The sequence below is a fragment of the Panthera pardus genome, unplaced genomic scaffold (genome assembly GCF_024362965.1).
Source record: "Panthera pardus isolate Hobbes unplaced genomic scaffold, ASM2436296v1 HiC_scaffold_27, whole genome shotgun sequence".
NCBI lineage: Eukaryota > Metazoa > Chordata > Mammalia > Carnivora > Felidae > Panthera > Panthera pardus.
The window spans coordinates 79864384-79995027 of NW_026526843.1; the positions used below are offsets into that span (position 1 = coordinate 79864384).

Below are 130644 nucleotides of genomic sequence, written 5' to 3' on the forward strand. Positions count from 1 at the left end.
GGCCTGCTGATTTTAAAACAAATCTTGTATTTTTAAATTTTGATTTTTAAAACAAATCTTGATTTTTAAACAAATCTTTAAAACAAATCCCATGGCTCTGGGAACTGCATATATGACTGATAAAAATAATTATTAATGAAAAAGGCTTAGCCAGCTTAATGAAAAGTGAGATTTTAAATTTTTATAAAAATTACTAGGAAAGTTGAAATACTTTGGTACGTACATTTCCTACTTTTGACTCCGATCTTCCTGTTGGCTGCCAACATAAGTCACAACTTTGAGAGCAGAGGCCAGTGGTCGGTCCTTTTGGAATTGGATCTGGAACTCTGTTGTCACACTGTTTCCTCAGGCTCTCCTTTGTCTCCTTAAGAACCCTGCACTTAAATCAGGTTTCCTGGCCTTTTTCTTCTTCAGGTTGTCCGTACAAACCAGTGTGCAGGAGAATTTGTCATTACCTTCCCTCGTGCTTACCACAGTGGCTTCAACCAAGGCTACAACTTTGCGGAGGCTGTCAACTTTTGCACTGCTGACTGGGTGAGTGGAGTGTGGTGGGTTGGCAGGGAGAAGCAGGAGGGATGTGGGGAAGCTGAGGCACCATGGCCTTCAGACTTGGCCACACTCAACGGTGAATCTGTCCACAGTTGCCAGCTGGGCGCCAATGCATTGAGCACTACCGCCGGCTCCGAAGATACTGCGTCTTCTCCCATGAGGAGCTCATCTGTAAGATGGCTGCCTGCCCAGAGAAGCTGGACCTGAATCTGGCCGCAGCTGTGCATAAGGAGATGTTCATCATGGTGCAGGAGGAACGGCGTCTACGAAAGGCCCTGCTTGAAAAGGTAGGGTGGAGGTGAGAGTGCCCTGAATCAGGCACCCTAGCCCGGCAGAAGTGGGGGAAGAAAGAAGTAGATGTAGCCTTTAGTCTTGGAGTGTAGTAAAAAGAACTAGATGCATCTGGATTAGAAATCCCTTTCCGTTCTCTGCTCTGCCATTTATCAACAGCTGTGAGCAAGTTAATTTACTTGCAGAGTGTCAGTATCCATCTCTGAAAAATGGGGATTATAACGTTTATCTTTTTGGATAGTTGAGTAGATTAAAGATTATGTTTGTTAAGTAACTGACCCGCAACACGTCCTGGTGTTATCGCTGTTTGTCATTATTTAAATAACCCGACCGGACAGCCTGGTATATGAAACCCCCACTGCTGATTAGCTGGGTGACCTGTTCAGGTTGCATAACCTCTCATAGTCTCACTTCCCTACTCTGGAAAATGGGACTAAATACCACATTTGCAAGGGAGTTGTAAAGCTTTAGTAAGGTCATTTATTTATGTCAAAGTATCTATTATTATGCTTGCAACGTAGCAGCTGCTGTTGTTGGTAATAGTAACACATGAAGGAAATGATTGAAATATGGAACATTTTTTAGCAAATGACATTTTATTGCATTCAGATGGTTCAGTAGCCCAAACTAGGGTGATACTACCAAATACAAAGGCGGTCCTCCTTTAGTAGATTTCTCGTAAGCCTGTGGTCAGCTGTGTTTGTAGACCAGTGGGACTGCTACTCTTATAGCTCAGCTGCCTTCTTAAAGCTCCACACTTGCCCAACTAGGGAATTGACTTAGAGTCCTACATAATATTACAAGGGAATGCTGGTCCTGAGGGATCCCTTGCTGCCCATTTAGGGTAATCCTTTCTTATTTTAAAGCTCATTTATAATTTCCTATGAGCATGGGCTGTAAGGAGAATTGCAGCTGTGGTGATGTTGGAAGTCTGTGGTGTTAGTTGGTAAGCCCCTGGGCTTTTCCAGGCATCATTCTCTCTGTTCAGTGCAGTTATTAAATGATGACCCTGAGGTTGTACCAGACTACAAGAAGGAGCCACAGCAAGGTGGGAAGACAAGGTGTTCTCATCCTGACCCTGAGAATTCGTTATACTTGGTCCTTACTGTAGAGAAAGGTTCTCGACCCCCTAGTCTTAAAAATCTGTAAAAGACTATGTGTGTGTATTTGAGCACTTTTATGGGGAGAGGGCTCGTACCTTGTATCCAATTCTCAGAGGAGCCTATGATCCAAAAATACCTAGGAGCTTCATCCTTAGAGCATTCTCTGGCTTTATAGTCAAAATAGACTGTCATCAGATTCTTACTTTGGGCAGGTTACAGACTCTCTGAGACATAGTTTCCTCCTCAGTAAAATGGGATAGGCCTGTGAGAATAGGTATCCTTAATCTGAAAATTAAGGTTAATAATAGTAAATATTTCTTGAGCACTTACTCTTTTTTTTTTCTTTTCTACGGTTACCATGCTGTACATGGTACAGGAAGTGGGTGTCCTCGACCAATATCTCCCCATTTCCCCTACTCCCCAGCACTTGGAAACCACTATTCTACTCTGTGTCTATGAATTTGGCTTTTTTAGATTCCACACATAAGTGATATCCTATAGTATTTGTTTTTTTCTTTGTCTGACATACTTAGTATAATGTTCACCAGGCTCATCCATGTCTTACAAATGCCAGGATTTCCTTCTTTCTCATGGCTGGATAATATTACGTTGTATGTATATATCACATCTTTCTGATCTGTTCGGCCACTGATGAACTCTTAGGTTGTTTCCATAGCTTGGCTGTTGTGAATAATGCTGCAGTGATCATGGGAGTGCAGATATCTCTTTGAGATTCTTATTTCCTTTGGGTATATTTCCAGGATTGAGATTGCTAGATCATAGGGTAGTTCTATTTTTAATTTTTTGAAGAACCTCCATACTATTTTCCAAGTAGCTGAGTCAGTTTACATTCCCACTAACAGTGTGCAAGGTTCCCTTTTTTCCACATCCATGCCAACACTTATCTCTTTTGGTAATAGCCATTCTGACAGGTGTAAGGTGATATCACATTATGGTTTTGATTTGTACTTCCCTGATGGTAGTCCTGTTGAGCATATATTCATGTACCTCTTGGCCATTTGTATCTCTTTGGAAAAGTATCTGTTCAGGTTCTCTGCCCATGGTTTTTTGTTGTTTTTTTTTTCAATTTTTTTTTTTTTTGTTTGTTTATTTATTTTTGAGACAGAGAGGGACAGAGCATGAGCAGGGAAGGGGCAGAGAGAGAGGGAGACACAGAATGTGAAGCAGGCTCCAGGCTCTGAGCTGTCAGCACAGAGCCCGACACAGGGCTCAAACTCACGAACTATGAGATCATGACCTGAGCCGAGTCAGACGCTTAACCGACAGAGCCACCCAGGCGCCCCACTGCCCATGTTTTTTTAAATCACATTGTTTGTGGGGGTTTTTTTTGCTATTGAGTTGGATGAGTTCCTTATATGTTTTGGATATTAATCCTTTATCAAACAGATGATTTACAAATACTTTCTCCCATTACATAGGTTGCCTTTTCATTTTGTTGATGATTTCTTCTGCTGTGCAGATGCTGTTATAGTAGTCCCACTTACATATTTTTGCTTTTCTTGCTTGTGCTTAGGTGTCCTATCTAAGAAGTTATTGCCAGGACCAATGTCAAGGAACTTTATCACTATGTTCTCTTTTAGGAATTTTACGGTTTTAGGCATTACATTTAAGTCTTTAATCAATTTCAAGTTAATTTTCACGAGTGGTAGAAGGGTCCAAATTCATCTGTATGTGTTTACTCAGTTTTCCCACTGTCATTTATTGAAGAGACTGTCCTTTCACTATTGAGTATTCTTGGCTCTCTTATCAAATGTTAATTGGCTTTATTTATTTTGGGGTTTATTTCGGGGCTTCTGTTCCATTTGTGTGTCTATTTTTATGCAAGTACCATACTGTTTTAATTATTATAGCTTTGTAGTATAGTTCAAAGTCAGGAAGTATGATGCGTCCAGTTTTGTTCTTTCTCAAGATTGTTTTGGCTGTTAGGGATATTTTGTGGTTCCACTTCTTCTAAGCGTTAAGATACTTTTCTAAGTCTTAGTCACTGCACCTTTGTTAATCTTCGTAACAGTACAGTGAGGATGGTGCCATTATCTCCAACTTCTAAGACGACGAAACAGAAATCCAGAGAGATTTAAGTAATTTACTCAACATCACACAACTAATAAGAGGCAGAGCGAGATTTGTAACATACAATGGACTCATATTTTATGCAGAGGTTAGATGTTAGAGTCAATATAGAACAAAAACTGTTAGTCCAAATTTCCCTTTAGAAATCCCTAAAATTGCCCATAAGGTACAGCATTGTGTTGTCTTTCGGTTACTTCAGCCTAGCTGGGTTTTCGTCAATTTTTGGAACAGATGGCTTTTTCTTCATCTGAGTGACAGATGAAGTCATTGGCACAGGTTTGGAAACCATGTTGTTGAAAAAAAAAATTGTATCTTTAGACACTGGACACAAGCACAGAGTCTTATTTCTGTGAGTTATATGTGTGCATGCGGCGTGTCCTGCCTGTTAAGCTGCCAGCACGGTGTCTGGAACACTGGGTGCCAAGGGACCGGAAGCCAGCATCGTTTCCCTTGCACATAGCCTTTCTCTCAGCCGCTCCCGCACGTTGCCACCTCTCTGGTGCCTTGATCTACCACCTCACCTCCTTTCACCCATAAAGGCCCTCTCTGCTGATCTGAATCCTACCCAATTTTTCTTCCTCTCAGCCCTCACTGATCTTGCCCTGGTTCATCTGATTCCTCCAGTTTTGAGAGTTTGAACTTCACAGAGGCAGTATGTTCTAGGAGTTTGCTCTCCACAGCTCTTAGCACAGATTGTGGAGTCTAGGTTGAGGCTCGGTTGTGGCAGCGATGGGGGCATTTCTGCAACTCTGTTCTGGTTCTGTATGACGTGTGTGGGTTGAATTGCCCCCAGGGCATCACGGAAGCTGAGCGAGAGGCTTTCGAGCTACTCCCAGATGACGAGCGCCAATGCATCAAGTGCAAGACCACATGCTTCCTGTCAGCTCTGGCCTGCTACGACTGCCCGGACGGCCTTGTCTGCCTTTCCCACATCAATGACCTCTGCAAGTGCTCCAGTAGCCGGCAGTACCTGCGGTGAGCCAAGGACCTATTGTGAAGGAAGTGGGCTGAGGAGGGGGATACAGAGCTGGGCCAGATGTGCTTCCCTGCTGTCTTCGTCCAGGTATCGATACACCTTGGATGAGCTCCCTGCTATGCTGCATAAACTGAAGGTTCGGGCCGAGTCCTTTGACACCTGGGCCAACAAAGTTCGAGTGGCCCTGGAGGTGGAGGATGGGCGGAAGCGCAGTGAGTGATGGGGGGACGGAGGGACTCCACAGGCAAGTTCTCTTCCCTTTTCTTCTGTACCTCCCCACCCCCTTCTCTGCCTTTACTCAATACTGCCTACTCCTTGCTGCTCTCATTCTCTCTCCAGGCCTTGAAGAGCTGAGGGCACTAGAGTCTGAGGCCCGTGAACGGAGGTTTCCTAACAGTGAGCTGCTGCAGCAACTGAAGAACTGCCTGAGTGAGGCAGAGGCCTGCGTGTCCCGGGCTCTGGGACTAGTCAGCGGCCAGGAAGCCGGGTATGACAATGGGACGTGTGGGGTTCAGGTAGCCTGCTGAGGAGCCAGCACCTAGAAGGAGTGGGCTCTGAATGCCACTGGGCAGATGACAGCAGGAAGCTGACAAGCACTACAGCACAAGGTGGCCTAAGAGGTGTTGGGAGGGCAGGGAGATCAGGCAACTAGGATGGAGAAGAGTGCCTCAGTGCTAAGAAAGCTAGAAATGGTCCTTTTTATCAGTACCTGGAGATGTCAGACAGGCTGAGGGATTTTGTGGCCAGAGAGGAGTTGTGGAAGGTTTAGGGACAAGGAAAGGACACAGAAGAATAAACCTGATCAGAGAATTCGCAGTAGAGGATGAGCTAAAAAGTTCAGCCTTTGTTACTATCATTTAGTTTCTCGGCTTCCCCCCCCACCCAACATATCCTATATTCCCCCCTTCCAATTCTTTGCTCTCATCATATGAATGTGCTTATATCTTAAAACCCTCCTCCCTCTGATCTGGCTAGTTGGGGGCACTGAAGTGCGAGAGATCCAGGTGGGCAAGCGTGAGAAAAGGCATTGGGTCTGAGTGCAGAGATGGAGGGAGGGGACTGGGTTTGGACCTGAAATCCCACATGTGAAACTCCATAGCCCCCACAGGGTGGCTGGTCTACAGATGACCCTGGCTGAGCTCCGGGCATTTCTGGACCAGATGAACAACCTTCCTTGTGCCATGCACCAGATTGGGGATGTCAAGGTGAGGAGGAGTGCACTCAGAGTGCTGATAAGGATTCAGGGGGATTGGGAGACCCGAGCAGCAGGCTACTCTTGGCTTCCTTCAAAAGCATCAAGTGTTTGGGCAAGATAGGATGCACTTATGAGAATAACAGGATATAGGAGGCAAAGGGGGTTTCAGGGCCAGGTGGCAAGGGGTAAGTACAGGATATGGAGTCAAGGGAATGTGTCCTGGCGGAAGTGGAAGAGGATAAAGGACCAAGGATGTTTGTGGGCCTAGAAAGCTGAGTCAAGTTCAGGGAGATAGAGGAGAGGTGGGATGAAGAAGGCAGTGACACCAGCGTGAGCATAGGGGTTTGTGAGAAGGCCAAGTGTAGCAAGTGTGTTCTGGGCCAAGGGTCTCCTGGTGCTAAACATCAGAATCCTCTGGGGACTTTCGCAAAGCACAGACTCTTGACCAAACCCTATTAAGAATCTCTATGGGTGGGGCCCAGGCGTCTGCATTTTAATAAATTCCTCAGAGCATTCTACCAGGTAGTGAGTATTAGGAACTGTTGTCTTAGGGTGTGGGACAGGAAGAGAGTGCAGCCCCTGTTAGGTGCTTTTCCCAAATACTGGAGGGTAAGAAGGTAGGTGGGGCAAAGGTATTTGGCCGTGGCACCTCAAAGTGTGCCCAGCTGAGGAGTTTCTTCTTCATCTGTGTCCCGGTAGGGTATTCTGGAACAGGTGGAGGCCTACCAGGCTGAGGCCCGTGAGGCCCTGGCCTCGCTGCCCTCCAGTCCAGGGCTACTGCAGTCCCTGTTGGAGAGGGGGCAGCTGCTAGGGGTGGAGGTGCCCGAGGCCCAGCAGCTCCAGCGGCAGGTGGAACAGGCACGATGGCTGGATGAGGTGAAGCGCACGCTGGCCCCCTCAGCCCGGAGGGGCACCCTGGCTGTCATGCGGGGACTTTTGGTTGCGGGTGCTAGCGTAGCCCCTAGCCCTGCTGTGGACAAAGCCCGGGCTGAGCTGCAGGAGCTGCTGACCATTGCTGAACGCTGGGAGGAGAAAGCCCACCTCTGCCTGGAGGCCAGGTAGGTCCAGCCTCCTCCCCTCCCTGCTCTACCCTAACCGTCAAAGTTTAGTGGAGAAGCCAGAAATGATTCCCATGGGTGGCCTTGGGTACCAGACTCTGTCACTGGTGTATTGACTTTCTTCCCCTTTTTTCTTCCCTAGCTTATCTTTTAAAACTCCATATATACATAGAGGCAGAGATAGGCTAATGGGGAAGCAGAGATGGACAGATACAGAGACGTATAGTGGCACCAGCTCCACGGGCTGACGTGGGCACGCATGTGTGAGCACAAGTACTAACAGGCAGGTGGATGGATATCCATAGAAAGAAGCCACACACAGGGCAGTCTGACAAACTGGAGTGCCAGATTAATCTTTCCAGTTGTGTAGGCAGTGTGAACAGGATGACAGACTGGTGGGCCAAGCAGAGGCATGAAGGCTGTGGCAGAAGTCGGGTGGGTGCATGCAGTCTGGAGCAAACAGGGACCAGCAGCCCCCTGTAGGCAGAGTACTAGCAGGTAGGCCCACATGGCAGCTCCAGGGTCCCATGCCGATATATCTGACGGTCAAGCAGATCACCCTACAGTGAGGCCTCTTTTTTCCCTACCTTCAGGCAGAAGCATCCACCAGCCACACTCGAGGCCATAATCCATGAAGCAGAAAACATCCCTGTTCACCTGCCCAACATCCAGGCTCTCAAGGAGGCTCTTGCTAAGGCCCGGGCCTGGATTGCTGATGTGGATGAGATCCAAGTGAGGACCCTGTTGCCCCCTGAACCTCCACCCCAGGCCTTCAGTCCAGCCAGGAGAGCTGGCATACACTGGGTTGCGCTGGGTTGGGTGGGCTAGAGAAGTGAGCGCGGTACATGGAGTGGAGGCAAAATGGTCTTGGTGTGGTGAGCAGCATGAAGAGGGATTGCAGGGCCAGCCTGAGGGCAGAGAGGTTGTAGAAAGGGTGAGAATGGTAGGGGCAGGGAGGGTGGGAGAGGCAGGCCACAAGAGGATGATTAGTCTGACAGTCACTGGCACTGACTGGTATCAGGGGACAAGCCAGTGGATGTAGGAGCTACAGGAGTGCTTCCCGTGGGATGATCCCTGGTTTGTTCTACCCGAAGACTACCAGTTCAATTCCTCCTCCCAGCTCAGGGCTGGGCAGAGTAGTACCATCGGTAGATGTTGGCAAGTTGACTGGAGCTTTCTCTTGTCCCTGTCCCAGAATGGTGACCACTACCCCTGCTTGGATGACTTAGAGGGCCTGGTGGCCGTGGGCCGGGACCTACCTGTGGGCTTGGAGGAGCTGAGACAGCTAGAGCTGCAGGTACTGACGGCACACTCCTGGAGGGAGAAGGCATCCAAGACCTTCCTCAAGAGGAATTCCTGCTACACGCTGCTGGAGGTAAGGCCCGGACCCTGACCCGCACCATCTCCTGCCTCTGGCCCGGCTGTTGGGAGATGGCTCATGTGACGATGTGGGGGTTTGGAAGCCCTGGCAGTGGGAGGTAGGAGAAGCCTAGTCATCCCTGCTCTGTATGCCTGCCTTAGGTGCTCTGCCCGTGTGCAGACGCCGGCTCAGACAGCACCAAGCGCAGCCGGTGGATGGAGAAGGAGCTGGGGTTGTACAAATCTGACACGGAGCTGCTGGGACTGTCTGCACAGGACCTCAGGGACCCAGGCTCTGTGGTAAGGAGCTGGGGACCTGTTTGGGAGAAGAGCCTGGTGGTGATAGGTGTCTGAATGGGGCGACCATGGCCAGACCGCTTGCTCCTGGGGCCTCACTTCTCCTGGTTTGGGAGTAGGGTGTTAATGGCGTCAGAGAAGGGAAGGGCTGGGCCGCTGACCTCCTCTCCCGCTGTCCTGGGCCTGCCAGATCGTGGCCTTCAAGGAGGGGGAACAGAAGGAGAAGGAGGGTATCCTGCAGCTGCGTCGCACCAACTCCGCCAAGCCCAGTCCACTGGCATCATCGACCACAGCTTCCTCTGCAACCTCCGTCTGTGTGTGTGGGCAGGTGCCGGCCGGGGTGGGAGCTCTGCAGTGTGACCTGTGTCAGGACTGGTTCCATGGGCGATGTGTGTCGGTACCCCCGCCTCCTCAGCTCCCCAAGGCCAAGTCCCACCTCGTCCCCGCTGCTGGCCTGGTGGGAGTGGGACACCAAATTCTTGTGTCCGCTGTGCATGCGCTCACGGCGCCCCCGCCTGGAGACCATCCTGGCACTGCTGGTAGCCCTGCAGAGACTGCCTGTGCGGCTGCCTGAGGGCGAGGCCCTGCAGTGTCTCACAGAGAGGGCCATCAGCTGGCAAGGCCGTGCCAGGCAGGCTTTGGCCTCTGAGGATGTGACTGCTCTGTTGGGACGGCTGGCCGAGCTTCGCCAGCGGCTGCAGGCTGAACCCAGGCCTGAGGAACCCCCTACCTACCCTTCAGCCCCTGCCTCTGACCCTCTCAGAGAAGGCAGTGGCAAGGATATGCCCAAGGTGAGCTGCCCAACCCAGCTCTTGCCCTCAAATTCCTGCCTCCTAGCCCCCGCCCCTATTTAGGCACCAGCCCTGTCCCTGCTCTCTGACTTCTGGCCTCTTTTGGCCTGGCCTCCCTGCCCCATCTTACATTCTGTCCAGATCCCCAGACTGCTCCGTGTGCCACAGCCTTTGCTCTCCTCCTTCAGGAGGTGGAACGTCCCAAGTCTGGGGTTGGTGGGGAATAAGGGCCTGGTTTCACCAACCACTACCCATCCTTGCTCTTTGCAGGTCCAGGGGTTGCTGGAGAACGGAGACAGTATGACCAGTCCTGAGAAGGTAGCCCCCGGGGAGGGCTCAGGTAAGAGAGGTAGGTCTAGGTGTGGGTAGGCTGTTGGTTGGATATCCCCAGTGACCCCTGTGGTCCTCGGCTCTGTTTTAGTGGTGGGGATACAACCAGGAGCAGCCTCTAACCCAGCCTGTCCCCGCAACCCACCAGACCTGGAGCTGCTTTCCTCGCTGTTGCCACAGTTGACTGGCCCTGTGTTGGAGCTGCCTGAGGCAACTCGGGCCCCTCTAGAGGAGCTTATGTTAGAAGGGGACCTGCTTGAGGTGACCCTGGATGAAAACCACAGCATTTGGCAGCTATTGCAGGCTGGGCAGCCTCCAGACATGGAGCGGATCCGCACACTTCTAGAGGTAAGGAGAGGGATGGACAGGGCCAGGAGGTCAGGCCAAGGAGGCAGGGAGCCCAGGCCTGACCACTGGCCCACACCTCTTTCTGCCTGTCTGATCACACAGCTGGAAAAGGCAGAGCGCCATGGGAGCCGGGCACGGGGCCGGGCGTTGGAGAGGCGGCGACGGCGGAAGGTGGATCGGGGTGGGGAGGGCGATGACCCAGCCCGAGAGGAGCTAGAGCCAAAGAGGGTACGGAGCTCAGGGCCAGAGGCTGAGGAGGCCCAGGAGGAGGAGGAGCTGGAGGAGGAGACTGGGGGTGAGGGCCCCCCCCAACCCCTGCCCACCACTGGCAGCCCCAGCACCCAGGAGAACCAGAATGGCTTGGAGCCGGCACTAGGGGCCACTTCAGGCCCCTCGGCCCCTTTCTCTACTCTGACTCCTAGGCTGCATGTGCCCTGCCCACAGCAGCCACCTCAGCAACAGTTGTGACAGTGGCTGAGCCTAGCACAGACCCCCAACAAAGACCCCCCCACCTTGGTCTCAAGGATCCTCTTTCTGACCATCAAGCCTGCTTCTTGGGAGGTGGGCAAGTAGGGGGGATGGCCACTGTCCCCCCAACTCCCCAGCCCACCCCTGAGTCCCTTGACTTTTATATTCTGACTCCAAGGTATTGTTCAGACCTCAGCTCCTGGGGGCTGGCCCCTGGAGTCCCCCTCCCTGGTAGCCTCTAACCAGCATTCCCAGACACCTGAGGCAGATAAACAGATGGGTGGGCAGGTGGGCAGGGGGGTGGCTGGGGCTGGGCCAGCACCATTCCAGAGACAAGGCCAGTGCGTACGCAAACTGGGGGAATCTCCTCTCCCTTCTCTCCCCAGTTCTGGCCCTGGCCAGGCCATGCTACACTAACCTCACCTCCCTCTCACTCTTTCTCCTCCCTCCCCTTTCCTACCTCTCTTCCCCCACCTTTACCTCCCCCTCCCCCCTCCCCCCTCCCCCCTCCCCCCTCCCCCCTCCCCCCTCCCCCCTCCCCCCTCCCCCCTTCCCCCTTCCCCTGACTGTTCTACCCAGGAGGAGGAAACTTCACATAGCTGTGCTCACAGTTTTTTATTTTAAATGAATTTGGCTGGGGAGCTCCCCATGATCTGAAGAAAGCTTTTGGTGCTTGTCCTCACAACCACCTTGACCTTCTCTCCCTGTCCCATCCCATCTCCTTTCCTCCTCCTGGGTTCATGTTGTAATAAAAGAAGATTGTTGGTGTGTAATTAATTTGTTCAAAAAAAAAAAAAAAAAAAACAAAAACTTGGTTCCAACTGAAGCCTATTTTAATTTTATTATTTTCCTCTTGTTAGAAATAAAACCCTTAGCAACATTTTTTGGAAACATGTTTCTGAAGTGTATTTCTCTTTGAAGGGGGAGAACAGTGCCTCCATCACCCGTCAGCGGCGGAGGAGCACTAGGGCTGAAGTCTGGGAGCTCTGGGTTCTGAAAACAAGTTCTACCGGGTTCTCCTTACCTGAGGGCAAGACGTCCTGAGTCTCCCCCTACCCCACCCCCCAAGCCATTTTCCCCCATCTCCCAACGGACGGCCTGCCACCTCATCTAAACTTCTGCCACGGCCTCCTCCAACTTCATGCCCTCCAGTCTGTCCTCCTCAAGCCCCCGAGGGGAATTTTGGTCTTGGCTTTATTGAGGTATAATTTCTACATCATAAAATTTACCTGCTTTAAATGTAAAACTCAGTGATTTAGAGGGATGTTTCTAAAGTACAGATGTGATCTTGTCACTCTTGCTGCTTAAAACCATCCATGATGCTTCATTGCCCTTAAGATCGAGGTTATATTTATAATCTCATTCTTTGTGGAATGCTTTCCTGTCTGACCCACCCATATGCCATGTTCAGGGATGCTTCCCTGATTTGTCTATACCCTAAAGGGTTTTTTTCTGCCCCTGTGAAATGGAGACTGAAGCTCAGATGTGTGGTCATTTGCAGCCCAAGTTCACTTTTACAGCTTTATTGTGATACAATTTACATATCATACGTTTACCCACTTAAAGTATACAGTACAATGGCTTTTAGTATATTCTAGTTGTGCAACCGTCATTGCAAAAGATTTTAGAATGTTTTCATCATTCCAAAATGAAATCACACTCCCCAGGCATCACCCTTCCCCTGCCCTCCTCCTCCTCCCCCCCGCCCCCCCACCAGCCCCTCAACCCTAGGCCACCACTAATCTCTATGGATTTGCCTATTTTGGACATTTTATATAAATGGAATCATACAATTTGTGATCCTTTGTGACTGTGTTCTTTCGCTTAACGTAATGGTTTCAAGCTGAATTCGATTTTAAATGGAGTTGTTAATGGTGCCTTTATATTGGACAGATTTTTTTTTTCCCCTTCCGGGCCCCAGAGTCTTGACAATGAGGGAAAATGAGGGTGTTGGACTAGATCGGGGGCCATCACTACTCTGCCTTTTCTCATTTGCTCCCTCACTGGGTTCATTTTGCTCCATTTCTCCTCCTTCCCAAGATTTCCAGTTGATGGGAACCTAGTGATGAGTGAGAAAGCTCACCATTTTCTGGCTGCTTTGATTGGTGGGAGGATCTGGCTAAGCCCTGCCTCTAGCCTTCTGGTCAAGAGGCACTGGGCTGTACAAGTTAAAGGGGAGGCAGGAGCCAATGAATACCCCTGTCCTGGGCCCAGTTCAACCCAGGCCCCAATCTAGGGGGAAAGGTTGGCCTTCTGTCTGCCCCCTTACTTGGAATGGATCATAAAAGGAGGGTTGGAGGAGACACCTTAGAGAAGAGACAGGCTTGAGTGCTACAAAAGGGACAGGAAGGGGCTCAGGCTCAGCACTTCACTCCCACTCCCCACTGCAAGGCAGTCTGCCTCCAGAAGTAACCCAACAGGTGGGGGAAAGGGTACCTGTGACCTGCGGGCTAGCAAACTGCCGGGGTCCTCCGGGGTATGGCCCAGCCCTCAGCAGTTTGCAGACAGCCTGTTCCATCGTGGCACTGCCCTGTGCCATTCCTCACGGCATGCATCCCATGAGCTCTGGAGAGGCCGCGGCTCTGATTATGCAAGACCCAGGTCAAACATGGCCTCTTCCAGAGAGCTTGCTCTAGTGGCACATATGTCCCTCTTGCCCAAGCACTCACCTAGAAAAGGAGGAGTCGGGGGTGGGTGGGGGACAGAGTGGGAGATGGGAAGAAAGGACCTGGGAAGAAGAGGGTATCTTCACCCTCGAAAGTCCTTTTTTATAGACCCTATTTGCTGCTGCTGCTGTTGCTGCTGCTGCTGCTGCATCCTCCCAGAGGTTGCCACATCATTCAGGATGGCTCCTGAATCTGCAGGTGACAAGGATGAGAAGAGACATCACTTCCACTGAGGACTTAGCCCAACCACACACCTTTACCCCTCTAGTGCTTCCACTGTGCATTACCTGTTGTCTGAAACACTCTAGGATTAATGGGTCTGTCTCTCCCACCATCCTGGGAGCTCCTGGAGGGAAGGCAAGGCCCAGGCCTAAGTCCTCTGTCCCCATTTCAAATCAGTCTGGGTTCAGAAGGAGGGAGACAGGAGCAGCATTTGGAGCCCCACTGCATAGGAACTCTATTCTCTTTGCACTGCATGAATCTCATTGGTAACAATGTTACCCTGTGGAAGTGGGGTCTGGGGTCCAGGACCATGGTCACTGGGGACATGAAGGAGCAGACACTGACCATAATTCTCAGAACTCCTGAAATTGTGGTGATTGGAGAAGAGGGATTTCGAGGCAGATAGGGCCCCTGCCCCTGGGGCACTCCTCAGAAAGGAAAGGGAGCAGTCTCCCTTGTGAGCCCCCTGCTGGGTGCCAGCTCCATGAGAGACATTTCACAAAGTGCCTGTCAGACATGCAGGAAGCAGAACCCTCGAAGAATAGGCCTTGTCTGGGCATATCAGACCTGCAGAGCTGGGATTCCCACCAAGTCTCTATGAACCTACTGCTCTGTGCTGAATGATAGAAGGGGTCCAAAGTAATCAGCCTGCACCCAGGAAATATTTCATTGTGGGGGCTCATCATTGATCTCTGCTGTTGGCAGGTGGGAACTCAGCAATGCTGAGCAACAGCCAGATTGGCCTTGGTAGGTAGAAGTCCTTACTGTTGAACTTGTACATAACCTTCATGCCTGCCTGTATTCATTATGTATTGAGTAACAAATTACTCCAAAAACTTAATGGCTTAAAACCATGACATTATCTCATGGTTCCTGTAGATCAGGAATCGGCACTACTTAGCTGGGTTTCAATTTTAGGGCCTCACAGGCTGCAGTCAAGGTGTCAGCCGAGGCTGCAGTCATCTCAAGGCTCAACTGGGGAAGGATCTGCTTCCAAGCCCACTCATGTGGGTGTTGGCAGGATTCAGTTCCTTGTGGGTTGTTGGACTGAGGGCCTCAGTTCCTCACTAGCTGTTGGAAGCTGCCCTCAGTTTCTTGTCATGTGGTCCTCTCCATAGGGCAGTTCACAACACGGCAGCTTGCTTCATCAGACCAGTCGAGATGAGACACAGAGAATTGCATGAGTGCAAGATGGAAGTCACTTTATGACCTAATCTCTGAAGTGACATCCCATCACTGTTGCAATATTATATCCATTAGGGGTAAGTCACTAGGTCCAAGCCACACTCGAGGGAAGGGGATTACATAAGGATGTGAATACCAGGAGGTGAAGATCATTGGTGCCATCTTGCAAACTGACTAGTTTATTCTCTGGCCCCCAATGATTTACGACTCTTGGTTTCAGCTCAGGTCATGATCTCACGTTTGTGAGATGGAGCCCTGTATCAGCCTCTGTGCTGACAGCGTGGGGCTTTCTTGGGATTCGTGCTCTCTCTGGCCCTCCTCCCCTTCTCTCTCCCCCCATCTCTCTCTCTCAAAATAAACTTATTTTAAAAAGTCAGAGAAAGACAAATACCATATGATCTCACTCATGTGGAACTTAAGAAACAAATGAGCAAAGAAAGACAAACCAAGAAAGAGACTCAACTATAGAGAACTGATGGTTACCAGAGGGGAGGTGGGTGAGGGGATGAAAAAAAAATAGAAAAGCTTGATCTTAACAAAACCAGATAAAGACATCACAAGAAAATTACAGACCAATCTCTCTTATGAATATAGATGCAAAAGTCCTCAACAAAATACTAGCAAACCAAACCCAAGAGCATATAAAAAGATTAGGGGCGCCTGGGTGGCTCGGTTAAGCGTCCAACTCTTGATTTTGGCTCAAGCCAGGATTTCACGGTTGTGAGATCAAGCCCCACGTTGGTCTCCTGCTTGAGAGTCTCTCCCTTTCTCTCTGCCCCTAGCCTGTTTGCACTCTCTCTCTCTCAAAACAAATATTAAAATCATACACTACAATCAAGTGGGATTTGTGTCAGGAATGCAAGAGTGGTTCAACATCAGAAAACTGGTTCAAGCTATACATTACATTGATAGAACAAAGGGAAAACCCTACATGATCATGTCGATAAGAAAAGGCACAGAGCTAATAAATTCAGCAAAGTTGTAGGGTACAAGATCAGCACATAAGAATCAGTTGTGCTTTATACATTAGCACCCACATTTCAAAAATGAAATTAAGAAAGCAATTCCACTTACAATAGCATCTAAAAGAAATACCTAAAAATAAATGTAACCAAGGAGGCCAAAGACTTGTATATTGAAAACTAGAACATGAACTGTGAGATCATGACCCGAGACGAAATCAAGAGTTGGACGCTTAACTGAGCCACCCAGATGTCCCTCCACTTTTCATCATAGCCAAAAATAGAAAACCAAACGTCCATAACTGAGAATAAAATGTGGTATATCCATACAATGGAATATTATTTGGCAATAAAAATGAAGTACTGACCCATGCTACATATATATGGACGAACCTTGAAAACATTTTGCTAGGGGCACCTCGGTTGAGTGACCGACTCTTCATTTCGGCTCAGGTCATGAGCTCATGGTTAGATCGAGCCCCACATCGAGCTCCACGCTAATGGTGCAGAGCCTGCTTAGGATTTTCTCTCTCCCTCTGCCCCCTCCCCTGCTTTTACACCCTCTCTCTCAAAAAGAAGGAAAACATTTTGCTAAATGAGAGAATCTAGACACAAAAGATACCTATTGTATGATTTCATTTCTATGAAATGTCCAGAATAGACAAATCTATAAAAACATAAAATAGATTAGTGGTTACTAAGGGAAGTGGTGTGGGTGGAGGTTGGAGGGAAATGGGGAATGACTACTAATGGGTAGAGGTTTTCTTTTTGAGGTGATGAAAATATTTTATATTTATATTGTAATAATGTCAGGCAACTGTGAATATGCTAAAAGACACTGAATTGTATACTTTAAATGGGTGAATTGTATGATATGTGAATTACATTTCAATAAAGGTGTTATATATCTTATGTACATTTTAGAGATAATTGTATCTCAGTAAAGCTGTTATATATAAACCTATTGCTGATATACAAAATATCTATATCTATCACCTATCATCTGTTTATCATCATCTATCATCTGTCTATCTAAACGTATTACTGCCTCTTTGGAGAAATGGTTGATGCCAGGGCTAGGACCAGAGAATCAAGGGCTTAAAAATGAAAGAAACATCAGAAGCACAAAGAAGCCACTTGAAGGATCTCCTAATGTCTAAATCTGTGACAATTTGAGCAACACAATAATGAATGAATTATAATCCATAAAATAAAATTTCATGGGGCGCCTGGGTGGCTCAGTTGGTTGGGCGTCCCACTCTTGATTTCAGCTCAGGTCATGATCTCACGGTTCGTGAGTTTGAGCCTTGAATTGGGTTCTGCGCTGACAGCAGGGAGCCTGCTTGGGATTCTCTCTCTCCCTCTCTCTGCCCCTCCCACCCCGCTCACACGTGCTCTCTCTCAAAATAAACATTAAAAAATTAAAAAATTCATGAGTCCATATAGAAATATACAAATGAATAAATAAATGAGTGAATGAATAGGGGAGAAGGCAAAGCCCTCATCACAGAAGAAGTCTAATGAAGTCTTAATGTAGAAGGAATGATTGAAATAGAAAATCACTATTTGGCAAACACCACAATAACAATTATATCAGGCACGAATCATCAGTAGATGCTAAAATTAGTGGGTGAAAGCTTGATGAAAAATAAGATATTTGCATAAATACTTTATCTCCTCACAAGTTAGTTACTAATTACTACTTTATAGTGGAGAACACCACCTTAAGTGAGAAAGGTTAACATTATCAAAAATAAGACATATGGACATCATATACCCTCTGTTCTGGTGGACTAAGAAGGGCACAACACTTTCGTGGTATTTTTCCAAGTTTTTATTTAAATTCCAGTTAGCATACAGTGTAGTATTAGCTTCGGGTGTAGAATTTAGTGATTCAACACTTAACATACAACACCTGGTGCTCTTCACAAGTGCCCTCCTTAATCCCCATCACTTATTTCACCCATCCACCACCCACCGCCCTTCTGGTATCCATCAATTTGTTTTCTATACTTAAAAGTCTGTTTCTCAGTTTTCCTCTCTTTTTTCCTCCCTATGTTCATTTGTTTTGTTTCTTAAATTCCACGAGTGAAATCATATGGTATTTGTCTTTGACTTATTTCATTTAGCAGTATACTCTCTAGCTCCATCCAAGTCGTTGCAAATGGCAAGACTTCATTCTTTTTTATGGCTGAGTTATAGTCCATTATATATACACCACATCTTCTTTATCCATTCATCCATTGATGGACATTTGAGCTCTTTCCATAACTTGCTACTGTTGATAATGCTGCTATAAACATTGGGTCGCATGTATCCCTTCAAATTAGTACTTTTGTATCCTTTGGGTAAATACCTAGTAGTGAAATTGCTGGATCATAGGGTAGTTCTATTTTTAACTTTTTGAGGAACTTCCATACTGTTATCCAGAGTGGCTGCACCAGTTTGCATTCTCACCAACAGTGTTCTTGACAAAAGAGCACAACCTAAATCTAATCATGAGAGAACATCAGAAAAACCTAATTGTGGGATAGCCTACAAAATAACTGACCAATACTCTTCAAAAGTGTCAAAGTCATGAAAGACAAGGAAAGACTGAGGAACTGTCACAGACGACTAAGGAGACATGATAACTAATTGTAATGGAGGCATCCTAGAACAGAAAAAATATAATTGGGGAAAAACTGGTAAAATCTGACTAAAGTTCAAAGTGAAATTTGGATAGATTAATAGTACTGTGTCAATGTTGATTTCCTGGTTTCAATAATTCTACGTAATTCTACTGTGATTGTTTAAAATGGTAACACTTGGCAAAGCTAGGTGAAAGATATATGAGACTTCTTTGTACTAGTTTTATAACTTGTGATGTCCAAAATTATTTTTAAAAAAAGCTAAAAAATTTAAAAGCACATATTGTTATGTAAACAAGTAGTAAACAGAATGAAATATACCACATAAGACCTTTAGATACTGTTAACCTAAACAGAACAGCCAGTTATTTTACCAGCAAGATAGGTTTATTCAGGAATAACAGAATTGCAATTCGGGACAACCAAGCTACAGCAAAACCATGGGCAAGTCTGACAATGGAGAGGAGTTATTTTATGGAGAAGGAAAAAGTTGGAAGGGGTTATTTTGTTTGTTTTAATTTTAATTTCAGTGGAAAGGGTTTGTTTTGAAACAATGAAAGTCCAATGAAAGTCCACTGGAGAAAAGCAAGAGTTCAGGGTGATGACAGTTTCTCATTGGTGAGTTGTAGGGGTAGTCAGTTACTTGCAGGAGATGCAATATACATCTTTTCCTGTTGGGGGCCTGTAATTCATGTTTATTTTCTGACAATTCTGTTGGGGGTCTGTAATTGTCAACTCCTAGGACTGAGGTAGAATAGGACAGCTCCCCCTTCTGGCTTCTCAATTCTACTTTAGTGAGGTTTCTCTTTATTCATTTTCACAATGCACTACAAATACAGTAAAACCTTGGTTTGCGAGCATAACTTGTTCTGGAAACATGCTTGTAATCCAAAGCACTTGTATTTCAAAGCGAATTCCCCCATAAGAAATAATGAAAACTCAGATGACTTGTTCCATAACCTAAAAATATTCATATAAAAATGATTATAATACTGTAATATAATACAAAATAATAAAGAAAATACAAAATATAAAGAAAAATTAGCAAATTAACCTGCACTTGCCTTTGAAAACTGTCGTGGCTGGTGTGAGGGAGACAAGAGAGAGGAGGGCTATCTATCACTAATGGAATCACTGCTATCTATTGGCTCAATGGAATCTTTTTCTGCATGGGGGCCATTGTACACTTACATGGGTGTTGACTACAGTACAGTATTAATAAACTCTTGTCATAAACCGTATTTAATGGAACTGGCAATAAGGCAGCAGAGGAAAGGGCCTATATCTGCAGGCAATCTGAACTAGAATGAAGTAAAGCATTCCTAAGATTATTCATATGGAAAAGCAAAGGACTGTCCATAGGTGGTTTGAAGTGACAAGAAATACACCAGTGCTAGTTGTGGGTACCTTCCAGTGTGCTGAAAAATCACTGATTTCTGGTAAACACTGCAGCCTGAGACTGAGCATCTGAGCATGGGAGATGATCACCCACAATCCTGCAGCAAGAGAGAGAGAGAAGAACCATTGATTCAGTTGTGATAGGACATTCAGCGTCACTTACTACTATTGCAAGATATCGCTCATTTATTAAGTCAAAATTTATTAGAAATCTTTGCTCGTCTTGCAGAACACTTGCAGAACAAGTTGCACGCAATCCAGGGTTTTACTGCACATGCAAACACAACAGTATACTTTACCAGAACACATACAAACAAAAGGTTATACATTAAAACATTATCTTGATTCCCTGAGAATGGCAAATGGGAAAAAGGAGGAATCGATCATTCAATTTATCAGGAGAGGAAACTTAACTGAGACTTTAGCGGCTTTTCTAGAGGGGTTGGGATTAGATTTGGACCTTGCAGGATGGATGTAGGGACTTGGGAGAGATAGGGGGTGGTCTGAAGTCATGATAGTGGCAAAACGTAGGAGATGGGGCTTGGAGGTGGTGCCAAGAGCCTGCCTTGGTCTGGGAGGAAAGACCAGGTGTAGAGGCATTGGGAGTTGAGGCTGGTTACAGAGGGGCTCAATCTCTGGAGATGCCTTCAGGGCCAGTCCCCTCTCTGGCCATATCTTCTTCTCAACTACTGCCAGGAGGCACTGCTGGCATTGAACACTTTCCTGCCCTTTACCTGGTATTCAGGTCTCATTCTCTTCTAAACACCTCCCTTCTAGCCCCTTCCTGCTGTCCTCCTTCCTCCCCCAGATAATGGTATCCACTGTGTTATCCTGTGATCAGCTCCAGACAGGGGGGATAGGTAAAAGGCCAGGCCTTTCCCCTAGACTAGATATTAGGGTCAGGCTAGACCAGGGGCTGGTGCTTCCATTACTCCTTGCTTCCCCTAACTATAGACTTCAGTGTCCCCAGTTGGGCTTGTCCTGCTGTGTGACTTATGTGGTCATCTCTCCAACCTGTAGCTTGGCCTGGGCAGTCCCAATATAAGCTCCTCTCACAACCAAGCATTGCAAATGAGCAGCTGAGGCCCAAAAGGAGCATAGAGGGGCCCAGAAAGAGCAGGCATGGTAAGGGGTACAGGAGGAGCCACCCACCCAGGGGCTGCTGAACTGCCTGAGTGCCAATCTTGCCTCCATTGATTACTGGCTGTGGTTTTGTTTTGTTTTGGTTTTGGTTTTTTTTTTTTTTTTTGCAAATCACTTAATTTCTTATAGTCTCAATTCCCACATGTTTATATTGAAGAATAGTAGAATAAGAGTACCTACCACAGAGGGTTAATGTCCGAATTAAATGAGATTATGTATTTAGAGTCTGACATAAGTCCTCAATAAATGATAGCTGCCATTATTATTATTACACATTCTCAGTCCTGGTCCTTGGGCTTTCATAGGTGGAGTGAGACATCACCCTGGCTGTGGCTACAGCTCCAATTCAGAGAAGGTGTGGGGTACTGAGAAAGGGATGAGAAGTGGGCTTGGTGAAAACTTGTACTCCTTTGTATTTATTTTATATAGTTATGATAAAAAGAAAATACACAGTATTAGAGGAGATAGTAAATCTTTAACATATATTATTAAGTATTTTCACATTTTTAATGATATAATCGAGCCTCTTCTGTGCATATACATTTTACATAAGGTTTTATGCTGGAATATATACATAATTCCTCATCAGGACTTTTTACTTTTTTATTTTTTTTAATGTTTATTATTTTTGAGAGAGACAAAGAATAAGCAGGGGAGGGGCAGAGAGTGGAGACACAGAATCTGAAGCAGGCTCCAGGCTCTGAGCTGTCAGCACAGAGCTTGACAAGCTCAAACCCACGAGTGGTGACTTAATGACCTGAGCCAAAGTGGGACGCTTAACTGACTGAGCCACCCAGTCCTCATCAGGACTTTTTACTAATGACCTCTTTAAAATCTTGATTGTTGCTATTAATGAGAAATGTTTTTTTTTTTTTCAAGTAGGTACGGCTAGTTGGAAATAGAAAAGACTTTTTTCCCCCCTCTATTAACCAGAATTTCTATTTCATCCTTGAAATCATTTAAATCCAGTTGAATATTTTAATAGTTTTTTAATACAGCTTGAAGTCTGGGATTATGATGCCTCCAGCTTTGGTTTTCCTTTTCAACATGACTTTGGCTATTTGGGGTCTTTTCTGGTTCCATACAAATTTCAGGATTGTTTGTTCTAGCTCTGTGAAGAACGCTGGTGGTATTTTAATAAGGATTGCATTGGATGTGTAGATTGCTTTGGGTAGTTAACATTTTAACAATATTTGTTCTTCCAATCCAAGAGCATGGGGTGTTTTTCCATCTCTTTGTGTCTTCTTCAATTTCTTTCAGAAGCTTTCTATGGTTTTCAGCATACAGATCTTTTACTTCTTTGGTTAGGTTTATTCCTAGGTATCTTATGATACCAGTTTCATAATTTTTTTAACATTTATTTTTGAGAGACAGAGTGCAAGCAGGGGAGGGGCAAGGAGAGAGGCGGGACACAGAATCTGAAGCAGGCTCCAGGATCTGAGCTGTCAGCACAGAGCCCGATGCAGGGCTCGAACTCACAGACTGCAAGATCATGACCTGACCTGAAGTCGGATGCTCAACCGAATGAGCCATCCAGGCATTTTGTATGATACTAGTTTTAAAATAATGGTTCTTTTCTTCAAGTTATTCACAGATGTTACTCTAATTCTTTAATTTTCTTTATGATTCAAATTATAATAGCAACATTACCAGGGAATGATTTTTTTAAGCTCACTTATCCAAAGTTGACTTTTTGCTTTGAACTTTCAAATCTTTGTCAGTGCACATTCATCTCTTTTCACATGGTCCTTCCACATTTCTACACAGTATATTAAGGAACCCGAAAAAGTCAGCTAATCTTTCCACAGGTCTACCAGGTAAGAATTGTTTATGGAAAAAAAACCCTCAATTTTGATTTTTGCTCACAAACTTTTGAAAATATTCTTCCTTTGGGTCAGCTTACACACTTGTGAAACAGCAAAGAGGGGTGTTCTGATCCTTTGTCTTAAAACAAAGGTGAAAACAGGTGCAATGTTAGTGCATTGTATTTAATTAAACTTGTCATGCCAATAGTACCATTTCCCATGGAAATCAGATCAAAAGGCAAACTCTTACAGATGAAGGCTTTTCTGTATAAAACAATAAATGAAACATATTAATAGAATCTCAGGGTTTTCAGAACAAACTCTAGATGCAAAGCCTTTACATCTTCTTATCACTGTGGTCTCATTCACTACACAAATTTATTTATTTCAAAATATTGATAAAAATGCAATGCACGATCCTGGATTGGGCCATTTTGCTATAAATTATAGGACATTAGGAAAATTGACGAAATATGAAGATTAGGTGGTAGTGATATATTAACATTAATTTCATGACACTGATGATTGTATTGTGATTATGTAGGAAAATGTCCTTATTTGTAGAAAATCACACTAAAATATTCAGAAGTGATGGGTCTGCAACTAGATCTGCAACTCGCTTTCAAGTGGTTCAGGAAAAGAAGTTCTCTATACTGTTCTTGCAACTTCTCTTTAACCTTGTGATTATTCTGGGGCGCCTGGGTGGCTCAGTCGGTTGAGCGTCCGACTTCAGCTTAGGTCACGAACTCATGGTTTGTGAGTTTGAGCCCTGCATCAGGCTCTGTGCTGACAGCTCAGAGCCTGGAGCCTGTTTCGGATTCTGTGTCTCCCTCTCTCTCTGCTCCTCCCCGCTCATGCTCTGTCTTTCTCTGTCTCTCAAAAATAAATGCTAAAAAAAAAATTTAACCTTGTGATTATTCCAAAATAAAAAATAATTCATGAAATATTTGCTTGAATATTTTAACCTGGAATTATTTGCTTGGCATTATTGCTTCTCTCAATAATTTTCCATACAAATCAGGCAATTGGGCTGAGGAATGAGGGCTTCTTGGGCACCCAAATCCAAACGTGAGATGATCCCCATGACTGAAACATCATACATGGACATGAAGTTGGTCTTGAAAATACGATGACATTGCAGCTTTATTCCAAAAGTTGTTCATTACGATATTGTGATGGTTAATTTCATGTGTCAACTTTGCCAGACCATGGGTTGCCCAGATATTTGGTCAAACATTAATTCAGGTGTTATTTTGGATGAGGTTAACATTTAAATCAGTAATCAGTATACTGAGTAAAGCAGATTGATCTCCTGAATGTGTGTGGGCCTCATCCAGTCAGTTGAAGGCCTGAATAGAAGAAAAAGGCTGACTCTCCCCAGAGTAAGGGAGAATCCTTTCTGCCTGACTGCCTTTGAACTGAAATATCAGCTTTTTCCTATCTTCAGACTCAAATGAAACAATGACTCTTCCTGGGTGTGTTGGCCTTTGGACTAGAACTACACCATCAATTCTCCTGGGTCTCCCCTTGCCAACTCATCCTGCAGATCTTCAGGCTTGTCAGCCTCTATAAGTGTATAAATAAACCAATTCCTTACAATGAATCTCTATATCTCTATATTGGCATCCTGTTGGTTCTTTCTCTGGAGGACCCTGACTAACACAGATTTTGGTACAGAAAGCGGCTAGAGGAACAAAATTTTAAGGATGATTTTTTGAATGGGTTCTAGAGTTTCTGTGTGGTAGGGTCCCCTCCCCAAGGAAAGAAGAAGAAGAAAAAAAACCTCAAGGCAACCTGGTTATACACATACATGACAATATCCCTAACGACCTTGTAACATAAGACCACTTAATCAGACTGCAGCTTGTTTGTTACCATATATGGGAGACAAAGAAGTGGAAAATGTATAAACAATTACACCACATGGTGTTTGGGTCTCAGTTTTTCTGGTACAAACCCAACTGAATGGTGCCGGCAGGAATAAAGTTGCTTCCGGGAAAGAAAAGCCTCGGTGTCAATGACTCTCTGTGCAAGAATCCTGCGACATCTGGAATTGAATCTCTAATCTAAATATTTTGGTTAAAAAAATTTTTTTAATGTTTATTTTTTGAGAGACAGAGTGTGAGCAGGGTAGGGGCAGAGATAGAGAGGGAGACACAGAATCTGAAGCAGGTTCCAGGCTCTGAGCTGTCAGCACAGAGCCCAACGCGGGGCTCAAACCCATGAGCCATGACATCATGACCTAAGCCGAAGTTGGATGCTTAACCAACAGAGCCACCCAGGCACCCCTAAATATTTTGGGTTTTTTTAATGTTTTATTTATTTTTGAGAGAAAGAGAGAATAAGAGGGGCAGAGAGAGAGGGAGACAGAGAATCCCTGAAGCAGGCTCCAGGTCCTGAGCTGTCAGCACAGAGCCCTACATGGGGCTTGAACCCATTCATGAAACACAAGATCATGACCTGAGCCCAAGTCAGATGCTTAACCAACTGAGCCACCTAGGCACCCCTAATCTGATTATATTTAAAGACACTAATGGGATGCTGGGGAAGATGGTGGCATAGGAGGGCGCCGGGCTCAACTTGTCCTGCTGATCACTTAGATTCCACCCACACCTGCCTAAGTAACCCAGAAAACCACCAGAAGACTAGCAGAATGGACTCTTTGGAGCCAAGCGTAGACAAGAGGCCCACAGAAGAGGATCCACCCCAGCTAATATGCCAGATCCCACCAAAGCAGCACCACAAGCCTGGCAGTGTGCAAATAGCCTGGACAGGGGCCACAACACTCCACAGTAAGTCCTGCCCCTGGGAGAGGGGAAGATAAGGTACACACCAGTCTGACTGTGGCCCCAGCAGTGGGCTGGGGACAGACATTGGGTCTGACTTCAGCCCCACCCACCAACATGTTACTCCAGACAGCACAGGGGAAGTGCCTGTGCTTCCGCGCTGGGGTAGTTCCGCACTACCCCAGGGACTACCCTAAATGACGAAACGAAAGAACTCTCCTCAAAAGAAACTCTAGGAAGTAGCAACAGCTAACGAATTGATCAAAAATGATTTAAGCAATACAAAGGAACAAGAATTTAGAATAATAGTCATAAAATTAATCGCTGGACTTGAAAAAAGTACAGAGGACAGCAGAGAATCTATTGCTACAGAGATCAAGGGACTAAGAAATAGTCATGAGGAGCTAAAAAATCCTATAAATGAGGGGCAAAATAAAATGGAAGCAACCACAGCTTGGATTGAAGAGGAAGAGGAGAGAATAGATGAATTAGAAGATAAAATTTTGGAAAAAGAAGATGCTGAGAAAAAGAGAGATAAGAAAATCCAGGAGTATGAGGGGAGAATTAGAGAACTAAGTGATGCAATCAAATGCAACAATATAAGTATCATAGGAATTCCAGAAGAGGAAGAGAGAGAGAAAGGGGGTGAAGGTGAACTTGAACAAATCATAGTTGAGAACTTCCCTGATCTGGGGAAGGAAAAAGGCATTGAAATCCAAGAGGCACAGAGAACTCCCTTCAGACATAAGTTGAATCGATCTTCTGCATGACATATCATAGTGAAACTGGCAAAATACAAGGATAAAGAAAAAATTCTGAAAGCAGCTAGGGATAAACACACTCTAACTTATAAAGGGAGATCCATAAGACTCATGGCAGACCTATTTACTGAAACTTGGCAGGCCAGAAAGGAATGGCAGAAAATCTTCAATGTGATGAACAGAAAAAATATGCAGCCGAGAATCCTTTATCCAGCAAGTCTGTCATTCAAAATAGAAGGAGAGATAAAGGTCTTCCCAAACAAACAAAAACTGAAGGAATGCATCACCACTAAACCAGCCCTACAAGAGATCCTAAGGGGGATTCTGTGAGTGAAGTGTTGCAAGGACCACAAAGTACCAGAGACATCACTACAAGCACGAAACCTACAGACATCACAATGCCTCTAAATCCATATCTTTCTATAATAACACTGAATGTAAATGGACAAAATGCTCCAACCAAAAGACATAGGGTATCAGAATGGATAAAAAACAAGACCCATCTATTTGCTGTCTACAAGAGACTCATTTTAGATCTGAGGACACCTTTAGATTGAGAGTGAGGGGATGGAGAACTATTTATCATGCTACTGGAAGCCAAAAGAAAGCTGGAGTAGCCATACTTATATCAGACAAACTAGACTTTAAATTAAAGGCGGTAACAAGAGATGAAGAAGGGCATTATATAATAATTACAGGGTCTCTCCATCAGGAAGAGCTAACAATTATAAATGTCTATGCACCGAATACCGGAGCCCCCAAATATATAAAACAATTACTCATAAACATAAGCAACATTACTGATAAGAATATGGTAATTGCAGGGGACTTTAACACCCCACTTACAGAAATGGATAGATCATCTAGACACACGGTCAATAAAGAAACAAGGGCCCTGAATCATACATTGGATCAGATGGACTTGACAGATATATTTAGAACTCTGCATCCCAAAGCAACAGAATATATTTTCTTCTCGAGTGCACATGGAACATTCTCCAAGATAGATCACATTCTGGATCACAAAACAGCCCTTCATAAGTACAAAAGAATTGAGATCGTACCATGCACACTTTCAGACCACAATGCTATGAATCTTGAAATCAACCACAGGAAAAAGTCTGGGAAACCTCCAAAAGCATGGAGGTTAAAGAACATTCTACTAAAGAATGAATGGGTCAACCAGACAATTAGAGAAGAAATTTAAAAATATATGGAAACAAATGAAGATGAAAATACAACAATCCAAATGCTTTGGGATACAGCAAAGGCAGTCCTCAGAGGAAAATACTTTGCAATCCAGGCCTGCCTCCAGAAACAAGAAAAATCCCAAATACAAAATCTAACAGCACACCTAAAGGAAATAGAAGCAGAACAGCAAAGACACCCCAAACCCAGCAGAAGAAGAGAAATAATAAAGATCAGAGCAGAAATAAACAATACAGAATATAAAAAAACTGTAGAGCAAATCAATGAAACCAAGAGTTGGTTTTTTGAAAAAATAAACAAAACTGATAAACCTCTAGCCAGGCTTCTCAAAAAGAAAAGGGAGATGACCCAAATAGATAAAATCATGAATGAAAATGGACTTATTACAACCAATCCCTCAGAAATACAAGCAATTATCAGGGAATACTATGAAAAATTACATGCCAACAAACTGGACAACCTGGAAGAAATGGACAAATTCCTAGGCACCCACACACTTCCAAAACTCAAACAGGAAGAAATAGAAAACTTGAACAGACCCATAACCAGTGAAGAAATTGAATCAGTTATCAAAAATCTCCCAACAAATAAGAGTCCAGGACCAGATGGCTTCCCTGGGGAACTCTACCAGACATTTAAAGCAGAGATAATACCTATCCTTCTCAAGCTGTTCAAAAAAATAGAAAGGGATGGAAAACTTCCAGACTCATTCTATGAAGCCAGCATTACTTTGGTTCCTAAACCAGACAGAGACCCAGCAAAAAAAAGAGAACTACAGGCCAACATCCCCGATGAATATGGATGCAAAAATTCTCAATAAGATGCTAGCAAATCGAATTCAACAACATATAAAAAGAATTATTCACCATGATCAAGTGGGATTCATTCTTGGGCTGCAGGGCTGGTTCCACATTTGCAAATCAATCAACGTGATACATCACATTAATAAAAGAAAAGAAAAGAACCATAAGATCCTGTCAATCGATTCAAAAAAAGCATTTGACAAAATTCAGCATCCTTTCTTAATAAAAACCCTCAAGAAAGTCGGGAAAGAAGGAACATACTTAAACATCACAAAAGCCATTTATGAGAAGCCCACAGCTAATATCATCCTCAATGGGGAAAAACTGAGAGCTTTCTCCCTGAGATCAGGAATATGACAGGGATGTCCACTCTCAGTGCTGTTGTTTCACATAGTGTTGGAAGTGCTAGCATCAGCAATCAGACAACAAAAGGAAATCAAAGGCATCAAAATGGGCCAAGATGAAGCCAAGCTTTCACTTTTTGCAGATGACATGATATTATACATGGAAAACCCGATAGACTCCACCAAAAGTCTGCTAGAACTTATACTAAATTCAGCAAAGTTGCAGGATACAAAATCAATGTACAGAAATCAGTTGCATTCTTATACACTAACAATGAAGCAACAGAAAGACAAAAAAAGAAACTGATCCCATTCACAATTGCACCAAGTATCATAAAATACCTAGGAATAAACCTAACCAAATATGTAAAAGATCTGTATGCTGAAAACTATAGAAAGCTTATGAAGGAAATTGAAGAAGATATAAAGAAGTGGAAAAACATTCCATGCTCATGGATTGGAAGAATAAATATTGTTAAAATGTCAATACTACCCAAAGCTATCTACACATTCAATGCAATCCCAATCAAAATTGCACCAGCATTCTTCTCGAAGCTAGAACAAGCAATGCTAAAATTTGTATGGAACCACAAAAGACCCCGAATAGACAAAGTAATTTTGAAGAAGAAGACCAAAGCAGGAGGCATCACAATCCCAGACTTTAGCCTCTACTACAAAGCTGTAATCATCAAGACAGCATGGGATTGGCACAAAAACAGACACATAGACCAATGAAATAGAATAGAAACCCCAGAACTAGACCCACAAAAGTATGGCCAACTACTCTTTGACAAAGCAGGAAAGAATATCCAATGGAAAAAAGACAGTCTCTTTAACAAATGGTGCGGGGAGAGCTGGACAGCAACATGCAGAAGGTTGAAACTAGACCACTTTCTCACACCATTGACAAAAATATACTCAAAATGGATAAAGGACCTGAATGTGAGACAGGAAACCATCAAAACCCTAGAGGAGAAAGCAGGAAAAAAACCTCTCTGACCTCAGCCGCAGCAATTTCTTACTTGACACATCCCCAAAGGCAAGGGAATTAAAAGCAAAAATGAACTATTGGGACCTCATGAAGATAAAAAGCTTCTGCACTGCAAAGGAAACAATCAACAAAACTAAAAGGCAACCAATGGAATGGGAAAAGATATTTGCAAATGACATATTGGACAAAGGGCTAGTATCCAAAATCTATAAAGAACTCACCAAACTCCACACCCAAAAAACAAATAATCCAGTGAGGAAACGGGCAGAAAACATGAATAGACACTTCTCTAAAGAAGACATCCAGATGGCCAACAGGCACATGAAAAGATGCTCAACGTCGCTCCTCATCACGGAAATACAAATCAAAACCACACTCAGATATCACCTCACGCCTGTCAGAGTGGCTAAAATGAACAAATCAGGAGACTGTCGATGCTGGCGAGGATGTGGAGAAACGGGAACCCTCTTGCACTGTTGGTGGGAATGCAAACTGGTACAGCTGCTCTGGAAAACAGTGTGGAGGTTCCTCAAAAAATTAAAAAGAGACCTACCCTATGACCCAGCAATAGCACTGCTAGGAATTTACCCAAGGGCTACAGGAGTGCTGATGCATAGGGGCACTTGTACCCCAATGTTTATAGCAGCACTTTCAACAATAGCCAAATTATGGAAAGAGCCTAAATGTCCATCAACTGATAAATGGATAAAGAAATTGTGGTTTATATACACAATGGAATACTACGTGGCAATGAGAAAGAATGAAATTGGCCTTTTGTAGCAATGTGGATGGAACTGGAGAGTGTTATGCTAAGTGAAATAAGTCATACAGAGAAAGACAGATACCATATGGTTTCACTCCTATGTGGATCCTGAGAAAGTTAACAGAAGACCATGGGGAGGAGAAGGAAAAATAAAGGTTAGAGAGGGAGGGAGCCAACACATAAGAGACTCTTAAAAACTAAGAACAAACTGAGGGTTAATGGGGGGTAGGAGGGAGGGGAGGGTGGGTGAGGGGTACTGAGGAGGGCACCTGTTAGGATGAGCACTGGGTGTTGTATGGAAACCAATTTGACAATAAATTTCATATATAAAAAAAAAGATACTAACGACTCTATCCCAGTGGTAAAGAGAGAACTGATTGTTCATAGCATGAACTTATAGAGAAACACAAAATATCATCATGTAATATTCCTAATCAACCACTTACAAGAAGCAAGGATCTGGATGACTGTGTATATACTTTTTAACACTTTTTAAACATTTTTGGGGGGTCAAACTAACAAATATAAGGAGATTGGCTTTTTGCTCCTAATGTTGCTGGACAAAGTAGGAGGATGGGGGAGAACGAGCTCAAGGATTTGAATTCCCCCTGCAAGAGCCACATAAATGACTTGAAAGCTTCCGTGTGTGCCCTGGAGACCCTTATCTCCTGTAGCTGCGGGGCTGAGATCGTTGAAAATCAAACACAGAACCTCATTCTACAACTGATTGTATTTTATTTTATTTTATTTTTTTTTTGCACATTTTTTTTCAATATATGAAATTTATTGTCAAATTGGTTTCCATACAACACCCAGTGCTCATCCCAAAAGGTGCCCTCCTCAATACCCATCACCCACCCTGCCCTCCCTCCCACCCCCCATCAACCGTCAGTTTGTTCTCAGTTTTTAACAGTCTCTTATGCTTTGGCTCTCTCCCACTCTAACCTCTTTTTTTTTTTTTTCCTTCCCCTCCCCCATGGGTTTCTGTTAAGTTTCTCAGGATCCACATAAGAGTGAAACCATATGGTATCTGTCTTTCTCTGTATGGCTTATTTGATTGAATTTTAATATAAGCTAAACTCACAGCCTCACAGGGTGTCTACTGTTATACGTTTTTTAAAGTATATTTTTAGTTTTGAGAGAGAGAGAGACCAAGTGGGGGAGGGGCAGAAAGAGAGGGAGAGAGAGAATCCCGAGCAGGCTCCACACTGTCAGCATGGAGCCCAATATGGGGCTCGAACTCACAAACCATGAGATCACGACATGAGCCAAAACCAAGAGTCTGACGCTTAACCAACTGAGCCAAACCTAGGGTGTCTATGGTTAAAGTGAAAGCAATGATGCGGGAAAGAATAGGATCCTGGAAGTTGAGATGGTGAGTCTCCTTAAGGAACACTGACAAAAATTTATCTTTCTGATCTTTCTCTTAGCCTTTCCCAAAGGGACCCACAGCTTTTTACAGGATAACAGCATTGGGTAAAAGGAAATAATCGGATCATTGGGGGATTACTGGACACTGGGTCTGAACTGACACTGATTCCAGGAGATCCAAAACGTCACTGTGACCCTTACTTGACGGGGGAGATAGCATGATCACCAAAATGTCACTGTGACCATCGCCCCCCTCCCCCCCGCCCCGCCGCGCAGTCTGAGTAGGAGCTTATGGAAGTCAGGTGATCAATGGGGTTTTAGTTCAGTTCCATCTCACAATAGGCCTAGTGGGTCCCCAAATCCATCTTGTGGCTATTTCCCCAGTCTGGAATTCATAAGTAGAATCTATATACTCAGCTGCTAAATCCATAATTGGAATATACATACTCATAGTATTTTCCTGACCTGTGGAGTGACAGGTGTTATGGTGGGAAAGGCCAAATGGAATCCACTAGAAATATACCTACTTATGAATAGAGTCAATCTAAAGTAGAAATGCATCCCTAGAGGGACTGCAGAGACAAATGCCATCATCAAGGACTGGAAAGATGCAAGGGTGGTGATTCCACCACTTCCCCATTCAATTCTCCTACTTGGCTTACACAGAAGACAGATGGATCTTGGGGAATGACAGTGGATTTTAGTAGGCTTAATCATATGGTGACTCCAACTGAAGCTGCTGTACCAGATGCAGATTCATTGCTTGAGCAAATTAACACACACCCTGGTTTCCCCTGGTACCTGGTGCGTGACTATTGATCTGCAAAATTCTTTTTTTCCCTCCGTACCTGATAATATGGACCACCCAAAGTCGTTTGCTTTCAGCAACACATCTTTACTGTCCACTCTTAGGGTATGTCAACTCCCTAGCCCTATGTCATAATTTAGTTCACATGTATCTTTATTACTTTTCCTTTCCATAAAATACCATACTGGTTCATTGCATTGATGACATTTTGCTGCCTGGATCTAGTGAGCAAGTAGTAGCAACCCCTGTAGACTCATTGGTAAGACACACAGTGTCAGAAAGTGGGAAATAAATCTGACAAAAATTCAAGAATTCAAAAATTCAAAAATCCTGCCTCAGTGAAATTTCTGGGGATGCAGTGATATGGGGCAGGTTGAGATATCCCTTCCAAGGTGGACAATAAGTTGTTGCATCTGGTCCCTCCTAGAAGTAAAAATGAGACACAATGCTTAGTGGGCCTGTTTGGATTTTGGAGGCCACATATTTCTCATTTGGGTGAGTTATTCTGGCTCATTTACTGAGTGACTGTAGAAGCTGCTTGTTTGGAGTGGGACTCAGAACAAATGAAGTTCTGCAACTGGTCCAAGCTGCTGTGCCAGGCTCTGTCACTTGGGCCATATGACTCAGCAGATCTAAGGGTACTTGGTGTCAGTGGCAGACAGGGATGCTGTTTGGAGTTTGGGGCAGGCTCCTGTAGATGAACTGCAATGCAGGCTCTTAGGATTTCAGAGCAAAACCCTGCCATCCTCTGTGTATAATGACTCTCCTTTTGAGAAACCACTCTTGGCTTGCTACTGAGCCTTAGCTTACTGAGACTGAAAGCTTAACCATGGGCCCTGAGCTACCATGTGACCTGAGATGCCCATCACAGTTTGTGTGTTATCTGATCCAACATGATTGGAAAATTTGTGACAAGGAAATTGGGGGAAGAAGTATGTGGATAGACCTCTCTGAATGGGCAAAAAATGTGAAGATCGTTGTGCTTCATGTGAATGCTCACCAAAGGGTAACCTTGGCACAGGAAAACTTGAATAATCAAGTGGATAAGATGACCCATTCTGTGGATATCAGTCTCCTTCACCAAGCACCCCTGTCACCCAATGGGCTCATGAACAAAATGGCAAGGATGGAGGATGTGCACAGGCTCTGAAGCATGAATTTCAACTCATCAAGGCCAACCTGGCTATGGCCACCACTGAGTGCCCAACCTGGAAGCAGCAGGGACCAGCACTGAGTCCCTGATATGGCACAATTGTCTAGGGTGATCAGCCAGTGACCTGGTAGCAGGTTGATTACATTGGACCCCTTCCATTATGAAAGGGGCAAGATTTTGTGGTTACTGGAATAGACACTTACTCTGGATGCAGGGCTGCCTTCCCTATACTTAATTCTTCTGCCAAAACCACCATCTGTGGACTTACAGAGTGCCTTATCCACCATCAGGGTATTCTACACAACTTTGGTTCTGATCACAGAACTCAGAAAAAGTGCAGCAATGAACCCATGCTCATGGAATTCACTGTTATTACCATGTTCCTTACCATTCTAAAGCAGCTGGCTTCCTGGAACAATAGAATGGCCTTTTGAAGACTCAGTTGCAGGGCCAGTTAGGTAGCAATACCTTGCAGGGCTGGAGCAAGGTTCTCCAGAAGGCTGTATGTACTCTGAATCAGCATCGGTGTGTGGTGTTATTTCTCACATAGCCGGAAGTCAGTCCAGGAATCAAGGGCTGGAAATAGAGTGGTGCCACTCAGTATTATACCTAGTGACCCGCTAGCAAAAATTTTCCTTCCTGTTCTGGCAACCTTATTCTCTGCTGGCCTAGAGGCCTTAGTTCCAAAGGGAGGGATGCTTCCACCAGGTGACACAACAATGATTCCACTAAACTGGAAGTTAAGTCTGCTCCTCCAGCCAGTTTAGACTCCTCATGCCTCTGAATCAATAGGCAAAGAAGGGAGTTACTGTGCAGGCTGGGGTGACTGATCCTATCTGCCAAGGGGAAATTGGACTGTTGTTGCACAATGGTAGTAAAGAATAGTGTATCAGTATATGGATGATCCTTTAGGGAATCTCTTAGCGTCACCATGCCCTGTGATTAAGGTCAATGTAAAAGTACAACTTGATCCAGGAAGGACTACTATCGGCCCAGACCCTTCAGGAATAAAGGTTTGAGTTACCCCACCAGTAAAGAACCATGACCAGCTAGGTGCTTGTTAAAGGTAAAGGAAATACACAATGGGTAGTGGAAGAAGGGGGTTATAATACAACAATGACCATGTTACCATTTACAGAAAGGAGGGCTATAATTGTTGCGACTATTTTCTCCTGATTTTGATATGAATATATTTGTGTGTGTACTGTTTATCCCGTAGCCTATATCTATCATCTATCTATCTATCTAACCTTTGTTTTTTCCCTCCTTTATCCCCTTATCATGTAACATAAGATATACTGACTTTATATCATACTATTTAAATATTGTTAACTTTACATCATTGTATTTAAGTTATGGACTATCAAAGAGAAAAGTAAACATGAGTCAAGGATTTTACCTTCTCTTCTGGGGAAGGGGTTAGTGCGTTTTTGGTTGTATGCAGGGTAATTGTATCATGTTAGGTGAAAGTTTGACCTTGTTATTGTCTTCCTTTGGAGATTAAGTATAGTTTAGGGAGATTGATAGGAGTGTCAGGTTGATGGGGGTAAACTTGTGATGGTTAATTCAATGTATCAGCTTGACTGGGCTACAGACTATCAGCTATTTGGCCAAACAATATTCTGGATGTTTCTGTTAGAGTGCTTTGTGATGGTATTAATATTCAAATTGGTAGTCTGAGTAAAGCAGGTTGCTCTCTGTAATGTGGGCGGGACACATCCAAATCCACTGAAGGCCTGAACTGAACAGAAAGGCAGACCTTCCTCCAGTGTAAGGAAGGATTTTTTTCTGCCTGACTACCTCTGAACTGGGACATCAGGTTTTTTCCTGCCTTTCCTGATTTGAAATGAAATAGCAGCTCTTCATGGGTCTTGAGCCTGTCAGCCTCTTGGACAAGAAATACACCAGAAATTCTCCTGGGTCTTCTGCTCACCCCATAGGTCTAGGGGCTTATCAGCCTCCATGACTGCATGAGCCAATTCCTTATAATAAATCTATCACTCCTTGTTTTCCTCTCCCTCTCTCTCTTTCTCCCTCCCTCCCCATATATGTGTATATAGGTTATGTTTCTCTGGAGAACTCTAATAGAGATTTGGAAATAAATATTTGTATAAATTAAATCTATTTATATGTTAGGGTCTCAAAAATGGTTTTTAATATCAGGATACATTTAGAATGCTTGAAAATAAATTTCATTGAAAATTTAAAAATTCACATGTGGTACATGAAATATTCACTTTTTGGTTAATTTCATAATGAAAACTCTAAAAATTCTAAATATTCAGGGCACCTGGGTGGCTCAATAGGCTAGGCATCTGACTTCAGCTCAGGTTATGATCTCACAGCTCGTGGGTTCGAGCCCCGCGTCTCACTCTGTGCTGACAGTTCAGAGTCTGGAGCCTACTTTGGATTCTGTGTCTCCCTCTCTCTTTGCCCGACCCCCAAATGCGCTCTGTCTCTGTCTCTCAAAAGTGAATAAACGTTAAAAAAATTTTTTAATTCTAAATATTCAAAATAAATGTTACTTATACTCATGTATGAACATATTTTGAATAAGAGATTTTTCTTTGAACCTGCAAGGCCTTATAATCAGCCCATTCTAATGAACGGATTTAATTAAATAATTCCATTATTATGTTTTCATATTTTTTGTAAAAGGAAATAATTCAGAATGAAATTCCATCAAAATTCAGCATGTGGCCAATTGTTAACATCAAAATCCAATAATACATACAGAAAGATGGGGAAAAAGAGAAATTGGGGAGAGTTACAGAGAGAAAGTAGAGAGAGAAGGAAGGAAGGCAAGAAGGGAGAGAGAGAGGGAGCAATGGAGGGAGGGAGGAAGGGTGGAAGCAGAAAGAGAAAATGGGGAAATAACTTGGAAAACAAACAAACTTGGGGCGCCTGGGTGGCTCAGTCCGTTAAGCATCCCTCTTTGGCTCAGGGCATGATCTCGCCATTCCGGAGTCAAGACCCGTGTGAGGCTCTGTGCTGACAGAGCCTGGAGCCTGTTTCAGATTTTGTGTGTCCCTCTCTCTCTCTCTCTGCCCCTCCCCCACTCATGCTCTGTCTCTCTCTCTCTCTCAAAAATAAATAAAAACATTTTTTAAAAATTGTAAAAAAATTTAGAAAATAAACAAACTCAATTATGTTCCTTTTAGCAGCACCTAACAATACATGCTGATGATTCTGATAACAAAGACAGAACTTACATAACTTCTGTGTTCCTGGAAAAAACTGCTAAAAATAACAGATTGAATCTCATAAAATTTTAAATATTATACATATGCACACAAAACAGGAGCAAAGTGAACAGAGGGAATTGTTGAAAACTGTACTGTTCAAATATAGTTTCAAACTATTTTAAAAGGGGTAAAAAAAGTTGTAAATGTTTTTTAGAGATATTTGTAAAATATTTGTCATTTTTTTAACTTGATTTATTTATTTTGAGAGAGACAGAGCACGAGCAGGGGGAGGGGCAGAGAGAGAGAGAGAGAGGAAGAATCCCAAGCAGGCTCTGCAGGGTCAGGGCAGAGCCCCTTGCGCTCGGACTCAAGAAACTGTGAGATCGTGACTGGAGCCAAAATCAAGACTCAGAGACTGACTGAGCCACCCAGGCGCCCCAAAACATTTATCATTAAAAATTACAGCTATCAAGGGGCGCCTGGGTGGCTCAGTCAGTTGAGTCTCCGACTCTTGATTTTGGCTTGGGTCATGATCCCAGGGTCATGGGATCTAGCTCCGTTTTGGGCTCCGAGCTGAGTGTGGAGCCTGCTTGAGGTTCTCTCTCTCTCTCTCTCTCTCTCTCTCTCTCTCTCTCTTTCTCTTTCTCTCTCGTCCTCTGTTCCTCTCTCCCTCCCTCCCTCCCTCTCTCTCTCTCTCTAAAAACTCTAAAAAATTTACAATCAATATTACTATCAAAAAATTACTATCAATAACTCCTACCTTTGGAACCAATTTGCAGCACTGTAGGGTACCTGGGCACATGGGTTGGAAAACTTCACCTTAATGAGCGAGGGCTTGTATTTTTGCCCTTAGGAGCTTAGTTCTTTTTGGGTTTAATGCTGTGAACACCTTCACATATGTCCCTTTATACATCTATATATTTCCCTGGGATTTCTATCCATGAGCAGAATTGCCAGTTCATATTAGGATGTGCATATTTCACTTGACAAACTACTGCCAGACAAGCCCTTCAGAATGGCTGCCCAAGTTCAACCGTCCCCCCAGCCACACAGGTGGATTTGTAGGTCCTCACATCCCCACCAGCACTTGTCATTATCTTGCTTTCTAATTTTGTCAGTTTCATAGATATAAAGTCCTATCTCACGGTTATTTTAATTTCCCAGATTTTTAGTGATCCTGAATACCTCATCATATGCTGTTGGCTTTTCAAATTTCTGCATCTGCAAATTGCCTATTCTATACATTGCTCAATTTTATTTTATTAAAAAAATTTTTTAATGTTTATTTATTTCTGAGACAGAGAGAGACAGATCATGAGCGGGGGAGGGGCAGAGAGAGAGACACAGAATCAGAAGCAGGCTCCAGGCTCTGAGCTGTCAGCACAGAGCCCGATGCGGGGCTCGAACTCACAAACTCTGAGATCATGACCTGAGCCGAAGTTGGTTGCTCAACCGACTGAGCCACCCAGGTGCCCCATACATTGCTCAATTTTATACAGATGGTGGTATTCTCTTCTTGTTGATTCACAGAAGGTCTTTGTATATTCTAGATATTAAATCCCTTGTTGGTTTATATATTGCAAATATCCCCTTGCAATCTGTAGATGATCTCTTGCCTTTGTCCATAGTGTCTCTCATCAAGCACTAATCCTTAATTTTGATGCAATCAAATTAATCAACTCTTTATTATATAGGTTGTAATCTTGAAGTTTCACCTCGGAAGTTATTCCAAGCCTTTAGGTCACAAAGATACCCTCCTACAATTTCTTCTATTAACACTAGAGTTTTATCTTTCACATTTAAGTCCTCTATCCAGAGTGCATTTTTGTTTGTGGTAGGAGGTAAGGATATGGTTTTATTATTCTCCATGTCATGAGCCAGAGTTTTCAACACCATCAACTAAACAACTGTCTTTTCTCCATTGATTTGTTATACACTAGGTTCCTTTATATACACAAATCTGTATCTATGTTATTCTATTGATCTATTCTGTTTTTGTGCTGGTGCTACACTGTTTATATTGCTAAATTCAAAGAAACAAGAAAGAAATCATAATGATAAGGCAGAAATAAATGAAATAGAGAACAAGGGACAGTAGTGATAATTGGCCCAACCAAAGCTGGTCTTTGAAAAGAATAATAAGGGGGTGCCTGGGTGGATCAATCAGTTGAGCGTCATGATCTCAATGCTTGTGGGTTCAGCCCAGCGTCGGGCTCTGTGCTGACAGCTCAGAGCCTGAAGCCTGCTTCAGATTCTGTGTCTCCCTCTCTTTCTGCCCCTCCCGTGCTTGCACTCTTTCTCTGTCTCTCTCTCTCTCAAAAATAAATAAACTTTAAAACATTTTTTAAAAATGAAAAGACCTCTGGAAAGAGTGATCAAGAAAAAAAAACAAAGAAAATTTAAAAACTAAGATACAGAATAAAAAGGGGGCAAGGGACGCCTGGGTAGCTCAGTCGGTTAAGTGTCCGACTTTGGATCAGGTCATTATCTCCCGGTCTGTGAGTTTGAGCCCCGTGTCGGGCTCTGTGCTGACAGCTTACAGCCTTGATCCTACTTCAGTTTCTATATCTCCCTCTCTCTTTCTGCCCCTCCTCTGCTCATGCTCTGTCTCTGTCTCTCTCAAAAATAAATAAACATTAAAAATTTTAAAAAGGGGGCAATAACTGAACAAAACAGACTTTTTTTCAAAAAGAAGTATAAATGATATGCCAATGAATTTGAAAACCTAAATGAAAAGGATACATCCTTAGAAAACTAGAATATACTGGGGCACCTGGGTGACTCAGTCAGTTAAACATCAGATTTTGGTTCAGGTCATGATATCGCGGTTTCTGAGTCAGAGTCCCGCATGGCGCTGTCTGCTGTTGCATGGAGCCCACTTTGGATCCTCTGTTTCCCTCTCTCTCTGCCCCTCCCCTACTTGCACTCTCTCTCTCTCTCTCTCTGTCTCTCAAAAATAAACATTTAAAATAAATAAAACTTTAAAAACTTGGAAAACTAGAATACGCTAAAATTGACACAAAAAACAGGTCTTGAATAGTCCAGTGAGTATTAAAGAAACAGAAATGGTAGCCAAAGAACTCTCCTTTAAAACCCTAGTTAGTTCTGTAGGTGAGTTGTAGCAAACTTTTGAGTTTCTGATCTTATGCATAACAAAAGGGTGCAACCCATCCATTTTACTTTTTGAACCTACTGTAACCTAGATTGCAAAACCAGGTAAGGAGAAACCAAGAAAAGAAAATCCTAGGGCTGTTTCATTTATGAAACAAAAATCCAAAATAAAATATTGGCTAACAGATATTAACAGTATATTCAAAAGCACAGATGATGGCCAGGTAAGTTCACCTCAGGAATATAAAGATGTTATGGTTCAACATCAAAAGTCGCCGTATAAATGGTCGAAAGGAAAACAGTCATGAATTAGTTCAACTGATGCAGAACAAGCATTTGATATATTTTTATGTTGAAGTTGGTGCATTAGCTTTATTTATTTTTTATTTTTTTAAAGTCTATTTATTTTGAGAGAGACAGAGACAGTACAAGTGGGGGAGGGACAGAGAGTGGGGGAGAGAGAATCCCAGGCAGATGCCACGCTGTCAGCGCAGAGCCCGATGTGGGGCTCGAACCCATGAAACCGTGAAACCATGACCTGAGCTTTAACCAAGAGCCAGATGCTTAATGGACTGAGCCACCAAGGTGCCCCACATTAGCTTTATTTTTAAGAAGTGTGTGTATGTGGGTTCCATTACTATTGAATTCCATTTCAGGATAGTAAGAGACATATTGAGGCTTATGTGTTAAGACTACTGCTCTCAGGTGCCACCGACGCATACTGAGGACCAACAGAAACACTGTCTAGTTCCCTTAGAGATAATGAGTGGGGCCTGGGAAGGGACAGCCCAAGTTATCTGTTGCTGATGGTGGGTGAAGGCAGAATTCTGGGGAATTGGGGTGTCCTGAGACAGAGAAACAAAGTGTTGGTCAGATCAACCTCAAAGAAGCTTGAACTGGATTCATGGAGAGGATGATGGTGGGTTCAGCACTCTGGGATGAAAGGGGTGACATATTCATTGATGTGGTGTGGGTCCCGATCAAGGTGGCAGACCTGTCTGCTCTTAGAAATAAATTTGCCTTGCCTGAGGCACCTGCGTGGCTCAGTCAGTTAAACATCCAACTTGGGATCAGGTCATGATCTCACAGTTCGTAGGCTTGAGCCCTGCGTCGGGCTCTGTGCTGACAGCTCAGAGCCTGGAGCCTGCTTCGGATTCTGTGTCTCTCCCCCTCTCTCTCTCTGTCCCTCCCCTGCTCACGCTCTGTCTCTTTCTCAAAAATAATAAACATTAAAAAAATTAACTAAACAAAAGAAAGAAATTTGGCTTTCTTACCAGAGCCATTGCATAGATTCTGAGTTGGCATTAAGATGCTTTGTTTGAGGAACACATTGGTAACAGGATCTTTTCCCTTTTCTGCCTGTTTTGAAAGTGGGCACTGGGACAAAAAGGTGGCAACATGTGCTGTGTAGTTTTGACTTTAATGGGAGTGTCCTAAGCAGCTGTCGTCCCTTGTTAAGGTCAACTGTCTGGGACTTCTGCAAGGACCCAACATAGCAAGTCAGCTACTGTGGGTCAGATCAAGTTGTTACAGATCGCAGGGGGAGGTCATTATAGCCCAACTGGCCTACAGCATATTACTATGTTTAATTTGCAAGAAATATTTATACCTGGTGTGTTAGTAGACATGCAGGAGTTAGGAAGGAAGGCACATAGCTCAGTGAGGCATCCCATGGTGATAGGAAGCCATTTCATAAGATAAGGGATGATTGTCTCAATCTTGATTTCAATTATAGCAAACAACAGATGTGACAAGGCAAACTGAACATGGAGTCGAAAGGCAGAATAGGTTGACTTTAGTGTTCAGGAAAAATGTTAATTTGCCCATCAACAGAGACAGGGCCACTAAAATTGGGGGACAAAAGGAGGCACAGTCTGAGTAGACTCAGACCCCCACGATTCTTTTCCAGGTTGAGGATGGCTAGGTTTACACAAGCACTCATTTGTCCAACAGCCAGGTTTTAGTTTCTTGTTTTTATTATTATTATTTGTTAATGTTTATTTATTTTAAGAGAGAGACAGAGAGAGCATGAGCAGGGGAGGGGCAGAGAAAGGGAGAGAGAGTGAATCCCAAGCAGGTTCCATGCTGTCAGCCCAGAGCTTGACGTGGGGCTTGATCCCACAAACCGTGAGATCATGACCTGAGCTGAAATCAATAGTCTTACCAACCGAGCCACCCAGTTGCCCCTAGTTTCTAGTTTCTTGTTTTTAAACTATAGAGGCAATTTCCAAGACATGGTCCAACATGGGACTGCACCTCTAAGGTATGAGGGTATGGTCCTTTCCTTTTGTAAGGACATGAGTCCAGTTTCCTGATTTCTCCACTGGTTTTTAAGTTTTATTATGAAGTGGGCTGATGAGCCAAGGGCTGCATTTTGAATTCTTCTAGAACATTGGGCAGCAGTCCACAGACGAAACTTTGGAGAAATGACCACTCAGAGGGGCCTTCAGTAGGTTGAGCATCTGACTTCAGCTCAGGGCATGATCTCATGGTTCATGAGTTCAAGCTCTGCATCAGGCTCGCCACCACAGAGCCCGCTTTGGATCCTCTATTCCATTCTCTCTCTGTCCCTCCTCCACTCATTCTCTCTCTCTCTCTCTCTCTGTCTCTTAAATAAATAAATAAATAAATAAATAAATAAATAAATAAATGCAAGACTTTTAAAAAAAGATGCTTCAGAGGAAGTCAGTGGGTAAGGTCATGAGTGAGTCCATACATAGCTCAACAGTTAGGGTACCAGTGGGTTGTTGTGTGGACCAGAAATTAGTTGTCTGGTAACAATATGGTTTGATAGTGAGTGCACCCTTCTGAATTATCTACTTTTTAAATTAATGTATGCTTAACATACAGGGTTATATTCGTTTCAGGCATACAACATAATGATTCAATAATTCTATGCATTGTTCAGTGCTCACCATGATAAGCATAGTCATCACCTGTCAGCAAATAACATTTTCACAATCTTATTGAGTATATTCCCTATGCTGTGCTTTAAAAAAAAAGTTTTTTTTTATTTATTGTGAGAGAGAGAGAGAAAGAGAGAAAGAACTAGAACAAGTGGGGGGGGGGGCAGGGAGAGAAGGAGAGAATCCCAAGAAGGCTCCACACTGTCAGCAAAGAGCTCCATGAAGGGCTCCAACTCATGAATCATGAGATCATGACCTGAGCCGAAATCAAGAATCATTTAACCCACTGAGCCACCCAGGTGCTCCATCCCTATGCTGTACTTTGATCATCTCTTGACTTCTTTTGTAACTGGAAGTCTGTATGTCTTAATTTTTTTTTAGTGTTTCCTTATTTTCGAGAGACAGAGAGAGAGAGAGAGAGAGCAAGTTGGGGAGGGGCACAGAGCAACGGAGACAAAATCTGAAGCAGGTTCCAGGCTGTCAGCACAGAGCCTGCAGGGCTCGAACTCACAAACTGTGAGATCATGACAGGAGCTGAAGTCTGATGCTTAACCAACTGAGCCACACAAGCGCCCCTGGTAGTCTGTACATCTTAATCCCCTTTGCCTATTTCACCCATCTCCCTACCCACTTCCTCTCTGACAGCCACCTGTTCTCTGAATTTAAGTCTGTTTTTTGTCTCTTTTTTCTTTGTTTTGTTTCTTAAATTCCACATATGAATGAAATCATATGGTATTTACCTTTTTGTCCAACTTATTTCACTTAGTATTATACCCTACACGTCCATTCATGTTATCACAAATGGCAAGATCTCATTTTATGTGGCTGAATATATATTTTAATATATATATATATATATATATATATATGTGTGTGTGTGTGTGTATATATATATATATATATATATATATATATATATATATAACTTCTTCTTTATCCATTCACCTATTAATAGGCACTTTGGTTACTTCCATATGGTGACTATTATAAATAATGCTACAATAAATATAGGGGTGTATATATCTTTTCAAATTAGTGTTTTCATTTTCCTTGGGTAAATATCGAGTAGTGGTATTACTGGATAATACAGAACTTGTGTTTTTATTTTATTATTTTTATTTTGAGGGGGAGGGGAGGGACACAGGGTGAGAGAGAGAGAGAGAGAGAGAGAGAGAGAGAGAGAGAGAGAATCTTAAGCAGGCTCCACGCCAGTGTGGAGTCCAACATGGGGCTTGATCTCACCACCCTGGGATCATGATCTGAGCCAAAATCAAGAGTTGTACATTTAACCAACTGAGCCATCCAGGTGCCCCAGTACTTCTATTTTTAATTCTTTGAGGTACCTCCATACTCTTTTCCACAGTGACTACAGCAATTTTCATTCCCAGCAACAGTGCACGAGGGTTCCTTTTTCTCCAAAACCTCACCAGCACTTCTTATTTCTTAACTTTTTGATTCTAGCCATTCTGACAGGTTTGAGGTGATATCTCATTGTGGTTTTGATTTGCATTTTCCTGATAACGAGTGATGTTGAACATCATTTCATGTTGGCCATCTGGATATCTATTCAAGTCCTCTGTCCATTTTTTAATCAGATTGGCTTTTTTTTGGGGGGGGGTGTTGAGTTGTATAAGTTATTTATATATTTTGGGTATTAACCATTTATCAGGTATATCATTTGTAAATATCTTTTCCCATTTAGTAGATTGCCTTGTCATTTTGTTGATGGCTTCCTTTGCTGTGCAAAAGCTTTTTATTCTGATGTAGTACCAGGAGTTTATATTTGCTTTTGTTTTCCTTGCCTCAGGAGACATACCTAGAAAAATGTTATAACAGCTGATGTCAAAGATTACTTCTTCGGTTTTCTTCTGGAATTTTTATGGTTTGGGGGCTCACATTTAGGCCTTTCATCCATTTTGAGTTTATTTTTGTGTAATGTATAAGAAAATCGTCCAATTTTATTGTTTTGCAATGTAGCTGTCCAGTTTTCCCAGCACCATTTATTAAAGAGACTATCTTTCTCTATTGTATATTCTATATACTTGCCTCCTTTGTTGTAGATTAGTTGGCCATATAAGCATGGGTTTATTTCTCGACTCTCCATTATGTTCCATGACTTCTCTACTTCCAGTCTTCCCAGGACTTCTCCCCACCAAGAGCTGATGACAGCAGATAATTTCTGTGGGGTGGAATGCATGTACACACCAGACCAGGTTGCTGCGGTGCTTGGAAGGAGGGTGTGCAAGAGCTTTGGTGGCAGGTGATCAAATTAGCCAAGTACAAATACTCTGAGCCAGGCTCACCTGGACATTCTGTCTTCAGGTTAACAGAGAACAGGTGGGGCTGACTCCTCCTTCCAGAAGCGCAGATACTCAAGGATGAATGCTATGGGAGTGGGTGACTGAAAGTAAAGGAATATAGTTCTTTTTTCTTCTTTAGTGTTTTATTTATTTTCTATTATCCACTCTCCCATTCCTCTCCAAATCCTGCCACACAGACATTTCTTTGAATGTGTTTAACTTATATCCTTGTTTGTGTGAGTTCTTGTAAGATGTGTATTTGGTGGGTATGTGCATGTATTTGTAACTTATGTGAACAATGTTTCACATTGTTACATGGCACTTTTTTTTCCGCCCAGTGCTACATACAGATCATCAGTGTTGCTCTGTGTATATCTAACTCACTGATCTAACTTCTGAAAGGCTGACTGTGGCATGCCTCCCTTGCTATTTCCCTGTGCACTCCCCTGGTGATGGGACACCCAGAATGGATCCAATTTCCCACTGTTGCAAACCACACCATAATGAACATTCTCCTACATTACCCTTTATGGATCTGTGTGAGAATTTCTTCAGAGTTCATGGGGATAATGAATTCGACTATGTACTGACACATTCAGCCCTGTGATGGTTGCTGAAGTCTCCACTACCACTAGAAGTGCCCCTGCATTCCCGCCACAGGATTTGGCATGATTCAACTCTTTATTTTTATTTTTCTTAATATTTTTTTTTTGAGACAGAGAGAGAGAGCATGTGCGCACAAGTGGGGGAGGGCAGAGGGAGAGGGACAGAGAGAATCTTAAGCAGGCTCCACACCCAGCACAGAGCCCCACTCAGGGCTTGATCCCATGATCATGAGATCATGACCTGAGCTGAAATCAAGAGTTGGACGCTTAATGCACTGAGCCACCGAGGCGCCCCATGATTCAACTTTTTAAAATGTTGCCTACCGGGACTCTGTGTGACTCAATCAGTTAAGGGTCTGACTTCGGCTTAGGTCATGATCTCGCGGTTCATGAGTTTGAGCCCCGTGTTGGGCTCTGTGCTGACAGCTTGGAGCTTGGAGCCTGCTTCAGATTCTGTGTCTCCCTCTCTCTCTGCCCCTACCCCACTCATGCTCTTTTTCTCTCTCTCTCAAAAATAAATAAAAACATTAAAAAAATTTTTAAATAATAAAATGTTGCCTACCTATGAAATCTAAAGTGAAATGTCATCATAGTTTTATTTTGTATTTCTCTGATAACTAATGCATTTGAGCATCTTTTCTTATGCCTGTTACCTTTTTTGGGTTTTCAACTTCAGGAAATTGCTTGTTCAAATCCTTTGTAGACCTGTTTGTGGAGGCCCCTCCACTATTTTGCTTTCTATGTGGGCTCCATTGATTGTCCTGATCCCATGGGAAGGCTGGACTCTAACCAAGGCTTCTGTACTCTGTATCAGGCACGACAGTGCCTTTGTACTTCCATATGAATTTTAGGATCAGCTTGTCAAGTTCTGCAAAAAAGCCTGCTGAGATTTTTATAGGTATTATGTTGAATCTAGAGATCAGTTTAGGAAGAATCGACATATTAACAATACTGAGTTTTCCAACACGTGAAGAAGGTATATCTTTCCATTTATTTTGTTCTCTCTCTCGGCAATACAAGCATACAGGTCTTCACATCTTTTGTCAAATTTATTGCTAATTCACATTTTTAGATGTTATTACAACTGGAATTCAAAAAATTTCTATATCCAATTGTTCATTGCTATATACAATTGGTATACACAATTGTGTATATTGACCTTGTATCTTGCAACTTGCTGGCTTCACTTATTAGTTCTAGTAGGGTTTTTTGTCATTGTTTAGTAGATACAGTTGTATTTTCTACACAGATGATTGTTTCATCTTTATTTTTTTAACATTGTATTTTTTGAAAGACAGAGAGAGAGGGAGCACGAGCAGGGAAGGAGCAGAGAGAAAGGGAGACACAGAATCCAAAGCAGGCTCCAGGCTCTGAGCTGTCAGCACAGAGCCCGATGTGGGGCTCGAACCCATGAACATGAGATCATGACCTGAGCCGAAGTCGGGTGCTCAACCAACTGAGCCACCAAGGCACCCCTCATCTTTATTTTTTAATGTTTATTTATTTTTGAGAGAGAGAGATATGGGGCGAGGGGCATAGAGAGGGAAACAGAAGATCTGAAGTGGCTCTGCATTGACCCACCTAGGCGCCCCAGTCAGTTCATCCTTAAATACAGCTTTACTTCCTCCATTTCAATCTGGGTGCCTTTTCTTTCTTTTCATTCCATTGGTAAGAAGCTCCAGTACAATGTTGAATAGAAGTAGTCAGAATGGACATCCTTGTCTTATGTTTGATCTTGGGGGAAAAACATTCAGTCTTTCACCACTAAATACGAAGTTAGCTGTGGGTTTTTTTAGATGCCCTATATCAGATGGAGGAAGTTCCTTTCTAGTCCTAGTTTGCCAAGTAGTTCTTTTCTTTTTTAATCATATATGGATACTGGATTTTGTCAAATGATTTTCTGCATTTATTGCAGTGATCCTATGGGTTTTTCTTTTCTTGGTTTGTTCACGTGGTGAATCACATTGATTGATTTTCTAATGTTAAACCAACCCTGTATTCCTGAGATAAACCCCATTTGGTCATGATACCTTCTCTTTTTTTTTTTTATTTTATAATTTATTAGTTGCCCCAGAAATACTACTCTTTATTTCACTGTCTATTTTGGCATAGTTTTAAAACATCCCCTTTATTTTGGATATCAGATAGAAGTCATCCCATTTTCTTTAATCAAATTTAATTTTCTATAAGATCCATTACACATTACAATTATGACCTCCATAAATAAATTGACAAATGTATTGATTTGTCTCTTTTCATTGGTAGCAAATTGAAATCCTAAGTCTTCTAAAAGAATGTCAAATTCTTCATCAAATTAATGTGTGATGTCTTCAAGATGGATTTAATCTGTGCCACTTGATAACAACCTTTTCTGGATTTGTAATGGTTTCTTTCCACTGATTCACTGCTTCAGTGTTATTACTGTCTTCGGTTATCCAAATCTGCCCCACAAAGTGTCGTCTTCTTACAGAGCTCCGACTGTAAAGCTTAATGAGAAAAATAATTTCTTTTTCATTCTGTCTGAGTGGAAAAATCATAGTTTCTCCCCACTTTACTCTGCCACTGGAGGCCTTCAGTAAACGTGTCTTCTTCTTATAAATCAACTCTCCTGAACTAAACATTGCCACCTTCACAAAAAAACTCAAAGTGAGAGGTGATGAACAGCTTGGAAGGTATTGTGCCTCGAGAATCTGTAACTGAATTCTGCTATTTACTGCTTGAAAACAAGTCCCCAATTCAAGTTCTGCATGGCAAACAGAAATTTTTGAAGGTGGTGTTATATCCAAAGAGTAATCCATCTCCTGTGTGCTAAGAGCTCTGAGTGACAGTGAGCATTCTCCAATGGTTTTCTTCCTGGGTGTCTGGGTTTGAATCTTAAATACAAGCCTTACGGTTTGTAGACTTTGGAGTTTAATAGCAAATACAAAAGTTTCCATAAATTCAATACTATTAGAGCCTTCCTTTGCTGAAGATTTGAAATGCACTGGTTTGGGCAATGTTAGTATTCCTTTTATAGAAATAGTAGGAGTGTCTCCACAACTAGAAGGCCAACTTAAATCTTTGCACTGTAAAACTGTGATCCAGATCTGCTCTACTGAAGAATTATAAAACACTTTCACATTCAATCTCCCAAAATCTCTTTCATCTCCTGACAGAGTAATTGTATCCAGGCTTCTGTTACTCCCCTGGGAGTTCTTCCTGGAAGAAGAGTTGCTAGGCACACTGGACAGGGAATCATGTCTCTGGATGAACCGCTGGGATGAACTTGTAAGATCAAACATAGACTTGCTTAGCCCAGGGGAACTGGGAAGTTTGCTGGTCCTTAAATCACAAACTGATCCATATAGTCTCGCTGCTTCTGAACATGGAGGAAGGCGCCGGATCAAATCAGGTGAAATGTGCTGATACCTATAGCATGGGTTGTATACATCGTAGCTGGCTCCGTGCTGGGATGAACTGGAAAGTTCTACCTTTCGATCTCCAAAAGATGCTCTGGCAGATCCTCCTGCAGCCAGCGGGCGCTCTGCCCTGGCCTCCTGCGGGAGCCGGGCCCGGGGTCACCTCGTGCGGCCGCGCCCCAAGACCCCGCCCCTGGTCCCTCCAAGTCCGCCCAGCCCCTCTACCTTCTCTTTTTAATATATTGTTCAATTTGATTTGACAAAGTTTTGTTTAAAATTTTTTCATCTCTTGCACCTTCTCTTTTGACACCATTTCCTCAAATTTGCCTCGCCACCAAGTACTTATCTTCAGTATGACCCCCTCCTCCTGTCCATGTCCTTCAGACTGTGTCTGAGATGATTACTACGGCTGAGACTTTTCCCAAACTCAGAGAGGGCCCAAGAAAATTTAAAACAAAGGTTGAAAGCATTTCTGATGTGGTAAGTCCTACCTCTGAGAGCAACTATCAACTCCTGGCGGCAGGCTTGCCCCTCAACAGATGCAGGTTCCCAGCCTGAAGAGCTATCACACCTTTTAAAGCCTCTCAGTACCTGACAGGTGTGTTCTGAAGAGGAAAGCATTACTAAATGCTTAGGAAATCCCTTGCCCTGAATTAACCCCTCACTGTCACTGTTCCCCCATTTGGTATTGCTCTGCACTGAGGAAATATCCAATACAGGTCACCTCTCAAGAGGGGTCCACCCTTAAACACTGCTGAAGAATCCTATCCCGTTCTACCTAATGAACTTGATATCCCACACCCTAAGGGGCCCAAATAACTACTTCAGATTTCTGACTTTGTGTTTTTTTGTGAATCACTTTTGTTTTCAAGATATTGGGAGAACACACAGGACAGGATACACTCTGCACTTTTCTTGTTGCACCGCAGAAACTCTTCTCCCTTCCATCCCTTCATGCACAAAAGTAATAATGGTAATAATAGCAAACACATATAGAGTGCTTACTATGTGCCAGACACTATTCTAAATTAACTTATTTAATACCCTCAATCACCATATGAAATAGGTACTATTATTATCCCCATTTTTACAGACAAAACTAAAAAATATAGAAGTTAAGTGACTTAGGGCGCCTGGATGGCTCAGTCAGTTGAGCGTCCGACTTCGGCTCAGATCATGATCTCAGAGTTTGTGAGCTCGAGCCCAGCATCAGGTTCACCTCCATCAGTGCAGAGCCTGCTTCAGACCCTCTGTCCCCCTCTCTTGCCCCTCCCCAACTTGCACGCGCACTCTCTCTCAAAAATAAATAAACATTTTAGAAAAAAAAAAGAAGTTAAGTGACTTGCCCAGCTATGAAATGACAGATCTGGAATTTGAGTCCAGGCATTCTGGCTCCAGAATCCACTGCACTACTATGCAGTCGAGTGACAGAACCATGGCACTGTTCCGTACTTGTACTCTAGCAGAGGGCCCCTCCCCACCTTCCCACCCCTACTATCTGTACAAACTTTAAGACTTCAGAATATGTCACGTCTTTGGTATCTGTGGTGCCTCTGGCCAAATCTGACATCAGGGAGAGTTTCCCACTGTCACTGACACCCAAACATACATATGTGGAAACAAAAACTAGTACTGAGGATGGAAGATTTAATGTGACATGAAAAAATATTGCATATTCAGGAAAATGAGGAAGCTATAAAAAGCAACGTGCATTCCCTAGGTATTCTTAGACCCCAGAACACTGCCTCTCTGCAAATGTTGAATGAACATTCCATCAGGAACAAAACAGGACTACCTGCTACTACCATAATCCTCAATGTTGTCGTGGAAGTTATAAAAGAATAGTAGGACAAAACAATCAGATAACTGGTATAACACTGGAAAAGCAGAGATAAAAACCTATTTGCTGCTGATATAATTTCATGCCCAGGAAACCCAAAAGGTTCTGATATGAAAAATGCATTAGAATGAGTATATTAATAAGATGGCTTATAAGTCAGTCAAATGTACAGAAGTCAATAACCGTCCTGTATCTTAATAATTTCCTAGGAAAAGAAATGGGGGAATTTTTTCCATTCATAAAAAAAGGAACATTCAGAGAACAACAACAAAAGCCCTTAGAGTCAAGCAATAATCGAAGAAGGATCTTCAAAGCAGCCAGAGAAAAAGGACACACAAAAAAAACAAAAAACAATTAGACAACATCAGACTTCTCCACAGCAGTAATGGAAACCAGAAGACAGTGCTGTAATATCTCCTAAGTGTTTAGAGAAAAAAAGTGTAATTTAGAATTGAGTACTCAACAACCCTATCTTTCAAGAAGAATAAAGTAAAATAAAGGCATTTACAGATAAATGCAGTTGGAGACAGTTTACTGTGAGGAGATTTGCACTCAAGGATCTTCTAAAGCATCTGTTTCAAGAAGATGAAAACTCATCCCCCAAAAGAAGGAAGCTGAGCAAATAAAATAATGAGTATTCAAATGTAAACAAGCACTGTCTGCATAAAATAATATTATTTGTGTCTATTCTTTGTGTATTGAATGACTTCCTTAGAAAAGAAAGAACTAAAATAGTGAACAACAAGAACATGTGACTTGGGCAACAATGCTTTATTAAGTTTTTGTACTGTTTGGGTGGGGAATTATGATTATGTTTAACTTTAGACTTTAGGTTAAATATGTATAGTAAAATTTTAAGACAAACCACTAACAAAACTTTTGGAGGGACCAATCAAGAAAAAAAGAGAAAAGGCACAAATAAGTAATACGAGCAATGTAAAAGAGCAGAAATCAAAAAATAAGAGAATAGAATGAATTTTATAACTTACGTGAATTGGGACCAATTTCTAGAAAATTCATTTACTAGAAAATTCATTTATTTATTAGATGAGCCCACTATAACCTTAACCAGACAAATGCAGTAGGTGACCAAAGATGCAAAAATCCTAAGCAATTTATTAGCAAACCAAATCCAAGATGAGTAAAAAAAAAAAAGAGAGATTTAACATAACATGAAAGTGTTGGGTCTAATTCCAGAAATGCAAGAGCAGTTTATCATTAGAAAGTCCCATAACAAAGTGTCCCCGTGAGTCTCACAGAGAAGCTCAGTCCTCTTTGTCATCCCTGGAGAGAAGGGGAGGCTGAGAAAGGGGTAAATCTCTTGGAGATGGGGTCTTTGAAGAGGCCAGGCTGGGAACAGGCCTGGAGCCTGTGAAAGCATATTATACACTGCTAGAATAATATATACAGGCAACAGCTCTGAAGCAGGGACATTAACCTCATTTTACAAATGTAAAAACTAAGGCTAAAAAAGGTTAGGAAACTTGACCAAGGTCAAAATGCTAGTAAGTAGTTGAGCAGTGACCCAAACTGAGGTGGTTCTGGATCTACAGCTCATGTTCTTAATCACTCTGCTCTTCTCCCTTTATTGTTGATGGTAGTAGATGTTCAATAAATGGCGGCCAAGGGCCAAGTACTTGACATATGTTCTAACACCCACAAAAACTGTCCAAGGTTGGCATTAGACTCATTTTACGGATGAGGGAACTGATACTTAAAGAGGATCAGTTAAGTCACACAACCAAGACATGGGGGTTCCAGGATTTGAAACTGGGCCTGCCAGACTCCACAACCCATTTGTCCTAGATTATTGCAGGTGTGAATGAAGCTCGAGAAAAGATGAATCACAATGCCTGAAGACAAGACTCCTGGTGAGATGAGGGTCTCTACATCATGGCTGGTGTCAGGAGTCAGAAAAGCTCCTCTCCACAAGGAGATTCCCACACATAGGGCTGAGGAGACTCTGCCATCTCCAGGAGAGTGGGAATGATCCCTGCCCCAGGGAGGTCTAAGGGAAGCAGGTCACATGAACATCATGGTCTAGATAAGGAAGCCAGGGATGTTGGAAACTGGTGTGGATGAGCTCATAGAGAGTCAGGTCTGACCAACTTTTCATTACTTTTCTTAAGAGTTTGAACACATTGGCATGTCGTGGGGGGGGGCACAAACTCCTCATATCTGGGTTTTGGTGCTAGATTATCTTAGGATGATCTCATAGGAAGACAGGTGAATAGTAAGGGTAGTTAGGCAGGTCAGTACACATCATTCTGCTTCCTATCTTTTGGCCTTTGCTCATGCTGTACCCTTTGCCTGAACTGACCTCCTCTCCCCTTGTTAGTCATCCAGAAGATCCCTACTCATCTTTTAAAGCTCAGTTCAGGGGCGCCTGGCTGGCTCAGTGGGTTGAGCGTCTTACTTCAGCTCAAGTCACGATCTCACGGTTTATGGGTTCGAGCCCCATGTCAGGCTCTGCTGACAGCTCAGAGCCTAGAGCCTGCTTCAGATTCTGTGTCTTTCTCTCTCTCTCTCTGCCCCTCACCTGCTCACACTCTGTCGATCTCTCTCTCAAAAAATAAATAAACATTAAAAAAATTTAAAAAAAAAGCTCAGTTCGTATGCCATCTCTTCTAAGGAATTTTCCCTGGTTCCCTATCCTGGGTTCTGTGTTCCTCAGAGGCTCCCACAGTCTGTTGTATCCACTGTACTGGCCATACTGAATTATGGTTCTGTGCCTGGGAACACACCTTGTTCATCTCTGGGTCCTCAGTGCAGAGCAGGATGCCTGACACAGAGTAGGCAGTAACTCAGTTTTGCTCAACTAAACTTATAACTAGTTAGATGGTTCCACTGGTTATGATTAACGAATTCATGTTGGTCGGGGGAGGGAAATCTCTAGTCGAGTGCTGTAGGGCCCTGTGTATAATGATGGCATTTTGATGAAATCAGTGGGTGACAAAAAACTAAGGGACTAGGTTGCACATTAGACAACAGAATTAGTATCCCAACACTCTTGGCAAGTAGGTACACTGGAGCCACAGTGGTCCCCAAGGAGTTTAGGGGGAAAGTCACGACTAAAACCTCATAACCAATTGCAGCCTTGACAATGGAGAAAAGGTTTTTTTGAGCTGAAACTTACCTCCCCATATAGTCCACCATTATAACAGTACATACTAGGTGCCAGGCTTTGTACCAGCTTCTGTACCACCTCCAACCCAGAAGAAATCCAATGGAGGTGATTTGCTTGGTCTGGGACCAAGAAACAGTTACTCACAGAGCAGGAAAAAAGGGTATTCTAGCTGGGATCAGAAGGCCCAGTGAAAGCTGAGGCTTTGTTTTTTACCAAGAGGTGGGCATGACCACACAGCAGTTTGAGGGCTGTTTGAAAAAGAGACAGTTCTGGGGCACCTGGGTGGCTCAGTCGGTTAAGTGTCCGACTTTGGCTCAGGTCATGATCTCACAGTTGGTGGGTTCGAGCCCCATGTTGGGCTCTGCACTGACAGCTCAGAGCCTGGGTCCTGCTTCAGATTCTGTGTCTCCCACTCTCTGCCCCCTCCCCTGCTCACACTCTGTCAAAACTGAATAAACGTTAAAAATTTTTTTTTTAATAAATAAAAATAAATAAATAAGTAAACATAAAAAAAGAGGCAGGCCACCTTTAGGAGCCCCAGGGCCCAGAGCCAGTCACAGAGAACATGGGTCTTTGTCACCACCCTACCAACTGTGAACTTGCTTCTTGAAAGAACCCAGGAGCTATCTTCACTGATTCTTCACAGCCCTCACCCTTCTGAACAATGACATCCATGCTCCTTGGCATGCCATGAAAGGCCTTCATGCCTAGCCTAGTTCTCAATGCATTTCTCTATCATCCACATTAATTAATACAGTTTATTCCATAAATATTTATTGAGTATCTACTAAATATTACTATGCACTGTTATTCTTGGCACTGGGGATACAACAGTGAACAAAACAAAGCCCTGCTTTATGGAGCTTACAGTCTACTGAGAAGAGGGAAACATTAATCACAATAAATAAATATAAAATATATCAGGTGGTGGTCAGTGTTTTGTACAAAAACATAACACATCAAGTAGAGTTAGAAAACACTGGTGAACAGGACTAGTTTGTACGTGCTAGTCAGGGAATGCTTCTCTAGGGAGGTGACATTTAAGCACACTGGAAGTGGGTGGGAAACTCACAAGATTATCTGGAAAGAAGAGTGTTCCAGGCAGTGAGAACAGCAGATACAAAGGCTCTGAAAGGAGCGGGTACTTGACATGTTTGAGGAACATGGAGACCAGGGTGCTGGAAAAGAGTGAGTAATTGTAAGATTAATAGGATATGAGGTCAGAAAGAGGATGGGGACCAGATTTCGTAGACTTTTGGGCCATGGTGAGGGCTTCAAGTTTTATTCTGAGGGAGCTGGGAGCCACAGGAGAACTTTGAACAGAGAGACATGATCTGATATGGATTTAAAAGGAATTTCAAAGAATTAGTAATAGGTATTCTAACATTAGGCAAAAGAAAAAAACAGACAATTACTAGGAAAACAACAAAGGATGTATAATCAGAGTGCACTATGTGGTTTGGATGTGGACAGTAATTACAATGTCATACTTATGCCAACAGTGATTGTTGGTTGAACAAAAAATGTATATAAGATGTTTTTCAAAATAACAGATGCAGCCACAAAGATAAGCAAGCAAAAAGAGACTATGAGGGATGACTAGGCAGATTAGAAAGTGAAATATATGCAGTTTGTACAAATGAAAAATGCACCTATTGAAATAAAAAACTCAGTAGATGGATTAAACAGTTAGATCAGATATAGCTGAAGAGAGAATCAGTAAACTTAAAGATAAATCTGAAGAAACTGCCCAGAATGAAGTGCAGGAAGATAAGGAAATAGGAAATATCAATGAGACATTATGAGATATGGAAGATATAATGAGGCCCAAAATATGACTGACTAGATTCGGAGAAAGAAAATACAGAAAGAATGGAAGAAAGGCAATATTTTAAAAGATAATGGCTGAGAATTTTCTAAAATTATGAAAAAACATGAATCCAAAAGCATGAATCACATTTCCAAAGTAGAATAAAAAAGAAATACATGCCTAAACATGTTACACTGAAACTGCATAGCCCCCTGTACATCCCCCTCTGAGACAGAGACAGAGACAGAGACAGAGAATTTCTTAAAAGTGGCCAGAGTAGAAGAAAACAGTAACACCTACCAAAAATAGCAATTAGACTGACAGCAGACTTCTAAATACCTGTAACAAATCATCTTTTAAGCATGGGGATAAATTACAGACATTTGCATATAACAACACCTGGGAGAATTTAATACCACGAAACCTGTACTAAGAGAGCATCTAAACATTGTGCTTAGAAAAGAAAAGGATCCCAGAATCATGGTCTGAGATGCAAGAATGTATGCATGTAAATCCAAACAAATACTGTCTATATAAAATAATACTCAGGACAATGTGCAATTTGTGAGGTTAGCAAAAAAAAAAAAAAAAAAAAAAAGGAAAAAACTAACATACTGAAGACAATAGCATGTGGCAAAGAAAGGATGGACCAGGTGTGAGGTTCCTGCATTCTTCAAGAGGGAGGTGAAAATGTGATTTAACTTTAGGCCTTATAAGTTACACACACATGATAAAAGTTCAGGAATAACCACAGAAAGAAGTGGGTAAAAAAAGAATGTGTAAATCCCAAAAAGTAGAAGACAAAATTGAGTAAGAAAGCAAATAAGTAAATCTCAAAACTAAAGAAAACAGGCAAGAGATAAATGAAGCATAGAAAAGGCAGTGGTAGCAAACAGAAATAAAAAAGTACAAACAAGTCCAAACATATCATAGAAAACACAGAGTAAACTTGTCCATTAAAAGAGAACATCAGATTCGATTTTTTAAAGGGTCCAGCTACATGCTATTTTCGAGAGATATAATTAAAGTATAAGGGCATGACAATGTTGAAAAATAACAGGATAGAAAACTGTATACCACACAAATCCGAACAAGAAGAAAAGCGTGTGTTAATGTAAGATAAGATAGACTTCAAAAAATACATTATCGAGAATAGAGAGGGTCATTACATATTTACCAGGAATATATAATAATTCTTCATTTGAATATTCCTAATAAAATATCCTCAAAAAATATAAAATTTTAAAAAAGAACTATAAGGAGAAGCAGATGACAAATCCACCACCATAGTTGAAAATTAACACACTTCTTACAATTACTGGCATAGCATGACCAAAAACTCAGTGTAGATATAGAAAATTTGAATAATACAATTAACAAACTTGATAATAGACATGTAGAACTCTGTGTTCAACAATTAGAGAACATACATCTTATAAAGCACATAGGAAACATTAAAAAATATTGATCATGTACTAAACCATAAAACAAGTCTCAATAAATTTCAAAGAATTGTCATGACACAGACCACATACTCAGACCATAATGCAATTAAGACAGATTTCAATAACAAAAAGATACATTAAAAATTCCCCATACTTTTAGAAATTTATAAACACACTTCTATATAACTCACCAAATAAGTAACCATGATGGAAATGCTGAAGTACTGGGAATCGAACAATAATGAAATACGACATGTCTGAATGTATAGAAAAGTAGTATTTGGAAGGAAATTTCTATCCTTAAATGCACACGTTATGAAACAAGAAAGGCTGAAAATGAATGCGCTCCATGTCCAACATAAGAAATCAGAAAAAGAACAACAGAATAAACCCAAAAAATGTGGAGGGAAGGAGATCAAAAAAGATGAGAGCAGAAATTAAAGAAATAGAAAACAAAGACACGATAGAGAGGAGCAACAGAGCCAAAAGCTGGTTCTTCGAAAAGACTAATAAAATAGACAAACCTCTGGTGAGATTGATTAAGAAAAACAGGGAGAAGGCACAAATAACCAATATCAGCAATGAAAAAGGAGACATGATTACAGATTATATACAGCAGGGAATCTTTCAAAAGAGAACTTTTTGCCAATAAATTTGAGAATGCAGATAAAATGGACCGATTCCTAGAAATTGATAACTTATCAAAATGGACTCAAGAAGGAAAACAAAATCCTGAATAGCCCTCTAGTGGCTGGAGGAACTGAAGAAGCAATTAAAACTCTTCCTACCAAAAAACAAACAGAAGAACAACAACAACAACAAAATAGGAGGCGGAATTTTCCAGCTGATTACAGGTAGGTGAAAAGCTATTGAGCCCCTCAGCCCTGGAGGTGTCCACGTAGGACTTAAGGCAGTGGAGACCCTAGGCAGGCCACTTCTCTCTATGGACAGCCTCCTAGGGAGATCCTTACAGGGCAGCCTCCTGTGAAGTGGGGCCTGGAAAATCCCTCTACAGTCCCTGGAGGTAGGGAGCACGAGTGAATAACATCCAGCACTCAGTTAATGCTCTGTGGTCAGTGTGCTAATAAGCAAGGCCAAGGAGGAGCTCTCTCACTTGGACAGCCTCTTCAGCAGCCAGCTTCTGTAGTCTTCTGCTCACTGAGGACAGGGAACCTGTGGAGCTGCTGGAGGAGTCTGCGTTCCAGTTGCCAAGAAACACCACACACAGCCCAAGTTGTGACTGATTGGTGTGGGGTTGGGTGCAGGGAGGCCAAGCAGGGGCTTCTGGAGGGTGGGTAGCTCCAGGTAGAATCCCTGAAACTGTGTCTTCGTGAATAACAGAAACTTCTATCCGTTTGCAGCTGATGAGCCCTTTTAATGGTGTCCAAGCTAGCTGCAGGGTGATGGTTCTAACAGTGATGCGTGTTCTGAAAATAAGAGCTTCATCATTATTTTGAAATAATTAATATGAAAGAAGTCAATTGGATTTGAAATCTAATCACATTATCTCAAGAAATTTGAACAACAGATTTGTCAGGAGAACAACAACAACAACCAAAAAAGCTGTTATGTATCATTTCAGTTGTTAAACATTTTTTAACAAGTTAAAAATTGGTTTTAAATGCTTTATCACTTAGTTGTACAAGGAAAGATTTTTGATGATGGGGACTGTTAAGAATTTGAAGAATGTATCATTAAAGAGTCTTGATCAGGATTTGTGTTTAGCCATTTCAAGCATAAAACCGGATATAAAATAAACATGGCATGGAAGCAGATTTCAGGCTTCTCATTTACATTTCTGAAAAGATTTTATTTAGAAATTTAATATTAATTCAATGGTAGAAAGCAAAATACCAGGCCAAAATGGTTTTACCAGAGGATTCTACCAAACAGATCATTCCCAAGTCATATAGCATCTTCCAGAATATTGTCAAAGGGGGACTGCTAACTCATTCTATGATACCAGCAGAACTTGAGGCCAAAAGCAAATTATGACAGCATGAGAAAGGAAAATTAAAGACCAATTTTACTCATGGACACAGATACAAAAATCCTAAACAAATATTAACTAACTAAATCTAGTACTGTATAAAAGGGAAAAGATCATGACCAAGTTGTGTTTATACCAGAAATGCAAAGGTAAAATCTATAAACATCATTTACCACACTATCACATTACTGACAAAAAAAACCCCATAATCATCCCCCAAACTAGAAAACGTATCTGATAAAAAAAATTCAACACCCTTTCATGATTTAAAAACAATAATAAAAACTTGGCATAGTGAAACAGGTGGGCACTTGCTTTAATCTGATAAAACCTGGAGAAATCTACAGCAAATAGCATTCTTAAAAGGGAAAAAAGTTAGTGGGGTTTCCTTTAAAATACCCAACAAGACAAGGATGCCCACTACTGGTTTTTTTTCTCTTGAACACCGTACTGGAGGTCCTGTCCATCTCAGTAACACAAGAAGAATAAATTAAAGGCATAAAGATTGGAAAGGCAAAAACAAAAATGTCATTGTTGGTAGCTGATATTGTTGTCAACATAGAAAACACAAAAGAACATACAGACAGCTTAAAAGAAACAAGGGATCCTTGAGAAATGGTCAATGCTAGGGATGAGGCAGGAAAATCTTCAGATGAGTAGGGAACATCTTGTAGTGCCAAAGCCAGTAAGGCAGTGCTAAAAAACAAACAAACAAAAAAAGATGGAGGCATGTCAAAGGGACACAGGAGCCAACCTGAAGGAGCTCCCAGTGACCAAACTATTAAATAAATAGGCATGAGTTCTTACTGATACAAACAGGTGACTGGATAAATGAGGGAATGGATAGGTAAATAAAGAAAGAAGAAAAAATAGTTTTTACAGAAGAATTCCAAATGATACATGTAAATACATGTATACATGTATCATTTACCACCCCCTTCCAGAGGTGGAGCTTAAATCCTCTTCCTCTCCTTAAGGGTGGGCTAGATTCTTCTAAAGAACAGAAAATAAAAGGGGAAAAATAACAACTTTGCAGTGGAGAAGCTGGACAAACACTACCTTAACCAAGTGATTAAGGTCAACATCAGTGATGTCATAGGGTATCACATACCTCTGATATAATGTGATGAAAAAGGCACTTCAACTCTACGGTATTCCTTCCAAAAACAACCCCAGGCTAATTATGAGGAAAACTTCAGACAAATCCAAACTGAGGGACATTCTATAGTATGCCTCAAAACTGTTAAGGGCATAAAAAACATGGAAAGACTGAGAAACTATCACAGAGCAGAGGACAATAAAGAGAGAGAACTAAACTCAATATGGTATTTTGAACTGGATCCTAGAACAGAAGAAAGACATTAGTGGGAAAACTGATAAATCCATATAAAGTCTAAAGTTCAGTTAATAGTAATATACCAATATGGCTTTCTTAGTTTTGACAAATATACCATGGTGAGGAATACACAGGAACTCTCCATACTATCTCTTTTTTTACTCTTCTGTAACTGTAAAATTATTCGAAAATAAAAAGATTGCTTAAAAAATATAAGTTCAGAAAGGTGAATGGCTATAATATTAATATAAAAGCCAACTTCATTTCTATACACCTGCAAATGAGATAAAACATGTTAAATAACAAGATCTCCTTGAAAGCAAAACCATTAATATCAAGGAATAAGTCTGACACAAGATATGCAAGACCTTATGCAGAAATTAGAGAACTATACCAAAAGACATTCAAGAATTTATTTAAAATGAAAGGGTATATATCATGTTCATAGCTAGGAAGACTCGACATCATAAATATACCCAATTCCCTTCAAACTGATCTATAGAGTCATTGCAATTCTAATATTCTTGTAGAACATGAAAAGATGATTCTGAAATGTGTTTGAAATAACAATGGGCCAAGAATATGTGATATTCCTGAATAAGATGGGGAAGATTTTGCTGTATCCATTATCAAGATTCTTCATGAAACTAAAGTTATTAAGGTAGTGTAACGTGATTAAGGTGGTGTCATATTAATTCAGGGACAAAAAGTTGGCCAATAACAGAGATTCCAGAAACAGACCAATACAGATATGGAACTTTGGTGTATGACAGGGGTGGCACTTCAGATCATTAGGCTATCCATGTGGAAAATAATGAAACCGACTCCCTACCCCATCACCTTCTACCACACAAAAACCAATTCCATTTAGACTAAAGACTTAAATAGGAAAAATAAACTTTTTAAAAAAGTTTGTTTACTTATTTTGAGAGAGACAGAGACAGTGTGAATGGGGGAGGGGCAGAGAGCGAGAGGGAGAGAGAGAGAATAGAATCTCGAGCAGGCTCTGCATTGTCAGCACAGAGCCCAATGCGGTGCTTAAACTCACGAAACCATGAGATCATAACCTAGGCCGAAACCAAGAGTCAGATGCTTAACCGACGGAGCCACCCAGGCACCCCAGGAAAAATAAACTTTTAAACTTTTATTTGAAGAAAACAAAGAATATCTTTATGACCACAGGTTAGGAGAGATACACAAAAAGTGTGCTGGTTGGAGACAAAAGATTGAATTGTTCAACTAAAATTAGGAATTCCTGCTCATGCAAAGACACCATTAAAAAAAAAGCCACAAACTGAGAAAAGATATTCAACACGTATAATTGGCAAATGATGAGTATCCAAATAGTTGAATAACTCCTACAAATCAGTAAAACTGATAAAAATCCCAATTTTAAAAATGGGCAAAAAATGTTAACAGTCATTTCATAAAAGAAGAAACATGAATGGCCAATAAACATGAAAAAATGCTCAACCACATTAGTGACTAGAAAAATGCTAATTAAGTCCACATCGAAATATCATTTTATATCTACTATAATGACAAAAAGTAAAAAGTGGGACAATATCAAGTACTAATTAGGGTGTGGATCAATGGGATATCTTATAAATTGCTGAAAGGTATATAAATTGTTAACCTTCAGATAGGAATACATTTTGGCATAATACTGTCAAGCTGAATGTTTATATATCCCATTAACTCGCAATTCTAAGTATACACCTTAGAAAGATGGGTGTACATGCGTACTAGGAGACACACACAAGAATGTTCATAGTAGCACTGTTCATAAGAGCAAAGAGCTGGACCAATCCAGATGTCTATCAACAGATGAATGGATGAATGATTTGGTTTATGGTTACCCAATGAAATATTATGCAGCACTGAGAATGAACAAGTGATAGTTACATGCAAAACATAGGTGAATCTTTGAAACATAATAATGAGTGAAAAAAGTAAGTCACAGACGACTACATATAGTATGAGGCTATTTTTACAAAGCTCAAAAACAAGCAAATAAATAATGTATTGGTTAAGCATTTCCACAAATGTGAAAAAATATATCAAAAAAATTTTAATGTTTATTTTGAGAGAGACAGCGTGAGTTGGGGGGGGGCAGAGACAGAGAGAGAGAGAGAGAGAGAGAATCCCAAGCAGGCTCTGTGCTGCCAGCACAGACCCAGATGTGGGGCTCAAATTCACAAAGCTATGAGATGGTGACCTAAGCCAAGATCAAGAGTTGGACGCTTAACTGAGCCACCCAGGCGCCCCCAAAAATATATCAAAAAAAGCAAGGGAATGTTAAACACAAGACTTAAGAAATGGTAATTTCTGGTGGGGTGGTGGTGGTGGTGGGAAATAGAACAGAAAAGGACACAGAGATAGATGCTATCTTAATGTTGCTCTCGCATGGAGCTGTGATTTCTTCAGTTTTGATTATATTATTTCTTTATAACTCATGTATATAATTTTTATTATATATCCAATACTTTTATATGAACAGAGAATAGAAAAATAGGATAAAGTGAGGAATGAAAGCTCTTTTGAAGAGTTTTGCTTTCAGGGGAATAGAGAAAGTCATAGTTGCGTAGGGATGTACGATGAATAGGGTTTTAGATGTTTTTTAAAGACGGGAGCAATAGGAGAGAAATGGAATGACAGAATAACAGCTTTAGTGAACCAGCTTTCCCTTTGAAACAACAAAAATATGGGCAAACCAACTAAAATCAACCATTTCAAAACTTGCAATGAACCAAAGACACAGAATGAAGTAAAAATCATCTATCCAAGAAAAACTACTGAATCTCAGTGAGACAAAGGGTTCTGTGACATTTTAACTTGTAGTTAATTCCCGTCCTCCTTCCCTCTCAAGCTCAGTAGTATAGCAGCCAAAGGTTGACTAAATTGCAGACAACAGAGAGGCCTCATTGCTTTGGTCAGAAATTTAAAAGGAAATCTCAGAGAATGGAGCAACCATAGGAAACTTGGAAAAGCTCTGACATATTCCCAGGTATATAAAAAGGGCTGTGCACATATTCAAGGCTGTGCAAATGCCCAAAAAAGAGCTGGAAAAGGAGAGGCCCCAAGTCACTCACTTCTGGCTGACTGTAAGGCCCTATACAAGCAGAATGGGAAAGCTAAGGCTGCTAGTAAGTTGGCTAGTTTGAAGGCATGCCTTCTCACACAGATCCCCTTGTCAAAGGGTGGAAGACAAACAGACAAGGCATTTAAGGAAACCCAACCAATCACTGGCTGACCACCAAAGTATATTTATCCAGGTGTGATGTCCAAGGAATCCAGGCTTAAAACTAAACAAGAACCTTTTAAAAATAAGCTAACAGAGAACTCAGGGGCCACATAGTACAAGGAATATAAAATCCAAGGAATTAGTCGAGAAAAGTAACTAAACAAATAAACAGCAATGTGAAAAATAACAACCACCAAACATACGCAAACACACACACGCGCGCGCGCACACACACACACACACACACACACACATCCCAGAAAAACAAACCTTGAGGGTAGAAGAGGTTGATACCAGAGTTATTAGAATAGAATATCTAAAATGCCCAGTTTTGGGGGCATCTGGCTGGCTCAGTCAGAAGAGCATGTGACTCTTGATTGGGAGTTGTGAGTTCAAGCCCCATGTTGGGTATAGAGATCAATTAAATAAATAAAAACTTTTTTAAAATGACCAGTTTTGGGGGCGCCTGGGTAGCTCAGTTGGTTAAGCATCTGACTTCAGCTCAGGTCATGATCTCACAGTTGGTGAGTTTAAGCCTCACATCAGGCTCTGTGCTGACAGCTCTGAGCCTGGAGTCTGCTTGGGATTCTGTGTCTTCCTCTCTCTCTGCCCCTCCCCTGCTTGTGTGCTCTTTCTCCCTCTCTCAAAAATAAATAAATAAACTTTAAAAAATAAAAAATAAAAATGCCCAGTTTTTGACAAAAAAATTATGAGATACGCAAAGAAGCAGCAAAGTATGTTACATGTACAAAAAAAAAAAAAAAAGCAGCCAACAGATTTGTCCCTGAGGGAGTTCATGTTTGAAACTTAACAGACAAAGACTTTAAATTATTACTATAAATATTGTCAAAGAAATAAAAGAAAGCATATCCACAGAATTAAGGAAAAGTATGAGAACAATGTCTCACAAAATAGAGCATACCAATAAAGACATGGAAATCATTTAAAAAATCATATAGAAAACCTGGAGTTGAAAAACATAGTAACTAAAATGAAAAATTGACTTAGAAGTGTTCAACAACAGATCTGAGTTGACAGAAGAGAGAAAGGGTGAAGCTGATGATAGGTCAATAGAAATGATCCATTCTGAAAAGCAGAAAGAAAAAGGAACGAAGAAAAAGAAAAAGAGCTTGCACAAACCTTCAGGACGCCACCAAAAGTATCAACATATGCATAACAGGAGTACCAAAAGGGCAAGAGGAAGAGAAAGGGGCCAAACATAGCAAACTTGATGAAAAACATTAATCTGTACATAAATAAATGCAAGTAGAATAAACTCAAAGAGATCCATACCTAGACACATCATAGTGTAACTGAGGAAAGCAAAGACTAAAAGAAAATCGTGAATACAGCAAGAGAAAAATAACTTACTGTGTATCAGGGACTCTCAATATGATTAACAGCTGTCTTCTCATCAGAAACCATGGAGGCCAGAATATAGTAAGATGGCATCTTCAAAATATTTACATAAAAAGACTGTCAACTGAGAATTCTCTATCTAGCTAAATTGCTCTTCAAACATAAAACAGAAGTTAAGATAAACAAAACCTGAAAGAATTTGTTGCTAGCCTACTTATCCTACAAAAAACCCTACTTTCAGCCTTAAATTAAGGGACACTGAATGGTAACCTGAAATAGGTATTATGAAAGAAAGTATTTTTGTTTGTAACTCATATTCTCCTATCTGTTTTAAAAGACAACTGTTATAAAGCAATAATAATAAAACTGTGTTGATGGGCTTATAATGTAAGAAGTAATTTGTATGATAACACTACAAAGAAGGAAAGAGGGAACAGAGGCATATTGGAACAAAGTTACTATTGAAATTAAATCAGAATTAATTCAAAGTAGATTGTTTCCAGTTAAGATGTTAATTGTAATCCCCAGGGCAACTATTAACTATCTATTAACTATTAACAATCTAACTAAAAATATATGGTTAACAAGGAAATTAAAACGTTAAAGTAGAAAATATCTACTTAACCCAAAAGAAAAGAGGAACTGAAAAACAAAGGAACAGAAAAGACAAATGACATACAAAAAGCATATATTAATCCTTCACAAACTCTTCCAAAAATAGGGGAGGAAACACTGTGCAGCCAGTATTACCCTGATACCAAAACCAGACAATGACATCACAAGAAAATTACAGACCAATATACCATATGAATACAGACGTAAAAATCCTCAACAAAACACTAGGAAACCAATTTCAGCAATGTATACAAAATATTATATAACATGACCAAGAAGGATTTATTTCTGAAATACAAAGTTCGTTTATCATTTGAAAATTAATCAACGTAATACACTATATAAATAGAATAAAGCAAAAACTCCAGATGATCATATCAAAAGATGCAGAAAAGGCATCTGACAAAATCCAATACCCATTCATGGCAAAAGACTCCGAGAACTAGGAAGAGAAGGAAACTTCCTCAATTGATAAAGGGCATCTATATAAACCCCACAGTTAACATCACACTCAATGGAGAAAGACTCAATACCTTCCCCCTAAGATCAGGAACAAGACAAGAACATCTGTTCTCATCACTTCTAGTCAACACTGTACTAGAAGATCTAGCCGGGGCAATTAGTCAAGAAAAAGAAATAAAAGGCATCCAGATTAGAAAAAAAAAAAGTAAAACTGTATTTGCAGATGACATGATCTTATACATAGAAAACCCTAGGGAATCCATTAAAAAACCATTTGAACTAATAAGTTCAACAATGTGACAGGATAGAAGAAGATCAAGAAACAAAAAATCAGATGTATTTCTATGTACTAGTAACGAACACTCCGGAAGTGAAATCAGGAAAATAATCTCATTTATAATAGCAGCATAAAGAATAAAATACCTAGGAATAAATTTAACCAAAAAAGTACAAGCACTGAAAACTACAAAACACTTCTGAAAAAAACTAAACATCTCAATGGGAAGACACCTTATGTTCATGGATTAGAAGGCTTGATATTATTAGATGGCAATACTTCCTAAATGGATATATAGATTCAATATAATCCCAATAAAAATCCCAGCTGTTTTTCTGCAGAAACTGACAAGATGATCCAAAAATTCATATGGAAATGCAAGGGACTTAGAATAGTCAAAACAGTCTTGCAAAAGAAAAACAAAGTTGGAGAACTCCCATTTCCTGATTTCAAAACTTATGACATAGTAATCAAGACAGTGTGGTCTGGCATAGTGACAGACATACAGATCAATGAGGTAGAATTAAGAATCCAGAAAAGTAACCTTTACATTTAGGATTTACAGTCAGTTGACCTTTGACAAGGTTTCCAAGATAATTCAAAGGGGGGAAAATACTCTTTTTAACAAAAGGTGCTAGAACAACTAAACATCCACATGCAGAAGAATGAAATTTGGACTCCTGCCTCACACCATACACAGAAATGAACTCAAAAATGAATCATTGACCTAAATGTAAGAGCTAAAATCATACAATTCCTGGAAGAAAAAGCCAGAAGAAATCTTTGTGACCTCAGGTTAGGGAACGTTTTCTTGGATATGACACAAAATGCTGAAGTGTCAAAAAATTGATCAATTGGACTTTCCCCAAATTAAAAACTTTTGTGCATCAAAGGACACCATCAAGAAAGTAAAAAGACAACCTACAGAATAGGAGGAAATATTTGCAATTCACATATCTGATAAGTGACTTGTATCCAGAACATATAAAGAACACCTACAGCTCAACAGTAAGACAATCAAACTTTAAATGGGCTAAGAATTTGAACAGACATTTCTCCAAAGGAGATACACAAATAGCCAATAAACACATGAAAAGATGTTCAACATAATTAGTTATTAGGGAAATGCAAACCAAAACCACAATGAAGCACCCCTTCATACTGACTAAGATTGTTATAATAAAAAAGACAGACAGTAAAACGTGTCAGTGAAGATATGGAGAAATTGGAATGTAAAATGGAGCAGCCCCTTTTGCAAACAGCTTCTCAAAAAGTTAACGTAGATTTGCCATATGACCAAGTAAGTACACTTCCTAGGTATCTACCCAAAGGAAAAGCAAACACACACCCACACAAAAACTTGTGCACAAATGATCAGAGCAGTATTATTCATAATACCAAACACAAACACGATTTAAATGTCCAAAAATTTACAAACAGATAGGACAAACAAAATGTGGTCTATTCCATCAAATGGAATATTACTTGGCAGTGAAAAGGAATGCTACATCAACAACATGGATGAACCTCCAAACCATTATGCTAAATGAAAGAAGCTGGTCAGAAAGACCAATGTACTGTATGATCACATTTATATAAAATGTCTAGACTAGACAAATCAACAGAGACAGGAAGTAGATTAGTGGTTACCTATGACTGAGGGGAGGGGAGTAATGGGGAGGGTCTGCTAATGGGTATGAAGTTCTTTTGGGGGCAGATAAAAATGTTCTAAAATTGATTGTGGTGATGGTTGCACAACTCTGAATATACTAAAAAAAATAGCACCCTTTAAAAGAGTGAATTTTATTGTATTAAATATATCTCAATAATGCTCTACAAAAAGGGGGGAGCAGTAAAAGAATGTCTGTGTGCTAATGATCTGTAAAGAAGTGGAAATTGCTGGAACAATGTATTTGAGTGGAGGGACCAACTGATGGCCCTGATGACAACAGGGCCAGTTTATCCATAATAACAGAGAAGAAGGCAGAGTATGTGACTACAGGTGCTGTTTGGTGGTTAGATGTGGTTATGGGAATCTGTGCAGGTTTTCTTCTGATGGTTTTAATTCTTCAGGCAAGTGGGAAGCTTGAGAACAGGATGGAAGAGGAGGTATCAGGAGATTTAAGGAGAAAGAAGATGCTATTTTGTATTTATACCAATTATACCAATGTTAATTCCCTAATTTTGATAACTGAACTATAGTTGCATAATTTATTAATATTTAAGGAATCTGAGTCAATGAGGAAGGTAGGAGAGTGAATGGCACAGGGTAGCGCAGCGGAGCAAGCAGAGAGTAGGACTTAACCGGGGCAGGAGTTTTGCCCCATAGACATGCTGAAGTACACAGAGGGCAAAGGAAGTGACGATATATGCAAGGCTATGGTTATCATGATGCACCATGGAATCTGAGCTGATTAAAGGAAGGGCATGGGAACACAGAGGAAGTAAAGGGTAGTGAAAGCGTTCAGTCTTGGTGGTGTGGAGGGGTTGTTGGAGCTGGAGAGCTAGAGGGAGTAAACTAGAAGGATAAGAATCACTGGCTGGATGGCAAAATGCGTGAAACAGAGTACGGAGGTGATATAGTCATAGGTACAGATAAGAAGGGTGAGACTATCAGAGAGGGTAGCTGAGGTGGGATTGAAAGGCAAGAGCATTATAGGAAAACGGATCAAGGAAGTGAGAGACAAGAATATTGGAAGGATCATCAATGAGGATATTAAAATCACCAAGAAGTAGGACTGGTGTAGTGCTAAAAAGTGACAGTGAGATAGTAGCTAAATTCTAGGAATGAGGTATGATGGGAGCAGGTATTAGTGTATGCCTATACCTGACTATAACACAGACGGGTGGGTAATGGTTTAGTCTGATGATTTGAGATTTAAAACAAGGTGGTTGATATTTACATAATCTTAAAGTATCTCCCCACAAATCACTTATTAATTACAAAGGAAAAAAGAGCAACTATAATGGAGAAACCTGGCAGACACCACCTTAAGCAAATAGTCAAAGTGTACAAAACCAGTATTGGGAAAAACTGACATCATATGCTTTCTGACATAAAACACTGAAGACACATATCTTCTTAGGTATTCAGCCTAAGGAGGACATGACAACTAAATGAAATGTAAGATCCTGAATTAGATCCTGGAAGAGAAAAATTACATTAGTGGAAAAACTGATCCAATCTGAATAAGTTCTGTACTTTCATTAATACTATTTTACCAATGTTAATTCCCTAATTTTGATAGTTGAACTATAGTTGCATAATTTATTAATACTTAAGGAACCTGAGTGAAGGATAGGCGAGAATTCTTTGTACTATTTTTATAACTTTTTAAGTCTGAAGTTAGGTAAAAATAAAAAATTTTTTAATGCTAAAAAAAAGTTGTTTGAGGAGGAGGGAAAGAAAGTGTCTGGGATGGTCAATCAGAGTGAGGACACCTACCTTCACCTCCAGGCCTCCTGGCAAGAGGGGTATGAGGGGGCTGCTGGGGAGCAGAGTGCTCAGGGGAAAGCCAATTTCTATTCAAGCAGGGGGTAGACAGTCAAGGGACGTTTGGGGACATTTTTGATCACCACCGTAACTGGAGATCACTAGTAACATTTAGTAGGCATGGACCAGGGGTGCCCAGTGCTCGAGACAGCTCCAAACAGCAAAGAATTATACCATATCCCATGCAACTTTAGAATGTCCCACCAGACGATCACGTAGGTGAAAAACCCATTCATTGCATTCATTTATTCATTCAACAAACATTTATTAAGAGAGCCTATTGGGGCACCTGGGTGGCTCAGTTGGTTAAGTGTCAGACTTCGGCCCAGGTCATGATCTCACAGTTCGTGGGTTTGAGCCCCACGTTGGGCTCTGTGCTGACAGCTCAGAGCCTGGAGCCCATTTCAGATTCTGTGTCTCCCTCTCTCTCTGCCCCTCCCCTGCTAATGCTCTGTTTCTCTCTCCTTCAAAAATAAATAAAACATTAAAAATTTAAAAAAGAGAGCCTATTATGTGCTAAGCACTGTTTAGGTAATAGGGATACATCAAGGCATGAAAAAGACAAAAATCTCTGCCCTTCTAGAGCTTACAATCCAGTAGGAGACTTAAACAATAAATGACAAACACAATAAAGGTGTAGATTATATATTATATAAGAGGGTGAGGAGCACTATGGGAAAAAAATAGATGGGGTATAGTCTAAGGAAGAGCTGTAACTTTAAAGAGGATGGTCAAGGTAAGCCTCATTGAGAAAGTGATATCTGAGAAGAGGCCTGAAGGAAGTGAGGGCATGAGCCTTGTACATATTTGGGGGAAAGCATTCTAGGTCTAGAGGATGGCCCAGTACAAACCCCTGAGGTGGAAGTGTGCCTACTATGTTCAAGTAGCATAGAGGAGGCCAGTATGGGTGGGAGAGAGGGAACAAGTGGGGAGAATGGTAGGAGAGAAGGTCTGAAAGGTTATGGGGGCCAGATTATGGAATATGTACTGACTTTTCCAGAAATTCAATGAACCATACAAATTGAGGGAGGATTGCACTTTGTTTTGTTTAAAACTTTATGAAGAATAACAATTCTTGATATTCATGAACAATGGTTTGGAAAAGCATATCACCCTACCCATGGTTTCTGAGCAATCAATACACATGTGTCACATTCCCAGGTGCAAGTATCATTACATGCAAGACCATTCATTATATCTTCCAGTGAAATTATATCCCAGCCTTTAAATACTGAAATGCATATCATTTTATCATAAATTACTCTTCCTTTACTTCTCCCTTATATTACAATTAGGACATTACATTGGTTTGGGGGGAATTATGTGTGTAGACAGATTCTATTATCTATGAACTTCATTTCATAATAGTGAAAGGGGCATTTCAAAATATAAATTATAAAAAATGGAGTGTTGAGTCCAATAGGTATAAGAATCACTAAGGCATAGCAAGAAAATGAAGGGACTATTCAGAAGCCAGCATGAGAATGGAGATTTTGCTGTTGACTGACAGCAAGTTCCAGAAGGCTTGATTAAAGGATTTCAGGATGGGGACAGAAAAGAGGGCATCTGGGGCTGTGTGGGAGATCTAACTAGAAGAATCCTGGTCTTCTTGTGGTGACCAACATGATAAAGGTTAAAGGGCCTGGTTCACTTTTTCATCTAAGCTGCTTCTGACCCTGTAGGTCTCCGCCTGTTTAACACAGTAGAGTGAGAAAATAAAGAGGAGTCTCTCCTCAGTGAAGCCAGAAGCCAGTCAAGGCCCGGCTCCATTTTTTAATTTATTTTTATTATGTATTTATTTATTTATTTATTACCCACAGAACAGTCCAGAACCCCAGGTGAAGCTCATAAGGGCTCTCAGGCCAAACTCATTGCTATAAGGAATGCACCTTTAACCTGCTTAGAGATGAGAAAGAGACAGATACAAAGATGAAAAACAGTAACAGAGAAAGAAGCATTTAGAAAGAAGAATCAACGGGGGTTGGGTCAGAGACAGGGAGAAAATAAAGTCAAAGACCAAGAGAGATCTTTTTTTTTTTTTTCAATCACGACAGTCATAATTTATTGGGAATTCTCTAGGGGCCAGGCACTGAGCAAAGTGATGCACATGTATGGTCTCAGGTGGAGATTATTAGACTCCCATTTGACAGATGAGGAAACTGAGGCCTATATGGGTGATGTAGATGGCTCAAGGTCTCATGGCTAGTTTTAACTGGTAAGGTCAGGGTTCAGCCTTCTAGGTCTGGGCTGTCTAGCATGTCTCAGAGAAAGAGGCAGAAATATAGAGGTACACAGTAAGATGGAGGTAGAGACGGAGAGGGAGAGGAGCGGCAGAGAGATGGAGACTTCAGACACGCATGCAGACGATCACGTGAGCTGCAGACCTGCACCGAACCGTTTCCCAAGAGACAGGGGTGGGGGATGGAGACTGGGCATGGGCGATGGGCTCCGCAGGGTACTCACCTGGTTGCTGTCTGGGGCTGCAGGGGCACTCGCCCTCCCTTTGCTACCCGCAGGATCCTCAGCAACCTGCTGACCTAGGGTTAAGAGGCCGCCCAGGTAAAAGCTCGCCCAGGCCCCACCCCTCTTGCGCTCCAGCCCGGCCTCTTTCCTTTACACCCCCCAACCCCGTCTTTACAGCGTCTCACCAGACACCTCCTGCCATCCGCGTCGCTGCTGCCGAGCGCGAGCAGATTCGAAGGACCGACGGCTGGATCTAGTGAACACTGAACGCGTCCCTCCAGTCGGCTGGAGAACGAGCGGGTTAGCAGGCCTCCACAGCTACTGACCGCTCTCGGGTTCCCATTGGAGGAGTGCCCTCCTGCCTTCCCTGGGATTGGCTGGAGTTGGAAACACTTTAGTTTTATTCCCCCAGGCCGGGATCCAAGCCGAAGAAAACACCGCCCTCTTAGGGGTCTTTGATTGGTTTATGAGCCAAGCCCACCCTTTAATAGGATTGGCCAGGAGAAGAGGACTTGTCGTTGCCCTTTGCCAGTCTGTTTGAGGACTTCGGGAATTAGTTGGGAACACGCAGACGCGAAGCCCAAAGCGAGGCTGGGCGTCAGTCAAGTAGATTCCCGGCTTCTTGACGTCTTACTCTCCGTGAGCCATTTTACCTAAGCCAACGCTCTGCTAAGAGACACGACCTTACCTCCACCTGCAGGGATTTCTGAACCAGGTTTCTTTTGCTCAAAATGAACGTACTGCTTCATTTCAACCATGGACGATGAGGTGGTTATGGGGCTCTGGCCATTCACCCATCAGGTCCTGCTGCTTACTAAGACATTGGTCAAGTGACAACCTCACTAGGAGCCTCAGTTTAACCATCTGTGAAAGGGAAAGATAATTTTGAAATCTTTCCTAACGATGCTGTTGTGCGGATTTAGAGGACACACATTAATTGCCTGGCGCATATATAGTTAAGTTCTCCCCTCCTAATTCTTGCCTTTCCCATTGTTTCAGACTGAAGGAACTATGGCCCCAGAGAGGCAAACTGATTGTCTTGAGGTCACACAGCAACAAGACCCTGAATAAAACCCAGGTTCTGTTCTCCAAAGGAAAGCTATTTAAGAAGGAAGGAGAGACAGGAAGGACATTTCTGTTATCAGGAGTTCTTAACTGGGGTTGATGGACCTCCAATCCAGGCCCAGGACAGGGTTTGGAGGGGCCCATGAATTCAGATGAGAAAAATTATACATCTTTATTTTCACTCTAATTGAAATTTAGAATTTTTTTCAGCAGAGAATGTAAAATAGTAGTAGTACCTGTGATTCTGTCACCAAGAGAAATCACAGAGCTTTTCATATCACAGCACAGATGTTGCAGATCTCTTGAAATATGTAATCTCATCTCTAATCTAAATTTATGATAGGGGTGCCTGAGTGGCTCAGTGGGTTAAGCCTCCGACTCTTGATTTCAGCTTAGGTCATGATCTCATGCTATGTGAAACTGAGCCCCGCACTGGGCTTGGCACTGACTGTGGAGCCTGGTTGGGATTCTCTCCCTCTCCCTCCCTCTGTCTCTCTCAATAAACAAACAAACAAACAAAAAAACAAACAAACATTAAAAAAATAAAATCATGATTCTCATGAGACCCTCCACTAGATCTTATGATTTAAGGGATTAGTGAGGAGCACATATATTACCATAGCACATATTTGCCTTTTCCATATTTTAATAACTACAGTTCAATATAATCAGTTTCTTTTGTAAGTCTAGGTATCTAATTTTATGCATCTAAAAGATGCTGTTTTGTTTTCTTTTGTTTTGCTTTAGAAAAGGCCTGGGGCACCTGGGTGGCTCAGTCAGTTGGGCATCCAACTTCAGCTCAGGTCATGATCTCGTGGTTCGTGAGTTTGAGCCCCGCGTTGGGCTCTGTGCTGACAGCTCAGAGGCTGGAGCCTGCTTCAGATTCTGTGTCTCCCTCTCTCTCTGCCTCTTCCCTGCTTGCACTCTGTCTCTCTCAAAAATAAATAAACATTAAAAAAAATTTTTTTAAAGAAAAGAAAAGGTCCATAGCCTTCACCAGATCACCAAACAGGTCCATGGCACAAACTTGTCTTAAACTCTGGGATTCAGGAAGACTTAGTTTATCATGTTTCCTTATTTTATCCCTATCACTAAGTTTAGTATTAGACACACAGTAGGTATTCAATCAATGTTTACTAACTGAATAAGATTCATCCCCAACCATCCTCCATACCACCAACCAAGGGAACCAGTGCTGGCACTCTTGGTCACCTGAGAAGGAGGGATATTCCTGAGTCTACTTTTGTCCCTGTCCATCTGCTTTTGTTCACAGAAGTGGGTGGAACTTTAAAGGTCTGGTCCCAGGAGATCCTGGGAACCTCACCCCCAGGAACAGGGCCTTCTGCTGCAGAGGAGTGGGGTAAGCTATGAAGGATACAAAGACAAATAGCTTTAGCATGGGAACAGGCCCTGGGGCACACTGGGTCCATGACTCCTCATCTTCCATCTGGTCCTCCTCCTGGTTTCTGTTTAGGCTCCCAGAAAATGGCTCCTGTCTTCTCTGGTCTTCAGCAAAGACTATATTTTGGAGTTGGATGTGACCTTAAAGACCTTCAAGAACAGCCCTCCCTTTTGGAGGCCCAAACGGGGCAGGACCTGAATCCACACCATACTGAGGAGTGAGGACATGGAAAAGATGTCACTCTAGGCAAAGAACATCCTCTCCTTCCATGTCTTAACCCAAAACATGAGAACCCTAGCCAACTATATTAGAATCCCAGAATTGGCTTCTAACAGTGTCCTTGAAGCGAGAGGCCTTCTATGACAGTGTGGGTGAAGAGGAGCCAGGATGCCAGGATGAGGGGCTGGGGATTTGATTAGGAGAGCAGAAAGGAATCAGGGAAGAGCATGATGAGGGCCAGGCTTCAGAGGTCTGCTTCAGGGCTGGTCTCCATCTTGGGATCCTGGGCAGATTGTTTCTCCAAGTGTTGATGTCCCAGCATGCTTGATCTAAGTTTGCAGAAAGGAAAAAGACCCTCTAGTGAGGGTGATGGAATCACATTGTGAGGCAGAGCACACTGAGGGAAGGATACCCAGGCCAGGCTGTCTGTCTCTCAGACTGGCCTCTTCCTGGCCTACTCCAGGCCCTTTGCCCCTGATGTTTCTCCCCTAATTCACCACCTGATAATTGGGACTGGCCCCTGATACTACACAGTGGTATCTTTTTCCTCTGCACAAGATGCCTTTGACTTGGGATCCTGCACTCTCAGCTCTGGCCCTGAGGCAAGATGTTACCCTTTCTGGGCCAGAGTCTCCTCTACCCACCTCTGACAGTGCAGTCCCAGGTCAGAACCAGAGCCAACAAAGCCTTCATGCTCTCCCCAAAACATTTACCAGAATCATGGAGTATGTCTAAGATCTGGTGTTCCAACTATTTCACAGAGATGGGACAAGGGAGGGAAGGGGCCTTGCCCAAGGTCCCACAACAACCTGGCAGTCATCCCTGACTCCTCTCAGTCCCCTCTTTTCCCATATCCAAAGTCCATTGATTCCATCATCTTAAAAGCTCTCATAGAATAGATAGGTCTTTCGTGTCAAAGAATTTCAATTAATTTATGTAGATATTTCCCCCTCAAGGAGATGGAGCTTAACTCCCTACTCCCTAAGCATAAACTACACTTAGTGGCTTCCTTCCAAAAAGTATGTAGGGTACAGAAAGGGGGCTGGGGGGAGGGGACGAGTAGCTTTACAGTGGAAAAACCTGACATACCTCAGCCAGGCGATCAGAATTAACATCAACAATGTAAGACATATTGATAACATATACCCTTGATATGATGAGGCTGTCATTTTCCTTCTGTGGTCTTCCTTCCCCAAACCCATAACCCCAATCTAATCATGAGAAAAAACATCAGACAAAATCCCAATTGAGGGACATTCTACAAAATACCTGACCAGTATTCCTCAAATGTTGATGACTTCAGGTCATCAAAAACAAGTAAAGTCTGAGAAACAGTCACAGCCAAGAGGAGTCTAGGGAGACATTAAAAATAAATGTAATATGTTTTTTGGATGGCATCCTGTAACAGAAAACTTAATTAAAAACTAAGGAAATCTGGGGCACCTGGGTGGCTCAGTTGGTTGTCTGACTTCAGCTCAGGTCATGATCTCAATTTGTGGGTTCAAGACCCACATCAGGCTCCGTGCTAACAGTTCAGAGCCTGGAGCCTGCTTCAGATTCTCTCTCTCTCTCTCTCTCTCTGCTCCTCCCCTGCTCATGCTCTGTCTCTCAAAAATAAATATTTAAAACAACTAAGGAAATCTGAATAAAGTGTTGACTTTAATGTATTGGTATTGGTTCATTAATTATGACAGACGTACCAGACTAATGTAAGATGTTAACAATGGGAGAAACTGGATGCGGGGTATATGGGTACTCTCTGTATTATCTTTGTAATAATTCTATAAATCTAAAACTGTTTTAAGATTCTATTTTTCTAAGTAATCTCTACACTAAACGTGGGGCTCGAACTCACAACCCTGAGATCAAGAGTTGCATGCTCTACTGACTGAACCAGCCAGGTGCCCCGAACTCTAAAACTTCTAAAATAAAAAATTTATTTAAAAATCCTCCCATTTCTGCCCATTACGCCACTCTCACCTGAAAAATAGCATTAACTTCCTCACTGCTCTCCCTCCTTCCAATCCATTCTCCTGGCAGCCAGCAGAGGGCATCCGCTAAAACTCAAATCTGTATCCGAAGCCTTCCATTCATTAAAACATGGGCATTGCATGGAAAATTCGGGAGGTATATTGCCGAAGACCAACCTGGATATTTGTATAAGTTATTATTATGAGGCACAAAGAATCTGGAGGTATTTACGGTGTCCGTTTTAATAAAGTTATCGTTATCCAAAATCTGAAACTCAGCCTTTCCAAAGTCTCCCAGATAGTCTGCCTTTCAGACGCCCAACTCCCGACACTTCCCCCCTCAATCACACAGCTACATAGTAATCTCCCTTTGCTTTCCCCTTATCCCTATGCACTCTTGGGCTCGAGCCATCTTTTCTTGCCTTCTCTTCCAGGCCCAGTTCCAGGGACCCTGCTCCCTCTCCCTAAAATGAGAGAGCATCCCTGCATTATTAGGATGTAATGTCTCGACAGATTATTTTTTTAAAACTACATGCCAATGAGAAAAAAATGGATTCCAGTGGCTCCCCACGCCCAGCTCACACTAGGCCTGAGGAAAGGTTTGACGCATGATAAATAAAAAGATGAATCACTAACAAACGGATATTCCAGGGCGCAAGGCGTTTCTTTGCGCCTGCGTGACACCGGACGGCGTGGGAAGTTATTTGCTACCTGGCTGGTCCACTGCAGCCTCCGATGGGGGGGGGGGGGGGGGAGGGGGGTGGGGCTTTTTCAGCCTCACCCTGCCATTGGCCAAGATGGTCCGCATTGGCTGACGCAACACCTCTGCGGTCCTGCAGAGCTCGCCCCCAGAAAACCAAACACCCCCCCCCCCCCCCCACCGCCACCACCATCTTGCAGGCCAGTGCGGAGAAACGGATGGCGTTTTGAGGGCCTGTGGGAATGGAGACTGGATCCTGGGGATGGCTCGCCAAGCAGGACAAAAGACTGGAAGCTGCACTTTGAATTTGCTCAGAGTTTTATTAGGATTACCAAGGTTCACAAGGAACAAGGAGGGGCTTCTGGGGGGGAGGGGAACAGGAATACCGCAATGACAAGCGGCCTTGCATAGACACCAAGGCGAGCTAGCAGGCACAGCGTGGGGAGGGGGCGAGGGACGGAGGCAAAGAGAGGCTTGGGAGAACAGGGTGGCAATAGAGCCCCCCCAAGGCCACAGCGGCCCTCCCCGCTTCGGGATCAAGGGTGTCCACTCCACACAGCACGAGGAGGAGGATAGAGGGGCCCTGACCAAGGCATCACAATAAATACGTTTAGCAGCACACAGAAGCTTGCAGGGGAGGAGGGCCAAAAGGAAGGGGGAAATACCCCCTTCCCTCCCCCCCCCCCAAAATAAGAACTCTGCAATTACTAAACCATAAAAATAAACTTTAAACCCGTGTACGAAGTCGGTCACCCCCCAGAAGTGCAATATGGGGCCGCACGGCCCTAGCTGAGGGGGAGGGCAAATGGGGCAGGGGGAGAGGGATACAGAGAGGCAACCCCTGCAAGGGTAAAATGTTTATCCAGTTTTGCCCCTCTTCGCCGGGTTGGCCCAAACATTTTGGACCTGAAGCACCTCCTCCATGTCGGAGTCTTCAGAGTCTTCCCCTCCTTCGAAGTCGTCTTCGATGCCTTCTTCCTCCTCTTCCTCCTCCTCCTCGCTTACTTCCTCATCATCACTCTCCTCACCTTCTTGCTCACTGTCTGTACAGGGGAAGAGAGACAAGGGGCAAGGAGGGGAAAAAAGAGGGTGGTTAGATGAGCAGGTAGATGTCACTCTTTTTTGTTTAAACAATAGAAATTTATCTTCTCAGTTTTGGAAGCAGGAGGATAGCACTTAACAGTGAACAGAGCCTATAGCCAGGGCTTTGGGGGCCTGGAACCACTCCCCACGCGCCTCTGCTTGGAAAAAGCGTGTGTGTGTGTGTGTGTGTGTGTGTGTGTGTGTGTGTGTGTGTGTGTGTTATCTCAAGCAAGCCCAGAGGGAAGGAGGGGTGGGAGCCCTGCCTCTGGCTTATCAAAATTGATACTATGTCTGAAAGTAGCTTTTTCTCCCCATGTAATGTGTCAATGTATGTGTCTTATGAGCTCTAACCTTGGCTGAATAAACCTTCTGTTCTTCCCAGGCAGCTCCCCCTCTTCTTTTCCCCAGTCTGATCCAAACAGGCCACACTCTGTCTTCTTTAGTCCAATTCCCTACCCCCACTCCCACCCTAGGGCTGGGCAGATAGCTCTTCCTCCCCTTCTCTGAAAGAAGATGCCATCCAGTGGCAACTCCCTCAGTTTCCCTATTCTAACTGAATATATGTCTAGATTGAATCTACATTCAATGCCTCTTTCCTTGCCCCTGCCCTCAATGGAAATTTGCCAGAGACCCCATGGCCAAAACCCCCAGGAGTGGTTGGTCTTCCAGCTCCTTCTACCTCCCCCAGGGGCCTGCCTCTCCAAGGTCTGCCTGCCCACAGCCAGGCTCAAACATCTCCCTTGCCTGTCCTCTGCCATCCCCTTCTTAGCCAAGGTTTGATTCTATTGCCTTGCCCCTTGCTCATTCCCTCCTCCTACCCCACTGATGTGGCTCTGCTCACACCAATCCACTGAAACTACTCTTGGCAAGGTCACAGATGACCTATTCAGTGCCAAATCTAGTCCTCATTATACCTGACCTGGACACTGCCCACAATCCCCTCCATGCCCAGTTCTCTTCCTAATTCTACCCTCTCAGAGCCTCAGTTTCCTAATCTATAAAACGGTGATAACAGTACCTAGCTCATAAGAGCTGCTGTGAGGATTAAATGAGTTAGTAAGTAAATCACTTACTAGTGCCTGGCACATGCTAAACACTTCATTAATGTTAACTGGCCAGAATCAGGGCTAGGATTCTGTTCTGGCTTGTTACCCCCTTTTATTTATAACTTCTGACTTCCCAGACACATAAGCAACCACCTGCCTGGGCTACCTATACCTTATGTCCAACAGGCCTTTCCAACTCCATGTTCCCCTCTGCATTTCATCAATCCTGCCACCATGTCGTTCCCAATCCTAAGAAATGGCACCTCCGTTTGCCAGTCATCCAGGCCAGACCAAACCTGGGAGTCACCGTAAATACTGCCTTCTCCCTCAACCCCTCATGTGCAAACCTTTCTCAGCATTTCCTAAAATACATGTTTTGGTGAGCAGTAAACAGTGGCTTCTGCGGTTAAGAAGTTTGGGAAATGCTGGGTTCCACAATGTTTAAATAGGTTTCTAACAGCAAGACTTTTCAGAGCCTTTAAGGGGCTAATGTACCTGTCACTCTACCTGCAAATATTAATGTATGCAGTATTGTCCCCAACATACCTGACTACTGGACCCTTTTGTGAGAAACAGCTTTCAGGGCTGGTGAAGGATCCTCAGAAGACAAACAAGCCTGGGAGTTCCCTGAAGGCCAGGGCTGGGTACAGAGTGTGCTGAATCGTAATATGTTTGCCAGTTTCCCTCTTTCTGTGTGTGAACTTGTCCTTCTCAATTTTCTATCCACCTTCTATCTCTTCATTCCTTATTTGTCTACCCACCAGCTTAGAACTGAAATTTGCTTCTTTGGTTCTCTTACAATTGTTAGGTTAAAGGTTCCCTGGCCTTGCTTTGTTTAAAAAGTTGCATAAAATGCTTTTTTCTTTTCTCCACAAGAACAGACTGTACTCATGCCTTGATATCCTGACCCTGGCCAGCTTTTTTCTGGGAAGAGAAAGAGAAAAGAGGGGGGCTCTAGGCTCACCTTCCTCACTACCCTCATCTTCTTCTTCCTCCACTGAGGATCCTTCTTCAGAGATGTTCTCCACTTCGGCCTCATAGTCATCCTGGTTGTTGCTGTTATCCTGATCCTTGTCAGGGTCATCACTATCATTCCTGTAATCTTCGATGTCTCTGTCGTCATCATCACTGCCTTCATTGTCACCTTCATTGCCATCATCATCGCTGCCTTCACTGTCACCTTCATTGCCATCATTATCTTCATCATCACTGCCCTCATTGTCTCCTTCATTGTCACTGTCACTGCTGTCCTGGTTATCACTGCTGCTGCCATGGTTGCCACCTTTGGGATTCTCGGCACTATTAGGGTTCTCATCACCATCAGGATTCTTATTGTTGTCATCAGTATTTTCTTCATTGTCATCAGGGTTCTCTTCGTTGTCATCAGTGTTGTCTTCAGGGTTCTCACTGTTGTCGTCAGGGTTCTCGTCGTCAGGGTTCTCACTGTTGTCATCGGCACTTTCGTTGTTGTCAGTGGTCTCGTTGTCATCAGAGCTCTCATTATTATCAGTGGTCTCGTGGTCATCGGGGCTCTCATTGTTGTCAGTGGTCTCATTGTCAGGGCTCTCATTGTGGTCAGGGCTCTCACTGTCACAGAGGCTCTCACTAATGTCGGTTATCTCATTGTCAGTGGTCTCAAAGCAGTCGGTGGTCTCCATGAAGTCAGAGATCTTGATGTCATGAATGGTCTCATTGTCGGTGATGTCATCACTGTCTGAAGTCTCGCTGATAATGTCTTCCATTATGTGATAGTCGTCAGAGTCTTCCATAATCACCACCTCACACTTGTCCCTGTTTTTACTGTGGGGAAGCCTGGAGTTGAGTATAGGATTGGTGGGAGGCAGGGCAGACACTAAAAGGTGCTAAGTAACTGAGGAGGCAGTAGGATACAAGAAATTCAAGGGATGAGGTTAGGGTGGGGAGAGTCCCATTTCTGCTCCTGCCTGCACGACCTCAGGCCAATCACACCCCACTTATGCGTATCATTCTCCACTTGTAAAACATACTGAATTCTCTCAAAGGTCGCTTTGGCCCTATAAATTCTGGGTAAGACTTGCCTAATCTTTGTCCCTAACAAACCACCTCTCAGCCACCAATTCCCACCCCCCCCATCACCTTTCTTCCTTTTCTTGCTTCTTTCTGTTTGCCCTGTAGCCTCCTTCTCCCATCATGTAGTAGCGCAGAGGGTTGACCCACAGGTCATTTTTGATAATCTGTTGAAAGAAATGAGGGGGAAAGGGGAACAGAGTTATGAGTATAAGCCCCAGAGCCTACTCCCAATTCCCCAAGCATCCAGAAGCAAGCCTAGCAAGGCTTTCTCTGGTAATGCCAGAAGGGGCCCCACCTCAGCAATCCTGTCAGCCTCTGGGAGGCTGTGGTTTGAGAACCAGCTGAAGAAGCTGTGGCTGGTGTCCTGGTTCCTGTGCCTGCGGGCCTGGGGCTCCTGGCCCCGGTGCCAGCGGATTGGAGTTGAGTGAGACACCAGCCGGCCTGAGAGGAAAGGAGGCTGTAGAGAGGGCACTGGACAAAGACAGATGGCAGTGGGGAGTGACGGTTTTCCCTAGGACTGCCTCTTACCAGAGCGGCTGCGCTGGAACTCCTTGACAATCACCATGTTTGTGAAATAGGGGTTTGTCTGGAAATACAGCTTCATCTTGTAGCCCATGGAGATATGTCTGAGATCCTGTACCTGCTCAGGTTAGAGGTAATGTTGAAATCCCCACCACACCAAGGCCCTTCCCACCCAAACCCCCTCACCTCCAAGGACCAGATTCCTTGCCCGATCCTAGTAAAAAACATGTCTTTGGTCTGACCTGCAGATTGGTCAAGTAGCGGAAAATGTCTTCATCACGTCGGTTGATCAAGATTGAAATTTTGGGGTGGTTGAGGAACTGATGGAGGGAGCAGTTTAGGTCAAGGAGTGACTGTTCAATGAGAGAAGGAGGGAGGGAAGGCCAGGCAGGGCAGAGCAAAAGAGAAGCTGGAGCAGAATTCCTTCTGTGTTCATGTGATGTGTGGGGAGCAAGTGGGTCATGGGACATGACCCATAGTTTTCTTCCTATGATACTATGTGGTGAGAACCTATGTTCACACAATGTCAAACATCTGTTATTAGGTTGCCTTGCCATGGTCCATATTTGCTGTGTGTCTGGGTGCTAAGGGTCCTATGTCTGTGTGATGTTGTATCCTTGGGTGCTGTGAATTTGTATTCACAAGACATTGTGTGTCTGGGGGCTGAAGCCCCAGGCCCAAGTGATGTTATATCTGGTTGTTGAGGGCTTGTAGTCATGATGTTGCTTATTTGAGTGTTACAGGTCTGTGTCCACATGATATTGGGTATCTGAGTCTGAAGGTTTGTATCCATGTGATAATGTGTCTGGATGCTGAAAACCAGTAAGTCACATGATGCTACATGTCTGCATGCTGAGGACCTGCGGCCACATAATACTGTGTGCCAGAGTGCTGACAGCCTGGGATCATGTGATACTTTGTATGAGTGTCAAGGGTCTCTATCCATGTAATTCCATTATGAAGTTAAACCCATGTGTTCCTAACATGTTGTATATATGTACCCCAGAGATAAGATTTTCACCAATAGTGAAGAAGATTCTTCTTACTCTTCTTTCCTTCACTTAACTCCTTGATCTCCACTTCTAGGTACTCCTTCTTCTGATCTTTTAGGGGTTCCAGCTCCTTTCTAGCCCCCTTCTCTCTAGCAAGGATTGGGGTCTCCCTAGTATCTCAGCAGAGACCTACACTTGAAGAGCCACCTGTGACTTAGGCATCCTTTCTGGGCAATTTCTCTGCTGTGTGCCTTTCCTCTCCCTCTTCACCATCTCTGAGCCACTTTATCTTCTGTGTGTCCCTCCCCTCCTCCTTTCACCATCTCTGGTCCAATTTTTCTGTGTGCCCCTCTACCATCCTCCCCATTTCACTATTGATTTTTATTATGCTCCTCCCCTTTTCTCTTTCCCATCTGTGGTCCAGTTTTTATGCTGTGTGCCTCTCTCCCCCCTTCATCATCTGTAGTCCAGCTTCTCTGATGTTTTGCCCCTCTCCTTCCATTCCTCCTCCACCAAACCTAGGCATTTTTCCAATAGGGATCCACCCACACACAAATTCACCCTTTCTGTTCCTCCCCCTTCCCCCCCCCTTTTTTATCATGAGCTCCTGGCCCATGAATTTAGATGACAAGGATACTGCTTTGACCCAGAAGCCTGGGATATGCTGGATGATGAGGTCCCTGCGCTCCAGGAAGGGTCTTCGCATCTGGATGAACTTGCGCTTCAGACGGAGGAAGGCCTTGCCTGCCTTGATGTTCACCGCCTCCAGGTCCAGTTGAATGTTTTCCAGTGCCTGCAGAATGCATTCTATCTTCTCGGCGTTCTTCTTGCTTTCCTTCTTCACCTTCCTCTGCTTCCTCTTCCTCCTCCTCCTCCGCTTCCTCACGCTTTCCTTTTCATCCTCATCGTCATCTTCCACTAGGATGATAGCCTCTTCCTTCCCCCCTGGACCGGTTAACCTCTGGTACGCCCAGTGCCCTGCGCTACAGGTTTCTAGGACATTCTCTTCAGCAAAACCGCTGGGCTCCACAACCTGAAAGTCAATCTCCACACTTCCCCCAGAAGCCTCCGAAGGAGAGTATGTTTCTAGGCTCTCCGTGGGAGGGGGCGCCTCCCCATACCCTGACTCCATCTCAGGCTCCCAGCCGGGACCCCCAGAACCCAGGGTGAAGTACGCGCGGATCCCCCCCTCCTCCAGAATGACATAGGGCGGCGGCGGAGGCAGAGCGGGGCCCAGCCCCACCCCCCTCATGTCAGCCAGCACCTGTGCCGCCTCGGTTTCCTCCTGGAGCCTCGGGCGCTGCTCGGGTGGAGGCAGGGGCAGTCGCAGGAGCGGCGGGGGAGGCAGGAGTGGCGGGGGAGGCGGAGGCGGCGGAGGCGGTGGCAGCTGGTCGTGCTGAGCGGGCTCGGAGCTGCTCAGGCGGCGGGCCTTGGCCGGAGGCCCCTCATCCTGGCGGTCCATGGCGACCGCGCTCACAGCTTAGGGGATCGCACTCGCCCCTTCGCTCTCGGCCAAACCGCCGCTGCCTGTCACACCTGAAGCGGAGCCACTGCACCTCACACGACCAGCTCTCCCCACAGCCTCGCTCTGGCGTTCCCTCCCACAGCGCCAACCCTACTCCCTCCGCGCCAAGTGTCCAGGCCCCGCCCTCTCCGTGACGTCAGAGGCCCATTCGTCCTCGCCAGTGGCTGCCAGCCGCGGCCGCGGTGCTCGCTCTCCCTCGACCTCTGCCCACTCTCACGCAATCCGCTTGCCAACACCACACCTCATCTCTTTCCGATTGGCTCCCCTCCGGGCCCTCCAATCACCGGGCTGACTCCGCCAGCGACGAGAGGGAAACTGCAGGGCGATTGGCTGCAAGGGAAGCTAAGGGGGAAGAAGCCCCTCTTCCTCACCCCTCCAGCATTTTATCCAATGGGAAAAGTACCAGTGGTTCTGAAGACCAAAAAACAAAACAAAAAACAAACGCAGGCACCGAGCAGGATATGCTCAGATAAAATTGGAAGAGCCTCGCTATCGTTTTCCCTCTTAGCAGCCCTCCCCTCAGCAACTACGCACTTCTTAAATCTGCTCCTTCCCCCGTGCCCAGCGTTTGCCCCTGTGGCGAACTCTGATGTGGCCCCTCCGGGGGGCTAGGGTTGCCCTAAAGGGGTCTGGACTTTCGAAACCTAGGACCTTTGGTTTCGAGCTAGATTTTGACGTGGCGTTTTCTATCTCTGCAAAATGACTCTAGAAATAATAATCACACACAAGAAGTAACTTTCTCTGCGTCATTAACATGATTGTGATTCCGTTCATCTGCTAGATTTTTCTAGGATTTTCTATCTTTTCGTCTGCTCAGTACTTGCCCTCCTCCCAATCCTTTCCTCTCCCTTTACCCAGTGTATGCTTTTTTAAAATTGTATTTTAGATTTTTGGGGACCAGATGGATGGTCTTTAGTGAGGTAGGGTGGTGGGCTCTGGCTTTGGTCTGGGATTGGCATCAGGGGCCTGCTCTTCATTTTGTAACACTAACCAAATCACTGCCTTTCTCTGAGCTTCAGTTTCCTCTCCTCTAAATTAGAGATCCTTAAGAATTGTAGGAAACTGCCCATTGCAGCCTTTCTGTGGTAGCGGAAAATTGGAGGCAACCTGGAGACCCATCACCAGGGGAATGGATAAGAAAAATGTGATACATGTAGAAGATGGACCACTAGAATGAATTAGATCTACATACAGCAACAAGGCTGGATCTTTATAAAACAGAATGTTGAGTGAAAAGAGAAACAGAACAAGATTTAAAGTACAATACTGTTTATGTAAATTAAAACACATAACAATACCATATATTTTTCACAGATACACATATATGTAAACAAATACATGAACGGTGAATTGGAAGAACATACATTAAATACACAAGAGTGGGTGTCTATGTGGGAGGGGGGATTGGATCAGGGATGAGTGATGAAAGGGACGAAACAAAACAAAAGAATAAGAGGGACTCACATGGACCAACGATGATATAGTGTGCCAAGAACTGAGGAGTATGGTCAACTCAATTCTGTGCACCTGAGAGAATAAGTAAATAAAGTATTTGAGTGCCCAGGTAGCAGGATAGCTGGTTAGACTCCCAGGCTTGGCTTTATTCACCCCTAACATCCCTCCTGAGTTTAATCAAAGGTTACCAAAGTCCCAGCTGTATACAGTGGACTCTTCAGAAGGGCTCCCATCCCAGTCTGAGCAGTCCCTCTAGAAGCCATTACTTTGTAGGGAGCATTTTCTAACCCCATTAGTTCACCCTCAAGTTTAATCCCCAATTCCCAGTCCCTATTTTCCATTGTGGTCCACTTTCAGGAACACTTCATTTGTGTTTTTGAGAGGAGACGGACCATGGAATTGGAATGGTACCTGGGGGTTCCAGGCTTTGGGAAGAGATGGAGTTCTCAAGTATCTTGCCCCTGCTCCATGTTCACAGCCTGGGCCAAAGGAGGAAGATTTACGAAATGGGAGTCTACCCTCTTGCTGCATACATATGTACAGTTTTAAAATTCTATTCTCTGACCACTCAACCTCCTGCTGCAGGGACATACTCTAGTTTGTCTCCTTTCAGTTAGGTGCATATGTGTACGTGTGTGTGTTTGTGCCATATGTCTCCACATACAGGCATTTGCTCACATGTGTGCACCAGGCAGTGCTGCCTCCCCACACAGAGTCACACACAGTCTCACTCGACCATACCTCCCCACATGTGGTCATGCAGACAGGAGACACACACACACACACACACACATACACACACACACACACACACACAGAGTCAGAAAGAGAAAACATCCAATATAGCATTGTTCTTTTCAGTTTTCCATTTACAAAATCCAATGGTGAATCCAGGCAGTTAGAAAAAAGAAATGGAGGAAAACCTTCCAGAATATATCCTATCTACTCCCACCCCTGTGGTCCCCCCACCCCACTCCCTGGGAAAGGCACCCCCATCACTATCACTGAGAGAACAGGTACCCACCCCCACACCCACTCAGCCACTCTGGCCTGCCTTTCCAGGGCCACTCCACAACCAGGCTCATTAATGTCTCTCCTGCCTAGAGTGCCCTCCCCATTCCTCTTGGATCAAGGCTTCCCCAGTGCTGGGACTGTCTTGGGGGTAGGGAGGGAGCTTAGGACAAGGGTTTCTATCAGAAAGGGAAAGGGGTGTGGATAAATACAGATCTCTCCCTCCCCCAGGAAATGAGAGGGGGACAAAGAATCTGGGCAAGACCAGGCAAAGGAATGCCAGCTTGGCTCACCAGTTCCATAAGAACTGGCCATGATGTGAGTCCAGGGTGGACTCGGCCCTGGGAGGGAGGCTTGGGCTCTCCCACCTGAAGAATCTGGCTGTAGTCTGCTCCACTTTGGTTGGAGGGAAAAAAGGGGAGAAGGGCTGTTCAGGGGAAGGAATCTGGGGGCTGAGGGCCCAGAAGGCCAAGGGCTACCAAGAGGGGCAAGGCCCCTGAGGCTTCAAGGGGACAAAAAGAGGTCAGATAGGAATGGACTCAAGTCCACAATGCCTTGGAGCTTATACCATTATGCATTATACCAAGGCCACCCCCCAACTTTTCATCTTCAGGATAATAGTATGAACCCAGGAGACAAATCTGGGGTTGAGTTCGGCTCTGACCCCAGGTGCTGGTTTCCAGTTACTCTGGGGAGTTTGGCTTTCTCCCTACACTTCCCTGGGGGAATGCTCCTGCCTGTATGGCACCCACATCAGCCCTAGTGGAGCTGGAGTGGATTTCCATCCTCAGGAAGAAGAGTTGGGGGCTGGGGATCCAGGAGGCAGCTCGAAAGAATGCAGCCAAGCTCAGGTCTCTTCAACTTGAGGCGTGCAGCTCACATCCCATTCTTCACCTAGCCTGAGCCCATTCCAAGGGTCCTTCTCCCTCCCCTCCTGGCTTCTTGAACAGATGCTCAAGAAACACTCAGGAGGTCTGGACATGGTGGGAAGGGAGAGGAAACCAGGCTTGGGACCAGGGTTAGCTTAAAACAACAATTGCACACAACGTGGCAATTAAACATTCCCGCTCCCTGGGGACCCAGCACCCCCTTTGATCCCTGTTGTCAACAGATGAATTTCTCCCTAAAATCCAGGTCTTGCTAAAGGACTTGGAAGGAGAGGGTGCATGGGAGCAGAGGGGGCAATAAGAGCTCTGGAAGTCTATTTTACAGGACAAATTTCCCCCTTCTGGACAATGTCAGAAGGAGAGACATTAAAGCAAGAAAGCCTATCTCCTCAGCTGTTAGTAGAAAAACCTGCATTTTCAGTCTTACTTTCTTTTTCTGAATTGTCACTTCTGAGAGAGAGAGGAAAAGAGAGAGGAGAGAGAGAGAGAGAAAGAAAGAGGAAATGACAGAGATTGTAGAAGTGGAGAATGAGGTGGCAGAGACAGGCCCCACAGAACTAGAAACACCTCTTTCCCAGTCCCCCACCCCGGTCTCCAACCCTGGGGAGGTATTGGCAAAGGTGCCTAGATTCTGGGTGGTTCCAGGGGCTGGGGCTGGAGCTCAGAAAGAAAGGCTCCTGTAGGGGGCCCACCCTTCCCTTATTGTTTGCCCCAGCAAGGTAGCCATGACCTCCCTGCCTGTCTGCCTCCCGGCCTGCTTCACATGACACAGTAGGGTTCTCTGGGAGCCGGGGCACCTCCTGTGCCCCAGCAGGGGGCGTGAGTCCTCAGGCACTTCTTGAGGTCCTTGTTGAGCAAGAAGCAGACGATCGGGTTGACGGCAGCCTGGGCGAAGCTCATCCAAACAGCGGTGGCCAGGTAACGGTGGGGCACGGCACAGGCTTTCACAAACACTCGCCAGTAGCAGGCCACAATGTAGGGTGACCAGAGGAGCAAGAAGAGCAGTGTGATCGCGTAGAACATACGGCCCAGCTGCTTTTCACCCTTGACCTCGTCCATGCCCAGCAGCCGCCGGCTGGCTGCGTGCCCATTCTGCCTGATACCCAGCAGGGTTGGTGGCATGGGCCCACGGCCAAACCCAGCGATCCAGTTGGCAGCAGCCTGGCCGGTGGCCCCAGGACCATGGAATGTCCAGTTCTGGCTAATGGCTGGCACCATCTGCACTGGCTTCATCTTGCGGTGACGATACTCGAAGAGGAGCAGCTTGCCATAGACAGCATGTGTGGCTGCCATGAGCACAGCCAACATAAGCATGAAGCCCAGCGTGTCATTGGCCTTGAAGTAGCGATGCTCAAAGATGCACTGGTCCTCCTCACGGATAAACTTGTAGGTGCCCACATCAAAGACAGGTGGGAAGGCCATGGCCACAGACAGGGTCCAGGCCATGCAGATGACAGCTGCGCATGTCCAGAGTGTCATGCGCTTGGCGTAGAAGCGGTGGTGGGCGATGGCCATGTAGCGGGTGACGCTGATGCAGAACAGCATGAAGGCCGCATGGAAGCAAAAGAGCACAGCCATAAAGGCCACAATCTTGCAGCTGAGAGCACTGAAGGTCCATGAGGAGCCGTGGCGCACAGAAGCCAGCACAAAGGGGAAGCAGACGGCAGAGCGTATGCCGTCGGCCAGGCACAGGTCCAGCAGAAAGTAATAAGGAGCCTTGTGCAGGGCACGCTCCTTGAGCACCAGCAGGGACAAGATGGCATTGCCCGCCAGGCTTACGCACATGATCAGTCCCAACAGCACCAGCTTCACATAAGCTGATGCTGATGGCGGGGATAGTGCGCCGCTCACCTCTTGGGGTTCTCCAGTAGCGTTGGCCATACTGAGGGGGCAGGGGCTGCTCCCAGCCTTACAGGATCAGCCAGTCCGGTATTCGATGGGCCCTGGGGGACTCCATCAGTTGTCCTGCTGGGCTGCACCTGCAAATAGGGATAATGGGGAAGAGACAGACAGACAGAGATAGAGAGATGAGGGCAGGAGAGAGACAGAGAGAAAAACACAGAGGCACAGAGACAGAGCGAGAAAGGATAGAACAAAGAGAAAATGGTGACAAAGACATAAATAGATACAAATTGAGACAGCAATGGGAGGGTGAGAGTGAGAAGACATAAGAAGAAACAGAACCAGAGAGACAGGGAAAGAGGGAAAGGAGAGATAGAGATAGAAATGGAGAGAGGAGAGAGAGAGAGAGAGAGAGAGAGAGGGAGAGAGAAACACAAGAAAAAGAGACAGTGAGAAACAGGTGGAAAGGAGAGGTGAGGAAGAAACAGAAAGGGCAGTGTTAGTGGGTCTACATGGCCTCCACACTTACTCCCTGGCTGGTGTCAGGTCCTGCCCCTGGCCCACTGCTGCTCCTACCCCCTCCTTGCTGGGCGGGGGGTGCTTCACCTCTCTGGCTTGTCCTCGGTTACCTGTTTCCTCCATTGGTGGTTCTGTGGGGCGGGGGTGTTGGTGCAGCTCTCCTCCCCCTTTGCAAGGCCCTAAGGTTATGTTCCTCAAACTATTTTGACCTCTACCCATAGTAAGACATACATTTTACATCACAACCCGGTACACACACGTGTGCACACAGAGCTGAACCAAAAGTTTCAGAAAACGGTACTGATCCTATGTGTCACATACCCCATTAGTTCTACTCTATTTCATGACTTTTTGTGGATGTTGGTAGCCACTCATTAAATAGGCTTTTTTTAATATATATTCATGATCAGGAATGTGGTTAGCATGATCGAGGAAGAGTGGGAAGACCAGTGTGGTTGGAACAGGGCAGGCAAGGGAGACAGTGGTAGAAAGTGAGATCACAGAGGTGTCTGAGGTGTTTGGGGCTGGATTATATAGGGCTGTGGGCCATGACAAGGACTTAGGTTTTTATTTTAAGTCAGGTGGGGAGTATTGTGAATCTAAAGATGTGGGTATGCTTGTGTGCTTTCATTCACTGAAAAACGATTTATTGAGCATCTATTGTATGACAGGCACTGGGAGTACAGCTGTGAGTCAGATGGACAAGCATCCCTGCCCTTATGAAGCTGATATTCTAGATAATAAAGAAGATACATAAGTGAAGTATAGTAGGTCAGATGATGGTAAGTTCCTTAAAAGAAAAGTAAAGGAGGGAAAGGGGATAGGAAGTGCTAGGGGTGGGGGAGGTATGCTTTTGGATGGAATGGAGAGCAAAGGCTTCACGGAGGTGTCATCTAAGCAAAGACTTAAAAGAGGCAAGAGAGTGAGCCATGTGGGTATTGGATGGAAGAGAAGTCCAGGCAGAGGGAACAGCCAGTGCAAAGGCCCTGAGGTGGGATTACATGTGGTATATTTGGGGAAGAGTAAGGAGGCCACTGTGCTTGGAACAGAGTGAGCGATCAGAAAGTAGTAGGAGGTGAAGTCAGAAAAGTGGTGAGGCCAGATCACGTAGGCCATCGTGAGGACCTTGACTTTGAGTGATATGGGAGCCATGGGAACAGAAGCAAGATGTGATGACTCAGGATTGCACAGCATCCCCCGTGCTGCTGGGAGGAGCACACACCATGTGGGGCAAAGGTGGAACTGGAGAGAGTACACAGGAGGCTCCTGCAGTAATTCAGGTGAGAAATGATAGCACTCCATGCCCCTTGCCCTGCTTTATTTTTCTTTCTAGAATTTATCTCTTCTAGCGCACTATATAACTTAACTTTCAAAATTCAGTTTATTATCCACCTCTCCCTGTTAGAAGAAAAGCTCCACAAGGGCAGGGATTAGAGATTCACATGCTCTTCTCCAGAAGAGCAGTACATAGTACATGGTAGACCCTCAGTTAAAGGCTTTCAAATCAGTTAATTGGCTGAGGGACTAAATGGGCTGGTGGCTCAAGGACGGCTGCCTGAAGGCACCCAGGTAGGATAAGCTGAAAGAGCAGCTTGGCCAATACAGGGGTGGGAGGGCATGGGCAAAGCTTGCGCGGGGGTGGGGGGCAGGGGGGAACAGGGGGACTCCTGGTGTGTGCGAGCTGGGGGCAGGGGGAGAGGGAGTGTTATAAGGTAATATGGTAGGTGCCAGAGGGAAGGTAGCAAGGCAACCTGGGAAGAAGCTGAGGAAGCTCAGAACTACTGTTGGGGCTGGGATGGGCTGGAGGTTGGGGGCTACGGGGCTGAATGGAGCCTCTCTACACTCCCCTCCCGGGAAAAAAGTCACCCCTCTGTACTGTTTCCCAGCTCGCTCCAACCTGGCCTGCCACAGCCACCTTAGGCCAAGCTTTTTTGATGACACCCCAAAGTCTCAGACATGGTGCCAATAGGCCATGAGAAGGTGCCAGGGAAGGGGCTTGGGAGAAATGGATTTGGTGGACCCCCCTCTCAGCCCCTCAAGGCCTGATAGCTCCCACAGAACTGTGGACTAGCTGACAACTGAGTGTGTGTAAATGTGCACAAACACACACACACACACACACACACACACACACACACACACACTCCTTAGCTTTGAGGGGAAGCCGGGGGAAAGCATTAAAGACAGAAAGAGATTGAATGTAGAAGAGAGACACACAGAAAGTGACAGAGGAGAGAGGTTTGTGTGTGTGAGAGAGGGACAGAGACATATGAGGGAGAAGGGGAGAAATAGAGAAAGGGGAGCGAGCCTTACACACAAACAGGAAGAGATAGAAATAGAGACAGAAAGGGGAAGAAGAGTGAGAAAAAAGACACAAAGACACACACAGAAACAGAGACAGTACAAGGAAAAGGAAGAGAAAAAGAGGCAGGAAAATAGAGAATGAAAGAGAGAGTGAGAAGGAGGGAGAGAAAGAAAAATGAGAGAGACAAAAGGAGATAGGGAAAGAGGGAGGGAGAAAGAGAGAGAGAAAGAGAGAGAGATAAGAGAGAGATGCCAGGAAAGAGAGAGAACAATATAGAGACATAGAGACAGGGGTTGAGACAGAGGCAGAGACAGAGATAGAAGCAGAAACAAAGATGGAGATAGAGAGAGGGAGACACAGAGAAACACACTAAGATCGAGAAGGTGGATACTTTGTAGTCCAGAGTCTCAGTGAAAACAAAAACAAACGCTAAAATGAAACAACACAAAACAATAGCAGCAAACAAACAAAACTCTAGTGTTGCCTAGAAAGCTGGGGCGATTCTACAGGTGAGGAGAGGTTTCTTCTGAGCAGACTGGCAGCCACAGCTTGGACCCATCCTGGGCTAAAAACAGGGCATGCACACAAACACATTCGCACCTGCTCGTGCCCAGACACCCTCAGAAAGTTACGCAGACACCTACACACACGCTTACACGGACACATAGCCTACTGCTATGGAGACCTACGGACAGCAACCAGCTTACACATACGGACCTTGCCCCTCCCATACTCGCACACAGTACATCTGTATGCTGCCTCCTTCCCACAGGCACTGAATACCCCTGTCTAAACACCAGTGCTCCGTCTTCAACAAAGGCATTACTCCCCCTAGGGGACATTTTGGAAATTTGTAAGAGCATTTTTGGTGGCCACAATGCTGACGTGTAGGATGTCCTTCCAACATTTAGGGGTCCAGACAAGGATGCTGGCCATCCAGTGATCTATGGGGCAGTCACACACAGCCAGCATACATCCTGAATCCCCTAGACTTTATACTTGTAATGAGCTGAACCTTGAATCTAACTGTATTTCACATATAAATACAAAATCCCCCTAATTTAATATACCCTAAATTCTCCAGGAATATAGCTGTCAAGTAAATCCAGAGGTGACTGCACTTTGTTTTGGGGAGCACTTTCTTTGAGTTGTTCACTATTTCAGAAAATCTCACCCCTAGGCCTTTGCCTGTCATTTTCCTGCACTTTGGGCATGGGGCAGCCTCTTGAGTTTTCCCCTCCCAAACCCATGTTTACTCACAAGACGTTACAAGCCTCTAACTACCTTATTGAATTTCCTGGGGAGTGCCATGCCCAAACATTTACATATTGAAATACAAATTATTTTCTTATAAATTACTTCCCTTTTACTTATTTATTTGTATTAGTTAATACAATATGCATATTGCATAAAATACTATATGGATTTTCTTTTGAAATTATATGTGCAGAGACTATATTATCTAAGAACTTCATGTCCATATAGTAAAGGGGTGTTACAAAATACGTGTTACATACAAGAGAGTGTTAGGTATGAGAGGGCTGAGAATTGCTCATATACACCGATACACACACACCCACACACACACACACACATGTGCAATGGCCCATAAACCCACAATTATAACTCCCCTGACACACACACACACACACACACACACACACACACAGAGATGAACACTCAAATCCCGACAGATAGATACACATATGCAAACCCATTCACACATTGTTCAAATCCTCTCACACACTCAAACTTTTGTGACACAGGCATGTATACAGTGGCATTCCTATATCATTACATACAAACACTGTTACACATGTTAACATTCAAAGTCATTTACATATGCCACCATACTCACATGCACTTGAACCCTCCCACATGCATACACACATATAAACACACACAGGCATGTACACACAGACAGAATCCCCCTTAAATATCCACAGAAATATTTGCATAGAGAAAAAAATAGACAAGCAAAAAACTGCTCATATATACACACATGTACATACTCTAACACACTCTAACACACAGAGGCCGATTGATCCAAACCCTTTCACACAGATTAGGCATAGTCACCAAAACAGACATGTACATCTTGGCACATGTACACACAGATACCCATTCATGTACACACTCACTTATGCAGAGAAGTATACCAGCTCCAACACACACACACACACACACACACACACACACACACACCCCTCTTTGCAATATGCAACCACAACCAACCACAAAGAGAAAAACCACCCGTGTATACAAACACACTCTTGCACACACAGGGATGTGTACACACAGAAGCATGCTCACATTACTTGATATATATACCCTGCAACAGATGTACACCCAGAGAAAACCCACACATGTGTCCTTCAGACACAGGTGGAAACATTAGCAGAGCTACTTGGCTGGTGGGTACCTGCCACAGCAGGGATCCAGAGCAAGAAGCCCTCTAGAGGTTCAAAGGGAAATTGTAAATGTTTGGATCGCTTCCTATTGAAACATCCCAGATAATCTGATTATTACTTTGATTGCCACCCTGGTTCATCGGTGAGGTTTTTTGGTTTGGCCTATACACGTACAGCGTTTGTTTTTCTTTTTAATTTGGCCTCATTTATTTTTCCACAACTTTTTTTCTACAAAAATAGTTGTATGATTGTTGCTGTTATTATTATTATATAGTATAAGGTATTCTTAAGGGAATATAATTGTTTTTGTTAATTGCCTTGATTGCTGCTTCTTCATAAACTTTTTTTCCCTTCTAGAACATTTCAGATATAAAAACGTACAAAGAATCCTGTAATGAACTTCAGTGCACCCATCACCCAGATTCACCAATGATCAACTCTCAGGGTCTTGTTTTGCCTATAAACTCATCCATTTCCAGAGTACTCTGAAGCATATCTATCATACCATTCATCCATAAGTATTTCTAAAAGGACTCTTTTAAAGACATTACCACAATATAATTTTTATTATCTCTTGGTTCATTTACTGACTTACTTGTGACTGGTTTTTAATATTAAAAGTTAGCCAAATCTGATTCTTGGTGGGATTTCATAATTAATTAATTATTACCTTTTGCTTTTAGGTAAAAATATTTGTCAATAAGTAAATAAAGACCAACTGTAGTTGAGTTGAATTGATTCATTAAAGGGAAAGCAAGGCCTTTATTCAAGGCTTTGTTTCCAGAGTGCTGCTCTTTTAACAGCGCAAAAGACCTCAAGTTTCTCTTTAAAAAAAAAAAATAGGTTTTCAGGGGCGCCTGAGTGGTTCAGGCTGAGCGTCTGACTTCGGCTGAGGTCATCATCTCATGGATTGTGGGTTTGAGCCCCGTGTTGGGCTCTGAGCTGTCTGCACAGAGCCCAGAACCTGCTTCAGATTCTGTGTCTCCCTCTCTCTCTCTGACCTTCCCCCGCTCATACTCTGCGTATGTGTCTCTCTCTCTCAAAAAATAAACATTAAAAAATTTAAAAAAGATTTAAAAAATAGGTTTTCAGAAGTCACAAAGATCTGATGGCCCCTTCAATACTTTATATTCAAGTAGATTTAATTTTTAAGACACTTCTTTTCCCATCAAAATGGACTTTTTGATTAAAGCTGGAAAATCAGGAGACTCACAAGACAAACACAGTCTTCCCTCAAAAAAATCTAGGCTGTCCCTAATTTGAGCAGTTTAATGAGGATTGTTTCAAATTTGGATTCAGCTGCCAAATAAGCCCTCTCTAGGGAGGCAAACCATAAGAGACTCTTAAAAAACTGAGAATAAACTGAGAGTTGATGGGGGGTGGGAGGGAGGGGAAAGTGGGTGATGGGCATTGAGAAGGGCACCTGTTGGGATGAGCACTGGGTGTTGTATGGAAACCAATTTGACAATAAATTTCATATTAAAAAACAAAACAAAACAAATAAGCCCTCTCTTTCTCAACCTAAATGTCCGATTTGTGTGGGAAAGTTATCAAAAGAAACTTCATTTCCCAGTAGGGTATGTCAGTCAACTGGCCACAAAACACTATCACACAGAGAAATATTTGGAGTTTTTAAAGCATCTCAAAGTGCAAATTAAGAAACCTGGCTCTTTTATGGGATGGGTTATAACATCCTTAGACAGAGCTCAACCAGCTAGTGACAGGGTTGCAGGATTAACAAGTAAAGCTAAGGTGCTCCTCTCAGTAGAATCTCACATGTTAGCAATCTGCCAGAAAATTGTCCACACCACATTTGGGACCAATGAGGTAAAAAGAATAAGAAAGGGGTCATTTTCAATTATTGCTATTAGGAGATATAGTGATGGTGGGTCAAAGGACATTGAAATGACACTAACCCAGAAGATTGTTGAATCAAAAGTGTTTTTCATTTTACATTGAGGAGTCTCTAGATGTTGATTAATTGTGCTCAGTTCATAGTACTAGTCAGAAAACCTGAACAGAAATGCAAGAAGCACCAAAATAAACTAAGGTTGAAATATTCAAAGTGATACATGAGTATTTTGAAATACTGTGGAAACTCTACATTAGTCCATAAACTGATGCTGCTGAGATGGCATGAAATTTGCATTGGGAATTTGTTTTGAAAATGCCGAGATTCATGCACCAAGGAGCACCCACCTATCAAAGTTTGCCTGTAGGTCTGATCTCCACAGTATATGATGCTAGGTGGGTTTGATTAAATCCAAACCACTACTCACCTGTGTGTTGGGTTTCTGTGAAGCTTTGATATCAGTACATTTTTCTCTATTGTTCTAAACCTAAGTGTATAAGGATTTTGTAAAAGATTTATGAGCTAAAAGAAAATTTTCAGCATTTTTTTGTGAATGATTCTCATTTGCCGACAGCATGGTATTGGCACAAAAACAGACACATAGACCAATGGAATAGAATAGAAACCCCAGAACTAGACCCACAAACGTATGGCCAACTAATCTTTGACAAAGCAGGAAAGAATATCCAATGGAAAAAAGACAGTCTCTTTAACAAATGGTGCGGGGAGAGCTGGACAGCAACATGCAGAAGGTTGAAACTAGACCACTTTCTTACACCATCCACAAAAATAAACTCAAAATGGATAAAGGACCTGAATGTGAGACAGGAAACCATCAAAACCCTAGAGGAGAAAGCAGGAAAAAATACCCTCTGACCTCAGCCGCAGCAATTTCTTACTTGACACATCCCCAAAGGCAAGGGAATTAAAAGCAAAAATGAACTATTGGGACCTCATCAAGATAAAAAGCTTCTGCACTGCAAAGGAAACAATCAACAAAACTAAAAGGCAACCAACGAAATGGGAAAAGATATTTGCAAATGACATATCGGACAAAGGGCTAGTATCCAAAATCTATAAAGAGCTCACCAAACTCCACACCCAAAAAACAAATAATCCAGTGAAGAAATGGGCAGAAAACATGAATAGACACTTCTCTAAAGAAGGCATCCAGATGGCCAACAGGCACATGAAAAGATGCTCAACGTCGCTCCTCATCACGGAAATACAAATCAAAACCACACTCAGATATCACCTCACGCCCGTCAGAGTGGCCAAAATGAACAAATCAGGAGACTCTAGATGCTGGCGAGGATGTGGAGAGATGGGAACCCTCTTGCACTGTTGGTGGGAATGCAAACTGGTACAGCTGCTCTGGAAAACAGTGTGGAGGTTCCTCAAAAAATTAAAAAGAGACCTACCCTATGACCCAGCAATAGCACTGCTAGGAATTTACCCAAGGGCTACAGGAGTGCTGATGCATAGGGGCACTTGTACCCCAATGTTTATAGCAGCACTTTCAACAATAGCCAAATTATGGAAAGAGCCTAAATGTCCATCAACTGATGAATGGATAAAGAAATTGTGGTTTATATACACAATGGAATACTACGTGGCAATGAGAAAGAATGAAATCTGGCCTTTTGTAGCAATGTGGATGGAACTGGAGAGTGTTATGCTAAGTGAAATAAGTCATACAAAGAAAGACAGATACCATATGTTTTCACTCCTATGTGGATCCTGAGAAAGTTAACAGAAGACCATGGGGGAGGGGAAGGAAAAAAGAGTTAGAGAGGGAGAGAGCCAAACCATAAGAGACTTAAAAACAGAATAAACTGAGGGTTGATGGGGAGTGGTAGGGAGGGGAGGGTGGGTGATGGGCATTGAGGAGGGCACCTGTTGGGAGGAACACTGGGAAACCAATTTGAAACCAATTTGAAAATAAATTTCATATTTAAAAAAATATATATATATATGAAAGTATACTGTTAAGGTTTATGGATTCAAAGCCAAACTTCAACTTAGAAGAAGTGAGGTCATGTGTGCTTCCCTGGGTGATATTTAGTTGGTGTTATTAAGTTGAATATTAAAGACTTATTAAGATGAGTAGAGCAATGTCTGTGTCTCCTTAGGGTAAAAGCTTCTTCAATTATTTTTAAATGCTCAAAATGAAAATTTTTTTTGGATTCAAAATCCATGTGCATTTTTTTTATTTAGAGAGAGAGCGCACGCAAGTGGGGGAGAGGGGCAGAGGGAGAGAGATAGAATCTTAAGCAGGCTCCATGCTCAACATGGAGCCCCATACAGGGCTCCATCCCACGACCCTGGGATCATGACCTAAGCTGAAATCAAGAATTGGATGCTCAGGGGCCCCTGGGTAGCTCAGTTGGTTGAGCGACCCACTCTTGATTTCGGCTCAGGTGGTGATTTCACGGTTCCTGGGATTGAACCCCACATCAGGGCAGAGCCTGCTTGGGATTCTCTCTCTCCCTCTCTCTCTGCCCCTCCCCCACAATGCACATTTGCACTTGTGCGTGCTCTCTCTCTCAAAAAACTTAAAAAAAAGAGTCAGATGCTCAACCAACTGAGCCACTCAGGAGCCCCTAATGTGCATTCATTACAAGAGTTTCAACATCACATTTGATTGAAAGAAAAGAAAGAGGTGTTAGATTTAAAGAAGGTTCCTACCTTTGAAGTACAAAATTCAAAGACTATAATTATCCAAGTTCTGATTATTGAGGAGAAAGAGGCTTTAACCAGTAAAAAACAAAAAACAAAAAACAATGATCATTTGCTGCCACCTACACATGCAAGCAATTTCCTGTTGATGGTGACTACCAAGAGACAGAAGAGATTATTAGCTATTTCAGCAGAGAACCTGGGTAACCTGGGTCTCTCTGCCTGGCCATGGCAAAAACAAGTGAATTAGAAAGGGAGGTGAAACAGAGAGGCACAAACAAGCAGTTAGTTGTTGCATTTCTTAAGAAAGGTTGGTAAGGTGTGAAAGCTTCAGAGAAACCAAAATGGTACCTGATGACCCCAAAGCTGATGCATTTAAGGTGAGCTTTGATGACCCACAGAATCATGCAGCTATGTTTCACACATTCAAGCTAATTACTGAAGACATCAGGGCAAACTGTGCCTGCACAACCTCCATGGAATAGATCTTACCTTCAACAATAGGCTTTCCAAGACCACGAAGTGGCAGGTCATGATATAAGTTTACATCCATGTCGGAACTACTAATGGTTACTTGTTTCATTTGTTTTGTTTGTGTTTTTATCAAGAAACATGATTACTTGATGTCGAAGATCTATGCTCAGCACAAACTGATTTACCAAATCATGATGAAAATGTCCATAAATAAGTCATATTACCATAAAATAAATAAAAGCAGTCATGATCAAAGGCTCAGAGGTGGGCATGAATGTTGCCACCGCAAATATGCATGAGTGAATAAAAGTTATATTTCTAGAAGTGAGCTCGTGTGCTGTGAAAAATTCCTGAAAAGATGTCATTTGAATTCAATATTTAATAACTCCCTCAAAACTTTGCATTTTTGTTATCCTTATCACAATTTGTGTAACATAAATAAAATCTATGGAATTTCTTTTCACCAAACCCCAGTATCCCTATATCCTCTTCAGTTTACTCCAATGTGTCATATGGATAGTCCCCTTCTCCATGTGCCAGGTTGGGCATGCCATAAGACATTCACATCTAGTCACAATGCACAGACCCACTAGCACACATGGACAGATATGTGCACACAGGCACATGTGTACATGGAGATTCAAATTTGCACTCACATCCAGACTTACATCAGCTGATAAGCACAATCAGGTGCATTTGTATATGTACACACACACACACACACACACACACACACACCTCCTCTTCTACACAGAAAGTTAGGTATGTGTGTAGGTACCCATCTAACAGCAAATCATGCAAAGATATAAAAACACACACAAACATACACGTACATACATACACACAGATAACTACCCTTCAACAGAAATGGAGGCCTAGGCAGAGAAAAATTCACCATACACATGGGCACATGCAGACACATACACATACAAACCAAATCATACGGGCCTACATGCTTTCAGATACAATCGTGCATATGCATAGACATAAGAACTGGCATTCAGACACAGGTTAAGTCCTATTCACATCCTATAGATCCAGGCCTTCCCCTACCCCCAGGATCTAACATTAAGAGATTAAAATCCACTGTTTTATACAAACCTTGCCCTGGTACACATACATTATACACACAGTACTGACACTCTCACACATACAGGCACATTGCTCAGATTCACTGCTACACACACAGAGGCAGGCATATACTGAGCAATGCAGACTCACACACACACACAGCCATGTAGCCACCGATGCTTATAAACACAGCCAGACACAAACCCTCAGATGCACACACCCATTCACACCTATGCATTCACTTATACAACACAAATACATCCTATTACATGGCCATATGGGCACAAATCCTTTATACACACATATCATCATATATAAACCTGGATACTAACCTTCCTACATGTATAAGCACAACAGAGATTCACACGCACACATTTACATCCTGACTAGTACAAACCTGTTTACATATTCAGATAAAAACACACACAGGGCACCTGGGTGGTTCAGTCAGTTAAGCATCCCACTTCGGCTCAGCTCATGATCTCAGTTTGTGAGTTCAAGCCCCACATCAGGCTCTGCACTGACAGTGTGGAGACTACTTGGGATTCTCTCTCTCTCCCTCTCTCTCTCTCTGCCCCTCCTCCACTTGTGCTCTCTCTCTCTCTTAAAATAAATAAACTTTAAAATACACATACACATGCTCATATATGCAGCATACCAGCATTGCAGGTAACACCTGAACTCACATGGACACACATCATTACAGATACAGATATATGCATTCATTCACCCAGATGTACACTGGGAAATACACATGCATGGCCAAACCCCTTCCATTGACCTCCTAGACACACACTTCCTTTCTCATATGCTTATGGTTTTATATACACAATGGGACACATATAAATATAAAGCCAGTTTTATGTACACATTCTCACATACACACAGGATCCACTCACTCTCTTACACATACACATGAACACAAATAATGTAGGAAATATGCACATAGAAACTACTCCATTGCACTTGCTGATGGGCACATACTGTTACTTACACACCAGGCACATACAATAATTATAGTACTATGTAACACCTGATACAGCACAGAGGACTCATTATGTGCCAGGCACTGTCCTAAGCACTTTTCAAATATTAACTCATCTGATCCTCACCCTATGAGATAGATACTATTATTACCCCTACTTTAAAAATACGAAACTGGGGCTTAGTTGAGATTAGGTGACTTGCCCAAAGCCCCACAGCTAATAAATGACAGAACGAGGATGCAAATCTAGAGCTTACCTCCAGAGAACTTGCGGATCTAACTTACTCACAGGGAGAAACACACTCACCTCACACACACATACAGATACACACCACTCTAGCACAAACACATGCACACACAAGCCACGTACCAACATACATGGGTACCAATAGCCACACACATGTAAGCACATACATACTCACATTTACACTCTACCAGAGGCATATATGCCCTAGGAAATATATATACATTCCCACACATACCCACAATCACACACCCCACCCAGACACACCCACACTATCAAACACACAAAACACCCTGTTATACCACCTACACACCATCTGGACAAGTCCACACTCACATGCAGATACACCAACATTCTCAGATACGTTCCCCACCCAAATACCCACAAACACTCTCACACACACTATCCAGATATACCCACATGCCCACACCCCCACCCAGATACACTCACACACCCCACCCAGATTCACCTATATCCTCTCATTCACATACCACCCAGATATACCCTATCCATCTCTCATATACCAGCCAGAGAGAAGCCCACATTCCTTTACTTAGATACACACACAACCACACCCCAACACAGATACGTGCACACTCTCTTTCTTATACACACCATTCAGACACACCCACTTTCACACACATACCCAATACTGATACAGCCACATTCTCTCACACACATCCCATCTAAACACACCCATCCTCATACACACCCACCTCAAACACACCTACATTCCACAGGCATTCCACCCAACAACAGCCACACTTCTGCAAACTCCCAACTCAGTACACCCACACTCTCATGTGCAACATTCAAATATACTCAAATCCGTAGACACTCCCAACCTAGAACCGTCATATTTGACCCAGGCACACCTACTATCTTCTTCACACATGGTATCAAGGCACACACCCACAATGACACACACACCATTCACAGACACTACACTTACATACAGCCAACCCAGATACTCACACTCACAAATTCCCAGCCTAAGTACGTTCACACACACAGCACCTACACATTATCCAGAGACACCTGCTCACACACAAATCTTATACGTATACACCCATTATTTTCTCATGTTCTCTCCCTCTTTCTCTCTCTCTCACACACACCAAACAGACCCACTCACAAAGCCCCACCCAGATACATCCACCCCGATACATATGTATACACCATCCAGATTCATCACAAGTGGACCATCGAGATTCTCTCTCTCTCTCTCTCTCTCTCTCTCTCTCTCTCTCACACACACACACACACACACACACATCAACTAGATACATTCCACTACAATCTAGACACGTCTGCATTCACACACGCACACACACACACACAAACACACACACACACATCCCACCCAGATATATTCAAGTCTTACACATGCCATCCAGGTATGCCATCTCAGACACTCCACTACCCAGATACATCCATACTTTCATCCCCTCCACACCAGTCAGATACACTAACACTCCAAACGCACTTTCCACCCAGATATGCCCCCTAAACTCTCTTACACACCCCATCCAGTTATACCCACACTCACACACGTCCAAGTACATCCATACCCAGATACACAACCAAAGCTCTTACAACACACCACCTAGAGATACTACGCACTCCACCACCCAAACACACCTGTGCTTTCACCCACCCACCATTTAGGTACACTCATATTCAAACACACTCCACCCAAACTATACCCACACACTATCTAACACAGAGCCCAAATGTACCACTATGCTCTCTCTCACACACCATCCAGATATACCCACATCTCACACACACGACATCCAGACACACCCACTCACACTCCCCAACCCAGGTAAACCCAAACACTTACAACCCATCCAGATACACCTACACATTTCTCCCACCAGATACTTCCATACTGTCATATCCCTACCATACTCAGAAACACCTGCATACTCTTTTACACATACACACAATCCAGATTCCCCTCTCTTCATCACCATCATCCAGAATACCCACACTCCACACATACAATGCAGATATACCCATACTCTCTCTCACACACTATACACACATCTCATCCACATACACTCCCACACACCAACCATAGATACTTCCCAATTATATGTATACTCACATACACCCCCATCATCACCCAGATGTGCCCAAATTCTCCCCCCACACACATACACACCATCTAGATATATTCCATCGCACACTTCCATTGCCTAATAGACTTGTATGCTCACCCACCTACACACTATCCAGATATACCCATATTTAAATGCTCCTACCCCAATACACCCATACTCCTTCATGCACACAGTCTACCCAGAAGCACCCACACTTTCACAGATACATCTACACTATAAAACACATACATCATCCAAACACCCCCTCACTCTCTTGCACCAGCCAGATACACCCGTACACACATACTCCTCAAAAACACACATCCTCACACATATTCCCACTCCCACTCATACCATACCCAATACATATCATACCACCCCCACACCCAAACTCTCACCCATACCATCCTCCACCCAAACAGGCTGATGTTCTCATAACACCTCACAAACACACCATTTACATACACCCACACTCACACTCACCCCTCCCAAATACAGCCAAATTTCTCACATACGTATTTTTCCCAGAAACACCCAGAGTCTCTTACATACACAGAACCCAGATCCCTTCTCTCTCTCTCTTTCTTTTTCATTCTCTTACCAAATATACTACCTTCTACACACACACACACACACACACACACACCACTCTACCTAGATATACCTTTACTTATACATACACATTGACATCTAGATTTCTGCCTTGACGGCATAATTTGGGTGCTCTCTGTGAAAACCAACCTTAAACACTAAACAATGCCATTTTGTTCTGGGCCTTCAATTGTGGGGGGATGGGAAGGGAGGTCTTTATGTTTCAAGAAATCCTTTTCTAAAAGGTCACAAGGTCCCCTTTCCTAAGAGGACTTCAGTCCCTAGGAGGACATCAGCCATGATTGGTTCCCACTTCTTGAGTGTGAATGATGACAGAAATTATCCTGAGACACCTCCCCCCACAAAAACCCAGCACATGGTCAAGGCCAAAGAGGCCCCAGAAGAGGGTCATGGATTGCTTAGGTGTTATAGCTTGCCATCCTGTAGGATGTCTACACAGAGCCAGCTATGGTCTAGCAGGGTGACACTGACTCTTAGACATGCGCATAAACACATGCTGGGGTGTACACACAGCATCACACAGACTCTTAAGTACCGTCCTTTATCACTCTTTCAGTGATTAGGCCTATCTGGGTAAGCCCAAGGCCAAATCTCTCTCACACACACACACCATCAGACAGGCACATGCACAAATACCTACACTTATCCCTACACATAGGCACACTCGCATTGCTCTTGGTCCCATATGTACATTTCCATTTACTCTCAAACATAGGCATACATGCATGGCATATATTTCCATGACATAACACCCATGAAGGACATACATTCACTCACAAACACAGGTGTACACACAGGCATACTTTCACATGTCCACAGATGGACACACTCTACATCATACCCAGTGAGACAATGAAGAAACATGACACACAGAAGTGAGCTCCCAAATATATATACACACACACACCCAGACATGACCACATAAGCATTTTCACACGTATTCACATGAGGGTGTACTCACACATAAACACCCAGATGTGCACATGCTTGTCAGTGAGATGATGTATTCATATGCAGACATTCTAACACACATAGACATATACACACAACTGGGCATGTATGCCTGTGAGCATATTCACATATACATAGACATGTACATCATTCATTCCTATATGCACATAACCAGACACAGAGACACAAATGTACTTACAAAATACACTCACACAATCACAATAAGATATGCACACCATGTACATTCCCACATGTTTATACACCCATATGAGAAGCTATGCAAACAAAAGAAGATCCATTTATACTTATATCCTTAGACAGACTTGGACACAAAGGTCTGTTCACACACATGTGCACATGGAAGAACAGTCAGATATTCTTACATGCTTGTATATCTGCACAAGAAGAACTGATAACACTTTTCACACACAAGCTCAAACATATTTATAGACCAAGAGGGCATGCACATACATTCACTTACACTGTTCTAGAACATATGTTCCAGAATAAACACAAATACACATACACAAATAATTAGAACTACACAAAATGGTACATCCATATACCTGTACAGACTGGCACACACAGGCATATTCACACAAACACACTTAGAGGTGGCAAATATACAGACATGTTCACTCAAATGCACACACAGCCATATGTTCACAGGTAGTAGCATATACTCACACATATACACTCACAGTCACTCACAGGCACATCCATACTCACGCATTCACACTTGCACTCAGAAATTCAAACAAAACACATATTGAGATATGTGCACCAAGTATTATGAAATGTAGTTACTCATGCATCCCACAATCAGACTCGCATTCACACATAACAGTGTACCCACAAACACACATAGACATGTACACAAATACATTCATTCACTTATGCACATAGCCTTTTGTGCATATACACACAGGCACAGACCTCCCCCCACCACAGCCATACCCATATACATGATCAAATGTGTACACATGGGGATACCCACAAAATATATTTTCATGCACAAAACATGTATTCACACACTCCCCTCTATCCACACAATTAGTTCTTTTACTCATGTGATCATCTACACTAACATTCCCCTAATCAGATGTGGACCCACAGGTCTGTCTACAGATGATATGTACTCAAAACACTCACACAGACATACACATAATCCAAAATGCTGGAGAATCCACATGGGCATTAACACACAGACCAACTCATATATATACATGACAGATACACCCACACAGAGGCATGTTCACACATAAATACTCTCCCATACATGCATGGACACACACACACACATGCCCGTATACTCATGAACACACCGTTTAGATATACCTACACTCATATGCACACATAGGCACACACACCAATATACACAGATACAGCTAGACATTCACCTAATTCGGTATGCATACCCAGGCATTCTGAAACCCTCATACTCATATGCATATAATTAGACATGTACATTCAAAGACAAATTGATACCACAAACATACACAACTAGACATTCAACAGGCCTGTTGGCTCACAGAAACAGTCTCACTCAGCCTCATAATCAAACATGCCCATTTGCTCACCCAGACCTGCAAAGTCATACCCACTCCCCTGTATACACACAAGCTTACCCAGACATTCACACACTTGCACACACCATCATGTGCCCTGCTCACATACAGGCTCACATATATCCACAATGCCCATGAACAGATACACAGACACACAGACTGCACACAGTTACACATATATACCCACTCTCAGATCCAGATGCCTCTAAACCACAGTCTGGGTACTCTCTTCCAAATTCTTCTTCAGAAAAGTCTACTCCATACCCCAAAGCCCCACCCCTCCCTACCCTCACCATGGGGTCTTCTGGGTCTCAGACTTTCCTCCCCTCCTACTCCTCCCCTGGCCTTAAAGACCTTCCTCCAGCCACCCACCCCTCACGCAATGTCCCACCACATCTCTATGCCCAGAAACCAGCCAGGAGACCCCACTGTCCCCCTCCAACCCAGTCTAGGCTCTAGACTAGGGTCCCTGGGACCCGTCCCCCACAGGTCTAGCTGCCGCATGGGCCACACCCCAGTTCTACCCGAAGCCCTGCCATCTCAGAAGCTTCAGCCTTGTCTCCAGGCCCTGCCAACCACTGACCACAGGCCAAACTCTTGCCAAGTCTCCCCTCAACAGGGAGACGCCTACATCACCAGGGCCAGGAATGCTGCAGGCTGCAAGCCAGGCCTCTGCTAGCTCATGGGGGCTCAAGCCTGTGTGTGTGTGTGTGTGTGTGTGTGTGTGTGTGTGTGTGTCTGTCTGTCTGTGTGCGTGTGCGCGCACACACGCACGCGCGTGCAAGGGGGCAAGTGCAGGGAAAGGAGACTGGAGTGGAGTAGGGGTGGAAGGCTCTGCCCATAGCCACCACTCATCACTCCCTACAAAGAAAGAGTGACAACACTGAGCTGCTCCTGCCTCCCCTCCACTTCCCAACCCCCATTTGCCTACCTGCTGTCCTCCCTAGATCTCTGCCAAGACCCTGGAGAAGAGGGGCCGGTCCCTCCTCCAAATAATCATTAACAATATTAATCATGAATAATCAGCGATATTGACCATGAGCTTTGCTGATACTGCTTCAGGGCCACTTCTATGCACATCCTTTATTTGCATGCACCAACTCATCTAGTCACTACACACACCCATGATGGGAGGGTCACCAGTCTCTTTGGCGGATGAGAAAACCGAGGTTCAATAAGTGGCACACTTTCACTACAGTTGCAGAGCTAGTAGTTGGGGGAAATGTCCCTGGAGAATCCATGTTCTTCATGCACTAGGCTTCCCTGCCCCTTCAGACATAAGGACCACTGGCCACACTGTGCACAAGATCATAAGATCTGGGGGTCCCAGATACAACACGGGCATCTGAAGCAGAGATAGCCTTGGGTGAAGGCTGGGGCCTACACTGTGGCCCCTGCAGGTTGTGTGGCATGGTCCTTGCCCCCACAGAGCCACCAGGCAGCCTAGGGCCTGGACGTGCTTCCCACCCCCACCTCACTTTCCCTACCAGCTAGGAATCACAGCAATATCTTCAGTGGTGAGTGAGCAAAAGTCTGTGCTACCTGTGGGGAGAGACTGGGGAAAGTAGAAAGGAAGGAAAGCCGGGAGAGAGGAAAGAAGGAAAGGAGGAGTGGGGGGGTGGTCTGGGCTGGGATCAGCTTCTCTGTCATGTCTACCCACCTGCCTGTTCACACACACAGACAGAAATGCACACACCCTGCATGCAGGCCAAGGAACCTGGAGGAGAGTGGAGGAGGAAGGAGAGGGAGATGGAGAGGGAGAGGAGGCAGCCGCAGGAGGCTGAGCCTGCCCAGGGTGCAGGCATTGAGGAGAGCACTGCCAGGCTCCCAGGCATGCCTTCCACAGCTAGCACACAAGGGGACATTAACACAGCCTCATGCCCCAAAGCGACCATCATGATAAAAACAGACCCCATGTGGGGAGTGGGGAAACAGGTGGTAGTTCCCTTTCTCATGGGACATTTGGGATTGGGGAAGATGGAGATGGCTAGAGGACTCTCCAGGCTTGGGTGTCCAAGTAGTCCTTGTGATGGAACGGGGATGGGGGCGGGGGAGACACACTAACAGAGTCAGAGAGAGAGACAGAGAGCATGGCAGTGATGGAGACTCTGAAATATGTGTGGGGAGACAGAAGAGAAGTCTCAGCCCCTCATCCTTGCTGGAGGGATGCTGACTACTTACCTGGGCTCTCTCAGCAGGGCTGTCTTGGAATCCAGGGAGGGGGCTCAAGCTGTCTCACCGAGGATAAATCACAGCCCAGGCCACATTGTGGGACCCTCAGATGTGTCCTCAGTGATGTGGCGGCCAGTGACACTCCTGCTTCTGTTGCCGTGGATACAGCGGCCGGGCTGGTCTAAAACGCAGACATCAGGGGAAGCAGGCACCGAAGGGGTGCACTGAGCAGGGCTGGGGGCATTAGGGAACACCAAGTGGGCAGCACACAGCCTTGGGGTGCCCAGCCAGCTGGCAGGTGAAGGTCCAGGCAGGTGCTTCCCCCACTACACACTCCCACCCCCATCTTCATGCCACCTCCAAGCTGGGAGGGGGACCAGCGCTGGCCCCTGCTACCCGTCTGCCCGCCTGGCTGCCGATACCCCCCTCCCCCCGCCCCGTCTGCCTGTTGGCCGCCGCCTTTTGTCCTCAGAAGACACGGTCTCCGCGGGGCCTCTGCCAAGCTTCTAGCAGATGCTCAGGGGCCGGGGCTCCTCTCTGGGAGTACTCTGGCCATGGCCTGGGAGAGCCCCAGGTTGGGGGGCTCTCGTCCAGGCTCACCCCGCTCCACAGGCCTGGCGGGGATGGGGAAGAGGTGCAGGTCCACAGCCAGAGGCAGCAGCAGAGGTGGTGTTGGGGAGGGGATGGACGCCAGAAAGAGGGGGTGGGGTGGAGAGAGAGGCTGGCCAGATAGCTGTGTCCCGGGTTTTAGATCCGGGTTGAGGAGGGTGGCTCAGAGCATCCAAGGGGGGGGGGGGGTCCTGATGCAAAACGGGAGCACCACGGGCCTGCCGGAGGGATGCTCCTGACCTGGCAACCACCCCAGCTTACACAGATCCGGGTCCCAAGATGTTGGGGACACCCGGCCTGGATGGGACATTAGTGGGGAGCCCGGGGCTTTAAGCTGGACCCCATCCGGCCTGTCTGTCCCCCCCTCTCCTCGATTTGCACGGTCCCTGCCTCAGGGGCGGGCGGGGGAGGAAGGCAGGCAGGGAGGGAGCGGGAGGGAAGGAGGGAGGCTGAGCAGGCAGGGAGACTCCCAGCCGCCAGCCTGGTCCTCCCTGGGGCGGGGCGGGGCGCGGTGGGGGCTGGAGAGGCTGGGGAGCTGCCGGCTGCTGGCTGGCCGACTAGGTGGGGACGCTGGCGTGGCAGCTGTGCTGCCCGGACAGTAGCTGGCTGGGGAAGTCAGACTCCTGCTTTTCTGAGATGCTTGAGGGAGGCAGACGTGGACGTGGGGAGAGGCGGCCAAGGGGCTGCTGAGAGAGCAACTCACCTGGGCTACAAGTGCAGAGGAGGCAAGGAAGGGTAGGGGTCCGGGGTCGGATCTGGGCTGAGAGGTCATATGGAAGTTTCTCAAAAGCTTTGGGATGGAGGGGAGGGGCGGGGAATGCTTAGAGCTCTGCGAGGTAGAGCTCATAACCTCATTCGGAATGGGTTGTGTGAGGATTTTCCCAGCAAGGCCTGTGGGCTGGTGTGGGGAGAGGGGCAGGGAGCCCTGCTCAGCTCTGAACAGCCCCTCTCAGGACACCTCCCTTGTCACTCCTACTTTCTCTGTGCCAGTAGACAGGCACACACTCATACTTAAGGCCGTGTTCCAGGACAGCTGAAGGGGACAGGTGAGGAACCCTAGTAGGCAGAGATTTTAAGACAAGAAAAAAATATTTCTGTCCTGAATGGATTCAATTGGGGCAAAATGATACCATAGTGGTTCGCTAATTCATAGCATTCCAAAACTCCGATTCTCTTGATAAAGCAATTTTCTTTTATTTGTTTCCTTCTCTCATCCATTGGCTCACTCATTTCTTAAACATGGCTTTGTGCTAAGCCCCTGGTGGGCACTGGAGATACAGGTGGATCAGACTTGCTCCCTGTCCTTAGGAACCCCTTGCTGTGCTACCAGACTATGGTCCTGCAACCCACTTGCATCTGAATCCCCAGGAGAGCTTGTGAAATGTGGATCTCCAGATTTACTTCCCAGAAATACTAATCCAGGAGGTTTGAGATGAGGCTCCAAAATCTGTATTTTATCAAAGTTGGTTCTTTGAAAAAACTAGAAAAAATGATAAAGCGCTAACACTGATCTGGAAAAAATATATAGAAGGCACATAACTAGTATCAGGAGTAAAAGGAGGAAGCACAATTTGGGTCACAGATATATTAAAATATAAGATAGTATTATGAAGAACTTTATACCAAAAAATTTGAAAATTTTGATAAATGGGAAAATTCCTGGAAAAATACAATTCACTAAAACTCACACAAGAAAACAGCTTAAATGTAAAATATCCTGTAACTATTAAATAATTGAATTTATAATTAAAAAGCTTTTCACAATCTTCCAGACCCAGAGACTGTCAACGGTGAATTCTACAAAATATTTAAAGACAAAATGCACCAATTTTCTAATTTTACACAAATTCCTTCAGGAAATTGGAGACAAATTGTATGATCATTTCAATATATACAAAAAAAGCATCATGACAAAGTTTACCAAGAATATAAGGGAAATTCTCTAATTTAATATATGTAATCTACAAAAAACCTATAGCAAATATCATACCTAATGGGAGATGTTGAATGCTTTCCATCTAAGATTGGGAATGAGATAAGGATGCCCATCATAACTACTTTTATTCAAATTGTACTGAAGTCCTGGCTAGTGCACTAAAGTAAAATAAATAAATAAATAAATAAATAAATAAATAAATAAATAAAAATACATAAGGGTTAGAAAGGAAAATATGAACATGCAGCTTCATTAGTCAAGAAAGTATGAAATAAATCAGCTCACTAAAATGACTAAAAAAGACAATACTGAATGTTGCTAAGAATGTGGAGTGACCGGAATTCTCATTCAATGTTGATGAGAGTATAAATTAATATAGTCACTTTGGAAACTGCTTAGCAATATCCACTGAAGGTGACCATATCCACACCCCATAACTCAGCAATCCTTCTAGGTATATGCCCAACAGAAATGTTTCTGTATGTTTACCAAAAGACACATAAAATAATGTTCCTAAAAGCACTATTTGTCATAGTCCAAACTGGAAACAATTCAAATGCTAACAACAGAAAAAGGAGAAATGAATTGTGTCATATTCACACAATGGAATACTACACACCAATAAGAAATACCCCACATCTACACACAATATGGATGGATTCTACAAACATTATGCTGAGCAGAATAAACCACACATACTTCCTAGATATGGAAGTTAGCTCTGAGGACTCTATTGCATTCAGGTTATTTATTATTATTATTATTATTGCAAGAACACTTCATAGGTGGTGCTGTGAGATTCATATTTCATCACACCAGGAGGCATATAATATCTGGTGGTCCTACTTTTAATGATGTTAAGATTCATCAGTGAGTTAAGGTGGTAACAGTCTGATCTCTCCATGGAAAATTTCTCCATCAACCATTTATCTAATGATCTCATCTGTTGATTGTTGTCCAAATCAGTAATTTTTCTAAAACTTTTCTAAAATTCTATCGATTTTCTACATTCTTATATAAGTAAAAAATTTCTTTCATCAACTTGGGCTATTGTGTTATCTAAAATACAGTTAAGACAAGATAAAGATGGAATTCTGTCATTACCGATGTCAATTTGAGAGTAATTGATGCCCTATGGTTCCAATGGTTCAAATGAGGTTTTTGTTTAGACTGTTTCTTTGTTTTTTTGCTTCTTCTTGTTTTTAGTGCCACTGTGAACTCATGGATTTTTAAAAATAAATATATTAGTCGTGTTTCAATCCATTTTAATCATTATTCTGTTTGATGTTCAAATTACCCCTCATTTGGCCAGTGGGAACCCCTTCAAGTTGGTTCCTGTGCTTTTTTTTTTTTTTTTTCAACGTTTTTTATTTATTTTTGGGACAGAGAGAGACATAGCATGAACGGGGGAGGGGCAGAGAGAGAGGGAGACACAGAATCTGAAACAGGCTCCAGGCTCCGAGCCATCAGCCCAGAGCCCGACGCGGGGCTCGAACTCACAGACCGCGAGATCGTGACCTGGCTGAAGTCGGACGCTTAACCGACTGCGCCACCCAGGCGCCCCTTCCTGTGCTTTTTTGACATGACACTAGTAGTTTTTTATTGTTTTCCTGGCTTCTATATTAAAAGATGTCTCAGGCTCATATTGAATATTTCCTGCTCCAGACCTGGAATATATATATTACATATTATATATAATATATATACATATTGTGTGTGTGTGTGTATATATATATATATATATATATATATATATATATATATATAAAATACACTTTGCATTTCCCACTTTCTTTACGCAAAGGGCACAGCCTGGATATACTGTTTTACATCTTCTGCAAGCACCTATTGAGTGGTTATTATACTCCCAGCACTGGGCTGAGGAACTCAGGCAAGAGCAATCCCACTTATCACCATGTTTTTGTGCATTTTTTGGTACTACAGTTAATTAGGGCTGCGGCTGTTATCTCTGTCTCTCAGGAGACAGTGCTCCTGGATGCCACCTCAGTGTGACTTATTTATCTTTTACTATCTTGCAGTAAGCACTGACAGTGACAAACACTTGTCCCTCAGCATGTCAAAAGAATAAACAAATTTTTAATTACACAAGTTATGCATGAGAACACGCACATTGTGAGACGCTTGAGCAACACAGAAGTGTATGGAATAACAAGCCATTGTTTGCCTTGACTCTCACCCAGTCCCACTACACTTGACTGAAATAATTATTCCGATGGCAGTTGCCAAATGGTGATTTTCTAATTCCAGTATTCCTTCTACCTTTATTAATTCACATCCTACAATAAGGAAGAGCTTCCTCTTCTCCTCCATTTATTTGTTTATTCATTTATTTAGTTTTGTCATATGGATTTGTGGATTCTAATTTTATTGAATAGGTTATACATTGCAGCATTAATTATTTATTTTGATGCTCAAATTAACCCAGAATTTGACAAGGATGGGGGAGTCTTTTTAAGCTTGCTTTTGTGTCCTTTTGATATGCCCATCATTCTTTGAACACTTCCTTATTTTCTGGAACAGCAAGATGTTCCAGGTTCATCTTGTACCTTTCCTGTCCCAGCTCTGGAATCAGCCATTTCTCCAAGAATTCAGCCTTGGTTCCTTTTTGTAGAGATACCAAGATAAGGGTACTAAGTGTACTCACTGCTTCTAGGCCATTTCAGGGCACAGAGCTAGTATAGAAATACACACACACACACACACACACACACACACATATATATATATACATGTATATGTATGTGTGTATATATAGAAATATATACATATAAATACAGAAATATATAGATACACATTATCTATCTATCTATGCAATCTCTGTTATCATCTTAAAAATCATGAGTTCGTCCTAGTACTCCAATTCCAATCTCAAACCACAAGGTTCATTCTAGCCTCCTCATTTTCTAACTCCCTTCTCTAACAGTGAGAAACCTGGTTCTCATTATCTACATTGTATTTGCTTACTTGTTCAATTCTAGGACACACGTTCAGTAGTTTCAGAACTGCCAGCCCACACCACTGTGAAAAATAAAGCTACTAACTAAGGCTCAATATTTGTTTACAGTTCTTTTCCGTTTTCCCCTTCAGTGTAGTTATGTTATTCATTTGAAATAGGCTTGTTTGTTTCTGTTTGTATTCCATTTTGTTTTCCCATCATTGTTGATTGACTGATTATGTAAAACAATAAAATGATTTTAAAAATCAAAATTATACGAAAAAAATAGCCAAAGAAGTGGGTATAATTCCCATCCCTGTACCCTGTTCCCATCCTCCATCCTTTTCATCCCATTCCCACTCATCTCCTGTGGATAGTAAATCCCACTAGTTTCTGGTTTACCTTGATTGTGTTTCTTTTTGCACAAATAAACAACACTGTATTTTTCATTCCTACTTCTTTTTTACACAAAGTATAGCATACTATAGATACACTCTTGCACTTTGCTTTTCTTTGCACTATTTGCTTTACAATACATCCTGAAAATGTATATACTTATAAAAGTAAAATGTATATACTTATAAAAACCTTTTAGTGGTAAAATATAATACAGGAAATACATAAAACATACATTTATTTTTTAAGAATAATTATATAAGCACCACACAGCTTCAGAAATAGACATTGTCAGGGGCATCTGGGTGGCTCAGTCGGTTAAACATCACACTCTTGATTTCGGCTCAGGTCATGATCTCACGGCCCGAGTTTGAGCCCTGCATTGGGCTCTGCGCTGACAGCTCAGAGCCTGGAGCCTGCTTTGAATTCTGTGTCTCCCTCTCTCTCTGCCTGTCCCCTGTTTGCTCTCTCTCTCTCAAGAAAAATAAATAAACATTAAAAAAAAAGAAACAGGCATTGTCAGCATCCTAGAAGTCCTCTGGGTGACTTTTGCCAATCATGGCTCCTTCTCTCTCATCCTGAATGTTATGGTATTTACTTCCTTGCTTTTCTTTTTTCTTTCTTTATTTATTGACACATAATCGGCATACAATTTCTTTCCTTTTCTTTACAGTTAACCACCTTAGTTTCATTTTGCCTTTATTCGAAGATAACACACACACACACACACACACACACACACACACAAAAGCGCACAAAAATTATGGACAACTTGATGAGTTTTCACGAAGTGAATATACCCAAGTCAAGAAACAGATCATGCCCCCAGAATCCCCAACTGTGTCTCCTCCCAGTCACTTTCTACCTCAAGGTGGGCAACTACTCTGACTTCTAAGAACATGGTTTACTTTTGCTCTTTACATAAGTGGAAAGCTAATAGAGGGTAGCTTTTTTTACTTAATTATGTTTGTGAGATTTATCCAGTCCGTTGTATGAAGATAGTTCATTCTTATTGCTGAATAGCATCTCATTGTATGAATACACCACAATTTAAAAAAATCTGTTTCACTGGCATTGTTGGAAACTTGAGTTGCGTATACATAGCTTGTAAAAGAAAGAAAAAACCAAACTGAAGATCACGGCCCCATAGGTGAGACTGACAAATGAGGCAGAGTTCCAGAACAAGCTCTTTATGAGAACTATACATGTGGAGTTATGGATAGATGGACTTTGAGATGTTGGAGGTAAGTTTTGAAGGATGAGAAGATAGGATCTCTCTAAGAAGATATATAGAGAGAGAAGAGACGGAAAGAGACAGGGAGCTTCCGGGCAGAGGGAGAGCATGGTGAGGATCTGGGAACCAGCAACATCTGGGGAAGGCTAAGTCAGAGGGGGCTGCATTTAGAGGTGGAAGGGAGAACCAAGGTAGCAGAGTAGATTGGTAAGGCAAAGGATATGTCACAAAAGTCCTAGGGTGCTAGGTTAAGAAGATGAGACTTTATCCCTTAGGGGATTGGAATGCTACTGAAAGATTGTTTTCTCTCCTCCTCATTCATTTTTTCTCTTTATTTTTATAGCAGGGGCATCATATGGCCTATTTTGCAGTTTAGAAGGGTCCCTCTGGCCATGGCAGGAATGATGGATTGGAAGGGGAAGAGCAGGAGGCAAGGAGACATATTGGTGGTTAAGAGTGAAAGTTCTGGAGTCAGGTTTCCAAATTTTGTCCAGCCCAGTTCTCTCTCCTGATCTCCAGACTCTCATATCCAACTTACCACTCAACATGTCCACTTGAATGTCTGCTCGGTATTCTGAAACTCAACACAAGCAACAATGAACTCTTGACCTTACCCCTAAAACCAGCTCCTCTTGCAGTCTTGTTCTTATCACATTGGCAATTTCATCCTTTTGGTTGCTCAGGCCACATTCTTAGAGTTATTCTTTACTCCTTTCTCTTCCGCACCCCACATCCAATCCATTCTGAAGTCTACTAACCTATTCATTTGCATTTCCTAGATTTCATATAAATGGAATCATACAATATGTTTGCTTCTTTTTTATTGTCTGGCTTCTTTCACTCAGCATAATTAGTTTGAGATTCATCCTTGAGGTTGCGTGTGTCAACAGTTCATTCCTTTTAGTGCTGAGTAGTATTGCATTGTATTTATATACAACAATTTCTTTATCCATTCACCCATTGATAGGCATTTAGGTCATTTCCAGTTTTTGTCTATTACAAATAAAGCTGCTATGAAGATTTGTGCACATGTCTTTGTATGGACATACGCTTTCATTTCTCCTGGGTAAATACATAGGAATGAGCGTATAGTAGATGTTTAATTTTGTGAGAAACAGTTAAACTCTTTTCCAAAGGTTGTACCATTTCATTCCCATCAGCTGTGTATGAGACTTCCAGTTCCTTCATATCCTTGCCAAAACTTGCTATGGTCAGTCTTAAAATTTTAACCATTTCAATAAGTGCATAGTAGTACGTTATCATGGTTTTGATTTGCATTTCCCTAATGACCAATGATGTTTAGCATTTTTTCATGTGTGTATTTGTCATCTGTACATTTTCTTTAATGAAGTGTCTATTCAGATCTTTTGCCCATTTAAAAAAATATGCTGTTTGATTTCTTATTATTGAGTTTTTCAGAGTTGTTTTTATATACTCTGGGTACAAGTTCTTTATTACGTATATATTTTGCAAAAATTTTTCTCCCACTCTGTGGCTTGCCTTCAAATTTCATAACAGTCTCTTTTTGAAGAAAAATTTCTAGTTTTGATGAAGTCCAACTTATCAATACTTATTTTATAACCATACATTTTGAGTCCTGGTTAGGAAATATTTACTAAACCAAAGGTGACTAAAATTTCCTTCTATGTTTTCTTTAATAAATTCTTAGTTTTTTGTTTTACATTTATATGATCCATTTTTGTATAATGTTGTGAGGTAACTCTCAAAGTTCTTTTTTTTTTTTTTTTTTTTTGCATATGGCTCTCCAATGGTTCCAGCACCATTTGTTGAAAATGTTATTCTTCCCCTCATTGAATTGCATTTATACTTTTGTGGAAAATTAATTAAACATATATATGGGCCTGTTTCTTGACTCTCTTTTTCACTGATCTTTACACCAATACCACATTGTCTTGATTACTGTAGTTTGAAATCAGGTAGTGTAAGTCCTCTAACTTTGTTCTTTAAAAACATTTTTTTTGGCTATCCTAGATCCTTTGCATTTTCATATGAATTTTAGAATTGGTTTGTCAATTTATGTATCTTAGCAATATTGAGTCTTCCAGTCTGTGAACATAGGATATCTTTCCATTTATTTAAATCTTCTTTAATTACTCTTAGTAATGTTTTGTAATTTTTGGTGTATACGCCTTGCACATTTGTGCTCAAATTTATCTCTAAGTACTGTATATATTGTAATGCTATTTTAAATGGTATTTTTATTTCAAATTCCAATTGTTAATTGCTAGTATATAGACATGTAGTTGATTTTCAATATTGAGGTTTTATCCTGCAAAGTTGCTTAATTCATTTGGAAGAGGTGTGTGTGTGTGTGTGTGTGTGTGTGTGTGTGTGTAGATTTCTTAGGATTTTCTATAGACAGAACTGTTATATGACAAAAGGACAGCTTTACTTCTTTCTTTACAATCTGGATGCATTTCTTTTTCTTCCCGTACTTCAAGGGCTAGAGCCTCCAGTACAATGTTGAACAGAAGTGGAGTCAGACATTTTTGCCTTGTTGTTGATCTCAAAGAGAAAGCATTCAGTCTTTCCACCATAGAGTATGATATTAGCTGTAGATTTTTTGAAGATGTTCGCATCACTAATTATCAGGGAGATGCAAATCAACATCACAATATCATCCCACATCTGTTAGGATTTCTGTTATTAGAAAAGACAAGGGATAACACATGCTGGTGAGGATGAGGAGAAAAAGGAACCCTTGTGCACTGTTGGTGGGAATGTAAACTGGTGGAATGCAACGACTATGGAGGTCTCTCAAGAAATGAAAAATAGAAATACCATATGATCCAACAACCACACTTCTGGGTATATAGCCAAAGGAAATGAAACTACTATCTCAAAAAGATATCTGTCCTCCCATGTTCATTGCAGTATTATTCACAATAGCCAAAGCATGGAAACAACCTGTGTCCAGCAGATGAATGGATAAAGAAAATGTGGTGTGTGTGTGTGTGTTATATGTATATATGTTATGCATAAACATATATACACATATACGTATGTATGTATACAAGTACACACAAATGTTATATATTTACATATGTGTATATATATGCATATATCACATACATACACACACAAAGGAATATTATTCAGCCTTTAAAAAGAAGGAAATGTTGCCATTTGTAACAGCATGGGTGAACTTGAAGGGCATTATGCATGATATCACTTATATGTGGAATCTTATCACTTATATGTGGAAAAAAAATTGACCTTACAGAAACAGTAGAATGGTGGTTGCCAGGGGCTAAGGAATGGAGAAAAAAGGAAGAGGCTGGTAAAAGGGTACAAACTTTCAGTTATAAGATGAATAAGGTCTGAGGATGTAATGTGTTACATGGTGACTACTATACTTGATAATACAGCATTATGTAATTGAAATGTGCTAAGAGAGTGAAACTTAAATGTTCTCACCAAAAAACCCAAAAAAAACAAAAACAAAAACAAAACACCAAACAGGTTAGTAAGTGAGGCAATGGAAATGGTGGTGGGAATGCAAACATATCAAATCATGATGCTGTACATTTTATTTTTTCCTGCTATTTTTATTTTTTAAATTATTACTTATTTTTAATTCAAGTATAATGAACATACAGTGTTATATTAGTTTCAAGTATACAATGTAACGATTCAACAATTCTATACATTACTCAGTGCTCATCACAATAAGTGTGCTCTTAATCCCTTTCGCCTATTTCACCCATCCCCCCACCCATCTTCCCACAATTTCATTTGTCAATAATACCTCAATAAAGTGAAAGAATTTTTTCTGTTGCCCCTTTTTATTTATTCCTCGACACAATATTGAGAAGTGTTATTTTGCTTCAAAATATTTGTGTATTTCGGGGCGCCTGGGTGGTTCAGTCGGTTAAGCGTCCGACTTCGGCTCAGGTCACGATCTCGCGGTATGTGAGTTCGAGCCCCGTGTCGGGCTCTGTGCTGACTGCTCAGAGCCTGGAGCCTGTTTCAGATTCTGTGTCTCCCTCTCTCTCTGACCCTCCCCCGTTCATGCTCTGTCTCTCTCTGTCTCAAAAATAAATAAATGTTAAAAAAAAACATTTAAAAAAATATTTGTGTATTTCCCAAATACCTTTTAAAAATTTATCTCCAGGGGCGCCTGGGTGGCTCGGTCGGTTAAGTGTCCGACTTCGGCTCAGGTCATGATCTCACGGTCCGTGGGTTCGAGCCCCGCATCAGGCTCTGTGCTGACCGCTCAGAGCCTGGAGCCTGTTTCAGATTCTGTGTCTCCCTCTCTCTCTGCCCCTCCCCTATTCATGCTCTGTCTCTCTCTGTCTCAAAAATAAATAAATGTTAAAAAAAAAATTTTTTTTAAATAAAAAATAAAAAAAATAAAAATTTATCTCCAATTTAATTCCATTGCGTTGAGAGAGAAGACTTTGTATGATTTCAATCTTTTAAGTTTACAGAGATTTGTTTTATGGTCCACCATATGGTTGTATTAGTTTCTTAAGGCTGCCATAACAAATTACCACAAACTTGATAGCTTTAAACAATAGAAATTTATTCTCTCACATTCTGGAGAGCAGAAGTCTGAAATCAAGATGTAGGCAGGGTTGGCTCCTTGTAGAGACTCTGAGGGATAATCTGTTCCATGCCTCTTTTCACCAGCTTCTGGTGGCTTCCAGCAATCCTTGACATTCCTTGGCTTATAGATGCATCACTCCAATCTCTGCCTCTGTCTTCACATTGCCTTCCTCTCTGTGTCTCAAATCTCCCTTTGCCTTTCTTTTATAAGGACACCTGTCATTGGATTTAGGGCCCAACCTAACTGCCCTGGCTAGAGCCTCTAGTCAGTTTAGCTTGTTGCTCTCATGGAGCTACCAGCCTCCTCTTAATCGCTTACCAGCAGGATCTCCATAGTCTCAGAGTATACTTGAGTTTGAACTTCTCCAAATTCTGTTTCAAATAAAGTTACTTCCTTTGAGGATAACTTGGAGTTCTCCCATAGGAACTGCCTCTCTCCCTGGACAAAATCTCTGAGCCACTGCTCCAGGCACTGGGTAAGGGTTGTAACTTCTGCCTTTCCCAACTGAAACTTCTTCTCACGTGTGGGCTGGGGCAAAGGTTATAGAGGCTCTAGTATTTGGGACCTGTTGTGCCTGAGATAAGTTTTCCACTCTATGAGTGGGGGCTAGATGGAGGACGGGAACACCAGAACTTTCAGATGCTTTTACCAGGAATTTGGCCTCTGCAACTTGGAGAGGGAGTGGATGAGAAATCCTGGCGTCCTGCCCCTTCCAGTGAGATCCTGTATCCCTTGATTGGGAAATGAATGGAGAGGGATCTCCAATTTTTTTGGCCACATCCTCCCAAAGTGGACCCTCCCTATAGCTGAGTTGGGGTGGAGGATGGAGTGGGTCATGGCTCAAGTGCCACAGACTCTCACTGTGAGGTTTAATAGATTTTCTTGACTAAACGTTTCCTTATTTGTTGTATTCTTTTAGGACAATTTCTGGGGACTTTAAATGTTTTGGTTGTAAAACAATAATTTTTATTAGTTTCTTTGCTGGTGAACAGGTCCACAGAGTTCTTTGTGTTGCCATTCTGGAAGTGGAATCCCCTGAGTGGCCCACCCTTTTTCCTTTAACCTGTTTGTATCATTACATTCAAATTCAAATTGGGTTTCTTTCATGCAGTATGTAATTGGGTCTTGCGCTTTTATTTAACCCTACAATCATTGTCTTTTAATGGAGTCATTTAGACCCTTTATATTTAATATGATTATTGATGTGTCTATGTTTACATATTCCATATTGTTATTTGTTTTCTATTTGGCCCATCTGTTCTCCATCCCCAGTATCCTCTTTTTATGCTTTGTTTTATATTAGTGTAGGTTTTTTAAAATGTAAATGTTAGTTTTTAACATACAGTACAATATTGGTTTCAGGATTAATTGGTTTCAGGAATTAATTCAGTAATTCATCACTTATATACAACAGCAAGTACTCATCACAAGTGCCCTCCTTAATACCCATCACCCATCTAGCCCATATCCCACCAACCTCCCCCAATCAACCATCAGTTTGTTCTCTTGTTAAGGGTCTCGTGTGGTTTGTTTCCCTCTCTTTTTTCTCCTTCTCCCATATGTTCATCTGTTTGTTCCTAAAATTCCACATGAGTGAAATCATATTGTATTTGTCTTTCTTGACTTATATCACTTATCAAAATACACTCTAGCTCCATCCATGTTATTGCAAATGGCAAGACTTGATTCTTTTTGATGGCTGACTAATATTCCATTTTCTATATATGACATTTTTTCTTTATCCATTCATCAGTCGATGGCCATTTGGGCTCTCTCCGTAGTTTGGCTATTGTTGATTCCACTTCATTTTTAACAAAGCTTTTTTCCCCCCATGTGTGCATTTTGAAAGTTTTTAAAAATTATTTTAAAATATTTATTTATTTATTTTGAGAGAGAGAGAATGGGGGAGGGACAGAGGGAGGGGGAGAGACAGAATCCAAATCAGGCTCTACACTGTCAGCACAGAGCCTGATGGGGGGTTCTATCTCATGAACCATGAGGTCATGACCTGAGCCGAAGTCAAGAATCAGATACTTAACCGACTGAGCCACCCAGGTGTCCCTGAAGGTTAAAAAAAAAATCTCATTATGTCTTCAAGTTTACTAATCTTTTCTTCTGAAATCTGCTTTTAATCTTATGAGAAGTAATTTTCATCTCAGACCATGTACTTTTGATCTCTAGCAGTTCCATTTGAGTCTTTTAAAAATAACTCTATGTCTCCTATTAACATGCTCACTCTTTCTTCTATCTTCTTCAACCCATGGAATACATCTATAATAGCTGTTTTAATGTCTACATCTGTTAACTTTATCACCTGTGTTATTTCTGGATCTCTTTCTATTGATAGATTTTTATCCTCATTATTGGTTGCATTTTCTAATTCTGTGCATGCCTAATAGTTTTTTTCTAAAAATTTAAAGTTTATTTATTTTTTGAGAGATTGAGAGAGACAGAGACAGAGACAGAGACAGAGACAGAGACAGAGACAGAGTTTGAGCCGGGGAGGGGCAGAGAGAGACGGAGCCACAGAATCTCAAGCAGGCTCCAGGCTGTGAGCTGTCAGCACAGAGCCCAACACGAGACTCAAACTCACGGACAGTGATACCATGACCTGAGCTGAAGTAGAAGGCTTAACCGACTGAGCTGCCCAGGCGCCCCCCCCCCCAATAGTTTTTTATTGGATGCCAGACATTGTGAATTTTACCTGTGGGGTTCTGGTTTTTATAATAACAGTAATAATTCCTTTAAGTGATTTTGAGCTTTGTGCTGGGATGCAGATAAGTTACCTGGAAACCGTTTTATCCTTTTAAGGCTTGCTTTTAAGCATTATTATATGTGACCAGAACAGCCTTTAGTCCACGGTAAATTTTCCCAACTACTGAGGTAATAACTAGCTGTGAGATCTACCCAACCCCCTGCATATTTTGAGGTTTTCTCACTTCTGGCAGGTGAGAAGATGAACTATTTCCGTCCCTCTGTGAACTCTGGGGTTGCTCCACACATTCTTTTTTGGTGGTACTTTTCCCTTGCTTGGGTAATTTCCTCACACATATGCACTGATCAGAATTCAGCTGGAGACTCTAGGGGAGCCCTATGCAGATCTCCAGAGCGTGCTCTCTCTCTCTCTCTCTCTGCACTCTCTCTCTCTCTGCAGTTCTCTCCCCCTCCATGCAGCTCTCTTTTCTCTGGTCCTCTAATCTCGGAATTTTCCTTGTCTTGGCCTCCCTGAATTCTCAACTGCTTCCTCAACTCTGGGGAGACCATGGGCCTCTGTTTTGGGTTTCCTCTCCTTGCACTGATGCCCGAAAACCCTCTCCAGGCAGTAAGATGGGGAAAATTATACTACTCACCTCATTTCCCCCCTTCTGTCAGGTATCAGTGACCTGAACTGCCTGTTGTACCAGATCCAAGAATTGTCTGTTCCAGTTTTTTTAGTTATTTTAAGTGGGAGGATAAATCCAGGCCTGTTTCTCCATCATGGCCAGATCCAAATCCTAAGTCAGTCTTTTTAAAAAAAATTTACTTATTTATGGGGCGCCTGGGTGGCTCAGTCGGTTGGGCGGCCGAATTCGGCTCAGGTCATGATCTCGCGGTCTGTGAGTTCGAGCCCCACGTCGGGCTCTGTGCTGACAGCTCAGAGCCTGGAGCCTGTTTCGGATTCTGTATCTCCCTCTCTCTGACCCTCCCCCGTTCATGCTCTGTCTCTCTCTGTCTCAAAAATAAATAAACGTTAAAAAAAATCAAATTAAAAAAAAATTTACTTATTTATTCTTGAGACAGAGGTGGGGGGGGGGCAGAGAGAGAGGGAGACAGAGAATGCCAAGCAGGCTTTGTGCTATCAGCACAGAGCCCAACGTGGGGCTCAAATGCACAAACGCTGAGATCATGACCTGAGCCAAAATTAAGAGTCAGACGCCTAACCGACTGAGCCACCCAGGTGCCCCCAAATCCTGTCAGTCTTGAACTAATCCTTGAATGCTGTGTTAATAGGATTGGCTGTCTTTCTCATGTGACATGTGTGTGTCCTGTGATGAAGAGGTTCAAGGAAACTCCCAGAGTTCTGTCAGTGTAAGGGTGTAACAGTTGTTGCTACCCTAACAATTACCACTATTTATGATAATGAGGATGTTACAGAATTGTGTGTAAAGCATGTGGCATGTGGGCACCATTAAAGAACATCTGCTACTAGAGGCAGAAAGGAATACTGTTTTAGGTCAATACACCTAGAGTCACAAGGTGCAGGCTTTGCTGTGGACTAGCAAGGGGATCTAACCCGTTGGTATAGCAAGGGGATCTAACCCCTTGGTACTTAAGTTTCCTCATCAACTGGTCTACTAACAGAATCGGGGTGAATGTGGGCTACTGCACCCACTCAAAGGGGAGAGTGCCAGGAAGGAGGCTGTGAATGTTCAGCTGGGTCCAGAGGCAGAGAGTCCATAGAACACAGGGCCTCAGCATGTCCCACTCAGCAGTGCAGGGAGAGGTGCATGTTGCTTGCATCATCCCTGGACATATCCTGCAAGTGGCTAAGAAGTCCCTGGAAAACAAGCCCACGGGACATGTATAGGGAGGAGTGACTCACTGAAATTGAGAGTACTCTGGATATCTAGTCTTTCCACTTCATGCTGTGGGGACCATATTTGTTTCAGGGTCTTTGCTCAGCTTTGGCTACTTTTATAATGCCAGCAGCTACTGCTGTCACTGACACTGCTGTGGAATAAGGCACAGCCAGGGGTTATGGGCAGGAGCTCTGGGGCCAGACATACCTGGGAGTGGGTGCTGGTATCTCCCCTCCTGGCTCTGGTGAGCTTCAGTAAGATAGTTAGCTCATACATAGTATAAGTTACTCATCTGTAAAACAGTGATTAATAATAATAACCACCTCCCAAAGATGTTATGGCTATTAACGGAGTTAACTGATGGTTAAAACAGGGCATCTGTGGAAACAATACTGACAAAAACAATAATGATCCTGGTTAATGTTTATCACAAATTTATTCTGCATCAGGCGCTATGAAAACTCCTGCTAGGGTCATCTCATTTGCTTTTCACTACAACCTATGAGGATTGACACTATTTCACGGTGGAGAAGACTGAGGCACAGAGACAGTAAGGGAAAATCCCCAGTCACACAGCTGATATGAAGAGAACAAGCTGAGATTGGCACTCAGGAAAACACCAGAACCCAAATTCCTGACCACTGCTGGGGATGGGGTATGGCATGGAGTGGTCCATTCCAGAGGGGCCTCGGCTGGGGCTGAAAACTCAGAGAAGGAATCAGAGAGGGCTGCTGTGGGCAGTGAATACTGGGAACACACACAAAGAGGGCAAAGGGGTCAGAAGGAAGGCAAGTGATGATGCCCTCCAGATGGTTGGAATCAAAAACTCCTAAGAAGTGCTCCAGTGGCTGCCCTCATGGGCTTTGGCCTCTGCTTGGGCTGTCCAGCAGCCTTGGGGCACAGCTGGCCAGAGGCCAAAGCCCATGAGGACAGCCACTGGAGCACTCCTGCGATCATGCTCCCCCAGTCCCCCCGAGGGTCCCTTCTCTGTGCTCACAGACCCAGACCTGCACAGTGTCATCCCACCTCCTGATGGGACACTCATCCCAGCTCCTCTTCTCAGAAAACCTTCCCTTTACCTCCAGCCCTGGGGGACTGCCCTGGATCCCCAGTCCAGGGCTGGAGTTTCACCTGAATCCTGGAGAATTTTCTGTTCCTCCCTAACAGGGACATTATTACAGACCCCTACATGGTGGCAGGAAGACCTCTGTCCTGCACAATGTTGTGCGTTTGCAGGGAGCAGGAAAGGCTCTGGGTGGGTCCTCTGAGGTAGAACTGGGGTGCTGGTTGACAGGACAAAAACAGGAGGGACAGGGTGTAACTGAGGCCCAAGACTAGGGCTGGAGGAGGGGGCTAAAGAGGCTCCTGGGGGAGAAGGGGACACCTGGTGGCTGGCAAGGGGAGCAGGGAGATTTCAGCAGAGGGAAGAGGTGAAGAAGCTGCCACCAGGAGAGGGGGTTTAGGGAAAGGACAGGGATGATCAGAGGGATTTAAGGGGGTTGCCAGAGGCAGTGATACAGTATCCCTCTCTCCGGGATACAGTATCCCACAGTGGGCGCGGAGAGATGGCAGAGACGACAGGATCCACGACCTCCATTTGTGGATCTGGGATTCACCTTAACACCCCGTGGGGCAGGATGCAGAAGTCGCTATGATCAGAGGTGACCAGGGTGGGTCAGACGATGGTCATTCCCAGGATCCAGACCTGAGATGTCTCTCAGAATCCTTCAGTCTAAGAGACCTCCGCATCCCTGGGGTGAACCTGCCTTCCTGATGACGTGGTGGTGACTGCAGACAGCGAGGGCTGCAAGAGCCCAGGCCTCTCCCCCATAGGGTGGACTGAACAGAGACTCACTGTCACGGCCCACACAGCAGCCCTGAGCTGAAGATTTGTGGCTCTGTGTCACAGGGTGCAGCCTGTAGTCTCTGTGAGTGGGTGTGTGAGGCCGCTGAGCTGAAAAGGAGCTATTACCTCAACTAGGAATCCTCTCAGCTGGTTGGAGTCTAGTTGTCACATGTGACATCTTTGAGCTGTTTGTGGTTGGGGTCTAGGATGAGAGGCCTCTGAATGATTTGTGAGCCTCTATCCCAGGGTATGAGGTCTCTGAACTATTTGGGGGAGTCTTTGTCCAGAGGGGTGGGTCTCTGAAATGTTCGTGTATCTGCATCTGAGAATGATTTTGAGAGGAAGGCAGGATGCACCTTACTCTCACAGGGCTTAGCACTAGGCCTGGGATTTCACATTTGCTGTGCTTTCCCCCATGCCTGCCCTGCTAGGGATGAGGGCTTAGGGCCCCCATCCTCAGGGAGGGCCTTTCCTCAGCCATACACAGCCCCTAGGAGCCCATGGTAACAATACAGGTCAAAGGAATATCTGTTAGCATTACTCCCATCCTTGCTAGGGGCCAACCACTGTGACAAACCTATGGACATGTACTAACTCAGCTGATCTGCCCAATCCTCACGGAGAAGGTCGCTATTTGCAGGTGAGGAGCCTGAGGCCCAGCAAGGGAGGCCAATCTAAGCTCCTGAGGAGGGAGGAACTGGATGTAACTTAAGCTTTTTGAAGCAGGCAGGGAGACGTCAGCACAGCAAGGCCAGGTAGGAGGTGACCAGGAAGGGGGAAAGCTGAGGTTAGTGCATGGCCACAAGGACCCTGTAACTGACTCACTTTCAGGATGTCTGTCCCTCTCTGGCACTCACTCACATGCCCCGTTACCGGGCACAATACTTGATGCACAAACGTAGAGGTGGTGGTAGAAGGTAGACAGGTGAGGGAAGCACCTCAAATGCACCAATTTTCACAAAGCCTCAAGCAAACCTAGAGATTCCTGCCCCCACTTCCCTCCTTGCAGCACTTTTGGGCACTGAGATCGGAAGGAGGGCAGTCAAGGTCATGAGGGGGTGTGGGCAACCCTGTGTACAGCATAAGCCTCCCCATACCTGAAATGTGTCCTTGTCCTTATAGGCAGAGGGTCCTGATGTATGTCAAAGCAGTGGGACTGAGACCAAGACCACAGGCTGCTGAGGTATTTCCTAGATACCCCTGGGGAGGGGCGTCTTTTCCTCTGGAGAGACAGGCACATCATCCAGTAGCAGAGCTGGGAGCCCATAGGTGGGTGCTAATTCAGTGGGGACAGTGGTGCTGCCAGATGGTCTCTCTGTCTCAGTCTCTCTAATGCTATCTTCCTTTCTGTCTTCTCTGTGCCTGAAACTTTGTTGCCCACCCACGTGGGTGGGACCTCACTCACCCAAGAGGACCCTTGCTTGGCCTCTCCTGAGGCTATCATCTTTTGACATGGATACTCATGGGGAACTGTTAGGGGGTTGCTCACGAGTCTATGGAGCTGTCCAAGAAGGCATGTTCAGCTGCAGATGGGTAGAAAAAAGGTTCTCCCTTAGGGCAAGCAAGGAGCTGATCCCCATGTATTGGGTGGCCTGGGCCTCTGGCCTCTGAAAGGGGGCTTCTGAAATAGGGGCTTCTCTGCTAAAAAACCAACCGACCGACCAACCAACCGACCAACCAACCAACCAACCAACAAAAAGTCTCCATGGCTCAAACACGATAGTCAAACTCCTCACCATGGCCCTGAAGGTGCTTCACTATCTGGCCCCCATTACCTCTCTCACCTTGTCTCCTACCTCTCTCCCTCAACCATACTTGGCCAGCCGCAGTGGCCTCCTCACTGTACCTCATACACCCTGCACTGAGTTCCACTCCTGCGTTTTTCTACTGGCTCCTACCTCTGTCTGGGATTGTTTTCTAGCAGATATTCATCTCCAGGTGTCTGCTCAAGGGTCACATTCTTTGAAAGACCTTCCTTGACCTGATTCTAAAAATTG

At 43.4% G+C, this 130644-nt stretch overlaps 4 protein-coding genes and 1 long non-coding RNA gene across 7 annotated transcripts in view; 1 reads left to right on the forward strand and 4 right to left on the reverse strand.

Moving 5' to 3' along the window:
• The window catches only part of KDM5C (lysine demethylase 5C), a 31546-nt gene extending 19917 nt beyond the window's left edge, over nt 1-11629 (forward strand). Inside the window, 15 exon segments of the mRNA XM_019438433.2 lie at nt 415-534; nt 642-836; nt 4828-5009; nt 5098-5222; nt 5350-5497; nt 6110-6215; nt 6905-7263; nt 7857-7995; nt 8459-8638; nt 8785-8922; nt 9110-9319; nt 9321-9710; nt 9981-10050; nt 10189-10388; nt 10491-11629. Coding sequence (XP_019293978.1) covers nt 415-534; nt 642-836; nt 4828-5009; nt 5098-5222; nt 5350-5497; nt 6110-6215; nt 6905-7263; nt 7857-7995; nt 8459-8638; nt 8785-8922; nt 9110-9319; nt 9321-9710; nt 9981-10050; nt 10189-10388; nt 10491-10856 — 2928 coding nt within the window. The 3' untranslated portion in view covers nt 10857-11629.
• Nucleotides 11630-48064: 36435 nt separating this feature from the next.
• On the reverse strand, nt 48065-55033 carry LOC109260272 (tandem C2 domains nuclear protein-like). The gene is made up of 2 exons (XM_053891362.1): nt 54917-55033; nt 48065-49499 (listed from the first exon to the last, which is right to left on the reverse strand). Exons 1-2 carry the CDS (start codon nt 55031-55033, stop codon nt 48294-48296), a joined length of 1323 nt encoding a protein of 440 aa, XP_053747337.1. The 3' UTR covers nt 48065-48293.
• Nucleotides 55034-56742: 1709 nt separating this feature from the next.
• On the reverse strand, nt 56743-73364 carry LOC109260282 (uncharacterized). 2 transcript variants are annotated; one of them, XR_002076939.2, is made up of 4 exons: nt 73008-73364; nt 72823-72896; nt 60685-60813; nt 56743-59010 (listed from the first exon to the last, which is right to left on the reverse strand). It is a non-coding gene; the product is annotated as an uncharacterized LOC109260282 (long non-coding RNA). The 2 variants fall into 2 exon arrangements; XR_002076938.2 differs by lacking the exon at nt 60685-60813 and having other exon boundaries at nt 73008-73359.
• A 5109-nt stretch (nt 73365-78473) lies between these two features.
• TSPYL2 (TSPY like 2) lies at nt 78474-85515 on the reverse strand. 2 transcript variants are annotated; one of them, XM_019438441.2, is made up of 7 exons: nt 84508-85515; nt 83121-83231; nt 82885-82996; nt 82652-82797; nt 82423-82520; nt 81272-82107; nt 78474-79221 (listed from the first exon to the last, which is right to left on the reverse strand). In XM_019438441.2, exons 1-7 carry the CDS (start codon nt 85330-85332, stop codon nt 79037-79039), a joined length of 2313 nt encoding a protein of 770 aa, XP_019293986.2. In that variant the 5' UTR covers nt 85333-85515; the 3' UTR covers nt 78474-79036. The 2 variants fall into 2 exon arrangements, with proteins under 2 accessions (XP_019293986.2, XP_019293987.2); XM_019438442.2 differs by having other exon boundaries at nt 83121-83198; nt 84508-85513.
• A 1132-nt stretch (nt 85516-86647) lies between these two features.
• GPR173 (G protein-coupled receptor 173) lies at nt 86648-111466 on the reverse strand. Its single transcript, XM_019438443.2, has 2 exons — nt 110551-111466; nt 86648-90727 (listed from the first exon to the last, which is right to left on the reverse strand). The coding sequence occupies exon 2, from the start codon at nt 90627-90629 to the stop codon at nt 89508-89510; it is 1122 nt and encodes a 373-aa protein (XP_019293988.1). The 5' UTR covers nt 90630-90727; nt 110551-111466; the 3' UTR covers nt 86648-89507.
• Between the last annotated feature and the right edge of the window lie 19178 nt (nt 111467-130644).

Coding starts and splice junctions, on each gene's coding strand:
- TSPYL2 (XM_019438441.2), bottom strand. CDS start 85,332: ATGGACCGCCAGGATGAGGGGCCTCCGGCCAAGGCCCGCCGCCTGAGC. Junction 82,798..82,884: donor GTTCCAGCGCAGCCGCTCTG/GTAAGAGGCAGT, acceptor CTTTCCTCTCAG/GCCGGCTGGTGTCTCACTCA. Junction 79,222..81,271: donor AGATGAGGGTAGTGAGGAAG/GTGAGCCTAGAG, acceptor TCCCCTGTACAG/ACAGTGAGCAAGAAGGTGAG.
- GPR173 (XM_019438443.2), bottom strand. CDS start 90,629: ATGGCCAACGCTACTGGAGAACCCCAAGAGGTGAGCGGCGCACTATCC.
- LOC109260272 (XM_053891362.1), bottom strand. CDS start 55,033: ATGAAGGCCTTTCATGGCATGCCAAGGAGCATGGATGTCATTGTTCAG. Junction 49,500..54,916: donor AAGAAGCAAGTTCACAGTTG/GTAGGGTGGTGA, acceptor CGGCTCCCGCAG/GAGGCCAGGGCAGAGCGCCC.